This window comes from Quercus robur, chromosome 2 (assembly GCF_932294415.1).
Source record: "Quercus robur chromosome 2, dhQueRobu3.1, whole genome shotgun sequence".
Taxonomy (NCBI): Eukaryota; Viridiplantae; Streptophyta; class Magnoliopsida; order Fagales; family Fagaceae; genus Quercus; species Quercus robur.
In genome coordinates this window covers 23967304-24097503 of record NC_065535.1, presented here as the reverse complement: position 1 = coordinate 24097503, position 130200 = coordinate 23967304, and the positions used below count along the sequence as shown (strand labels likewise).

Sequence of the window (130200 nt, the reverse complement as noted above, 5' to 3'; positions counted from 1 at the left end):
TTTGGCTTTGGTAATGCCCCCAGTTGGTAGAACTGTGGAGTCCAATTCCTGTTGAAAACCCTGGGAGGCCGTCCCTGCCTCCGAAGCGGTGGTGATCTTGTCTGGGGAAGCCCCTGGAGGGGCTAATCCCTCTTTAGTCGGTCCCGGTTGGCCGCAAGGAGGATAATTACGAGGCAAAACCTCCTCGTTAAGGTTAATAACTGGAGAAGGAGCGTCAGCCTGATAGGGTTGAGGAGCGGAGGGGCGTATCGCCTCAGGGTAATATACGTTCTTTGGCCTACGTAGCTCCGATAAGGCTTCAACCCCAGCACGGTTAAGAGCCTCGCTCCAAGTTCTCGCGCAGTAGATGCGGCATACCTCCGGAACCTTGGCTCTCAAAGCCTTCTCAGTTTCAGCTATCCCAATTTCGTAGCCTCTCTGCTCGGCTTCGTTCATTGCCTGTTCGGCGTTGATTTTCGCTTTCTCGGCTTGCTCTTTGAGCTTTTCAGCTTGCTCCCTTAGCTCCTGAGTTTCCTCTAGGTGCTTTTTAAGAACAAGAGCTTGCTCCTGAGTCTTCTTCAGCTCAGCATTCAGCTCGCGCAGAAGCCTTGCTTGTTCCTCGGCCTGCTTTTGGTAGCCTTCTGACGTCGATTCAGTACTCTTGCGAGCTTCCTCTTCGACCTGTAGTTTTTTCCTTGCGTCGGCCAAATCCTGTTCAGATTTGGACAAGGTCTGTACAGCCATCACCCTTCTTTTCCTTTCACCATCTAGCTTATTGGAGCAAGCATTGAGCATCTCATCTAGCTTGAAAGTATTTTGGATGATCTGTAAAAAAAAAAAAAAAAAAAAGGGGGGGGGGAGTTAATATTATAGTCAATAAAAAGTGCGTATTAGTGAGTAACAGTCATAGAATGAAACAGGGTAAAAGATAGCTTCTCACCATGCCCAAGTATCGTTTGTTGTCAAGGATGAGTTCATTCTTCCTCATATTCTTTATCTCGGCCATATCTTTTGGGAGCAATAAGGCTTCCTCTATGGCCGAGGCTACGTGACACCCAATGCCACCGTTAAAGTCCCTTATAGAGGCATCGTCTCGCAGGGGCTCCCCACCGTGCATAGGTGCTGGCAACCACGCTTGTGGCTCAGGGTGTGGGGAATCAGATTTCTCTTGGCCTCGCGTAGCTGGGTGCTTAGTTTTCTGCTGCTTTGCAGCTCGTTGGTCATCCTCCTCTTGATTGGGACGAGACTTGCTCGTATCTGCCACCCCCTTGCCCTTCTATTCCCTGCGTTTTTTCTGCTCGGCAGCGTTGGGAAGCGCTGGTTGTGGAGATGAACGAGGAGGGTGGCGAGGGGCTGGAGGAGGAGACCTGGCTGGAAGAGACGAAGCCTGGGATGGTATTGTTTTGGCAGGTGCAGACTTTCCCGGTTGACCCTCCATCAGCTCCAGCAAGCTTTTCTGGGGTTTCCTTTGTATCCCCATCTCGTCAGGGTCTTCCTCGGGGCTTGCGGGCTGATCAAAAATCCCGAAATCGTCCGAGGATTCAGATACTATTACAACGGTTTCCTCGTCTTTTCCCTTTTTTCTTCCCCTTTTTGTTCCCTTTTTCTTGAGGGAAGGTAAGGGTGAAGAAGGTCCCGCCGAGACGTTGGCCACGAAAAGAGGCTCTATGCGAGGTGTGTATTGGGGAAGCGGAATACCCTCCGGAACGATAAACCCTTCGTAGGCAACACTGATACGGTGAAGCCGAGGATCACGTGCTCTAATCACATACTTCGGCGCCTGAAAGGCAAAAGAAAGGGGGGTATAGCCAAGAATTAAATGTGCTGCCTGGAGCTGACCATTAGCCTCGTTCACGTATATTTCAGCTTTCAATAACCTGTCTAGGCTCGCCTTATTGACTAATCTGAGATTGGGCTTCGTGTAGCGCCTATCTGCAAAACCGTTGATTCTAAAGTTAAAGTTGTAGGATACAAAAATAATAAAGGTAAGTAAAATATGTTCACGAGCTAAATAGTATAGGTCTATAACTCCGCACCCACCTGGTGTTCCCTCTACTGTCGGGCAAGGTAAACCATCATGCCATTCCCCAGAAAAAATAAGGAAATCCTCTTTTAGGTTCTTATTTGAAGTGGGGAGGCACTGAATTAGCCTTACTTCAGGATATCTCGACTTGAGATAATAGCCCTGGTCAGCTAGGCGGTGAAGGTTGTACACCCAATTCACGTCATGGTGGGTTAGCTTTAGATCCATTCTCTTATTCAGAGCGTCTATGCATCCCAAGACCCTAAACATATTGGGAGCACACTGGGTGGGGGATAGCCTAAAGAAGTTGAGGTAACTCCTAGTGATACTACCCATGGGGATGGTCATCCCGCCCTCAATAAAGGCGATCATGGGGATGACTACTTCCCCAGTTTGCCTGGCATCAATCCACTCCCCTTGGGCTGCGTACCTCATCCCTACCGTTGGGGGGATCTTGTACTTAGAGCGAAAGTTTCTAATACCCTCCTCGGATTCAACAAGACATCGAAATGGATTCTTCTGTTTCCCCATTTTCCTAAAAAATTTAGTAGAAAAGACTTTTGGGCTTGAAACGAAAGTGGTAAAAACTTCAAGAGGACTTACAGGTTCAAAGGAGGGGCCTCGGACAACGTATGATTATTTGTAGTCGCCAGGAGAATGACGAAGACTGGAAGAAGGCAGGTTCAATGTATGAGCTCTGGAACCATGTAATCGTCGAAAGTAAAGTACGAGTTTAATTAGAGAGCGCCTTTATAGTCATGTGAGGGTTGTGAGCGGTGAAATTCTCGCTCACAAAACAAGGGAAGCCCTCTGTCGTTTGATTTAGATCTCACCGTCGAACGTGGGAGACAGTGGAGTTGTCAAAATTTAATGCTGCCAAAATCGGGATGCTGAAGCGTCAGGGGCATGCCCCAAAACGCACGCAGGTACAGGCTTATGACGTCAAAATCCACCTTCTCTCCCGAGGAGTCGAAAAGTAGGATTTTGAGGGGCTATTGCGGGGACCGTTCGATCAATAGGCCCATAAAGTTCAGAATTGATTCAGGATTGTTGGGCCCGTGGCCCATCCGAGGATACATATCCGTCCGAGGAAGCCAAGTCAGGTCATAAGGTAGTTACTGAAGGGGATGGTAGACAACATTACAAGGGTAGGGTTCTGCACATCCGTCCGAGGACACCCTACTCCTCGGCAGTATGCGTCCGAGGACGATCAGGACGTAGTGTTATTGCAACCAGACCTCAGAATTAGGTCACCGTAAAGGATAGAATAACCGACCAAGGATGAAAGAGATAAGGCAAACAAATATCTGTAACTACAGCTGCCTCCGCATTAATGACCTCTCAACCAACTCTCTGGCCGCATTAATGTGGAGGTGATACCTGAACAGTAAGGAAGCAGCCTTACAGCTGCCCATAGGAAGTTCCAGGAGGTGCTAGATGGGACAGAAAGAAATCCTCCGAACCCAACCTACATGTGTGTGGTAAGGATGGAACGCAAAGGGGGGTATATAAACTAAAAGAAAAGCATGAAGAAAGGGGATCGGAACATAAAAAGAAAAGGGAGAAAGACATAAACAAAAAAGAAGAGAGCAAGAGTAGAGAAAAAGAATTGCATTGATCACTAAAGAAAACGATCGTTGTACCAACTTTAGACCTTTAACATACTTGAGAGTGAATCTTTTTAAGGGAGACCACAGTTAACCTAGTTCTTTACACCCACGCTCTACAAATCATATTGTCTGGACCTTTTTACGTGCGAATCCAACACTGTTACGGTTCGTTACAAAATTGCGTCCTTACAGAAACGGTTCCTTTTATTTTAAGTATTTCTTTTTGTATTTCTTTTAGATATGATGTCACTTGTTATAAGTTATTTTGCTTTTTAAAAATATCAATTATTTTAATCAAATCTAAATATCCGTATAAAATTTAATATAATGAGAAAATATGAATTTAGAATTTACTTTGTATCAATATTAATTTATCGATTTATTTGATAAATTAATTTTTAATATATGTTCATTTAGTAAAGTTGCAATCTAAATTTATAATTTACTTTGTATCAATATTAATCTATTGATTTATGTGTGAAATTAATTTTTTTAGATATATTCATTTAGTAAAGTTGCAATCTTGCTTTGATAAATCAAGTTCTATTCTTTTATTCTTCTCAACAAAAAAAAAGTTCTATTGTTTTATACTTTAAATTTTATTTTAATTAAATTATAGTTTTCTATTATAAATCATGTTTTCTATCATAAAAGGTTGGTGTTGTAATAAATTCAAGAAACAATAATGTGTTAAACTTCAAGGCTGGCTCAACCACTAGGCATATTAGTTTGACTTTTGTTACTTTGTTATACAAGGACCATCGCCCTAGTCTCCAAATCCTTCCCTGTGAGTCTATCCAGAATTTGCCATGTGAGGAGAGAAAAACCGGAATTTGTTATATCACTTATCTTTTTCTTTTTTAATTTTAACCCAGGATTTTTTTTAATATTAATATAGAATCGGTTCCTTTTATTTTAAGTATTTTTTTTTTAGATATGTTGTCACTTGTCATAAGTTATTTTTCTTTTTAAAAATAAAATATTTTAATCAAACCTAAATATCCATATAAAATTTAATATAATGAGAAAATATGAATTTAGAATTTACTTTGTATCAGTATTAATTTATTGATTTATTTGATAAATTAATTTTTAAGATATTTTCATTTAGTAAAGTTGCAATCTAAATTTATAATTTACTTTGTATCAAAATTAATGTTTTGATTTATGTGAGAAATTAATTTTTTAGATATGTTCATTTAGTAAAGTTGCAATCTTGCTTTGATAAATCAAGTTCTATTGTTTTATTCATCTTTAAAAAAAAAAAAATTTCTATTGTTTTATACTTTAAATTTTATTTTAATTAAATTATAGTTTTCTATTATAAATCATGTGTAAGGACACGATTTGTAACGATCCATAATAATGTTGGGTTCACACGTAAAAAGGCCCAAACAATATCATTTGTAGAGCGTGGGTTTGAAAGGCTAGGCCTTGGTCACTAAATAGTGGATTTTTCGTGGTGTTCAGACGTAATAAAATCGTGTTCACCTTAGGAGTCTTTCTCCTGGAGGCGGGCTGGGAGGCTCTGGTTTTTAGCCATTTTTCCCAGGCCCTGCTATGGATTGCTTACTTTTCCTTTTATACTAGCCTGTGTTTCTTATCCTTCGTTCACGTGTAGGATCGACTTTTCCAAGACTGATACTTGTCCCATCAGCCCATATCTAGAGTGGTTGGGGGGTGGTTGTAAAAGCTGGAGATTATGGCTCTGTCAGGTGCAAAGTATTGAATGGTAGTAAAGGTAGCTTTCCCTGGTCGTTATACTTTCCAGCGTACCCCTCTCTATTGACCTAGATATTTTAGATTTTTTCCCAAGCTGTTTCTATACCGTTTTTGCCCTTCTATCCAGTAAGACCTCGGATATGCCGAGGACAGAATCATCCTCGGCTGTGTTTCAAGACTATTTGGACTTTTATTACCTATCCTCGGTTATAACCTTCCTCGGCTCGAGCCTTGGGCCCCAATGTAAAAATGGGCCAGGGCCACAAATTATTGGACCCCACATCATGTTTTCTATCATAAAAGGTTGGTGTTGTAACAAATTCAAGAAACAATAATGTGTTAAACTTCAAGGCCAGCTCAACCACTAGGCATATTAGTTTGACTTTTGTTACTCTGGTACACAAGGACCATCGCCCTAGTCTCCAAATCCTTCACTGTGAGTCTATCTAGGATTTGCCATGTGAGGGAAAAATTGGGATTTGTTATATCACTTACCTTTTTCTTTTTTAATTTTAACCCAGGATTTTTTTTAAAAAAATATTAATATAGAACTGATTCCTTTTATTTTAAGTATTTATTTTTGTATTTTTTTAGATATGTTGTCACTTGTCATAAGTTATTTTGCTTTTTAAAAATAAAATATTTTAATCAAATCTAAATATCCGTATAAAATTTAATATAATTAGAAAATATGAATTTAGAATTTACTTTGTATCAATATTAATTTATTGATTTATTTGATAAATTAATTTTTAAGATATGTTCATTTAATAAAGTTGCAATCTAAATTTATAATTACTTTGTATCAATATTAATTTGTTGATTTATGTGAGAAATTAATTTTTTAGATATGTTCATTTAGTAAAGTTGCAATCTTGCTTTGATAAATCAAGTTCTATTGTTTTATTCTTCTTTAAAAAACATTTCTATTGTTTTATACTTTAAATTTTATTTTAAATCATGTTTCATTTATTCACATTTATATATATATATATATATATATATATATTTCAATTATAAAATGCCTATTAAAAAATATCCATCTAGAGAGAGAGAGCTAGAGAGAGAGAGAACTGAAAAAAAGAAATTTATCTATGAATAAATTTGTTACTAGCATTTAAGAAAGGGTTAACAATCCAGTTAAAGAAAGTTTTTATGAGAAAAGAAAAAAAACAATTAATATTTTGATAGGTTTTTTCATTTTCTATAAAAATGATGTAAAAAATTTCCTAAAATAAATTGTTAACTAATGCCCTAAAGGCACTTGTTAGCATTTCCCTTTAAAAGAATACAACAAAACCAAGAAAAGCATATTTTAAATAAATATAAAAATTAAATTAATATTTAAATGTAAGATAAGAAAAAACTCCACTTAAAAGTTTCGCCACCAAAATTGTGTCTTTTGGCTGAATATTGCTAAATTCGGAGTTTATTTGCGTTATAGGTACTGTTCTAACTTATTTAGGGAAATGAGGAAAGAGAGTGAATTTCGACAACCGTGTTGCCAAAATTCAACAAAAGTATGAGAGAGAAAGAGAAAAAGTGGGAGAGAGAAAATTTTGAATTTCAATAATCACATTATCAAAATTCCTACTACCCAAACCTGCTGACCAAAAACCAATTGTGACAATGCCATTGTCGAAATAGGGGAAAAATTTTTTGTGTGGCAATTGTGGCAATGTCATTGCCGAAAATGGGAGGAAAAAAATAAATAAAGAATGGTTGCCGAAATCTATGGAGGAATTAAAAAAAAAAACTACGTCTACAATATTTTTACAACATTTTCACAACAAATCATAGGTGATTAGTTATTATTAGTTCAAATTTGAATTTAACACTGAGATTACTTTTTTAATCCAACAATAACAACCTGCCACTTAAAATTTGTTGTAAAAATATTGTAAAAATTGTGTGCACATATCATTTCTTAATAAAAATTAAAAAAAAAAAAAAGTGGAATGGATTTGTGGCAATGGCATTGCTGAAATAGGAGGGAAAAAAAAATTCCCTCCTATTTCGGCAATGCCATTGCCACAAATCCATTCCACTTTTTTTTTTTTAAAGAAATGATATGTGCACACAATTTTTACAATATTTTTACAACAAATTTTAAGTGGCAGGTTGTTATTGTTAGATTAAAAAAGTAATTTCAGTGTTAAATTCAAATTTGAACTAATAATAACTAATCACCTATGATTTGTTATGAAAATGTTGTAAAAATATTGTGGACGTAGCATTTTTTTTTTAATTCCTCCCCAGATTTTGGCAACCATTCTTTATTTATTTTTTTTCCTCCATTTTCGGCAATGGCATTGCCACAAAATTTTTTTTCCCCTATTTCGGCTGGTTTTCGGTCAGCAGGTTTGGGCAGCAAGAATTTCGGTAATGTGATTACCGAAATTCAAAATTTTCTCTCTCCCACTTTTTCTCTTTCTCTCTCATACTTTTGTTGAATTTTGGCAACACCGTTGCCGAAATTCACTCTCTTTCCTCAATTCCCTAAATAAGTTGGAACAATACCTATAACGCAAATAAACTCTAGATTTAGCAATATTCGGCCAAAAGACTCTTTTTGTAGACCATCACATGTTTGGTCTCATCATATTAACTAATCCACAAGCCGTGATGTGGCACTATAGTCCACAAGCCGTGAAATGACATTCTTTTTAATGACACTATTTTTTTTAGTTTCAACAGTAATGATTTGCCATATCTATGTATTAGTTTTAGCTTGAATATTTTAGCTCTTTAACACAGGGCTAGCTTAACCAATTTTGGGGGAGTCTTTTGGTTAAATATTGCAAAAAAACGAAGTTTATTGGTGTTATAGGTACTGTTCAAAATTATTTGGCAAAATGAGGAAGAGATTGAATTTCGGCAAAGGTGTTGCCGAAATTGCAAGAAAAAGTACAATGTGTCAGGGGAGAGAGAAAATTGAATTTCGGTAATGAGATTACTGAAATTCTTGTCCTCCCCAAGCTCTGCCCATGAAGTGCCCCAAGTGCATGCTAGGGGGAGTGTTCGAAAGAGAAAACAATTGTGGCAACCAAGTTGTCGAAATTGAAGGGATGAGGAGAGAGAAAATATGAATTGTGGCAACCAGGTTGCCGAAAATGAAGGAAAAAAAAGATGCTACGTCCACAACATTTTTACATCATTTTCACAACAAATTATAGGTGGTTAATTGTTATTGGTTCAAATTTGAACCTAACACTAAGATTACCTTTTTGGCCCAATAATAATAATTAGTAACAATCTGTCACTTAGGATTTTTTGTAAAAATATTGTGAAAATGTTGTGGATATCATTTCTAAAAAAAAATTATGGTGCCGAAATAGAAGGAAAAAAAAGAAGTGGCAAATTGATTTGTGGCAATGGCATTGCCCAAAAAAAAAAAAAAAAAAGGTGACAACTTGATTTGTGGCAATAGTATTGCCGAAATAGATCACAATAAAGTGATTTGTGGTAATGGCATTGCCAAAAACACTTTGACAAATTGATAAAGGATACAATTAATTGAGCTCTATCGCCACGTCAAAAAATATACAGTCTAAACTAATCTAATGCACTTTGACAAATTGATAAAGGATGCAATTAATTGAGCTCCATTGCCACGACAAAAAATATACAGTCTTAGACTAATCTAAAGCCTAGCACACATGCACATGAGTGCACGTAACAAAGTCCTGAACAATTTCGGTCATTGTGGTAATGGCATTGCCAAAAACACTTTGACAAATTGATAAAGGATACAATTAATTGAGCTCTATCGCCACGCCAAAAAATATACAGTCTAAACTAATCTAATGCACTTTGACAAAAACACTTTGACAAATTGATAAAGGATGCAATTAATTGAGCTCTATTGCCACGACAAAAAAATATACAGTCTTAGACTAATCTAAAGCCTAGCACACATGCACATGAGTGCACGTAACAAAGTCCTGAACAATTTCGGTCATTGAACAAAATTTGCAGTCATGAAACAGTGAACCACAAGGAGCAGAAACTGAAAATAAATTTGTCAGTGCCACAAATCACTTTATTGTGATCTATTTCCGCAATACTATTGCTACAAATTAATTTGTCACTTTTTTTTCCTTCTATTTAGGCACCACAATTTTTTTTTTAAAAAAAATGAAATGTCCACAATATTTTTACAAAAAATCCTAAGTGCCAGGTTGTTACTGATTATTATTATTGGGGCAAAAACATAATCTTAGTATTAGATTCAAATTTGAACCAATAACAACTAACCACCTGTAATTTGTTGTGAAAATGATGTAAAAATATTGTAAACGTAGTATCTTTTTTTTCCTTCATTTTTGGCAACTTGGTTGCCACAATTCATATTTTCTCTCTCCTCGTCCCTACAATTTCGGCAACTTGGTTGCCACAATTGTTCTTTTTCGGCCCCCGAGCTTGGGCAGGACAAGAATTTCAGTAATCTCATTACTGAAATTCAATTTTCTCTCTCCCCTTACACATTATACTTTTTCTTGCAATTTCAACAATACTGTTGCTGAAATTCAATTTTTTTCCTTATTTTATCAAATAACTTTAAACAGTACCTATAACACTAATAAACTTCATTTTTTGTCATATTTAGCCAAAAAGACTCTAAAAAGAGTTCACGTGAGGTGAAGAGCTACTAGTATGCTAGTCCTCTATTTTACCTATAAGAAAGGACTAAAGTGGGAAAAACAAGGGAAGGTGGGCATAGCATTAACAAAAAGTAAGTCTGCCATTGTCCCTAAATAAAATAAATAAATAAAACAAAAATGAGATAAAGAGTGAAAGATGGCCAAAGCAAATATAATAATAAAAAAATTGAAAAGCTGAAATGTGAATAAAGAAGTGTCACCACCAGAAAGTGAGGAACACGGTTTGGTGAAAGTGGTTTGTCAGCCTCTCACAAACTAAAAAGAAAAAGACTAAAAAGCAACGAAAAAAAAAAAAAAAAGCTGAAAGGTGGGTCACGGCACAAAATGAAATTAGGAGTTGTGGAGGAAAAACCGAAGAAAACTACTCCATGATCTGATCAGTTGAGAGAAGAATAAGGAACAGCTTCTTTGGAATCTCTCTATAAATAGAGAGAGGCACGCACAAGATGAAAAAAAAAAAGAAAAAAGAAAAAAACAGAGACACAAAAAGAGAGCAAGTACACACACATAGCAAAGACATAGAGAACAAAAAAAAGAGAGGCACAGGAGGATTACGCAGCATAGATTTGTATATAGGATTTCATCAATTCCTTTCTTCTCTCTCTCTCTCTCAAATAATTTTTTTTTGGTAAAACAAATAGGGTTGGATTTCATGAGGAGTTACTAACTCTATGCATGAAACTTTATATAAGAGTCCCTAACTCATTAATCCTATTTGAACATTACCAAATAAAAATTCTCCCACTACCAAAATCTTTCTCTCACCCTTCTTCAAATAATTTTTGTTTGGTAAAACAAATAAGGTTGGGTTTCATGAGGAGTTCCTAACTCTATGCATGAAACTTTATACAAGAGTCCTTGACTCTCAAATCCTATTTGAACATTACCAAATAAAAATTTTTTCACTACCAAATTAATTGGAGTCTTTAATTCTACCCCATTATTGGAGTCCTTGACTCTACCCCATCAATGGAGTCCTCGACTCTACCATTTTAATGGAGTAAAATGAGAATTCTAATCTGACTAATTCTTTGGAATTGAATTTTAATTCCTTCAAATTCTAATATGACTAATTCTTTGGAATTCATAATGTAAGGACACGTTTTTAGTTGGCCCGATCCTTGTTGGTCAAGTCTTGGTCCAAAAGGTCCCACACAATGAATTTTTTGTAGAGTATGGGATAAAAAACTTGGTTTCAGTTAGCTTAGACGGTTTGTTGCATGGGTTCAGGGGATACAAAAACGAGAACAAAAGGAGGTAGCAATGAAGAGAGATCCTTCTCAAATGATCAGGTCTCAAACTTGATTAATGGGCACAGATTCATGCAAATAAAATTTCTCTACAGGGTTCTCTCCTCTCTTTTTCTCTGTCTTTCGTCCCCCTCTCTTGAGGGACCTTTACATATTATATAGGCCCTCTCCTATCATCTTGGCTTTACACTTGTTGATCATCCAAACCTCTACTTGAGCACCTGTCCCATCAAACACCCTTATTAGTTCTTTTGTGAGTTGCAGTGGCCAAGGTAACACTGTTCAGGGGTCTTCTCTTCATTAATGCGGCCAGGAGAGTAGTTGTGGTGCATTTAATGTGGTGGAGGCAGCTTTTGCTGAGATATTTTGGGTTTCCTTTCTTTTTACGTACTTGAAGGGAGGGCTACAGTAGCTAGGGCGCACCCTTGACCCGGATTTTGGAATGTCCGAGGAGGAATTACTCCTCAGACATGTTTTCTTTGCCAGTAGGCCTGAATAAGGATTCTAGACCACGACGCCTCCTCGGACGAATGCCTCCTTGGACGGGCCCAGGGCCCAGTCAACCTATTATTCTGGGCCGGTCCCCATAATAGCCCCTTAAAACTTCGGTTTTTGATCTCTTTTTGAGGAGAAAAGCGGGGTTTTGACATTTACAAAGGATGGAATTAATGAGATCTTGGTTCGCGCGTGCGAGCAGTTACTTTTAACGCGCTACAATTTACGAGGTGCGGCTATTTACTCCAGGTAGCTTTATATCTCCTTCATCCAACGGCGAGACGCGGATCTGACGGCTAGCATTTTTCCTCGAATTCTTGAGCGGGAGTGGTTTTCTCTCTCTCTCTTGCTATATAAAGCGCTAGAGAGGCTCATCTTTTCTTTTCTATCTGCATATCAGAAGTCCAGAGAACCCCAGAGAACTCCAGCGCCCAGAAATCTACGAGCACCTCCGTTCTTCAAATTTCCATAACCGTTTCCGCAAAACGTCCTTCCTAGAAGAGATTTTCAAGCATCTCACTGGTCGTTTGTCTTGGTATTTCTCTCTTTTTTTAATATTATATAATTTGTCTTGGTATTTGACTTGATCATTGGCCTAATCTCTGCGCAAAAATTCAGCTTGAGTTGAACAAGAAAACTAAAACAGTCTAGGTAAATTCTTTGAGCGTTGCTTTCTTGAGATTTATACGCTAAAAATTGGGCTTCGTGAATGTTTTAGTTTAGGATCTTATAAGACTTCAGGTGTGCTGCCTCTCTTTGAAGATCTGAAGGTCTTCGGAGACTTTGTTTAAAATTTACAGAGAAAGAAAGGAGTGCCAGAGAGGAAAAGAGATTTTAAGGTTCCGTTAGAATTTTGGTGACTTGGTTCTGGGTTGTATTTTTAAATGAAGTGTCAAATTTTGATTCGGCCACTTAAGTTACATTGCAACGATTTTACTTTTAGACATTGCAGCTGATATGACAAGGTTGCCACATCATTAAAAATATGCCTACTTATTTTTTCCATTAGACAAGTAAGCAAAGAAACTAACGGAAGTTAATGAAGTGAGCAATTGTGTTTAGTTTTAAAACTTTAGGGACTAATAGCGCTCTATTGAAACTTCAAGGACTAAAAGCACTCACCAGGTAAACTTTAGAGACCAATAGTGTAGTTTCGCCAAAAAAAAAAAAAAAAAAAAGAGTTTGAAGGTCAATTTACTCGAAATGATATATTGTTATTTAATTAATTTCATTTTTTTTAGGGTTTTGCATTCATTTTTATGACGTTGATAACAATTATTATTGAATTTCTCTCTCTCTCTTTTTTATTTATTTTTTATTTCAATATTTAAGTTTATTTTTATCGATATTCAATCTCTTGCTCTTTATTTCCATCGGAATTGCACTTTTAAGCCATACCGTGAGCATCAAGGCTGTATTTGTCTTAGTTTCATTTGTCATTTCATAATTTTTCATTCATTAGATGCTATTAAGGACTTTTTTAAAACACTAGCTTAAATTCTGAATAAAATATTGTAACTCAAAAGCATCTTCAAATTGTATAGGACACTCCTTTATTAGACTAAATTCACAAATAATGAGCTAAATATTGCAACCAAGACTGATGGTTGCAATACATTCTAAAATATATTCTTCTATATATTTTAACTCTGTTGATGGTTGTTTTTTAGATTAATTTTCTACCAGCCGAATTCCAATTTCCAACCAAGACTGACTTCCTTGAGGTCCAATTCATGTATTATATATATATTTATATATATATATATATATATATATATATTTTTTTTTTTTAAGTATGACCCAAGGTCATGCGACATCATGGAGATTTGAGGGAATGTAGTTAGGAGGGTATAAATCAACTCATTTTGAACATTTGCTTGAGCCTAAGCTATGTGTGCTACTAAGTGGGCTACGGACACTTGTAGAAACTTAAAGCTCAGGGAAATGGTCAAGCACCCGAAATTTTCACTCAAACGGAGACCTGTAGCTCTTGTTGTATGTGGCTAAAGCTTCAGACAAACCTCTCTTAGGCCCTTGAAATTAAGCGAACTCATTGGCCTAATAACCAAATACTTTAGAGCATTCATATCAGTTCGTGTGTAAAAAAAAAAAAAGTATAAAATTTACATAGTTTTGTCTAAAAATGACCTATATCTATCTATATATTATGTAAATTTACACTAACACTATTTATTTTGTATTTAGTTGTTTTTTCTTTACGTATTTCGAGAATAAAGATTGATGATGAATAATGGTTAATATGTCTAAAGAAAAAGAAAATTAAAAAAATTAAGAAAATTTAATATTTTAATAAAATATAATATAAAATAGGTAATCAAATGGTTGTCAAAAAAAATTGAGTACATAAAATAAATAAATAAATTTTAAAAAAATTATACAAATTTTTGTACCAATTCATGCGAATGTTTTTAATTTGAGTCCAACCATCATGTTACTGCAACTTCAATTCCTACCGCTCATCCTAATTCCTTTACTCTCAGTCTTCTTCTTCTTCAATTCCAATTCCAAAGTCCCCAAATCGTACCCTCTAGTGGGTTCATTCTTCGCCCTCCTCGCAAATCGAGACCGCCTACTCCCATGGCTAACAGGTATCATCCAAGACTTACCCTCCAACACCTTCGTTCTCCGCCAATCCTTTGCCATCGGCCACGTCACCTCCGGCAACGCCGCCGTGGTCCAACACATCCTCATGACCAACTTCAATAACTACGGAAAAGGCGAAGATTCCCGTCGAACTGTCTACGACCTTCTTGGCGAAGGCATCTTCAACGTCGACGGTGAGTCCTGGAAGTTCCAAAGACAAATCGCCATGCAAGAATTCAACACCAAATCCCTCCGAAAGTTCGTTGAAACCGTTGTCCACACCGAGGTCTCTCAACGATTCATCCCCACCGTCACCTCAGCTGCCGAACATGGAACTGTCCTAGATTTCCAAGACATTCTTCAAAGGTTTACTTTTGATAATATCTGTAATATCGCTTTCAGGTTCGACCCGGCCTACTTGTTGCCCTCTCTTCCACAGACCAAGCTCGACTTAGCCTTTAAAACGGTATCAAGTGTAGTAGCGAGAGGGGGAATACGTTATTCCCAGGCGTTTGGAAAATCAAGAAGTTGTTGAATATTGGGTCTGAAAAGCGTCTCAAAATCGCAATCTCAGAAATACGAGGGTTCGCCATGACCATAATAAAAGAAAAAAAACAGGAGCTAAGAGAGAAAGAAACCTCGATTCCGTGGACCTGTTGTCAAGGTTATTGAACTCCGGTCATTTAGACGAGAACTTCGTGATCGATTTTGTGATCAGCTTTATACTTGCTGGGCGTGACACTTCGTCGGCGGCTTTAACATGGTTTTTTTGGGTTCTATCGAAAAACCCAGAAATAGAATCCGAGATTCTTAAGGAAATCAAAGAAAAATCGGAAGGGCCTGTTTATGACGAGGTGAAAGATATGGTGTACACGCACGCTTCTCTATGTGAAAGCATGCGGTTGTACCCGCCAGTCGCGTTGGACGCGAAGGAGGCAGTGAACGACGACGTATTGCCGGACGGGACAGTGGTAAAGAAGGGGATGAAAGTATCGTACTTTCCATACGCTATGGGGAGGTTGGAGAAGCTGTGGGGATCGGACTGGGCAGAGTTCAAGCCCGAGAGGTGGCTGCAGAAGGAGGAAGAGAATTCGAAATCATCGGGTCCGTTTGGATTGAGCTTATTTTTGCTGAAACTGAAAACTGAAACTGAAAACACTGTAGCAAAATAATTTTTAAATGTGTGAATAGTACTGTGGGACCCATTTTTAATGAAAAAATTGATAAAAAGTGGAGTTTGTGAGACCCGTGAACAGTGCACAAGTACACTGTTCATAGCTGACCGGGTCAAAAGTTGCGGCTGGGGAGAAAAAAAAAAAAAAAAAAAAAAGAAGGAAACGCATGAAGAAAACGCAGACGGGCTATCCAAACCCAGCCATCATGGAGGTTCGTGGGGAAAGACTCGTACACTTACCTAGTGTTCCAGGCAGGTCCTAGAATTTGTTTGGGGAAGGAGATGGCTTTCTTGCAGATGAAGAGTGTGGTAGCTGGGGTTTTAAGGAGGTTTAAAGTAGTGCCAGCTTTTGAGCAAGGTGTACAGGAACCAGAGTATGATTCATTTTTATCCAAGATGAAAGGTGGGTTTCCGGTGAAGATTGAGGAGAGGGAGAGGGATCATCTTCATTCTGAGAATTGAGTATTGCGAGAGCCGGAGCACTGCACTGGACTACCTAAGCGTGTGGTTTATTCACCTTACTTTTTTAAGTGTTTTCTATAAAGTTGGTACCTTTAGGGGACTAACACACGTGCGAGACTGATATTGTGTGTTAGCTTAGCTGTGTATAATAATTAATAAATACTCTCTTACATTCTGATGTGAAATGTGTGCAATACTTTTTTTGGCATTAGAGTTAGACTATTTTTTTTTTTGGCTGAATAATAACTTTATTGCTCAACCCGAAGAAAGGAAGAAACAAAAGAATGGGCCAAATTCCATTTCTATCCGAAACCCACAAAATCGAAGAAGGCTGTTAGAAATACAGAATAATTGTATTGTATTTCATAAATAAAAGAATATACATCACTGCCTTTATATAGGAGGCATATGTGTGCAGTACAAGTAGAATGTAGTACAAGTACAAGTGTGCTATACAAGTAACCTAATTGGGCCTAAAGCCCATAACATAATATACATTAACAGCCCCCCTCAAACTCAAGGTGGATGTGAGACCAACTTGAGGTTGTCAACCAAATCACGAGTGCGTCCCTTAGGAAGTGACTTGGTGAAGATATCTGCAAGTTGATCTTTGGAGGAGACGGAGAAAAGCTTAAGAGCACCATGGACAAGATGATAACGGATAAAATGACAATCAATCTCGATGTGTTTAGTCCGTTCATGAAAGACATCATTATGAGCAATATGAATGGCACTCTGGTTGTCACAATAAAGGGGAGTAGCAGAGGAGGTGGACACACCCAAATCCTTAAGGAGCCATCGTAACCAAAGGAGCTCAGATGTGGTATCAGCAAGAGCACGATACTCTGCTTCAGTACTGGAGCGGGCCACAAAAGTTTGTTTCTTACTTCGCCAAGAAATCAAAGAAGAACCAAGGAGAAAACAGTAACCTGTAGTAGACCTGCGATCAGTAGGATCTCCTGCCCAATCAGCATCAGAGAATGCATGGAGTACAAGAGGAGACTGAGCTGAGTAGAAAAGGCCATGAAAGAAGGTGCCCTTCAAGTATCGAAGAATGCGCAGAACAGCAGCATAGTGAGTTGATCGTGGAGGAGACAGATACTGGCTCACCTGATGAACAGCATAGGAGATGTCTGGACGAGTAACTGTGAGATAAACTAGGCTGCCAACCAATCGTCTGTAAAGAGAGGGATTAGACAATGGTTTCCCCCCTGAGGGAGTCAGATGCGCATTAAGCTCAACTGGAGTGTCAACAGTCTTGCTATCAGTTATTCCAGCTCGAGACAAGAGTTCAGAAGCATATTTAGCTTGAGTAAGATAAAGTCCATCAGTAGAATGAGTGATTTCAAGACCCAAGAAGTAGCTGAGATGTCCAAGATCTTTCATCTCAAATTGCTGACTGAGAAAATTCTTGAGTTCTTGAATGCCACTGAGGTCATCACCAGTTATGATCATATCATCCACATACAGGAGAAGTAAAATAATGCCTTTGTCAGTGCGACGAAGAAATAAGGCAGAATCATAATGACTGGCCATGTAACCCAAATGAGAGATGGTAGAGCTGAATTTGGCAAACCAAGCTCGTGGAGCTTGTTTAAGGCCATAAAGTGCACGTCAAAGGTAACAAACCTTATTTGAGTCAACAAAGAGACCAGGAGCAGGTTGCATATAAACTTCTTCATGTAAATCCCCATTAAGGAATGCATTTTTGACATCTATCTGAAAAAGATCCCATTTACGGGCAGCAGCAACAGCTAAGAGGGCACGGACAGATGAGATACGAGCAACCGGAGCAAAGGTCTCTTCATAGTCAATCCCATACTCCTGTGTAAAACCTTTTGCAACAAGACGAGCTTTGTAGCGCTCAATGGACCCATCAGAGCGAGTCTTAATCTTGTAGATCCACTTACAACCAACCACAGATTTCCCAAGAGGGAGTGTCACCAAATCCCAAGTATGGTTTTTAGATAATGCATCAAGTTCCTCTTTCATTGCAATCTGCCATAAAGGGTCAGTGGAAGCCTCACGATAGGTGTGAGGCTCATGTAATGTAGCAAGAGCAGTGTAACAATGATAGTCAAGTAAATGTGTAGGAATAGATCTTACTCGAGTTGAGTGACGAGGTGGAATGTCTTGTGCAAGATCTTCAGGCGGAGCAGGAGCAGGGGACCTAAGCTCAGGGTTGGGGTTGGGTAGCTCGTCTTCAACCTGTTCATCTTCCACCTGTTCATTAAAGGGTGAACTAGGAAAGGGATTAGTGATATCTGGTGGTTAGACAGAGAAGTCTACAAGAGAATCAGGAGCAACTACAGGAGGATCAGGAGCAGCTACAGAAGGAATATGTGCCTCATCTGGAAAAAGATCTAAAACAGAGAAGGAAGATAGGGAGGCACGAAAGTGAGAGAGCTCGACAAAGAGGCGATGTTCCCAAAAGACAACATTGCGGGAAACACGAAGACGATGAGAGACAGGGTCATAACACCGATACCCCTTTTGAGTTTCGCCATAGCCAAGAAAACAACAAAGCCTTGACCAAGGCTCAAGTTTGTTATGCTCATGTGGCTGAAGAAGAACGAAACAAGCAGAACCAAAGGAGCGAAGGTGGTGATAGTCTGGAGATGACCCAAAAAGACGCTCATATGGAGTTTGATTTTGGATAACCGGACTCGGAATGCGATTAATAGTATGAACAGCATGAAGAGCAGCTTCGCCCCAAAAAGGTGCAGGAACTTTGGCAGAGAGAAGAAGAGCACGAACAGTGTCAAGAATATGACGAAGTTTCCGTTCGGCTCTACCATTTTGCTGAGAGGTACCTGGACAAGTTAGTTGATGAACAGTGCCATAGGAATGCAAAACAGCTTGGAAAGCATATTGAGTATATTCAAGAGCATTATCAGATCGAAAAAATTTGATGCGTTTGGAAAACTGAGTTTCAACCATTTTTACAAAATTAGAATATACTTGCAATAATTCAGAACGATGTTTCATATTAAAAATCCAGCTATAGCGAGAGTAATCATCAACAAAGACAACAAAATATCGAGACCCACCAATACTAGAGACAGAAGAAGGGCCCCAAACATCAGAATGAATAAGGTCAAAGATATCAATGGATATTGATTCACTAGTATTGAAAGGCAAAGCTGGTTGTTTTCCTAATTGGCACGAAATACAATCAAAATTTTTTGTAGACACTGAACCTAACAAACCTCTAGAAGCTAATTGTTGTACCTGAGAGGAGGATGCATGACCAAGTTGAGCATGCCAAAGTGCAAGGGAAGGAATTGAAGAAGCTGTAGCAGCTGCAGCAACAGAAACAGGAGCAACAAGTGGAAGACGAAGGTTGTCCACGGGAAACATACGCCCAACTCTGGGACCAGTCCCAAGCTCCTGTCCCGTCCTCGGATCCTGTACAATACACCTAGAATAATCAAAGATAATGCGATAACCCAACTCAGCTAATTGTCCAACAGAAAATAAATTATAAGAAAGGTCAGGAATATTAAAGACTCCAGGAACCGAGAGATTGGAGGTCACAACGGAACCTATATTATGACCAGACATTGTGGAACCATTTGCTGTGCGAATATTAAGAGGGTGCGGTGCAGGTTTAAGGTCAGAAAATAAGGACGAGTGAGGTGTCATATGATTGCAACAAGCAGAATCCATAAGCCAAGAGGTAGGAGACATACCAGATAAAGCTGAGAGAGAAGAGGAATAAGATGCATTACCAACCGTACGAATGACATTGGCGATGATATTTATAAGGTCATCTCTGGAAATGGTGAAAGTGGATCCAGAAGACTGAGACTTTGCAGAGACGGGAGCCATAGGTTGGACACTCTCAGTGTTAGCAACAGTAGCAGCAGAAATGGAAACAGCTGATTTGTTGCGTTGATAGCAAGTCTCAATATTATGGCCAAAACGTTTGCAAAAATTGCAAAAACGTTTGTTGGATTGTCGGCGACGATTGTTGCAAGAGGTAGAAGACTTGTCCTTATTCTTCATTTTGAAGCAAAATATGCAAAAATGGAGCGCAAAAATGAAATCTACGCGAAAAACTGGGTAAGGAGGACCTGGATTGCAAAAAGTCAACTCTGGTCAAAAGTCAACGGTCAACCTGGTGAAAAGTCAACGGTCAACCTGGTGAAAAGTCAACGGTCAACGGTCAACAGATGACGTGGTGATGACGTCAGCAGATCAGTGGATGCTGACGCAGCTAGGGCTGACGTGGCACAGGTGATGACGTCAGCGGACAGATCCGGCGCGTGGAAGTGCGTGACAGAGACAGGCCGCGCGTGGAGGCGCGTGGCGGCTCGTGGCGGTGCGTGGCTGTGACGCCGAGAATTCTGTCGGCGCGTGGGGGCGCGTGTGAGGTCCGATGAAGACGAAATTTCACAGAAAGGCAGATCGGAGAGAGTACTTTCCAATGATGCTATCTGTGGTCTGATCGGAGAAGCGGAAGCAGTGGTGGCGGCAAGGCAGTGGTCTTTGATGTACTGGAGTCGCGGTGAAGGCAGCGGTGCTGCTCACAAAAACGGCTACAGAAGACACCCAAGAAGACAAGACTGCTTAAGAGCGGCACACCAAAGGATCAGAGCAGTGGCTCTGATACCATGTTAGAAATACAGAATAATTGTATTGTATTTCATAAATAAAAGAATATACATCACTGCCTTTATATAGGAGGCATATGTGTGCAATACAAGTAGAATGTAGTACAAGTACAAGTGTGTTATACAAGTAACCTAATTGGGCCTAAAGCCCATAACATAATATACATTAACAAAGGCAAATAAGAGATGGAAACGGTCCAGTCCAATTTATAAGAGTTGTCCATTGGGCCAAAAGATGGACAGATACATTGCCCTCTCTACAAACAAAAGAAAATTTTACATTGTTGAAGAACTTTACAGAAAACAAAATATCATCACATGAAGCTTTAATGCTCCAATAGAGATCAACATCTGCATTACGAATTGGCTCAAGGTTAAAGTGTGCAATATTAATACTATATACTAGTTTGGATATTTCATATTTGTCATATGTATAGTAAACTTTATTATACGGTTCACCCCATAGTAGTTCGGGGTCCACTAGTTCGGTGTTATTTTATTATACGGTTCACCCCATAGTCTAATTCAGGGTCCACTCAAGACTATAAGGTGGTTAAATTAAATAAGGCTCCCTCCCTCCATTACTCAATAGAATATAATTAAGGTTTTCTTTTTTTTGAGAAGTAATTAAAGTTTTCTTATCTTTCCAAAAAAGAAAATAAAAATTAATGGCCCTAGAATGCACTATCCTAATTTTTTTTTTTTTAAATTACACACTCTTTGAATATTATGCACTCTGTCTAATGTAATTTAAGAATGTAAATTTTTTCACTCCCTCGTACCAAAAGGTGAAGAGATTCTTCATTTCTATACCTATTCAATATTTGTTCTCAAATTTTCAAGAGAGAAATAATGACTATATCAAAAAATAAAAAGCCAAAAACAAATAAACACACTTTCTCTCCATCTTTATTTTTGAAGAAATCAAACCTGCCAATAGCCCACTACTTACCTTGCTACTCTCCATTTTGATTCTTTTTTTTTTTTTTTCTTTTCTTTTTTTCCTTTCTTTGTAGCTGCTCATAAATCGGAGTGTGGGTGTGTTAACTGCTCTTCAGGTTGGCCTTTATTCACTCTTTTTGTTTTTGTTTTTTTTTTTTTCCCTACTGTTGTAAAGATTTCTTCCTTTTCTTTTATCGGTCCCTCATTGTCTTAGGTTTTATAGTTGAATATTCGGTACTTTATAGTTTACGGTCATCCGGTCAATACTTTTCTTTTCTTTGAAAATTAGTATATTTTTTAGTCTATTAGTCTATTAGCTAGTCTCTGCATATACACATTACGTATAGATCTATAATCTATTCTCTACAGCAAAATTAGATTTTGGCTATAGGCCAAATAGGAAATCCCATCCAAAAGATCTCTTATGAGTTATCACATCAAAAAATTTCTCTTGAATTATCATACAAAAACTTGTTTCACGTCTTGTCCATAACTAACATCATTTTTTTTTTTTTATCAGTAACTTTTTTATTTTATTTTTTATAATAGCCTATGAATATTTAAATAAAAGAATAGACACTTAAATTTTCACCTTAAGCCCCAAAATATATTGAGTCGACCCTAATCTAAATTAGTGTATTCTTCCAATTTTATTGTAAAAATTAACACTTTAATCTGTGTTGAGGACAATTTGTTCACACCACTTGGCATTATATCATTGACAACTCGCGCCACGTCAACATAATTATGGATTTTGGGTAAGTCTTCTTTAAAGCCCAAAAGAGCCCATGTTTTATTCAACTAGATGAATTAGACTCACATGCCTTATAAGATCTTCACTTACAAGATGAATTCATAGCCCACATTATTCTCTACGTCATCAATTGGGTTCATGACCCACGACATCATCAACATCAATATATGAATCGAGCTTAAGCATTGATTCAAGGCTTGCGGGCCATATTATCTCTCTTATACTCATAGAAAGCAGCTTCTCCAACAAAAGCTCATATTTACACAAGACAACATCAAAGCCTGTGGCAAGTTGTCTCATCAAAGCCCATGGTTCAAGCTCATGGCACATCATCTTATGATCTAAGCTTATGAGCCTCATTAGGGAAACTTTGAGAGTCATGGTTTGGAGGGCTAAAAAGTATGTTCATTAAAGCCCCAACAATTTAAAGTTGATAAAAGGAACATGTTGTTTGGCATGTCTTCTCTAATTCCCTGAATTCTAACAGGCAGTGTGTAGCAAGTAACATTTGGTAAACATCTCATATCACATAGCACTTAAAATAATAAAAATTTTCATTTCTGTTTACCTAAAACTTAATACTCCTAATGGATTTGTCACATATTCATAATGTATTCCGTGTATCAATGTTATGAAAGTATATGCCTAATCCATCACATGTTTTGGAATATGAACCAATCAATATGAGGAGCAACCAATGCAGATTCTCGACAGGAAGAAACAAGTGCTATGTTCAAGGAATATATCCTTAGTGAAAGTGTTATGGAGAAATCATGCAGTTCAAGAAGTGACATGGGAAGAAGAGGAAGACATGAAGAAAAAATACCCCTATCTATTTATTGATTGAGGTTCATCAAGTTTAGAGGACTAAACTTATTTTAAGGGGGGAAGAGTGTAATACCTTGCATATCATTGATGTTTTTATTATCAGTTTTTATTATTATTCACATAATTGAGGTAATGTAGACTTAACACACGTGAGATTATGATTAAAAAAGTTTATGTAGCTTAAACCTTGGGGCACAAAAATAATTAAATTAAGTTATGAATAAAATAGATAAATCATTAATGCATTTTAGTAGTAACCGCATTTCACTACCCTCACTAAGCTCACATCTCTTACACGTTAAATGCAAGGTAGAGGAAGAGATAAAAGAGAGACATTGCTAAAGAGGCTAGGAGGTGTATTTTTCACTTGGAGTTTAGAAGGAATACACTTGAAGAGACAACCAATGGTTTCCAAGTATGATTTCTCATTGTTGGAAACAAAGAATTAAAAAGGTTATAATTTTATCATGGAATCATTAGTGATGTGTAGATTGTTTAAAAGGGTAGTTTCCTAGAATATTGTTTACACTATTGCGTTAAGTTAAGTTGCCTACAGTTGGACATGAACTATTTTGGATTGTCTTACTGTTGGACACATAATAATTTATTAATTATTATCTAATAATTGACATCTCTCAATATACATCAATATGATCTTTAACTCATAATTCAATCAAAACTATTATGCTAAATACATATTGCTTTGTTTCAACCATTATTGCAACCATTAATCAAAGTTATTATACAAAATATGTTATTTATTATTTCAACCATTATCATGATTTTTAAACTTTGGACTTTATCTATTTTGTAGGTCTGAAAGTGCACTGAAAGCCATTGATATCTTCACCCCAATGTCAAATTCCCAACTTAACTCCCCAAAACAAACACGAGCCTAGTAAGGTCACCAACAATGGGTAACTACCCACCCAAAACCTTTTCCTTTTTTGTACGTAAAGAAAAATATGTATGTATGTATATATAATTTTTTTAAAGGAAAAAGTATAGCTTAGTAGTGTTGGTAAACAACTTTACTATTATGGATGTGAATTTTGAAAATCTAACCATTGGATTGCATATTCTTTATATTCTTAACACGTATGTCAAATTTTGTTCAAATCAAATTTACTATTTGATCCATAGACATATATTTTATGCTTAATTTAAGACCACAAACACTTGAAACTTAAACATTTGGTTAATAACATAACTATTGATTTTTTATTTTTTTGAAATTTTGTAAACAAATAGGATATAATAAGAAAATACAATCTAAAAGTAGATTTGCCAAAAGAACAAAATTTGGTTACAAACTTGGTTGTAGCTAATGGCTATAACATCTACTAAAAAATTAACATAACTATATATTTTGAAAATCTAACCGTTAAATTGTACGTTCTTTATGTCCTTAATACACGTATCAAATTTCATACCAATTAGATGTTACTTACTATTTGATCCATAAACTGATTTTGTATGCATAATTTTAGACTATAAAAATAATTCATCAAAGAAATATGGGAATTTCATTTATTCAACGAGTATTGATTGAAAGGCGAAAGGCATATAAAAATTAGTATAATTATTATATAATTCAGTACAATTATTGGTCGAAGCATATTCAAGATTCCAAAAGAATAGACTTTTCAAAATTTACATTTAATAAAAAAAATATTATAATAAATTTAAAGAGTCTCCGAATGCATCCCATAATTGGAAAACGACATTAGGCTTAACAAATAAGTAAAGCGGTTGGGCATTTCTTTAGCAAAGAAATTTCCTTGAAGATAGCCAGATTTATAGGCCTGGACATGTCCTCTTTCTAGAGGTTTGCTGAATCTCATTTTGTTCGACTCATTGCTTAGGTCATGAAAAGTCCCCACCTTGTGTGAACATGGAATCATCTCTTCTTAATTTCCTCTGATTTATGATAGGTTGACCCCAAGATTATTCAAACAAATGGTCAAACCTTTTCTTTAAAATAAATGAAAGCGTGATAAACATAATTACTCGGTATTATATTATTCAGGTCTATTAGAGATTCGCTTATTTTGTTGAAATTAAAATTTTTTTGCTAAATGTACGGTAAATAAAAATAAAAGTTAGCTGAAATAGTACAGTGAGACTCATGAATGGTACCAAAAAGTACATAAAGACTCATGAATAATACCCATGAATAAATTCCAAATCTATCAAACAAGCAAATCTTGTTTATATAGCATGTATTGATCGTAGAATCAAAATTGACTCTAAAAAATAATGAAAAATATCCATGAATAGATTCCAAATCTATCAAACAAGCAAATCCTGTTTATATCGCCTGTATTTATCGTAGAATCAAAATTGACTCTCAAAAATAATATTTATTATAGGATGATTAAAGTTAAACTACTAATTTTATCATTTTAAAATATATTCTTTTTGACAATATTTTTTTATAATTTTCTTAAGCCATTCTTTTAGCTGTTTGTATTCCTTCGTAATTATATATAAGCCAAAATACTATTTTAGTCCTTATATTTTGGAATTACATTTAATTTGGTCCATATAATTTGGTAACAATCATTTTGGTCCCCTATTATTTTTAACTTGTAGTTAATTTGATTTCTACTGTCAACTTACTAATACAAAATGCATATGTAGCAAGTGATTTACACTATAAGAATGTCTAATATTAAAATATTAAATGAGATTCTAATGTGCCTAAATTTGAGTGGGCACATCATCGCTTAGATGGCAAAATAATTAAAAGTCAAGTCAACTTTTAAAAGTATTTTTCTTCTATTTAACATTTTTTTTTCTATTATTTATTTTTTTCCAATTTCTTTAACCAAGCAAAATTTCATTTTATTTTCTCACATTGTTCTTCCCAAAACCCAGATTCTACAGCTGTTAACCAAGCATAATTTCATTTTTATTCTGCTCTTGCAATTTTTTGGTAATTAAACAATAATCTAGTCCAACAATAGCAAATCAACATAGATTCTGCAACTATCTAAAATTAGTAATTTTCTACTCTCCTCCATTCCTCCCTCAATCCAAATAAACTCTTGAGGTCATGTTAATGGATGGCCTTAAAGTAATTATTAATAAATCATAATAAGAAAATTTGACATCATTTTTATAAAAAAATATAAAAAACAGCCAATAATATTTATTATTTTATCAAATTTTTAATAAGATATTCCGATTGACTGTACCCGCCAGTTCCGATTGACTCAAAGGAGGCAGTGAACGACGACGTATTGCCCGGCGGGACAGTGGTGAAGAAGGGGATGAGAGTGATCTACTTTCCATACGCAATGGGGAGGTTGGAGATGCTGTGGGGATCAGACTGGGCAGAGTTCAAGCCAGAGTGGTGGCTGCAGAAGGAGGAAGAATCATGGAAGTTCGTGGGGAGAGACCCGTACACATACCCGGTGTTCCAGGCAGGTCCCAGAATTTGTTTGGGGAAGGAAATGGCATTCTTGCAGATGAAGAGGGTGGTAGCTGGAGTTTTAAGGAGGTTTAAGGTGGTGCCAGCGTTTGAAGAAGGTGTAAACCATGAACCGGAGTTTGTTTCGTATTTGACTTCAAAGATGAAAGGTGGGTTTCCGGTGAAGATTGTGGAGAGGGATCACGTTCATCGTCATGAAACTGGGTCCTGAGTATTATACTGAGTCCATGCCCCCACATGTGCACCCTAGTTTGGTTTTCGCCGTACTTTTTCAACTGCTTTTAAGTTTATGAAAACAAAATGTAGATATAGCAACCACTGCCCTTTGTATATAGTTTTTTGCTTTGTTTTGTTTTGTCGGTAATAGGGATATTATATAAACAAGAATTGGGGCTTGCACAAGAATTGGTAATAGGGATATTATATAATATGGATATTATATTGTTTTCAATTGCGTTTATATGATGAAGGGTTCACTGTGATGTGAAATGTGTGCAATCTATTTTTTCTTTTCTTGCCCGTTCATGCACAAGCTAAACTGGGGCTTGTTTGGTATTGGATTTCAAGAATTATTGTTTCAAATAATATAAAAATTGCAGTATAAAAAATGTTGTAAAAATATGTGTTTAAAGTACTTCTAATGTAAAAAATATATTTAATATCATATTTTAAACAACATATTTTCAAATTTGAAAAAACATTACTGCATGTGTTGGGTATGTATACATTTTTTTAACAAAAAGTTGTATTTATACTGATGAGTCCAGAAAAATCATTAAGGTTGTTCATTAATACCATCAAAGATAACTGCTCAACACATTCAATAACGACCATCAAATTTCTTAAACTCTCATCAAAACAAAAAAACGTTATAATCAAGATAATAATCACCCTAATTTATGTACAATGTAGCTACCTAAGTCACCTATAAAAGGGACAATCGGTCTCACTAGCTAAGGTATGTAAAAAACTACTACAAAATGCTACAAAACACTACCTATATACAAAATATATGGGTTGATACTAACTTAAGCATTGGAGGCTCCCCCACCGGGCACAACCTAGTGGTTTATTCAATCTATCTCTCTTTTATCTTGCAGGTCTTACAAGATCATCTAATGCTCTCGATTGGACGAGTGACCCAACTGACTAGTTTGGCTTCATCAGTTTGGCGCCGTCTGTGGGGAAGATTAGCCACTAACCTCTTCCTACAATAAAGGGTCACTTAACTTAATCAATGGTTATGAACAAGAAGATACCAGACCAAGAGCATCTCATAGGATGATACCCTTGGATCATCTCTTCAATTTGCACATTCTCATTTCTTCGACCACTTTCGCAATATAAGATTGGGTTGAGATGGAGGAGACAAAGAGGTCTCAAACCCTATGGCCTCTACCTTGACTCCTTAAGGGTCCACACCATTGAAGCAGAGGAACAAAGCACACATTCGGGTCTTATGGTGTAGAGGAGATCAAATGGGTGGTTTGTTCATTATAAGGCATGGATTGAACGCTGCATGACCACAAAATTCAAGCGACCTCGATAGACCTTAAGGATATGGCCCAATTCAAAGAACACACTATGATCTAAAATCTAAAGGTTAGATTTACGCATTTTCTCCTTTTCTACACTCCAAGTATTTGCAAATAATATTTAATCTTCTTTCACGCTACACTAATCTCAAAGGACACATGTGGATGAAGGAATTAATAACTATAAAACTTTTCCATCCTTGAATGCAAAACATTAGACAATATTATAATTCCCAAGTTCTATGCTAAGCATTGATGGAAAATGCCATAATATAGTTAGAAGACCGTGAATTCATGGTAATAAATATATATGGTCTAGAGATATTTCAAGAAAGATATCCAATTTTATACCAGCTTTTTGAGGTAAAATAGGTAGAAACTTTTGTTTAGTAAAACTATTAGTACAAGGGAATATATACCCTGTTTCAACAAACCGAAAACAGAGGATAAAACGGACATCAAAATTTTATATCAGCTTTGGAATAGCCTTGATTGTTGTCAAGCCAAAATTTAAGATTTCAATTTTGGGTTTGAATAGTTGTACAACAGTGAGGCTTTATAGTTACAGCCAACACATGTTCAAAAATTAAACGGATTAGTCACTGTAAAATTTTATGGCCTTGATATTATGACTTTTATTACCCAATACATCTTGCTAAGATAGGAAAGATGGAAGCCAAGGATTATTGCTTTGCCCAAAATAATAAATCTCAATTTTTAGTTGTTAGAGAAAATGAAGCAAAAACTTATTACCGTACAACATTATAGCTTCAAATATTAAAGAGGAGGGGCAATTCTTATTTCACTTCCAAGTTTAAGAACCCCAAATTCAAGCATTAAAACTGGATATGATTCAGTTTTCTTTTTATAAATAGGGCAACGTATTAAATTATAAGCATACATATGCATGTGACATTTACTCTAAATAATGTTACAACTATTTTTGACCGTCAATCTTAAATAATTTTTTGATAGTCTCTTTTATTATTCCATCAAAAGCCTAAAAAAAAAAAAAATTTACTACTGGCTTGGGGATGGTTTATATTCTTTTGGCGTGCTTTTGTTTTGTGCGTAGTGCTAGAATAGGCTCTTACAAATTATCACTTCCCATGGCAAAACAAAGTAAATAAAAAGCACAAAACTTCGAAGTAGAGTTGTTTGCTTTAGCCATGAGTTGAATGAGCACACCCACAAGGTAATAGATTCTCAACATAAAACAACGTTATGTGTATCTGCTATATCAGTTGACTTTTTTTAGGTCCGTTTGGATTAACGTGATGCTAATCCCCTAAAAGAGGCAAAAGTATAGCTGTATGTGGAAAAAAAAAAGTAAGGCTTTAAAAAATTGTGTACAAACAAATAAGCTAATAATCTAAAAGAAAAAAAGCCAATCCAAACAATGGTTAATATGATTCCAACCCAAAACTGACGCCACATGAGTGGTTGACAATTTTATCTGCAATTGATTGAGTGCTATTTCCATGGAAGACTTCTATGTTATTAAACAAAAAATATGGTCCTTTAGATTCTTCAAGTTTCTTGTATTAAAAAGAAGAAGGCTCTGGTTTCAGAGATCATATTCATGTTCTTTCCTACTGCTATCCAACTATCAACAAATTTGATATATATATATACTATAGTTGTTATCTGCTTGGGAACTCATTCATCTATTATCGACCATTTATAGGATTGGTCCATGCATGTCCACATAATACTTTACTGTTAGTTATGTGATTGCAGTTGTTTTAGGCTTGATTTACATGCATCAATTTTCAACAAGATAATTATAAAATTATGGATGTTGTCATGTTATCTTCACTTTTATTATCCATATAATATATGTATCCAGTCACATAGAACCCAAAAAAAAAAAAAAATTGAAGCAAAAGAGATCTAGGCCTTAGACATGAAGTATCATGTTGAGCTTAAAAAACCTTGAAAATAGAAGAGCTCGTCATCTTAAAAAAGGAAGAGCTAGTCAGGAAGATCCCAACAATAAAAAGATCGGGGTTTGTGACAAAATAATATCGTCATTTAAGGTAACACATTTATCTCTGTATCTTTTATATTCTTCCATAAAAATTTACACCTAGTAAGGTTTCATGCAAAAATATATGCATTACTAGACAGATCACGAAAGAGGTAAAATTCTAGGATTACAAGGAAATAAGAAAAAGGTCCACCTAGACTATTGGTAACTTACTTATATATGAATTGTTCTAAAATTCTTGTTTAACCAAGTCTTGGCAAGTGCATGTGCTACTTAATGCAGATATCAACATGGCCTTAAGAAGGTCTAAAACGACATAGTGTCAAGGAATCTTTCCAGCAACAAGTGACAAGATTCCTTAAATGGATGTAAGTCACCAAAAAAAAAAAAAAAAAAGGCTAAGTGATAAGATTCCGCCAAGACGGATGTAAATCACTGACGAAGCCTTAAATGAATGTAAGTCACCAAAAAATGGCTAAGAGATAAGATTCTGCCAAGACGGATGTAAATCACTGACGAAACCTAAGTGACAAGATTCCTTAAATGGATGTAAGTCACCAAAAAATGGCTAAGTGATAAAATTTTTCCAAGACGGATGTAAATCACTGACAAAGCCTAAGTGACAAGATTCCTTAAATGGATGCCCCAAAAAATGGCTAAGTGATTAGATTCTGCCAAGACGGATGTAAATCACTGACAAAGCTTAAGTGATAAAATTTTGCCAAGACGGATGTAAATCATTGACAAAGCCTAAGTGACAAGATTCCTTAAATGGATGCCCCAAAAAATGGCTAAGTGATTAGATTCTGCCAAGATGGATGTAAATCACTGACAAAGCCTAAGTGACAAGATTCCTTAAATAGATGTAAGTCACAAAAAAAAAAAGGACAAGATTTTGCTAGACCAATGTAAATCACTGACAAAGTCTAAACGAGGAAGCTCCATAACTGGATATATGTCACATAAAAGTGGCTAAGTGACTAAAATTCCCTTAGACGAGTGTAAGCAGACAAGGATTCTCACACAAACATAACAACCAGAAAATGAATAAAAGAAGAAGCATTGAAGTGATCAAAAATGGTCGTCCAAAGAAATCACCTCGCTCTTCAGCAGTGATAAAAAATGGCCGTCCAAAGAATCACCTTACTCTTCAGTAGTGATAAAAAACGGTCTTCCAAAAAAATCACCTTACCCTTCAGCGGTGATAGAAAATGGTCGTCCAAAGAAATTAGCTTGCTTTTCAGTAGTAATAAAAAATGATCGTTCAAAGAAATTAGCTTACTTTCAAGATCAAGCTATGATCCCTCAAACGTCCAAAAAGACCTTCAAAAGGCAGATACTAAGAAGTCGTTGCAAAAATACTACCATTCTTGAAGAAGAAAGTAACTGAAGATAAAAGAAGCCTAAATCTAAACAAGTCAAGAATATTCCCTAAGCCTGACCAGCATAAAGCAAAATCAGACTTCCCTAAGCCTGATCAGCATAAAGCAAAATCAGACTTGGGAATGGGGGACAATTGATGAGTCTAGAAAAATCATTAAGGTCGTCCATTAATATGGACGACCTAGCATCATTAGTAGACCATCAAAGATAACTACTCAACACATTCAATAATGACCATCAAAGGTCTTAAACACTCATCAAGACAAAAAACGTTACAATCAAGGTAATAATCACCTTAATTTATGTACAACAACTACCTAAGTCACCTATAAAATGGACAATCGGTCTCACTAGCTAAAGTATGTCAAAAACTACTACAAAATATTACAAAACACTATCTATATAAAAAATATATGGGCTGATACTAACTTAAGTATCGGAGGCTCCCTCATTGGGCACAATCCGGTGGTTTCTTCAATCTATCTCTCTTTTATCTTGCTGGTCCTACAAGATCGTCTAATGCTCCCGATTGGACAAGTGACCCAACTGACGATTTTGGCTTCATCATATACCATTACAGTACATTTACTATCATTTTAATTATTATTTAATTCTACATTATTATCGACTCTCTTCTTTCTAAATCTACTCTGCTCTTTACGAGTGCATTTAGATATCGCTTATTTTGCTAAAAACTGTAGTAAAATAATTTTTAAATATGTAAATAGTACCGTGAGACCCATTTTTAATGAAAGTTTTTGTGAAAAAAAAGGTTAGTAAGTCCTATACACGGGACCCACTGAAAAACACTGTCCACAGCTTATTTTGCTGATTAGTGGGTCTAATGTACAGTGCATGGAACCCATTGACAGACAACATCTTCATGTGCTTCTCAATAAAAAAAATAAATAAAGAAAAAAAAAGAGAGGAAAAACACAAATGCAGCAGACGAAACGCAATGCAAACACACAATTCTTCCTCTTCTTCCAAATCATCTCTCTTCTCGTATCGTCAAATTTAGGATCCGTTTGAATACAACTTATTTTGCTGAAAACTGAAAATGCTGTAGCAAAATAATTTTTAAATGTATAAATAGTACCGTGGGACCCATTTTAAAATTTTTTTTCCTTGAATAAAGTGGTGTGGGTCCCTTGAATTGCACGATGTCTCTGCACAGTGTAATCCGTGTGTATGAACAGTATGAGTTACTGTTCATAAGCCTAAATGCACATGAACAGGGCAAGAGGTGCTGGAAAAAAAAAAAAAAAAACACACTAAAAAAATGCAAATGCAAAATCATCCGTATCCAAATCACACCTTAATCTTCTCTACTCATACCATCAATGATCAAACTTGAACAATAATATTTTTTTGCTCATATCATCAAACTTCAACGGTCCAAACTCAAACCCAGTAACCAACATCAAACTTCACGACCCCCAAAACAACTATAGCCACATCAAAGTTGTACCCAATAACCAAGCCATACAACAATAACCATTTTTACATCAAATTTGTACCCAAACCCACGGTACCCACATCAAATTTTTGCAACCCACTCAACATTAGCTACACCCAATACCCATATATCAACCAAATAAAAATGGGAAAATTTCAGTCATAGCCAAAAATAAAAAAATAAATAAAGAAGCTAAAAAAAGGGAAAATAGAAAGGAAGAAAGAGAGGAACTGTTGGCATCGGCGGTGGTGGGCCTCTCGTGCAACCTGGTGGCTGTTGGAGGTGGAAGGTCTAGTGGGTCTTGGCCATGGTTGAACCTAGTAAGAGAGCAAGATGATAGAGGCGGACTTCAGGAAAAAAAAAATTGATGATAGAGGCAGAGAGATAAGATTGACGAGGGAGGGATGGAGCTTGGTTGGCTTGGGAAGAAGAAGATGAGAGAGCAAAGAGAGAGGTGGGAGAAAAAGAGATAGAGATTTTTTATGTAGTGTCTGATATAGGTCCCATGAATTTTAAAATTCTTACATTAATACCATTGGATATTGTTAGAGCATCCGTACTAGATGTGCTAAATGTGGCAAATATCAAATATTTGGCACACCAAACACCAAAATCCCCCTTTTATTAGATGTTCCAAATTTTATACCCCCTTTTATTAGATGATCCAAATCTTATAAAATTTGCAACATGCTATAGTATCCTCACAAATTTGCCACGGTACAAACATATGTGGCATATGCTTTTATTATTTTTTTATTCCTCTTTCTCTCTTATCTCTCTGTCAGTCTCAACCCTCAAACCCCAATCCTCTCCTTTCAAACCCCAACCCTCACTGTTCTTCCACGCCGACGATCACTTTCACGCCAATCTCAGATTGTGTTGGTTGGGTTCGGTTCCGACGGAGGTAGGTGGGTTTAGATGGGCTAGGCTATAGGTTTCGATGGATGGGTTGGCAGTGGGTGGGTATGGGTCTGTTCTGTTGGTCGTTAAAGCGTTTGTGGTTGGGAGTAATGTCGGTGTCGATGATGGTGATGACAAGGTTAGAGTCTGGGTTGACGGTGATGACGATGACGGCGATGAAGATGGTGGGTTTGGAGTCTGGGTTGACTTGGATTATGAAGGTTTTGGGTTTGGAAGTGGGTGTGGGTAAGGGCGTGGAGGCGGTGGGTTTGTCGGGGTTTGTGGTTGTGGTGGGGCTTCCGATTTGGTGTTGGTGGGCTATGGGTTTGTTTTGAACTGTGTTTTGGGTTGTGGATGAAGATGGTGGTTGTGTGGTGGTGGTTGTTGGTTGTTGGCAGTAGTGTGGTGGCTGTTGATTGCGTTTGATGAGTTGTAAATATTATTTTAATGTATAGAATTGAATGATAAAACATCTGATAAATGGGATGTTGTAAAATGATGTGGAAAAATAATAAAGTAGACCTTTGGTGTGGCAAAATGACATAAATTAAGCCACAACTACTGTGGATGCTCCCAATCGCTGAAAAACTCAAACACTCTTAATAAAATTTTATACCAAACCTTTTTTTTTTTGTTGGTGAGTTTTACAAATTTTAGTATTTAAATATTGAAAACTGTTATTTGAACACACGTTACAAACATGCCTGAATATTTTTCCTGTGTACTCTAAACTTTAAAATTTAATAACCCACACCCTAATTTGGTTTTAATTTTCAATGTTCACCGACCCCAGGTACATATTTTTTGTTATGTAAAGAATATATATATATATATATATATATATATTCTTTGTGTTCATGTACAATGAACACAAAGAAGCCTAAAAAATTACAAAGGGAAAGTATTATGTATATAAAGGCAATGCTATAAATGTTACAATGAAATCACCATTCTTAAAACTCAATCGACCCACCACCGCACACCTTTGATGTAGTGGTCACTCCACAAATATAGATGCTTGTGGGGGGTAAGGGTCGGAATTCAAGTCTTCAGGAGGGAGGTTCACACACACACTTAGATTAGGCTAGAGTAGAAATTCTATCTTGTTAAAAAAAAAAAAAAAAAAAAAAAAAAACAACTCAACCGACCTAAAATTATAATAGCAATTACACCAAGTAACATGAATTTATATGCTAATTTGGATGGTGAGTAGATATAGCAAAATAATTTCAAATTATTGTATTGATGACTATATGTTAAAGTTTAAGAGTGCATATTGCAAACACTACTGCTTTTTAGGGTGAATAGCTATTGTTAACCCCACTTTTGGGTGAATTGATAATTGTTAACCCTTCTTGATTGGAAAATCATGCACCAACAATTTATGAAAACTAAAGATAATTTCTCCACTTAAATTGAGAAGAGTACAATAAAAAGAAGGGTCATACTAACGAGTGCCCTTAGGGTATTAGTTAACAATCTATTTTAAGAAAGTTTTGAAATCACTTTTATGAGAAATGAAAAAAGTTGTCAAAACATTAATTTTTTTTTTCCATAAAAACTTTCTTTAAATGAATTATTAACCAATGCCCTAAGGGCATTCGTTAGCATTTTCCTATAAAAGGAATTGAAAGGAACAACATTGATAGCTCAATAGGGTGCAAGTAAGCAAGTAACAAATCATCTTGTGAACCACAGTAGCATAGTTTTCAAACAATACCTAATCATAAGCAATATGGATGAAATTTCACAACAACTTGACAAAACACAACTACCAAATAGTATTTACCAATTAATTGAAATGGAAGTAGGGCTGCCACTTTAGTCCCTCTTCTTATTCTTCAATGGACTTTCTTAGCATAGTGCGTACCACTTCCTATTAACCCTTGTTGACATGTCTCACATTTATTGGATTTTAATACTGCTAACATGGTATGATTTGATACTAAATACCTTCTTCATGCACAATGTGCTTGGGGGTCTAGGGGGGAAAGGGTTCAAGCTGCAAGGTTAGCAGCATATTGTAATTATTTCTCAAAAAAAAAAAAAAAAAAAAAAATCTTCTCTATTCTCTAACCTTACCCTCATACTTTTCATAAAAGGCTGGTGTTGTAACAAATTCAAGATACAATAATGTGTTAAACTTCAAGGCCGGCTCAATCACTAGGCATATTAGTTTGACTTTTGTTACTCTGTTACACAGGGACCATCGCCTTAATCTCCAAATCCTTCCCTGTGAGTCTATCCAAAATTTGTCGTGTGAGGAAGGAAATACTGGGATTTGTTATATCACTTATCTTTTTCTTTTTTAATTTTATCCTAGGATTTTTTTTTTTAATATTAATATAGAACCGGTTCCTTTTATTTTAAGTATTTATTTTTGTATTTTTTTTAGATATGTTGTCACTTGTCATAAGTTATTATGCTTTTTAAAAATAAATATTTTAATCAAATCTGAATATCCATATAAAATTTAACATAATGAGAAAATATGAATTTAGAATTTACTTTGTATCAAAATTAATTATGTGAGAAATTAATTTTTTAGATATGTTCATTTAGTAAATTTGCAATCTTGCTTTGATAAATCAAGTTTTATTGTTTTATTCTTCTTAAAAGAAATTTTCTATTGTCTTATACTTTAAATTTTATTTTAATTAAATTATAGTTTTCCATTATAAATCATTTTTCATTTATTCATATATATTTTTCAATTATAAATGCCTATTAGAAAATATCCATCTATATATCGGTATAGAGAGAGAGAGAGAGAGAGAGATATGAAAAAAAAGAAATATATCTATGAATAAATTTGTTACTAGCATTTAAGAAAGCACAACAAAACCAAGAAAAATATATTTTAAATAAATATAAATATAAAAATTAAATTAATATTATTTTATTAATATTTAAATATAAGATAAGAAAAAACCCCACTTAAAAGTTTCACCTTATACCCCAAAATTGGTTAAGCTAGCCCTGTGTTAAAGAGCTAAAATATTCAAGCTAAAGTTCCCCTTACACAAGATGCACAAGTTGCACAAGATGCACACTTCATGGATATGGCAAATCATTACCTATGTAGAACACAAGATGCACAAGTTCCCCTTACAATAGTTAAAACCCATGAGCCAATAGCCACTTAATTTGTCACATCATTCAGAATAGAGGGTTAATATAAAATGTTAATAATTTGATTTCAACCTACAATTTTTCTTCTCCTAAACCTTCTACCAGGCAATTATCGCACGACTTACACTCTTCCTCCCTCAATATGCAACACAAATTTCTTTAATCATAGATTTGAAATGTTATTCAATAATTATAAAACTAAAGAGGTACTTATTCAAAAACTTATAAACTAAGGGCACGCTTGGTACACTGTAATGATTATTACATGAGAGTAGGAATAAGTATTACAAGGAATACATTAAGTAGGAATGCAATAAGTGTTACTATTCATTAGTTTGGTGACCATTTAGGAATAGAATCCTGAATATGCATCCATAATTTAGTAGAGTATAAAAAGAATGTGTAATTAAATAATTTTTAAATCAAATTTCCTAAAATACACTTGTGGGGCCCGGTAATTTATGGGCCAAACCCGTTTGCTCATGGGAAGTCTACAGGCCCAAGCCGAAAAAGATTATGGCCCAAGCTCGAAAATATAAGGCTGAAGGTGGCCCAGAGATGCAGCCGAGGACAGTTTAGTCCTCGGCAGACCCAAAGCTCCCTTAAGAAGAGGGGTAAAAAAGAGATAAAGGAAAATTGGTAAGAAGATCTAAAATATCTTAGGTAAGTTACCCTTATTACCTTCTCCAGATAAGACTCTGTACCTAACAGAACCAGATTCTTAGGCTTTATCAAACCATCCCCAACAATTCTGGGATTAGACTGACGGGACAAATAGCAGTCCTAAAAAAGTTGACCCTACACGTGGACGAGGGACAGCGAACGTAGGCTAGTATAAAAGAGAAGATAAACTAATCAGAAAGGGATCCCCATCTCACTTCCTGGGAAAAACTCCAGGGATGAGAATGCCCGGGCAATATATGTACACCACCACGAAACACCCACCGCCGGGTAACCGGAGAAAGACATTAGTGCTCCTCGGACATGATCCGAGGAGTCCAATCCCTCAAGTTACAAAGCTGTAGGGCTTGGATATCCAGGCTGAAGCCTTTTCTTATCCGAGTTTCCCTAAAGTCCGGTTTGGGCCAACGCCCTGTGACCAAACGCTAGCCTTTTAAGCCCACTCTCTACAAATCTTATTGTGAGGGATCCTTCACGTGCGAGCCCAACGTCATTGTTGGGCCGTTTGAGAAACGTGTCCCTACAATTGGCGCCGTCTGTGGGGAGGCTTGCACGTTGGCAACGGTGGCGCATGAGTCAACTCTCTAGCAAGCAGAGATTCGCGAGTTTTTCCCATCTCCGGTGACCTGCCGTTGTCGCTCCGATATAAACTGGTGCCAGGGCTTACATCCTGTAGCGCCAACGGCACGGGCAGCTCTAGGGGCTTCCGACCTCAAATCAGCTCTCCCAGTCATGGCCAAGGGGCTGACCTGCGAAAAAAGCAAATAAGTACCCAAAAAGTTTTGGACAGAACCAAGGCCTTGCATGGTCCTCGGACTCAAGCCTATGGGGAAACCAAGTACACAAAAGAAAAACCAAAAGTTTTGGACAGAACCAAGGCCTTGCATGGTCCTCGGACTCAAGCCTATGGGGAAACCAAGTACACAAAAGAAAGACCATAAGTTTTGGACAGAACCAAGGCCTTGCATGGTCCTCGGACTCAAGCCTATGGGGAAACCAAGTACACAAAAGAAAGACCAAAAGTTTTGGACAGAACCAAGGCCTTGCATGGTCCTCGGACTCAAGCCTATGGGGAAACCAAGTACACAAAAGAAAGACCATAAGTTTTGGACAGAACCAAGGCCTTGCATGGTCCTCGGACTCAAGCCTATGGGGAAACCAAGTACACAAAAGAAAGACCAAAAGTTTTGGACAGAACCAAGGCCTTGCATGGTCCTCGGACTCAAGCCTATGGGGAAACCAAGTACACAAAAGAAAAACCAAAAGTTTTGGACAGAACCAAGGCCTTGCATGGTCCTCGGACTTAAGCCTATGGGGAAACCAAGTACACAAAAGAAAAACCAAAAGTTTTGGACAGAACCAAGGCCTTGCATGGTCCTCGGACTCAAGCCTATGGGGAAACCAAGTACATAAAAGAAAAACCATAAGTTTTGGACAGAACCAAGGCCTTGCATGATCCTCGGACTCAAGCCTATGGGGAAACCAAGTACACAAAAGAAAAACCATAAGTTTTGGACAGAACCAAGGCCTTGCATGGTCCTCGGACTCAAGCCTATGGGGAAACCAAGTACACAAAAGCACAATCGGAGTTCCCTACTTCCCAGTCGACTGCTCGGATGGATTATTTAGAGATTATCAGTCTTGGACGTTATTCACGCGCTTATCACAGAATATTCAACTGTTACCCCGGTTAGTTTCCTAAGTTTGATTTATTATGAATTATCGATATAATGCCTGGTAGTATTGGTAAATTAGAGTTAGTTAGATTATGTTTCAAGGTATCTTGCTCTAAATATTCTTGAAAAAACACACACATGGAGCACACCCATTCACAAAGTAATGTTGCCAAAAGATCAGTACTCAAAACATGTAAATAAATTTCTATTTTTACTAAAACAAAGAAATAGTACACAAAAGAAAGACCAAAAGTTTTGGACAGAACCAAGGCCTTACATGGTCCTCGGACTCAAGCCTATGGGGAAACCAAGTACACAAAAGAAAAACCAAAAGTTTTGGACAGAACCAAGGCCTTGCATGGTCCTCGGACTCAAGCCTATGGGGAAACCAAGTACACAAAAGAAAAACCAAAAGTTTTGGACAGAACCAAGGCCTTGCATGGTCCTCGGACTCAAGCCTATGGGGAAACCAAGTACACAAAAGAAAAACCATAAGTTTTGGACAGAACCAAGGCCTTGCATGATCCTCGGACTCAAGCCTATGGGGAAACCAAGTACACAAAAGAAAAACCATAAGTTTTGGACAGAACCAAGGCCTTGCATGGTCCTCGGACTCAAGCCTATGGGGAAACCAAGTACACAAAAGCACAATCGGAGTTCCCTACTTCCCAGTCGACTGCTCGGATGGATTATTTAGAGATTATCAGTCTTGGACGGTATTCACGCGTTTATCACAGAATATTCAACTGTTACCCCGGTTAGTTTCCTAAGTTTGATTTATTATGAATTATCGATATAATGCCTGGTAGTATTGGTAAATTAGAGTTAGTTAGATTATGTTTCAAGGTATCTTGCTCTAAATATTCTTGAAAAAACACACACATGGAGCACACCCATTCACAAAGTAGTGTTGCCAAAAGATCAGTACTCAAAACATGTAAATAAATTTCTATTTTTACTAAAACAAAGAAATAGTACAGCGTACAATGAAAAGCTGGAATCAGCTTATGTCAGAGCTCACTACATAACTGAGTAGGAAGATACAAGAAAAAATATATATAAAATAAAGCCGAGGAGCAGTACAGACGAGAGGTTGGCTACTAAAGCTAACCACATAATCAAAAGGAAAGATACAAGAAAATAAAACAAAGCCGAGGAGGTGGCACAGAAGAGAGGTTGGCTACTGCTTCAAGACCTCGTTCTTCCTCAGTGCTTTTACATGCCCATAACTCAGGCAGCAAAAGAACCTAGCCTGGGGCCCGCAACCTCGAAGAAAAAGTGCAGAGAGAACCCAACTTGAACCTGACACCGCTGAAGGAAAGGTGCAGGGAGCTGGAAGTTGAGGGGCTTTCTCTAAATATTTGCCTGCCACAAGGCAGAGGCGCTGATGGCGGAGAATCTTTCTTCTGACACACCAAAATTCTGGCACGAACAGAACCTGCTTCGGATTTTGACTAAAAGAGGGAGAGACACCCTTTCCCCTCGATCGAAATGGAGTATTCTCTTGAACTTATGTTTCTTGTGCCCGTACCTCACTACTTTGAGTCTCGGGAGGACACGGCGCCTCCGTGACGGAAAGAGTTCTTTTTCCTCAACCCTCGCCTCAGACATGATGCACTAAGGGAGGAAACTGAAGGACTTGCGCGAAGGTAAACACCTCTCTCTCCTATTTATTTAAAAAGGTAAGGTGGTGGCATTTAATTCTCACAGCGTCCCAAGGAACGCTACAGACAAAATGACTCTGGCTCAACTTCCAACGCCACCTGCAACCATGGGATTAAAGGAGCCTCGTAAAGGCGCACCTCGAACACTGGGACGCCAAAAAGTACCGCGTGACCAGAGACTACAGAAATATCTCTTAACTTGCAGGCCTAGTGAATTCGCGGCTCAGGCTCGTTCTGCATGGGGGGCCCAAGGACTATGGCCCACGCCAAGGAATAGCTGTTCCCAAGGACAATATCCTGCTCGGCACCTCGTGAAATACCTGAGGAAAGGAAAAAAGTTTTGGACAGAACCAAGGCCTTGCATGGTCCTCGGACTCAAGCCTATGGGGAAACCAAGCACACAAAGAAGTTTTGGACAGAACCAAGGCCTTGCATGGTCCTCGGACTCAAGCCTATGGGGAAACCAAGTACACAAAAATTTGGGACAGAACCAAGGCCTTGCATGGTCCTCGGACTTAAGCCTATGGGGAAACCAAGTACACAAAAATTTGGGACAGAGCCAAGGCCCTTCATGGTCCTCGGACTCAAGCCTATGGGGAAACCAAGTACACAAAAACCTTTCGGACAGAACCACGGCTTTGCATGGTCCTCGAACTCAAGCCTATTGAGAAACCAACTACTCGGATGGGAAAGGTTCTCGGCTCAAATACTGTAAAAGGTTAAGGCCAGCGTGTTAAGAAGATGGCGCAATGACCCAATGCTCATTAGCTTAAGGAAACTGTTCATTTGGCGGGTGACATGTCCTCGGATAGTTACTTCCTATACCGTATCGAACACTTAGTCCTCATCTCGGCTAATTTTAAGGTGAGTTTCGTCCCTCACTGGTCGGCATTACTATGTCGAATAATTTTATTAAAGTTATGATGACATCTTTTTATTAGCAAATATTTTAGCCTTAGTTGTCATTGATTCAAATGCTATATTACTGTGCCGAGCAGCGCTTGTAAACTTGTAAAAACATAGAAACAGAACATGCGAAATAAACTAACAACAATTTTTATTAATATGAAAAATTATTACAACGTGCAAATAGGAGCTTAAACAAGCCTATACAAAAGGTAAACTGTCGAAGCAACAATGATATTCGCAATACAGATAAGTAAACAGTCAGGTGTCTTTTAAACTCGTCTTCAAAGTCTCTCCAATCTCTGCCTCAGTATTGCTCATATTGAGAGAAGGACTTTCTTTAGAAAAAGTTGAAGGAGAAGGAAGAAGAAAATGAAGGACAAGGAAGAAGAAGAAGATGGAGGAGATGAATGAGGAAGATGGAGGAGATGAATGAAGAATATAGAGAACATGAGGAAGATGGAGGAGATGAATGAGGAAGATGGAGGACATGAGTAAAAGAAGGAAGAGAAGAAGAGGGAAAAGGTAAGAAGGAAGAAAGAGAGGCAGAAGGAGGCGTCAGTGAACGAAGAGAGGAAGAAGCAGGGGCATTTAGTCCCTGCCCTAGTCTTGACTCCTAACACACTGGTGCCATGTTAGATATGCTCATGAGAGAGCGGATGGTGGTGATAATGGATGTTTTTGACTCAGTCACACCGAAAGTGAGATGTGACGAGTCCCTGCTTCGGATTTTGGCTAAAAGGAAGAGGAGACAAATCTTGAGTCTTCGCCATCCTTGCCCTGACCGAGCCATCTCGAGCTTTATTAAGACATGGTGTTTTTGGGAATGGAATGGTTTATTCATGGCTGACAACTGTGCTGAACGTATTATCGGATAAGGTATAACCAGAGGGAAGAAGTGAACTCTGGGAGGAATATGAGGGATTCAAGTATGATAAAATCAGCTTTTGTCTTCTCTCTTTATATAGGGGACGAGGAAAAGGGGTCATAATACATTCAGATCTCTAGGGAAATCTGCAAATAAATATACATCCGTTTCGTTTCCCTACGCTATCAATAACCGTTAATTTTGGGGGGTCTCGTAAAGGGAAGATATTAAAGACGTGCTACGGATAACTAAACGGCATAAGGGCATCGTGCGCAAATTAAGGGGAACATCTCGTGGACCGGTGCACTCCCTGGGTAGGTGAAGAGTCGCCAGCGTTAGTCAAGGGCTGAAATAAATGAGCCACAATAAAGGCCCGGCATTACCAAAACCCACATTTCCAACCAAGATGTTGGACAGCAGGGTTTTGAGGGGCTATTGTGAGGCCCGGTAATTTATGGGCCAAACCCGTTTGCTCATGGGAAGTCTACAGGCCCAAGCCGAAAAAGATTATGGCCCAAGCTCGAAAATATAAGGCTGAAGGTGGCCCAGAGATGCAGCCGAGGACAGTTTAGTCCTCGGCAGACCCAAAGCTCCCTTAAGAAGAGGGGTAAAAAAGAGATAAAGGAAAATTGGTAAGAAGATCTAAAATATCTTAGGTAAGTTACCCTTATTACCCTCCCCAGATAAGACTCTGTACCTAACAGAACCAGATTCTTAGGCTTTATCAAACCATCCCCAACAATTCTGGGATTAGACTGACGGGACAAATAGCAGTCCTAAAAAAGTTGACCCTACACGTGGACGAGGGACAGCGAACGTAGGCTAGTATAAAAGAGAAGATAAACTAATCAGAAAGGGATCCCCATCTCACTTCCTGGGAAAAACTCCAGGGATGAGAATGCCCGGGCAATATATGTACACCACCACGGAACACCCACCGCCAGGTAACCGGAGAAAGACATTAGTGCTCCTCGGACATGATCCAAGAAGTCCAATCCCTCAAGTTACAAAGCTGTAGGGCTTGGATATCCAGGCTGAAGCCTTTTCTTATCCGAGTTTCCCTAAAGTCCGGTTTGGGCCAACGCCCTGTGACCAAACGCTAGCCTTTCAAGCCCACTCTCTACAAATCTTATTGTGAGGGATCCTTCACGTGCGAGCCCAACGTCATTGTTGGGCCGTTTGAGAAACGTGCCCCTACAACACTTATTTTAGGGTGTTCAAAATAGAGCTAATAATTAACAACAATGAAAATTTATTTTCTTTCTTTTTGAAGATGTGGCAACTAATGGTTTTTTAGGATTTTTTTTTTAAATTATTACATAAGATAAAGGAATAGATATTCAGTACTTTTGATAAGAAATAGTTATTTCTCATTTTGAAGAATAACTATTTATAAGGAATAAATGTTCATTGTAATAAAAACATAACCAAACAACCGAATAATTATATCATAGGAATATTTATTACATTACAGTGTCTATTACAGTCTACCAAACGTGCTCTAAGAGGATGTTATCTTTTCCACAACTTTTCCAATACCAAAATGTTTTCCACTAATGGCTTAGCTATTCGGTAGTTTGGTTATGTTTTTATTTGGTAGTTTGGTTATGTTTTTATTTTAGGGAACATGCATTTTTTTATAAATAGCTATTATTTAAGATTCTAATAGCTATGAATAGATATTCTAAAAAATGTTGTAATAACTATTTATGTAATAATTTCTAAAATTAATATATTTCCAAATATACAAACTTTCCATATGCATAAAATTATAACAAAATATATCAAAAAAAAATTCTCTCTCAATTTTTTTAAACAATATATTTTTTTTTAAATATAACTATATAAGTAATATATTTCCTAATTATAGATCTTAAATTTTATTCTAATGTTACAACTTAGAATCAAGCCTATGAATAAGTTTAATTATTCTATTATAACACATTTTATTCTCAATAATAAAGATTCTCAGTAAAAAAGATTAACATTCATGTTGTAATTTCCATTCAGTGTGCCAAACGTGCTTTAAGTGTATTTTATTACTATTTTTTTTAGTTTGATTTATTTGGTATTATGATAATTATTTTAATGAATTTAGAATATAATTTTGCATATTATGGGAATTACAATGATTTTATTGGGTTAAGAAATGAGAATCTCTCAACCCAATAAGATCAAGTTGGGTTGAAAAGCCCTCCTACTCCATCCATGCACACCCTCCCTTTGATCTCTCTCTCTCTCTCTCTCTCTCTCTCTCTCTCTCTCTCTCTCTCTCTCTCTCTCTCTCTCTCTGAAATAAACAAAATACAAAGATCATCAATTTTTTTTTGATAAAAAAAAAAAAAAAAAAAAAAAAGGCATCAAAATTGATTATTAAAAAAAATACTTAAAATTTCTAAATTGACCTAAACACCCTCACATGACTAAAATACCCCCCCCCCCCCCCCCCCCCAAAATGACAAAAATACATAATAAAACCTTCAAAATGATAGAAATACCCATAAATTCTCTAAAATTGTCAAAACCTTTAATATATTTGGCTCAATTCTTTTTTTTTGGGGGGGGGGGGGGGGTTAAATCACACATTTTACTATATATTTTTGGGGTCAATTTAATTCAATTTTGATTTTGACTAAATTGCATTAAACACTTTACACCTTTAAGCTTAAATTAGTTTTGCGCACAAATTAATGTGACAAGGAATATGCTTGATGTCATATAAACAAGAAAAAATAAATTTATTAGTTACTTTTTTGTGTAGCGCATTTAAAAGTTCACATATCATTTTGTAAATCCAATGTAGTAAAATTTGTGATATTCCTAGCATTACTCTTTTTCAAATGGTTATCTAATTGGCGTGTTACCTTTAAGGCATATAATTGCCAAATTCTAGCACTAACAAAAGAATTAAGAACAAAGAGTAAAGCACGAGTCATGAGAACTAACCAGCAGTGCATCTCCAACATTCTGCAACTCAACGTTGTATTTTGTTGAAAAGGTTAAGCACTCCGGTTCTTTTCCCACCTTTTGATTTAAAAAAGGCACGAGTCTGCAATGTTGGTTGGAAGCATGGCTCATAAACAGACTATTAAAATATTTTTTTCATCACCTGCCTTCATTTTCTTCTATCCCTCGATCAGGTGAGAATTCAGAATAAATATATAACATCATGGATCAGGAGAAAGCGTATAAATCATGGATAGATACAGGAAAATATTTAGATATGCTACTACCACATCATGAGTCACTCATTCACCCTCTCTTGGGAACAGGCTTAGATGCTTGGAACTTTTTAGATTAATCTTCATTAAAAAGGTCCCAAGAAAATCCCAACTTGGAGATTTGTGTTGGGACATATGTGTTTCACTTGTTAAGAAGATATGTCATGATTTTATGTAATTGGCTTATCCTTTGACAAAACGCACTTCACTTGTATTTGGGTAGATTTAAGATGTTTTAAATACTTCAAGAAACCTTGTTTCAAGATCAAGTATTGAAACTTTCAAGTCTGTTCAAGAAAACAAGTTCAGAGTGCAAAATCATTAAAACTCGACAGCTGCATCTATTGAGTTTAAGGAAGTTGTTCTACATTCGGTGTGCTTGACAGCTGCTCGACAACTGCTATCTGTCGAAGTTTAAGATTTTCAAAATTTTAATATGATTTTCTTGAGATCCGTGAATGTGTCTTTGGACCTTCTTTTCTCCTAAACCTAGACATATAAAAGGATTAGTTTAAGGGCCATCAAAGTGTTCACAAGTTGCACAAGCGTTGAGCAAACTCCGTTCAAGCAAATTGTGATCGGAGACAAAGTTCTTGCCCTAGTTCATCTCTTTCTCTTGAAGAAGTTGTTGTGTATATGCACCGTAGGGTTTTGTGACCAATCATCTTCTTGATCTTCATTGTATGGATGAACTGAATAACTTTTCAACCAACAACCTTTTTAGTTGGTGATTAAAGTCGCGTACTGGGATCCGCACAATTTGTTAGTCATGTACTGGGAGTCGTGCATCTGAAAGGGGAACTGTCACTACAGAACAAGTCCAATTGGGTATTGGGGCAAGGGTTCAACTGTAGGTTGGTAAGGTACTTGGATTCCTTTACTTGTAACCGCTTGTTGTGATAATAGTGGAGTTTCGGGAGTGGTAACCTGAAAATCACCCGGTGGGGTTTTTGCCATTAGGTTTTCCTCATTCGTAAACAAATCACCGTGTCTTTTATTTTTCGTTGCGTATTTAGTTTATTGATAATTTGTTTGTGCTACCATGCTTTGCATGATAAATTGATTAATTAATAACTTGGCTAATTAATTAATTAATTTCTATCATAAGGGGTCATTCAGTTTGTGGCCTATCAAGTGGTATCAGAGCAGGCACACTCTGATTAGGGTTTAATCTTTGCTGTGTTGATCCATTGACCCCTGTTTGTCATGGATTGAGGACAGTCTTTAATCATTCCTCCTTTATTTGATGGCACTAACTATGCATATTGGAAAGTACGCATGAGAGTTTTCTTGTAGTCTTTAGATGAAAATGTGTGGCAAGCTGTAGAGATAGGCTGGACTAAGCCTACAAAAGCGCCAGCGGACTGGGATGATGCCAAGATTAAGATGGGAAACTTCAACAGCAGAGCTTTGAATGCATTGTTCAGTGCTATCACCAATGAGGAGTTCAAGAAGATATCCTCCACTGAAATTGCCAAGGAGGCTTGGATCATTCTCCAGACAACCTATGAGGGTACTAAGGCTGTCAAGGACTCAAAACTTCAAAGGCTCACTACAAGCTTTAAAGAGATAATGATGAAGGAGGATGAGTCTTTCGATGAGTTCTATGCTAAGCTAAAGGACATAGTGAACTCAGCCTTCAATCATGGGGAAACCATTCCTAAACCCAAGATTGTGAGGAAAGTGCTCAGATCTCTGCTCGAGAGATTTCATACCAAGATTACAGCAATAGAGGAATCAAAGGATATTAACAAGATTCCTCTAACTGAGCTGGTTGGAAACTTGCAGACCTACGAGCTAGGGTTGACAAGAATAGGCAAGTCAGGTAAAAGCAAGAGTGTGGCACTGAAGGCCAAGAGCAGTGAAACAGATGAATCTTCTGATGATGAAGATTCCAAGATGAAGTCCTACATCACCAGGCAGTTCAAGAAGCTCATGAAGAACGCCAATGGAAAGGGTTTCGACAAGGACTGCAAGCAATCCAGTTCTTCTCAGTTTAAAGGCCAAGACAAAGGGAAGAAGGATGCTAAGGAAGGTGGTCAGTACACTGTTCCCTCTGGACCTAAGTGCTTTGAGTGTCAAGGGTTCGGTCACATGAAGCATGAGTGTCCTACATACCTCAAGAGCATTGGGAAGAGCAAGGCACTTGCTATTACCTTGAGCGACACTGAGCTTAAGGATGATTCCGACAATGAGGATGACGAAATCTTAAATGCCTTCACGGTCACGGTCAATCCTACTGATGGGATTGTTGAAGATGTGGTTGAAGAAGAGAAACTGGTGGAATCTAAGTTTGAGAAGATGGGTGACCAAGATGACATCCACACAGCCTATGAGAGAAGCTGTATAAGCTTTTTGAGAAGCATGAGAAATTATATAGGTTAACCACTAAGAAGCTCAGTGATGTGGAACTTAACCGTGAGGAGCTTTCCACAAAGCTTGATGAGGCCAATCAGACTATTGGAGCACTGAGATTCGAGAACAATTTCTTGGCTGAGAAGATCAAGAAGTTTGAAGCGGAGCTGTTTCAAGTCAGAGCTCAATTGGAGAGGACTTCAAGCGCAAAGCTGGATGAGATGCTGAGCATTCAGAAATCTGCTTCAGATCGAACAGGCTTAGGGTATGGTCTTTCTTTCTCTAACACTGCTTCTTCTAGTACTACTGTTTTTGTTTCTCTTGCTAATAATGTTAAAATTGAGAACAATGAGATTAAAACTAAATTAGTTAGTGAGAACTTAGACAAGGGTGAATCTATCTTAAGAGCACCCCCTAAGCTTGAGAAGAAAGATGTTAAAAACCCTAGGGCTAAGAAGGCTAACTCTCAAAAGCCTAAACAAAAGAAGCAACATCTTTGTCATCATTGTGGAGCTGCCGGCCATACTCGACCAAATTGCTACAAGTGGCTTGCCACTCAATAGAGCAACGGCTTGATAGCATCTGGGAACCAGAATCAGTTTTAATCCTCTCTCGCTCCCCTTGGTGATCTTCTCAAAGCCCTCATGTTCCTTTCAAACTTGAATGGTTTTAATTCTTTCCCTTCACCGCCGGTTCAAGGGGTTACTAGACGAAAAGGTTCTTCCAAGGTGTGGAAGGAAAAGGGCTCCAAGTGATTCTGTCACTTTCCTCTCTCTCTTCATGTTTTTGTGTGTGCATTACTTATGTGTTTTGCTTTCATATTTTGAGTCAGTCTAGTTTTTATACTTTGTTTGATTAACATGTTTTTGGTTGGTTATTTTTCAGTTTTTGCTTTGTTTTGTTTTTCTTTATAAAAATTAAAAAAAAATTGAAAAATCAGAAAAATACAAAAACAGTGTGTGTTTTGTGTACATTGGTACTTGTGTACCTTGGATGGCCATTGAAACAAAGTTTTCTAAACTTTATATCATTTGTAGCCTAGATGAGCATCTCTATACACAACTAAGTAAGTGAGGTTTGTGGCTCGTGTTTGTGATGAGTACGATTAAGTTGTCTCTTAAACTTAACATGCATATCACTCTTTTTGACGGGAAGGACTAAAAAATCCTGAGAGAAAGGCATAAATAACGATCTCACCACTGTTGCTCGCCAATCATAATAACACACCTATATGCTTCGACATAGCAAAAGTGCAGTGTCAATGACATTTGTGTGCTTAGGCATAGCAAAATTTAAATATCAAATATCATTAGGTATTTCTTTTCTCTCTCTAATAAGCCCATGCATGATATGCTTAAAAGAAAAATGTGCAAAGAAAATTCAAAAGCAAAAAGATCAAAATGCTTTTAAAATGATTGCAAGCGTGTATTCTAGGAGATGTAGGAGTTATAGGATGTACCTCAAAAGTGATAGTCCCCATCAAGCAGTTACGATTATGTGTGAGTTAAAGTAATTTTCTCATATCTCAAATCGTCATAACATGCATACACTTATGTAATCTTGCGATGTTTTTCACACACAACACGCAATATTCTTTGCTACTCTTGATACATGTGCAAGTACAATGTGATTTGGCCATCACAAAGTTTTACATGTATTAATTTATACTCACTAAACTGTCTAGACTTGTTTTTTGAAATATAAAATTGGTTAGACTTGTTTAGTGTGTGTGTGTGTGTGTTTGTGAAGATCCATGTGCTTAAATTTTCATTTGAGAGATGATTTTAGGAACTTAATATGTTGATTGGATCATTGGTTGAGTTGCATGTTAGATTGCATTCATGTTTGTATTTTTCATATCTTGAAAAATTGTTTTTAAAAGCTAGCTCGACACCTCCTCGATAACTGGCTATCTGTTGAGCTTCCTTAAGCTTTTTCTTATCGCAATCTCACCTGCACCTCGATACCTGGTGGATCTATCGAGATTGGGTCTGTATGCTCGATAGCTTCTCGATACCTGGTGAATCGATTGAGCTTTTGTTCTAAATTCTGATGTGACGATCCTCGATACCTTCTCGACACCTCAGCTATCGAAGAGTATTTTCTCGACAACTCCTCGACAGATCCCTCGATACCTGTCGATACCTGCATTTGTCGAGATTTACTGGCTTTCCTATATAAAGCCCCTACACGATCCGGATCTCATTTCCATCAATCTCTCTCTCGAGACTTCTCTGTTTCTCTCCCAAAAACACTCCAATCTCACTCCTATCTTGGTTCTCAAGGATTTTCCAAGGTTTTTCAAGTTTTTTCTTCACTTAGTAAGCTTCTAATCCTTTCTCATTCAAGCATTTCATGTTTTGAAACCTAAGATTTGGGGTTTTTGGAAATGTTTGGGGTTTTTCAAAATTGATGAGATTTCATTGAAATTTTGGGTTGGGTTTTCACTTAAATGTGTTTAAAACCTCATACATTGCATCAAATTAGCATTATAATGGTCTTGCCATGCATTTAGATGTGTGCTATATGTTTGTGTGTTGATAGGTTTGGATTGGGCTGAGCCCATGATGCAATTTCTTTTGCATGTCACATGTTCATGCATTTCCCATGCATACGTACTTCTTTTCAATATATTTGAAAATTTTTGGGACTTTTCTGATTGTCTTTCTTTCTCTCCCTCTCTGTTGTTTACGTTTGTAGTGTCTATGGCACCTAAGCGTAAATCCACTCTAGCTCGGAACCCTCTTCGTTCCGGTGCTTCTTCTTCGTCTAATCCCACCTTATCTCATATCCGGTTATGTGATGATGATGCCTTTAAGGCATTTTCGGAGAACTTTTCTAGACGAGGCATTCATTCGGAACGCCAAGTCATCTTGACAGATTTTGCAGACACGGACCTTCCCTCTGTCATTCACAATAGGGGATGGGAGTCACTGTGTGACGCCCCGGTCACCTGTCCTCTCGTACTTATCCAGGAGTTTTACTCCAACATGCACGGGATTGATCGGTCAGTACCTCTTTTCTTCACTCACGTTCAAGGTACGTGCATTCCTATCACACCGCAGTTAGTTGCGGATGTGCTTCGGGTTCCTAGGATAGAGTTTCTTGACTATCCTGGTTGTGAGCGTCTGAGGACTGTGTCCAGGGATGAGCTCATGTCTACTTTTTGTGAGCGCCCTACTTCTTAGGGTGAGCGTCTTTTTACACCATGTCGACCTTTTGCTAAAGGTCCTAGATTCATGAATATGGTGATGACTTTTGTTTTGCATCCCCTCTCTCACTATAACTCCATCATAGAGCCTCATGCTCGGTTTTTGTTGTCTCTTCTTGAGCATCTTACCATAGACTTCCCTTCTCATTTCATTCTGTCTATTATAGATGTTCATCTAGATTTAGCGACCCGTGATAAGTTCATCTTTCCTTCTGCTATCACGAGGATTCTATGCCATTTTTCTGTTCCTTTTCCCTTATCCGACCATTTTACCGTCATGTGTGCCATAGATTACACTACCGTTAAAAGTAGCAAGGCTCATCTTCGGTCGCGGTAGTCAGATTCAACAGTTCCTTTTTCCCGTTCCGCTCCATCCCATTCGGCTCCATCCACATCGGCTCCTCCTTCCTCTTCGAGCGATGTGTCTCTAGGAGATATCATGGCGCAGCTGCAGCGCATGGATGCTCGCCTCAATACACTCTTTATGGAGATGTATCAGGTGAACGTTCGTGTCAGTCGTATTACACGATGACAGGCGTCTATGGGTGGCTTTACTCCTGAGGCTACTCCTTCACCACCTTCTCCCGTGGCTTCTGCTTCTGAGGATGAGGATAATGATGATGGTGATGACGATGATGCTTCAGATGATGATGATGGAGATGCTAGCTCTACCGATAAGATGTCTACTTGACACTCTTACCCTTTGTCATTCGTGACAAAAAGCGGGAGTAATTTTGGTATGAGAGTAGTTTATCTTAGGGGGAGAGTTAGTATAAGATCATTTTGTTAAGGAGAGTGTTGATACATTTTTTAGGGATGTAGTGAGGATAGTATGTATCTTTTCTTTTCTTTTCTTTCTTTTTAGATACATTACTCTTGTACATGAGGTCTTGTGACCATTTCTAGACATACATTGTACTTATCTCTTTATTTATATTGATGTATGTTTTTCTTTCACCTACTCCTTCATGTGTTGTTTCTTTTCTCTCTTTATACACATGTTTCTTATACATGTATGCAATCTATTATTTCTGTTTCACACAAAGATGTCTTGATAAGTTTTGTTTAAAGTGTTTCAGAAATACAGGTTGTCAAAGTCTACTTGCCATAAACTCTCTTCTTGCAAAGTTTTTCAAAAGTTTATGTTAGGATAGATTTTATTGTATTCAACAAGTGAATATGAGTTGAGTGATTTATGACTTCTCTCATATGTTCATTTATTTGTTGTGGTTTTTTCACGGATTGCCGAAGGGGGAGATTGTTAGGACACATGTGTTTCACTTATTAAGAACATATGTCATGATTTTATGTAATTGGCTTATCCTTTGACAAAACGCACTTTACTTGTATTTGGGTAGATTTAGGATGTTTTAAATACTTCAAGAAACCTTGTTTCAAGATCAAGTATTAAAACTTTCAAGTTTGTTCAAGAAAACAAGTTCAGAGTGCAAAATCATTAAAGCTCGACAGCTAGTCGACAGCTGCATTTATCGAGCTTAAGGAAACTATTCTACATTCGGTGTGCTCGACACCTGCTCGACAGTTGCTATCAGTAGAGGTTTAAGATTTTTGGAATTTCAATATGATTTTCTTGGGATCCGTGAATGTGTCTTTGGGCCTTCTTTTCTCCTAAACCTAGACATATAAAAGGATCAGTTTAAGGGCCGTCAAAGTATTCACAAGTTGCACAAGTTTTGAGCAAGTTCTGTTCAAGCAAATTGTGACCGGAGACGAAGTTTTTGCCCTAGTTCATCTCTTTCTCTTGAAGAAGTAGCTATGTAAGTGCACCGTAGGGTTTTGTGACCAAGCATCTTCTTGATCTTCATCGTATGGATGAACTGAAGAACTTTTCAACCAACAACCTTCTTAGTTGGTGATTGAAGTCGCATACTGGGATCCGCGCAATTGGTTAGTCATGTACTGGGAGTCGTGCATCTGAAAGGGAAACTGTCACTACAGAACAAGTCTAATTGGGTATTGGGATAAGGGTTCAACTGTAGGTTGGTAAGGTGCTTGGATTCCTTTACTTGTAACCGCTTGTTGTGATAATAGTGGAGTTTTAGGAGTGGTGACCTGAAAATCACCCGGTGGGGTTTTTGCCGTTAGGTTTTCCCCATTTGTAAACAAATTACTGTGTTGTTTATTTTCCGCTGCGTATTTAGTTTATTGGTGATTTGTTTGTGCTACCACGCTTTGCATAATAAATTGATTAATTAATAACTTGGCTAATTAATTAATTAATTTCTATCACAAGAGGTCATTCAATTTGTAGCCTATCAATTTGAGCCACCCCTTTCTAGTCATCTTTGCAAGACAACACTGTTGATCAGCTCATAGAATTGTAAAACAAAATCGCATTCCTATTATCAACTAGTACAAGTTAAGATATCAATCTACATATCCATGTATTAGTAATCTAGTATTGCAATTAGTGATTTCCACTCATTTGTCTCTAGTATAGATCAGCTTAACAAGAAATGTGTCTAAGGGGTCCTCTTCAACTTACTTTGATAAGGCTAGAGATGCAACTGATTCCATCCCCGCATATTTCCTGTATAAACATTGTGTAACTATGCCCCCTTCAGGTCAATAAAACCACTTGGATTTTAATAAAGGTACATGATTTAGTACTATGAGCATTAGATTGACATCAAGACTCAAAATTGACTGAATACTCAAAATTGACATCACCATCCATAGGATATACTCATCATTTAAACATCCTAAGGAATTTCAATGTCAGACTTGAAAATTCTTGAGCATCATAATCAACCCACCGCTCCATTAGGTAATCAAATTCCATTCAAACATCTTATCGCATGGCTTATTTCTTTGTTATTGGTAATTACACACATAGGTGGGTCTTGAACCCAAGACCTCTTCCTCCAACGTGCTCTTACAAGGGGATTAGGTGCCACTTGAACTTGTGTTCATTAGCATCCCTTTGCAAATTTCTCAACCCAATCTTATTCTAGGACCAATGTGAACTCAAGCTGAGAGATATTGCAAATTCAATTTTCAGGCCACCATTTACAATGGTCCATCAATCACAAGACAGTAAATCTACAACTAACTTGGGACATTCAAAAATCTGTCTGAAAAACTCAATTCATGTAGTGATTTTTATTTAGTGACATCATTGGATATAAAATAGCATTAGCCTCAAATTTTGTCTGACTCCAAAAATCATGTCATCAGTTTATGCATTTATTGTACAAATATACACAAGCACCGTTATTGTGCATGTCAGTTATTTATTTATTTATTTTGGTGTTTCTTGTGGATGAAGAAAAAGGGTAGAATAATTAAAAAAATCAAGGAAAAAAAAGAAGAAATTTTAGTGAAATAGAGTTTAGAATAAATAATATGACGTGGATGTTTTGAAAAGTGGTTAGGTAAAAGAAAAGGTAGTTTCTCATGCTAAAATATACATAAATTTTTCATGTACTTATATGAATGCTCTTAGATTTCTTGGATTTAAATAATCATCTTTGTCAATTATCAAAAAAGGAGATATATATATATATATATATGAGGCTGAATTTTTTTTGGGGTTGAAATATGAGGCTGATAGCATATTAATAAAATAGGGAAAACAAGATTGAGAAAGCAAATTTTATTTATTTAGGGGAGGTAATTGGAGAAATTCTAGGTAATTGTGATCAAAATTCATTTTATTTTATTACTAGCGGAGGATTGGCAACAAGATTTAAAAAAAAAAAAAAAAATCCTTGTTTATTTTAATTCTCAAAGAAAAGTTAAAAAAATTTAATTAAAAAAACATAAATTTTTTTAAATGTGGTAAATATATAATAATAAAAAAAAACAAAAAAAAAAAACATAAAACTGGTTAGGCCAAATGTCCAAGAACAAGAGCAAGAGCTTAAACTGTTAAACAGTGGCGTTCAGCAATATCTGAATTTTAAATCCTAGAAGTTTCCTGAATTTAAACAGTGGCGTTCACCATAAAACTGGTTGGGCATTTCTTTAGCAAAGAAGTTTCCTTGAAGATAGCCAAATTTTTAGGCTTGGACATGTCCTCTTTCTAGAGGTTTGCAGAATCTCATTTTGTTCGACTCATTGCTTAGGTCATGAAAAGTCCCTACCTTGTGTGAACATGGAATCATCTCTTTTTCCTCTAATTTAAGATAGGTTGACCCCAAGATTATTCAAACAAATGGTCAAACCTTTTCTTTAAAATAAATGTAAATGAGATAAGCGATCTCTCCACCCAAATTTGCTATCATAAAAATTCCAATTCAACATCTACAAAAGATAAGAGTAAAAAAAAGGGTTAGAGAATAAATGGAATTTGGTTTTGTTAAAGAAATTGTAAGAAATTTGTTAAAGAAAAGAAAAATATTTTTAAAAGCTTATGTGGCTTTTTTTTCATCTATGCACCAATGTGGCTACTAAAATTTTGACACATTGGCATCTCATTTAGAATTTAATAGAGTTCAACTATCTCATAACTGAATATTTGAATTGTCTCTCTATGAATGGTGACACATTAGTTTGTAAGCTTAATGTAGTAAAACTTGTAGTATTTTTAGTACTACTCATCTTTTAATATTAAGTATGCCAACAACAAAAACCATTTACTTCATAGGCATTTTTAGTGAGTTGGTAAGAGGGACCAAAACCAAATTAAATATTTCACCAAAATGGTATTTTTGCATTATATATTTCAATTGAAAATTGTTCTAATTCAGTAATTTTCTCCAACCAAATAAGTAGGCAAAAATTATAGCATCGCAATCTATTTCACACATTTTGTTATAATTATTATAAGTTGGTAGAGTATGACAAATTACTTTATAATCTATTTGGATTGAGGGGAAGGAAGAATGAATATAGTAGAATTTGTCTAAAATTAGCCATTTTCAACTAACTTTACTCTATTCTTCTCCATTCCTCCCTTAATCCAAATAAACTCTTAAGGTTATATTAACGGATGTCCTTAAAGTAATTATTAATAAATCATAATAGAAAAATTTGACATCACTTTTAAAAGAATATAAAAAACAGGCAATAATGTTTATTATTTTATCAAATTTTTAATAAAATATTCATAAAAGTAGTTACTAAACTAACTAATGAAACCTAGGACATTGACTAACATAATAGGAAATTTCACATCACTTTTATAAAAAAAATATAAAAAACAGCCAATAACTTTTACTATTTTATCAAATTTTTAATAAAATATTCTTGAAAATAGGTACTAAATTAATGAAACCTAGGACACTGACTAACATTTTTTATTACTTTATCACTGTACCATATACAACTACTTTTTCTCGGAAGTTGTGTTGCTATCAATCTTCCTTTTTTCTTTTATATACAATGTAGAGAGTTAGCCATTTAACGTAAGCAACTTTTTTTTCTTTTTCTTTTTTTGGGATAGGATTTAACGTAAGCAACTTCGTCATACAAACAAGAGGAAAACGTGTGGAAAAAGAAAAGCCACTGAATATCTGACAATAAACGTTACGGACTGAGTCTTGGTGTGCGTTCTAACGCACGTTTTGCTTTTTTTTTTTTTTTTTTTTTTTTTTTTTTTTTTTTTTTTTTTTTTTTTTTTTTAATATTTGACTTTTTTCATAAGCAGTATATGATATACTGTTTACAAATACACAAATTTTATTTTTTAATAATTTTTTATTAAAAATAAGTTTTATAATATGGGGTCAGAGAACTTACGACCCGGCCCACTCTCTACTAGGGCTCAGGGCCTGTGCCGAGAAGGGTAGTTGCCGAGGACGAGTAAGAGAAAACCAAATAGCCCAGAGACGCAGTCGAGGATGACCCTATCCTCGGCATCCCAAGACTTCGAAGGGAAGAGTGACATGTCATCAAAGGTAGCGTTCAAAGGACCCCAGAAGAAGAGGTGAGTAGAATGGGACCCACGTGGGGGTACGGTGTGGAGGTGGTTCAAGGTAAATATGTCACATCCGCATTGAATGCGTTCACAAACGTCCTAACCATATTAATGAGAAAAGATGCCTGAATAGTGTGGTTTCAGTTATTGCAACTAACAAAAAGTAAGAGGAGACGGCTGATGGGATAGGTACTTCAATAGGCGCCTGCCTGATCAACAGATGGAGGGCCAGAATCAGCCAAGAAGGGCTATATAATGTGAAGACTTATGCGCCAAAAAGGGGGCTGGGGGGAAAAATGCCAAGAACCAAAGTCTCCCAGACCGTCTTGAGAAGAAAGACTCCCCGAGCGAACATGGTTTAATTCTGTATGAATACCACGACTAACCACCGACCGATGACCAAGGCCTAACCTTTCAAACCCACGCTCCACAAATTATATTGTTTGGGCCCTCAACGTGTGAACCCAATACTGTTTTGGGGCCGCCATGAATTGAGTCCCTACAATTGGCGCTGTCTGTGGAAAGGCTTGTGTGTTGGCACAGGCGAGGGGTCGAGAAAGCACCTCCATCATTTCCAACAGCTCGTCATAGTGTTCTAACATAAAATTCCATTAGGGGCTACGCTTCGAAGCGTCAGTAGCGCGGATGGTTCTAGGGGCTTGGCTGAGGGGCTAATCCCCCCAAACCAATGTCCCACACCTTGGCCGAGGGGCTAATCTCCCCAACTACTTAAAAACTAAGTTTTGGACAGAACCAAGGTATTGCATGGTCCTCGGACTCAAACCTATGGGGAAACCAACTACTTAAAGAAAATATCTAAGTTTTAGACAGAACCAAGGTATTGCATGGTCCTCGGACTCAAACCTATGGGGAAACCAACTACTTAAAGAAAATATCTAAGTTTTGGACAGAACCAAGGTATTGCATGGTCCTCAGACTCAAACCTATGGGGAAACAAACTACTTAAAAACTAAGTTTTGGACAGAACCAAGGTATTGCATGGTCCTCGAATTCAAACCTATGGGGAAACCAACTACTTAGAGAAAAAATCTAGGTTTTGGACAGAACCAAGGTATTGCATGGTCTTCAGACTCAAACCTGTAGGGAAACCAACTACTTAAAAACTAAGTTTTGGACAGAACCAAGGTATTGCATGGTCCTCGGACTCAAACTTGTGGGGAAACCAACTACTAAGCGAAATCTGGATACCAATTTGGTCCTAACAACACACAGGACATCTTGGATGACGCCTATATCTCCACTGAAGTAGGTTCAGACACGAATTCAACATTCTATGGGTGTGGGTAAGTTAGAGTTTCGGGATATGATCCCAAATATCTCATATGCACAACCATTCATATATGTTAAAGATAACTAGTTCAAAAATCAGGAGATTCGCAACAGCAGTAAGCATCAGCAAGGGCAGGTAACATGTAATTTAAAGAAAGAAAAGAATTTCATATATATGGTTAATAAGTTCAACTACCATCAAACTACGAAGTTTTCAAAACAAAAGGGAAACGAGTTAAGTAATTAAACGAGAAACAAGTGTGAAGGTCGGCCTGGGCTGCTATTCCTTCAATATCGTCTTGTCTACGTCCTCGGAAGGCAGAGCAGGACTAGTCTCGAGGCCCAGGGACACATCCCCTTCTTGGGAAGGCTGAGCGGGGTCGGTTTCGATACTCTTGGGGACCTCAGGAAGGGGAATTGCCTGTAGGGGCTGAGCAAGAATGGCTGGCTCCTCGGCAATAGGAATTTAAGCTTTGACCGTAGGCACGGCAACCTCCTCGGGCATCTCGGGATTCGTACCTCCAGGTGCTTCTATCGCATCATAAGACTCTTCCTCTTCAAGCGGCTCGCCAGGAGTGACGTTGATCTGAACAGCCTCTGACTGAGTAACCCCTACCCCGTGTTGATCGCTCACAACCTTAGAGCTGGCGGAGGCGGTCTCACGGATGGCTGGAGGATAAAATATGCTCTCCGCCTTCCACAAATCAGATGAAGCATCCACTCCAGCTCATTTTAAGGCCTCTTCCTAAACTTGAGAGCAGTATAGCCTGCACACTTCGGGAATTTGGGCTTTAAGGGAGGCTTGGGTTTCAGCTACTCCCGCGTCGTAACCCTCATCCTCGGCCTTGTCCCTAGCAGCTTCGGCCTCATTTCTGGCAAACTCAGCCTCTTGCTTGGCCCTCACGATTTCGTCCCAGGCATATTCCGCCATGCCTTTAGCATTCTCTGCCATGATCAGTTTTTTCTTCAAATCACTAATCTGATCCTTGGCTATCTGCAATTGATCCTCGACTTCGAGTAGACGTTTTGTCTGTTCCTCGACTTATTTTTGGGCGTCATTTAAACTCGCCGAGGCACTATCCCTCTCTCGGATAGCCTCCTTTAAGGCCTTCTTAGCCTTTACGAGGTCGTCCTCAGAAGCTTTGAGGGTCCGCGCGGCGTCTATGCGTTTGGCGCGTTCATTCTCGGTGGCCTTACTCTGCTTGTTAACCTCCTCCTCCATCCTATAGGTGGTCTGAAAAGCCTGTCAAGTGAGATAAATACATCATGAGTGAAAGTTCGGGAGCAAGAGTTAATAGAATTTTAGATTTCCAGAGTCTTACCATGCACAAATATCTCTTTGCACTGAGGAAAACCTCTTACATCCTCATGTTCTTCAATTCTTCCACATCGGTGGGAAGCAACATGGTTTTCCCTAATGCGTCGGCCACATAACCGCCCTCGCCGTCTTCAAGGTCCCTCATGGACGCGGTTTCCAGGAATGGCTCCCCGTAAAGCATTGGGGCAGGAAGCCAAGCACTCGGCGCGGATTGGGCTTCGATCCCTTTCCCCTTACCTTAGGTGGATTGAGCTTCGGTCCCTTTCCCCTTGCCTTGGATGGATTGGGTCTCGGTTCCTTTCCCCTTGCTTTGGTGCCCAATCTTCAGTTGTTTTTAGGCTCACGAGGTCTCATCCCTCTCCTGAGAGGATTGGGACTTTCCCCCTTCCATGGATTCCTTCCCCTTGGGACTCCTCTTTCTCTTTGAGTCGATGGGTTCCGGCCGAGAAGGTAGAATTGACTGAGGAGGAGAAGGAAGTTGGAGACGAGGAGATTGTGGTTTTAGCTTAGTAGACGAAGACCTCGTCTGGATGGGTTGAGGCTGAGACGGGGAGGAGGGAACACTGGACTGCGGTTTTCCCTGCGCACCCTTCCCCGGTTGACCCTCGAGGAGGTCGAGTAAGCTGGTAGGAGGCTTTCTCTTAAGTCCCATCTCAGCTCGGGAAGATGTCCCCACTGACAACAGTTCCACTTCGGACAGGGCCGGGTCACCTAGATCACCAGAAGGATCTTCAGATTGGTCGGCTTGGTCAAATACCCCAAATCCCTCCTCGGAGTGACCTAACTCGCCTTCATCCTCCGCTGCTTGGTGAGATGGGGAGAGGTCCATCAACGGGATGCCTTTTAGGACAGAAGATCTTTCGGAGATTAAAAATCATGATTCGACTACGGTAATTTTTGGAAGCCGAGGACGGCTAGCGTTGATCACATGCCTTGGGTCGACAAATGACTTCTGAAGGGGAGCGTACCCTAAGATTTTGTGAGCGGCTCTGACTTGACCATCATTGTCATTTACAAAAACTGCCGATTGAAGAACAGTCTCCAAGTCCACCCGGTTAACTAGGTGAAAGTGCCGATGAAAGGCGTTGGAATCTGCAAGAAAAAGACATGCACATGGTTAGTAATCGAACCACATCAAATTATAATGGCGCAAAAGATCGGCACCCTTCCACTCTCTATACCCCACCTGGTTCTCCCTCCACCATTGGGCATGGAATGCCATCGTGCCATTCCCCAGATACAATAAGAAAGTCTTTGTTCAACCCCTTGTTGGAGTCGGGGAGGCACTGAATTAGCCAAACCCTTTCGTCTCTAGTCTTCATGTAATAGATTTTGCCCTTTAATTTTTGGAGATTGTAGCACCAATTCACGTCATGATGGGTTAGCCTTAGCCCCATTTTCTCATTTAGGGCATCCACACAGCCCAGAATCCTAAACATATTAGCAGCGCACTGGGTGGGAGCTAACTGGAAATGCCTAAGATAATTCTTCATTACTGGCCCCATGGGGATTCTCATACCCCCCTCTATGAAGGCGAGAACGGGAATTACCACCTCGCCCGTATTTCTCAGAATATGCCACTCCCCCATCTTACAGTGCCTCAAACTCACGTTGGGGGGAATTCTATAATCGGCGATGAACTTTCCATCGCCTTTTCGGTATCAACCAATTTCCTCAATCTCATTTTAACCATCTCTAAGAATTACTAAACAGACTCAACCAACTACAGGAGAAGGAGAGGAACAAGAGAAAAATAAACCCAAAAAAGAAAAAGTACGAGTTAGCGAAGGCAGGAAACTTACAGAAAAGAGGAAAGGTGCCTCGGACAGGCTTTTTGTGCTGAAAATAGACTTGAATGTGGATGAAAGTTTGGATGAACCCAGAATATGTGTGCTAGAACTCTCAAGTGCAAAAGTGAAGAGACCAATCAGTTCCAAAAATCATTTGTACCTCTCATCGAAAGTAACTGCACGAATTTTCCCGCCCATAAAGGCAAGGAGATCTCAACCGTTAGATCTCCATCACGCCGTTGAATGTGGGAAGCACTGAACTGCCCGCGTTTAATGAGGACACGTTTCGCCTTCCAAAGGTTCCAAGAACGTGACTCGGGCAGACGAAGAGTCTCAAGAACCGATAGGTGACAAGGATTGACAAGCTTTGGCAGAGGCCTGATGTCATCAAAACTCTCATATCCGGCTGAGGATCCAGACAGCAGGATTTTGAGGGGCTATTGTGGGACCAGAGAACTTACGACCCGGCCCACTCTCCACTAGGGCCCAGGGCCCGTGCTGAGAAGGGTAGTTGCCGAGGACGAGTAGGAGAAGACCAAATAGCCCAAAGACACAGCCGAGGATGACCCTGTCCTCGGCATCCCAAGACTTCGAAGGGAAGAGTGACATGTCATCAAAGGCAGCCTCCAAAGGCCCCCAGAAGAAGAGGCGAGTAGAATGGGACCCACGTGGGGGTACGGTGTGGAGGTTCAAGGTAAATATGTCCCTTCCGCATTGAATGCGTTCACAAACGTCCTAACCATATTAATGAGAAAAGATGCCTGAACAGTGTAGTTTCGGTTATTGCAATTAACAAAAAGTAAGGGGAGGCGGCTGATGGGACAGGTACTTGAATAGGCGGCTGCCTGATTAACAGGTGGAAGGCCAGGATCAGCCAAGAAGGGCTATATAATGTGAAGACTTATGCGCCAAGAAGGGGGCTGGGGAAAAAAAGACCAAGAACCAGAGCCTCCCAAACCATTTCGAGGAGAAAAATTCCCCGAGCGAACATGGTTTAATTCTGTATGAACACCACGACTAACCACCGACCGGTGACCAAGGCCTAGTCTTTCAAACCTACGCTCTACAAATTATATTGTTTGGACCCTCAACGTGTGAACCCAATACTGTTTTGGGGCCGTCACGAATTGAGTCCCTACATATAATATTATTCGTATATTTAAAAATTATTTTGTTACAATATTATATATATATATATATATATATATATATTTTTATTATTACCCTTAATCTTTTTTTTTTTTTTGGATTTAGTATTATAATTTTTCTTTCATCACAATTTGAAAAAATAGATCGGATTTTTTTTACAAAGAGAATAGGATTCATTTCTCAATTAGAAGCTTTTGCGTATTTATACAAATCCAATTGATGATGTAATAGTTATCAAAAAAAAAATTGATAATGTAATAAATCCAAAAAAGAAAAAAAAGATAATATAATAGTTTGAAAAAGAAACATGGGATAGTTTAGTCTGACACTTTTTTTTTTTTTTTTTTAACGTGGGATAGTTTTTCCTTATCGTATTGGAGGGGTAGTTATTTTCTTTCAAACGTGAGTAGCGGGAAGTTCTTTTTTTGAGAAGAAAGATGAGGAAGTTTTAGGTTACACGTTTCTTTTTTAAAATGTGAAGAAAATAAATACATGGGGAGTTTTTTAAGCTATTGAGTAGAAGTAAGAATTTATTAGAAGTAGCAAGACATTTTAACGTAGAAATAGGGATTTATTATTTTTGTCAGTTTATTATTTTAACCTCATTTTTAAGTTTTAGGTAGGGGTAGTTTTGACTATAAAAAAACAAAAACTAACTTTCTTTTGTCAATTTACTATTTTAACCCTATTTTTAAATTGTTGGTTAATTAATTCAAAGCTATTTTTGACAATAAAATAATAATAATTAACTTTCTGAATCCTCTTAATATATTCTGATATATAAAAATGATGAAAACAAAAAGACCATTAAATCTGAATGCATCTCATCCCTATAAATACATATCCATCCACAACCACAAACGATATAACAACGAAAACAAAACAAATATCTGTGACTAAAAGAGAAGGTCAACCCAGCCAACCCAAAATCAAATCTGCCATGTTGCTTCTTCTCACCCTAATTCCTTTACTTTCCCTTCTCTTCTTCTTCTTCTTTCTCAATTCCAATTCCAATTCCAATTCTAAAGTCCCCAAATCCTACCCTCTAGTGGGTTCATTCTTCGCCTTCCTTGCCAACCGAAAGCGCCTACTCCCATGGCTCTCAGGCATCATGCAAGTCTCACCTTCCTCCACCTTTGTTCTCCGACGCAACTACTCCACCCGCCAGGTCTTCTCCGTCAACCCCGCCGTGGTCCAACACATTCTCAAGACAAACTTCTCTAACTACGGAAAAGGCCACGTTTTCAATCGAACTCTCACCGACTTTCTTGGCCACGGCATCTTCAACATTGACGGCGACTCCTGGAAGTTCCAAAGACAAGTCTCTAGCCACGAATTCAACACCAAATCTCTCCGCAAGTTCATTGAAACCGTTGTCGACACTGAGCTCTCCGATCGCCTCATCCCCATTCTCTCCTCAGCTGCCAAACAGGGAACTGTCCTTGATTTCCAAGACATTCTTCAAAGGTTTGCTTTTGATAATATTTGTAAGATCGCTTTCGGGTTCGACCCAGCATACTTGTTGCCCTCTCTTCCACAGGCCAAGTTCGCCTTAGCCTTTGAAGACGGTGTCAGGATTAGCAGCGAGAGGTTCTCTGCGGTACACCCAGTCGTCTGGAAATTCAAGAAGTTGTTGAATATTGGGTCAGAAAAGCGTCTCAAAAACGCTATCTTGGAAGTGCGAGAGTTCGCACTGAACATAATCAAAGAAAAGAAGCAGAGGCTGGGAGAGAAAGAGAGCCTCGATTCCGTGGACCTGTTGTCAAGGTTCTTGAGCTCCGGCCATTCGGACGAGAACTTCGTGACAGACATTGTGATCAGCTTTATACTTGCTGGGCGTGACACTACGTCGGCGGCTTTAACATGGTTTTTTTGGCTTCTATGGAAGAACCCAGAGATTGAATCCGAGATTCTAAATGAAATCAATGAAAAATCAGAAGCGCCTGTTTTTGACGAGGTGAAAGACATGGTGTACACACACGCTTCACTATGTGAAAGCATGAGGCTGTACCCGCCAGTTCCGATGGCCTCAAAGGAGGCAGTGAACGACGACGTATTGCCCGGCGGGACAGTGGTGAAGAAGGGGATGAAAGTGACCTACTTTCCATACGCAATGGGGAGGTTGGAGATGCTGTGGGGATCGGACTGGGCAGAGTTCAAGCCAAAGAGGTGGCTGCAGAAGGAGGAAGAATCATGGAAGTTCGTGGGGAGAGACCCGTACACATATCCGGTGTTCCAGGCAGGTCCTAGAATTTGTTTGGGGAAGGAAATGGCATTCTTGCAGATGAAGAGGGTGGTAGCTGGTGTTTTAAGGAGGTTTGAGGTGGTGCCAGCGTTTGAAGAAGGTGTAAACCATGAACCGGAGTTTGTTTCGTATTTGACTTCAAAGATGAAAGGTGGGTTTCCGGTGAAGATTGTGGAGAGGGTTAATGTTCATCATCATGAGACTGAGTCCTGAGTGTTATACTGAGTCCGTGTCCCCACATGTGCACCCTAGTTTGGTTTTCGCCGTACTTTTTCATCTGCTTTTCTTTTTTATTTTTTTTTATTTTTATATTTTTATTTTTATTTTTTAATTTTTTTTTTCAGCTGCTTTTAAGTTTATGAAAACAAAATGTAGATATGGCAACCACTGCCCTTTCTATATAGTTTTTTTGTTTTGTTTTGTTTTGTCGGTAATAGGGATATTATATAAACAAGAATTGGGGCTTGCACAAGAATTGGTAATAGGGATATTATATAATATGGATATTATATAGTTTTCAATTGCGTTTATATGATGAATGATTCACTGTGATGTGAAATGTGTGCAATCTATTTCTTTTTTTTTCTTGCCCGTTCTTGCACAAGCTAAATTGGGGCTTGTTTGGTATTGGATTTCAAGAATTATTGTTTCAAATAATATAAAAATTGTAGTATAAAAAATGTTGTAAAAATAAGTGTTTAAATTACTTCTAATGCAAAAAAATATATTTAATATCATATTTTAAACAACATATTTTCAAATGTGAAAAAACATTACTTCATGTGTTGGGTATGTATAGGTTTTTTTAACAAAAAGTTGTATTTATACTGATGAGTCCAGAAAAATCATTAAGGTCGTCCATTAATACCATCAAAGATAATTGCTCAACACATTCAATAACGACCATCAAAGGTCTTAAACTCTTATCAAGACAAAAAACATTACAATCAAGGTAATAATCACCTTAACAGCTACCTAAGTCACCTATAAAAGGGACAATCGGTCTCACTAGCTAAGGTATGTCAAAAACTACTACAAAATACTATAAAACACTATCTATATACAAAATATATAGGCTGATACTAACTTAAGCATTGGAGGCTCTCCCATCAGGAACAACCTGGTGGTATCTTCAATCTATCTCTCTTTTATCTTGCAGGTCCTACAAGATCATCTAATGCTCCCGATTGGACGAGTGACCTACCTACTACAAAATACTACAAAACACTATCTATATACAAAATATATAGGCTGATACTAACTTAAGCATTGGAGGCTCTCCCATCAGGCACAACCCGGTGGTATCTTCAATCTATCTCTCTTTTATCTTGTAGGTCTTACAAAATCGTCTAATGCTCCCCATTGGACGAGTGACCTAACTGACGATTTTGGCTTCATCAGTTTGGTGCCGTCTGTGGGGGAAGATTTGCCACTAACCTCTTCCTACAACAAAGGGTCACTTAACTTAATTAAGGGTTTTGAACAAGAAGATACCGGACCAAGAGCATCACATAGGATGATACCCTTGGATCATCTCTTCAATTTGCACATTCTCATTTCTTCGACCACTTTCACAATATAAGATTAGGTTGAGATGGAGGAGACAAAGAGGTCTCAAACCCTATGGCCTCTACCTTGACTCCTTAAGGGTCCACACCATTGAAGGAGAGGAACAAAGCACACATTCGGGTGTTATGGTGTAGAGGAGATCAAATGAGTGGTTTGTTCAATATAAGGCATGGACTGAACGCTGCATGACCACAAAATTCAAGCGACCTCGATAGACCTTAAGGATATGGCCCAGTTCAAAGAACACACTATGGTTTATAATCTAAAGGTCAGATTTATGCATTTTCTCCTTTTCTACTCTCCAAGTATTTGCAAATAATATTTAATCTTCTTTCACGCTACACTAATCTCAAAGGACACATGTGGATGAAGGAATTAATAACTATAAAACTTTTCCATCCTAGAATGCAAAACGTTAGACAATATTATAATTCCCAAGTTCTATGCTAACCATTGATGGAAAATGCCATGATATAGTTAGAAGACCATGAATTCATGGTAATAAATATATATGGTCTAGAGATATTTCAAGAAAGATATCCAATTTTATACCAGCTTTTTGAGGTAAAATACGTAGAAACTTTTATTTAGTAAAACTGTTAGTACAAGGGAATATATACCCTGTTTCAACAAACCGAAAACAGAGGATAAAAAGGACATCAAAATTTTATATCAGCTTTGGAATAGCCTTGATTGTTGTCAAGCCAAAATTTAAGATTCCAATTTTGGGTTTGAATAGTTGTACAACAGTGAGGCGTTATAGTTACAGCCAACACACGTTCAAAAATTAAACGGATTGGTCACTGTAAAATTTTATGGCCTTGATATTATGACTTTTCTTTCCCAATACATCTTGCTAAGATAGGAAAGATGGAAGCCAAGGATTATTGCTTTGCCCAAAATAATAGTAAATCTCAATTTTTGGTTGTTAGAGAAAATGAAGCAAAAACTTATTACCGTACAACATTATAGCTTCAAATATTAAAGAGGAGGGTCAATTCTTATTTCACTTCCAAGTTTAAGAATCCCAAATTCAAGCATTATAACTGGAGATGATTCGGTTTTCTTTTTATAAATAGGGTAATGTATTGAATTATAAGCATATATATGCATGTGACATTTACTCTAAATAATGTGAAAACTATTTTTGACCGTCAATCTTAAATAATTTTAAGATAGTCTCTTTTATTATTCCATCAAAAGCATTAAAAAAAAAAAAAAAAAAAATTTACTACTGGCTTGGGGATGGTTTATATTCTTTTGGCGTGCTTTTGTTTTGTGGGTAGTGCTAGAATAAGCTCTTACAAATTATCACTTCCCATGGCAAAACAAAGTAAATAAAAAGCACAAAAGTTTGAAGTAGAGTAGTTTTCTTTAGCCATGAGCTGAATGAGCACATCCACAAGGTAACAGATTCTCAACATAAAACAACGTTATGTGTATCTGCTATATCAGTTGACCTTTTTTAGGTCCGTTTGGATTAACGTGATGCTAATCCCCTAAAAGGGGAAAAAGTATAGCTGTATGTAGAAAAAAAAAGTAAGGCTTTAAAAAATTGTGTACAAACAAATAAGCTAATAATCTAAAAGAAAAAAAGCCAATCCAAACAATGGTTAATATGATTCTAACCCAAAACTCACTCCCACCAATCTTTCCATTTAATGCACCAGATTTTCCAAAGGGCTAAAATGAGGTCTAGGTTCATGATTCCTTGTCAACTCTCATTAAATGGCCTTCCATTCATATTTCCTCCACCATTACTATATAAACCCCCCTCTCCTTTATTCCAAAGCACACAAATAATCCCCATCTCTTCTCTTCTCTTGAGTTCTAGTGAAGTTGAGTAGTCTTGTCATATCTTGGTCTTCCTAAGACTCAAGGTATTGAGTGAGACTCACTCTCCCTCTCTTAGTTCTTCTTTTCCTCCACCCTTAGGACTTCCATCAATAATCTCCTCCTCCATTATATGGATCTTGCATGAAGGTATAATCCCCTTCCCTAACTGTTTGCTTATATTGTCATGATGAGAATTTAAGATTAAAGCATGATAATTCTCTTGAATATGTTTGAATGTTCTTAATTGTTCTTATGTGTTCTTCACATGTTCTTAGTTGTTCATCACATGTTCATGCATATTACTAGATTTAATCTTAAATCCACATCAAAAATATGAAAAACATGTTTGTTTAGTAATTCTTTCAAATCCTTGAATCTAGATTTATCACTATCCACACACATTCACTAGAGTTCATTTTTTAATCCAAACGTCATGCTTAATAAATAGAATTAGGGTTTATCACATGCACACACATTAAATTCAATATACAAATTGATTGACATATTAGATGATGTGATATGAATGTTGGCCACCATAGTCTAGAAGACCGGTTTCACTGGGCAAGGTGGGTGCCTAACACCTTCCCATCTTGTAACATAACCTCTGAGCTTAGATCAAGGGTTAGTAAATCAAAGACTTATCCATGTAATTTTTTATTTTTAGATTGTAACTAGGAAATAAAGCCATGTACTTTATCTTAGATTGTATCTAGGACCAAAGCCATGTAATTTTCCTATGATCAATGTAAATTCAATTTCAAATTAATAAAATGAGGAATTTTTCATTCATGGTTTTCTTATTTTTCCAATAATTAAATAAGTGGCGACTCCATTGTAAAACCCTTAATCTAAAGGGAAAAATATAACTAGTCGAATCTCCATTTTGAGAGACAATAACACGACTCCACCCATTCATGTAGGTTTGGCCCAACACATCATAAAAATGGGCCGGGGGCGCGGTCTCTCACAGTGGCGACTCCATTAGGGACATTGAGGGCTAAGCTTCAATTAGGTTATGGTGGCCAACCATGTCATTGTTTGTTTATTACTTTTTGTATATAATATGTCTAATATGTCATTATTTTGCATGTCATGCATCATTTGCTTGAATGAAATTTATTTTATTTGTGTGCAAGCCCAGAAGCCCGGTAGTATTAGCCGTGGATTGTGGTCTTCCTGAGACTCATATACCCAGCGGTGAACCTACCACCCACCGCAACAAGGATCATTATGGTTATGCCATGGTGGTTCATAGGGAAAAACTGTACCGTTCGGACCAACGCGGCGCTCCTGGCGTCACAAGTTGGGAGGTACGACGTCCTAGCTTGTGGGGACCTTTAACCTACCTTCTACCCATGTTGTAATGACCCATAGAACCTACCTTTAGGTCGGTCCATGTAAATTGCATTTCATTATGCATTTGTTTGGTCGTTGTTTGAACCATGATGACTCAAGTCCAACGCTTGAGCTCATCATGATTGTTTGAACATTGCATGTTGTGAATGAACTCAAACCCAAAAGCCTAAGATTGAGCTCTACTTGAAATGGAAGCCCAATTTGTTTCTTGAATGAGTCTAAGCCCAACACTTGAGCCCATCAAAGGTGTATACTCATGATCAACATCAAAGGCCAAAAGCTCACAAGATGCATGCCTTCCAAGTGTAAGCCCAAGCCATTTCAAGCAGATACCAAGAGATCATAATCAATGTTCAAGCCTTCCAAGTGAAAGCCCAAGCCATTTCATCATAATCAAGGTTCAAGCACACCAAGCCTCAAGCATCCTAAATGGACCAAGAGGAAGCAAGTGGCCCAACTTTGCCTCACTCTACATTTGGTTTGCAACATCATGGTTAAGCTTAAAGTTTGATTGTTTATTCCATGTTTCTATGTTTCTTTGAATTCAAATTCTTCATGTAGCATTAAATGAGCTTTGTTTGTGTATATATATAATAATAAAAAAACAATTCAAGATTTCCAAACAATAAAAAAGAGAAAAATTTTCAAATGAAAAAAGCCTTTGGACAAGGGGCATTGAGCCCTTAAGTCATTTAAAAAAAAAACAAATTCCTTGAACTAGGGGCATTGAACTTCCTAGTGACTTTTTTAAAAAAAGACCCAATTTTTTTTCTTTCTTTCAAGATTAAAAAAAAAAAAAAGAAAGAAAAGAAGTCTCCTTTTCAAAATGGTACATGAGGATCCCTTGGACAAAACATTTTTAGAATTTTGATGTTTAAAAGCTTGAGCAATCAACTTGTACCAAGGAATGATTAATTTCATTTGATCCATGTAAAGACTTTTGCTACTTGACTTAGAATATAAGAAGAAATGGTCTTAAAAGGCAATCAAAAAATCCATCCATCGAAAAATCTCGAGAATCCATGCACTTGATCCAATTTTCAAAAGTCTTTTGTTTCACATCATTAGAGCATTCATACTTTTTCTTTTAAGATGAATTTATTAAAAGAGCTTGAATCACTATGCCTACAAGCAAGCATTACTAGGGATAGGAGGCCATCTTTGGTTAAACCAAATTATTTCCTATGACCTAGAATGTTCATCATCCATTGCTAGCCCATTTGAGCCTTTAAACATTTAGCCTTTTTTTGCATAAACCCACTAAAATCTAAACCTAGGGTGGGAAAGTTCAAAGTATGCATGCTTAAATCTCATGTTGAGGAGGAGTTGACCTTGTAGTTTTGAAGCTAATTGATGAAGCTCTCCTAGAAGACATGAAAGACAAGTAGAGAATTCATTAAGCTATAAGAGATCATCAAAGTAAAAGGAGTTTTCACTCAATCAAGGAAAGAGAAATGAAATTCCATCAAAGTGAGAGAAAAAAAAATGTGCATCAAGTTTTAAGAACCTAAAATTCATCATGCCAAGAAGAGTAGAAGGTTCATCCAAAAGAAAGTTCATCAAAAAGGAAAAGATTCATCAAGCACAGAAAGGTGCAAGTCCATTGAGACAAGAAAGAAGTCTAGAGAGTGCATCAAAATGACCAAAAATCATTAAGCTGAGAAATACAAGGAGGGCAAAAGGTCCCCAAAAGTTCATTCAATCAAGAGATGAAAGACCAAAAAAAAAAAAAAAAGCCCGCTTGGCTGAAAACCAAAAGGGCAGTCTAGGAAAAGTTAGGGCCAAAGAAAAGAAGAAGAAGAAAAGAAAAAAATTGGAAAATCCTACCAAGTTGGAAAGTTAAAGAAGCAACCTAAAAAGATAACAATTTTACAAGATGAAAGTCTAGAGGTATGATTCAAAAGGAATGAGCATAAAAACGATTGTTGATACAAGTGACCAATGAAGACTAGTGAGAAGATAGCAAAGAAGAAATGAGACAACTCCTCCAATACTTGATTTTTGAGTAATGTATACTTGGGGGAAGATCATAGGGAATTTTGAGCCTTTTATATCATTCATTTCATAACCTAAACCCGGCCTACATTACAACCCATAAGTAAAGACCTCCTTGAAGTCTTGCTAATTGTAGGCGCATCTTAAACTCTTATAATATTTTCTCTTGAATTAAAAAGGAAAAATGCTTAAAATTGTCAAACCCCACAGGATGACATGTCCGAGAAAAAATTTCTCAAATTCTCAAATCCTCAAAATGACTCAAAAGAACTTCCAAACCTGGAGCACTCTCCTTGTTTGCACCCAACAATGTGATTCATAAATATTATCACATTTCATTTCTTGATTGCCTTTGGAGACTTAATCTGACGATGTTCAAAAGGATGAAGCAAATTTGATTACATGAGTTTAATGATCTTGATCCTTCCTAATCAAAGAGATTTGTTCGATTCTTAAACACTTTGATTTGCCAAAATAGTTGTTCAAAGGATCACCTCTTGTTCCAAAAAAAAGTGAAATCTCATTTCAAAAAAAAAAGAAAAATCATTCTTTTCCAAAATCCAGTTCTCTTGAACTACGTCTTGACCTGATCCTCTATAAGAGAGGTACATAGGCAGCCTTGCAGAGGCCCGGTCCCATTCACCCAAACAAACTTGGAGAACAAAGTCAAAATAATGTGAAAAAATTTTTGGGTGCATATTAGGTTAAGCCCATTTGTTTGCATTAAGCATGTTTAAACTTGGAGTATTGGCCTATTTATATTGTGTGCAAGTTTTCACAATAATTGGTTTCTAACAAGCTAGAGAAAGAAAGTCTTTTTGTAGGAACCAAGGATGGCGGACCGTGATCTTCTTTCATGTTCCCTAATGGCCACAACATCAAATGAATTCAGCTTCAATCTAAGCATGGAATATGCCCCAAACTAGGGACATTGGGTAAGTACTTCCAATTCATTTCAATGAATAAATCCATTACTAATTGAAATTATCTTTTTACAGGAATTAAGTAAGGACTTATCCAGCAATCTGCATCAACTTCAGCCAAAGTAATTCTCATTCAAAGGATAGGTTTTTCCAAAAAAAAAAAAAAAAATCATGAATAAATCTTCATCTCTTTTACTCCATCTTCATCTTCATCTTTTTCACTTTTTGATAATGAACAAATCTTCAAATCTCAAAAAAAAAAAAAAAAAAAAAAAAAAAAAAAAAGAGAGAGAGAAGAAAAGAAAAGAGAGAATTTTCAAAAAGCCTAAGGACTAAGGGCATTAGGCTCGTACTTCTTAGGTTGCTTTCAAAAAAAAATCATCAATCAAAATTTTCAATTCCTTGAAAAACTTCAAAATTTCCAAATTTTTTTTTAAAAAAAAAAGGGAGACAAAAGACAATTTTCAAAAAAAAAAATTCAAAGTTATCAATTCCTTGAAAAAATTCAAAATTTCCAAATTTTTCAAAAAAAAAATTTCATCAATCAAAATTTTCAATTCCTTGAAAAAATTCAAAATTTCCAAATTTTCCAAAAAAAAAAAAAAATCTTCATTAAATTCTTCTTCAGGAACAGAAAGCTATGATCCTCTTCCATATTTTCCAGCGGGGCAACATCAAGTCAACTGTCCACCCTTCATCGAAGCATGGAATATGTCCCAAACTAGGGGCATTCGCCAGGTATGCCAACTTTTTTTTAATGAATAACTCCGTTACTCATTGAAAATGTTTATTTTGCAAGTACTGGTGTAAAAAGCCACACACATCGGCATGAGCCAAGATCCAAAAACCCTACGCCTCTGAAAACATGAGCCAAGATCCAAAAATCCTACGCCTCTGAAAACATAAGCCAGGATCCAGAACCTTTGGTCCTTTGAAAACATGAGCCAAAGCCCAAAAAACCCTTGGTCCTCTGAAAACATGAGCCAAGATCCAAAAATCCTAGGTCTCTGAAAACATGAGCCAAGATCCAGAACCTTTGGTCCTTTGAAAGCATGAGCCAAAGCCCAAAAATCCCTTGGTCCTCTGAAAACATGAGCCAGGATCCGGAACCTTTGGTCCTCTGAAAACATGAGCCAAAGCCTAAAAAACCCTTGGTCCTCTGAAAACATGAGCCAAGATCCAAAAATCCTAGGCCTCTGAAAACATGAGCTAGGATCTAGAACCTTTGGTCCTCTGAAAACATGAGCCAAAGCCCAAAAAACCCTTGGTCCTCTGAAAACATGAGCCAAGATCCAAAAATCCTAGGCCTCTGAAAACATGAGCCAGGATCTAGAACCTTTGGTCCTCTAAAAACATGAGTCAAAGCCCAAAAAACCCTTGGTCCTCTGAAAACATGAGCCAAGATCCAAAAATCCTAGGCCTCTGAAAACATGAGCCAGGATCCGAAACCTTTGGTCTTCTGAAAACATGAGCCAAAGCCAAAAAAAAAAAAAAAAAAAAAAAAAAAAAAAAAAAAACCCTTGGTCTTCTGAAAACATAAGCCAAGATCCAAATATCCTAGGTCTCTGAAAACATGAGCCAAGATCCAGAACCTTTGGTCCTCTGAAAACATGAGCCAAAGCCCAAAAAACACTTGGTCCTCTGAAAACATGAGCCAAGATCCAAAAATCCTAGGCCTCTGAAAACATGAGCCAGGATCCAGAACCTTTGGTCCTCTGAAAACATGAGTCAAAGCCCAAAAAACCCTTGGTCCTCTGAAAACATGAGCCAAGATCCAAAAATCCTAGGTCTCTGAAAACATGAGCCAAGATCCAGAACCTTTGGTCATTTGAAAGCATGAGCCAAAGCCCAAAAATCCCTTGGTCCTCTGAAAACATGAGCCAAGATCCAAAAATCCTAGGTCTCTGAAAACATGAGCCAGGATCTAGAACCTTTGGTCCTCTGAAATCATGAGCCAAAGCCCAAAAAACCCTTGGTCCTCTGAAAACATGAGCCAAGATCCAAAAATCCTAGGCCTCTGAAAACATGAGCCAGAATCTGGAACCTTTGGTCCTCTGAAAGCATGAGCCAAAGCCCAAAAAACCCTTGGTCCTCTTAAAACATGAGCCAAGATCCAAAAATCCTAGGCCTCTGAAAACATGAGCCAGGATCCAGAACCATTGGTCCTCTGAAAACATGAGCCAAAGCCCAAAAAACCCTTGGTCCTTTGAAAACATGAGCCAAGATCCAAAAATCCTAGGTCTTTGAAAACATGAGCCAGGATCCAGAACCTTTGGTCCTCTGAAAACATGAGCCAAAGCCCAAAAAACCCTTGGTCCTCTGAAAACATGAGCCAAGATCCAAAAATCCTAGGCCTTTGAAAACATGAGCCAGGATCCAGAACCATTGGTCCACTGAAAACATGAGCCAAACCCCAAAAAACCCTTGGCCCTCTGAAAACATGAGCCAAGATCCAAAAATCCTAGGCCTCTGAAAACATGAGCCAGGATCCAGAACCTTTGGTCCTCTGAAAGCATGAGCCAAAGCCCAAAAAACCCTTGGTCCTCTGAAAACATGAGCCAAGATCCAAAAATCTTAGGTCTCTGAAAACATGAGCCAGGATCCAGAACCTTTGGTCCTCTGAAAACATGAGCCAAAGCCTAGAAAACCCTTGGTCCTCTGAAAACATGAGTCAAGATCCAAAAATCCTAGGCCTCTGAAAACATGAGCCAGGATCCAGAACCTTTGGTCCTCTGAAAACATGAGCCAAAGCCCAAAAAACCCTTGGTCCTCTGAAAATATGAGCCAAGATCCAAAAATCCTTGGTCTTTGAAAACATGAGCCGGGATCCAGAACCTTTGGTCCTCTAAAAGCATGAGCCAAAGCCCAAATCCGTTGTCCTCCAGGTAAGCATATCTTGTACTTATACAAAAAAAAAAATAATAAAAAAAAAAATAAAAATAAAAATTTATGAATGCATGAACTACATTTAGACTTGATCCTCCCTCTAAGAGGTACGTAGGCAATCTCCCTTGAGATTCGGTCCACATTTTAATCTAGAACATGACCGTCTGCATTTTTATTTGCATGTATCATACATTTATCACGGTTAAATACTGATTGCAAAGTTAGGTGTCTCTTTCATACATTGGCATTCGCTTTTCAAGTTTTACCAATGAGGGGCATTCTGTTGACACTCTATTTTGCAACCCGTATTTAACCTCACATGGAGGGTAAAAGGTAATTTCACATTAGAAATATGCATCTTGATTCTGGTCATTAGATCCTTAAACTCATTTCACCAAAGTGATCTTGATGTTGTAACGATTAAATCGATTGGTCATGAGCCCTAATCGGATCATTAGATTGAAAGTTAACTAGATAGTTAAACATTAATTATTCAATGAGTAATTTGTTCAATTATCTTTTAATTAGAGTAAATTTGGAACCAATTAAGTCTGAAATGGGAGTGATTGGAGCCATTTAATGTTAATTGAGAGCTAATTTGGGGACCTATTAATGTTAATTGTGCTGAAACCATTTTCTAACAAATGACCTCTGCTTACCATTTCATTGATATATCTCAGAATATTTTGAATCTGTGAATGAGGTTATTTTTCCCAGAAACTAGACATCCTGGGCTTTAATTTGAGTACAAGAATGAGACAATTCCAATCAAAATTGAGGCAGATATGATTTTTCAAAGTTGGCTCTATAGGCTGTGACAGCAGTTACGGGAAAACCGAATTTTGGCTTGCTCCTCACTCCCACCAATCTTTCCATTTAATGCACCAGATTTTCCAAAGGGCTAAAATGAGGTCTAGGTTCATGATTCCTTGTCAACTCTCATTAAATGGCCTTCCATTCATATTTCCTCCACCACTACTATATAAACCCCCCTCTCCTTTATTCCAAAGCACACAAAAAATCCCCCTCTCATCTCTTCTCTTGAGTTCTAGTGAAGTTGAGTAGTCTTGTCATATCTTGGTCTTTCTGAGACTCAAGGTATTGAGTGAGACTCACTCTCCCTCTCCTATTTCTTCTTTTCCCCCACCCTTAGGACTTCCATCAAGAATCTCTTCCTCCATTATATGGATCTTGCATGAAGGTATAATCCCCTTCCCTAACTGTTTGCTTATATTATCATGATGAGAATTTAAGATTAAAGCATGATAATTCTCTTGAATATGTTTGAATGTTCTTATGTGTTCTTCACATGTTCATGCATATCACTAGATTTAATTTTAAATCCACATCAAAAATATGAAAAACATGTTTGTTTAGTAATTCTTTCAAATCCTTGAATCTAGGTTCATCACTATCCACACACATTCACTAGAGTTCATTTTTTAATCCAAACGTCATGCTTAATAAATAGAATTAGGGTTTATCACATGCACACACATTAAATTCAACATACAAATTGATTGACATATTGGATGATGTAATATGAATGTTCGCCACCATAGTCTAGAAGACCGGTTTCACCGGGCAAGGTGGGTACCTAACACCTTCCCATCTTGTAACGTAACCTCCGAGCTTAGATCAAGGATTAGTAGATCAAATACTTATCCATGTAATTTTTTATTTTTAGATTGTAACTAGGAAATAAAGCTATGTACTTTATCTTAGATTGTATCTAGGACCAAAGCCATGTAATTTTCCTATGATCAATGTAAATTCAATTTCAAATTAATAAAATGAGGAATTTTTCATTCATGGCTTTCTTATTTTTCCAATAATTAAATAAGTGGCGACTCCATTGTTAAACCCTTAATCTAAAGGGAAAAATATAACTAGTCGAATCTCCATTTTGAGAGACAATAACACGACTCCACCCATTCACGTGGGTTTGGCCCAACACATCATAAAAACGGGCCAGGGGCGCGGTCTCTCACAGGTGGTAGGTTCACCGCTGGGTATGTGAGTCTCAAGAAGACCACAATCCACGGCTAATACTACCGGACTTCCGGGCTAGCACACAAATAAAATAAATTTAATTCAAGCAAATGATGCATGACATGTAAAATAATGACATATTAGACATATTATTTACAAAAAAACAATAAACAAACAATGACATGGTTGGCCACCATAATCTAATTGAAACTTAGCCCTCTATATCCCCAGTGGAGTCGCCACTGTGAAAGACCGTGCCCTCGGCCCGTTTTATGGGATGTTGGGCCAAACCCACATAAATGGGTGGAGTCGTGTTATTGCCTCTCAAAATGGAAATTCAACTGATTATGTTTTCCCCCTTAGATTAAGGATTTTACAATAGAGTTGCCACTTATTTAATTATTGGAAAAATAAGAAAACCATAATTGAAAAATTTCTCATTTTATTAATTTGAAATTAAATTAAATTTACATTGATCATAAGAAAATTACATGACTTTGGTCCTAGATACAATCTAAGATAAAATACATGGCTTTATTTCCTAGTTACAATCTAAAAATCGAAAATTACATGGATAAGCATTTGATCTACTAACCCTTGATCTAAGATCGGAGGCTATGTTACAAGGTGGGAAGGTGTTAGGCACCCACCTTAACCGGTGAAACCGGTCTTCTAGATTATGGTGGCCAACATTCATATCACATCATCTAATATATTATCAATCAATTTGCATGTTGAATTTAAAGTGTGTGCATGTGATGACCCTAATTCAATTTATTAAGCCTTGCATTTGGATTGAAAAATAAATTTTAGTAAATGTGTGTGGATAGTAATAACCTAGATTCAAGGATTTGAAAAAATTACTAAACAAACATGTTTTTCATATTTTTGATTTGGATTTAAGATTAAATCTAGTGATATACATGAACATGTGATGAACAACTAAGAATATGTGAAAAACACATAAGAACAATTAAGAATATTCAAACATATTCAAGGGAATTATCATACTTTAATCTTAAATTCTTATCATGGCAATATGAACAAACAATTAGGAAAGGAGATTATATCTTCATGCAAGATCCATATAATGGAGGAGGGGATTTTTGATGAAGGTTCTAAGGGTGGAGGAAAAGAAGAGTTAGGAGAGGGAGAGTGAGTCTTACTCAATATCTTGAGTCTTAGGAAAACCAAGATATAACAAGACTACCTAACTTCACTAGAACTCAAGAGAAGAGAAGAGAGGAGGATTTTTTTGTGTATTTCGAATGAAGGAGAGAGGGAGTTTATATAGTAGTAGTGGAAGAAATATAAATGAAAGGCCATTTAATAAGAGTTGACAAAGAATCATAAACTTAGTTCTCATTTTAGCCTTTGGGGAAATCTGGTGCATTAAATGTGGAGATTAATGAAAGTAAAGAGCAAGCAAAGTTTGGTTTTCCCGTAACTGCTGTAACAGCCTGTAAAGCCAATTTTGAAAAATCATATCTGCCTCAATTATGATCGGAATTATCTCATTCTTGTGCTCAAATTGAAGCCCCGGATGTCTAGTTTCTGGGAAAATTAGCCTCATTCATAAAGTCAAAATATTCTAAGAGATATCGATGAAATTGTGAGCAAAGGTCATTTGTTAGAAAATGGTTTCAGCACAATTAACATTAATAGGTCTCAAATTAGCTCCCAAGAAACATTAAATGACTCTAATTACTCTCATTTCAGACTTAATTGGTTCCAAATTTACTCTGATTAAAAGATAATTGCACAAATTACTCATTGAAAAATTAATGTTTAACTATCTAATTAATTAGTTGTGTGCAACCCTACCATAAAATGTAGTCCTAACTAATCAAATTATGACACATCATCGATCTCAAATTGATTATACTTATAACCAATTGAAATCAATTGTTCATAATCACATATAGTCGGACTCAATTTGTGATAGTGCATCTCAGCCATTAAAACTTGATTTGATGATAACTTTCAATCTAATGGTCTGATTTAGGCTCATGACCAGTCGATTTAATCGTTATAACATCAAGATCATTTTGGTAAAATGAGATTAAGGATCTAATGACTAGAATCAAGATGCATTTTTCCAATGTGAAATTACCCTTTTACCCTCCATATGAGGTTAAATATGGGTTGCAAAATAGGGTGTCAACAGAGTTTTACACACACACACTTAGATTAGGCTAGGGTAGAAATTTTATCTTGTATATAAAAAATAAAAAATAAATAAATAAATAAATAAAAAAAGAAAAGAGTCAACCAACCCAAAATTATAATAGCAATTACACCAAGTAACATGAATTTATATGCTAATTTGGATGTTGAGTAGATATAGCAAAATAATTTCAAATTATTGTATTGTTGACTATATGTTAAAGTTTAAGAGTGCATATTGCAAACACTACTGTTTTTTAGGGTGAATAGTTATTATTCACCCCATTTTTGGGTGAATTGATAATTGTTAACCCTTGTTGATTGGAAAATCATGCGCCAACAATTTATGAAAACTAAAGATAATTTCTCCACTTAAATTGAGAAGAGTACAATAAAAAGAAGGGTCATGCTAACAAGTGCCCTTATGGTATTAGTTAACAATCTATTTTGAGAAAGTTTTGACATTACTTTTATGAGAAATGAAAAAAATTGTCAAAACATTAATTTTTTTTTTCCATAAAAACTTTCTTTAAATGGATTATTAACTAATGTCCTAAGGGCATTCGTTAGCATTTTCCTATAAAAGGAATTGAAAGGAACAACATTGATAGCTCAATAGGGTGTAAGTAAGCGAGTAACAAATCATTTTGTGAACCACAGTAGCATAGTTTTCAAACAATACCTAATCATAAGCAATATGGATGAAATTTCACAACAACTTGACGAAACTCAACTACCGAATAGTATTTACCAATTAATTGAAATGGAAGTAAGGCTGCCACTTTAGTCCCTATTCTTATTCTTCAATAGACTTTCTTAGCATAGTGCGTACCACTTCCTATTAACTCTTGCTGACATGTCTCACATTTATTGGATTTTAATACTGCTCACATGGTATCATTTGATACTAAATACCTTCTTCATGCACAATGTGCTTGGGGGTCTAGGAGGGAAAGGGTTCAAGCTGCAGGGTTAGCAACATGTTGTAATTATTTCTCCGAAAAAAAAAAAAAAAACCTTCTCTATTCTCTAACCTTACACTCATACTTTTCATAAAAGGCTAGTGTTGTAACAAATTCAAGATACAATAATGTGTTAAACTTCAAGGCTGGCTCAATCACTAGGCATATTAGTTTGACTTTTGATACTCTGTTACACAAGGACCATCGCCTTAATCTCCAAATCCTTCCCTGTGAGTCTATCCAAAATTTGTCGTGTGAGGAAGGAAAAACTGGGATTTGTTATATCACTTATCTTTTTCTTTTTAAATTTTATCCTAGGATTTTTAAAAATATTAATATAGAACCGGTTCCTTTTATTTTAAGTATTTATTTTTGTATTTTTTTAGATATGTTGTCACTTGTCATAAGTTATTATGCTTTTTAAAAATAAAAAATATTTTAATCAAATCTGAATATCCATATAAAATTTAACATAATGAGAAAATATGAATTTAAAATTTACTTTGTATCAATATTAATTATTTGATAAATTAATTTTTAAGATATGTTCATTTAGTAAAGCTGCAATCTAAATTTATAATTTACTTTGTATCAATATTAACTTATTGATTTATGTGAGAAATTAATTTTTTAGATATGTTCATTTAGTAAAGTTGCAATCTTGCTTTGATAAATCAAGTTTTATTGTTTTATTCTTCTAAAAAAAAAAAATTTCTATTGTTTTATACTTTAAATTTTATTTTAATTAAATTATAGTTGATGGTGTCACAAATCATCCAAGTCCATAACCCGTCCATATGTCTCGTCCAACCAAGGAAGCTATATTAGGCAGAGGAAATTCCTAACGTCCTGGCGAACCTCGTCCATATATGGACGAGGAATACCTCATGAAACCTACTCATTATTTATGCAGGACAAGCCTTCCAAGATGATCTCGTCCATCTTTCACTAAAGATGGACGAGCTCGTCGTGGAAGTCTCGTCCATCCCTGCTAAGGATGGACGAGTTCATCGGCCCGTCCAACCTAGGTAACTTCCACAGCGGTTATGGAAGTTACCCCCAATTCTCCGGACTCCTCGACATTGGGAACGGTTACGAAACCGATAACCGTTCCACACATACTATATAAGGCTTCTTCGATGAATGGTAAGGGGATTCAGACAATTTCCTTTGGAGAGAATATTTATTCCTTACAGAGAGTTTAAAAGTAACTAACTTCATCATCGGAGGATTTTTGGCCGGTCACCACCGGTCCCCTCTGATTCAGTGTTCTTTGTATTACAGGAGATAGCCCAAAGATTATCGCTCGAGTCTTGTCAACCCACTGATATCCAAGGAATTATCAATAGTTTTCCATTATAAATCATGTTTCATTTATTCATATATATTTTTCAATTATAAATGTCTATTAGAAAATATCCATCTATATATATATATATATATATATAGAGAGAGAGAGAGAGAGAGAGAGAGAGAGAGAGAGAGAGATATGAAAAAAAAAATTATCTATGAATAAATTTGTTACTAGCATTTAAGAAAACACAACAAAACCAAGAAAAAATATATTTTAAATAAATATAAAAATGAAATTAATATTATTTTATTAATATTTAAATATAAGATAAGAAAAAACCCCCACTTAAAAGTTTCGCCTTATACCCCAAAATTGGTTAAGCTAGCCCTGTGTTAGAGAGCTAAAATATTCAAGCTAAAACTAATTCATGGATATGGCAAATCATTACCTATGTAGAACACAAGATGCACAAGTTCCCCCCACAATAGTTAAAACCCATGAGCCAATAGCCACTTAATTTATCACATCATTCAGAATAGAGGGTTAATATAAAATGTTAATAATTTGATTTCAACCTACAATTTTTCTTCTCCTAAACCTTCTCACCAGGCAATTATCGCACAACTTACACTCTTCCTCCCTCAATATGCAACACAAATTTCTTTAATCATAGATTTGAAATGTTATTCAATAATTATAAAACTAAAGAGGTACCTATTCAAAAACTTATAAACTAAGGGCACATTTGGTACACTGTAATGATTATTACATGAGAATAGGAATAAGTATTACAAGGAATACATTAAGTAAGAATGTAATAAGTATTACTATTCATTAGTTTGGTGACCATTTAGGAATAGAATCCTAAATATGCATCCATAATTTAGTAGAGTATAAAAAGAATGTGTAATTAAATCATTTTTAAATCAAATTTCCTAAAATAAGTGTATTTTAGGGTGTTCAAAATAGAGCTAATAATTAACAACAATGAAAATTTATTTTCTTTCTTTTTGAAGATGTGGCAACTAATGGCTTTTTAAGAATTTTTTTTTAAATTATTATATAAGATAAAGGAATAGATATTCAGTACTTTTGATAAGGAATAATTATTCCTCATTTTGAAGAATAGCTATTCATAAGGAATAACTATTCATTGTAATAAAAACATAACCAAACAACCAAATAATTATGCCATACGAATATCTATTACATTACAGTGTCTATTATAGTCTACCAAACGTGCTCTAAGAAGATGTTATCTTTTCCATAACTTTTCCAATACCAAAATGTTTTCCACTAATGGCTTAGCTATTCGGTAGTTTGGTTATGTTTTTATTCGATAATTTGGTTATGTTTTTATTTTAGAGAACATGCATTTTTTATAAATAACTATTCTTTAAGATTCTAATAGCTATGAATAGATATTCTAAAAAATGTTGTAATAACTATTTGTGGGGTCACAATTCGAGGTCCAGGCCCAACAGGTATGGAGTTCTGGCCCAAGAAGCCCGAAACAATAAATTATAGAGAGTGGGTTACAGAACTAGGCCCTAACGAAGTGCATACTAGTTAACATTGGGCCATACAACAATTGAGAATAAGAAAATCTCCTTCATGTTCATTAGATATACGGTCCAAGGAGACGTGGGGGATGTATCTCTGTCCCTACTCAAAGGCTACGGTTCTCATCTTGTAATTTTGTTCTAAGTTCCTCTTTTTCCCGTCCCTCTTTTCATGGGGACTCCCCTCTCTTATATAGCCCCCTTGAAATCATCAGGACCTTACACTTATTGATCATCTGAACCTTCACTTGAGTACTCGTCCCATCGGACATCTCCCCCATCTTTCTGTGAGTTGTGGTAGTCAAAGTAACACTCTTCGCAAGTCCTCTCCACATTAATGCGGCCAGAAAAGTAGTTGTCATGCATTTAATGTGGTAGCTATAGCCTCTCCCTTGGCATCCTACACTTTCCTCCCTCTTATGGGCTTGTAGGACTCATCCCTGTTACTAATACTCATTGGAGTGAATCCTTATAGCTGGCAGAGTGCATGTTTGAGCCACATTTGATACATCCGAGGAGACATTTCTCCTCGAACCGCCTTTTAAACAATTTTGGGCCCATAAGAATTGGGCCGGGAGCCCTTTTGGTACCCACACCTTCTCCTCGGACGTGGTCGAGTTTTATATGGAACCCAAGGCCCATTGTATGATCTTGGGACTTTAGCCCTACACTATTCGTATAATAATTTCTAAAATTAATATATTTCCAAATATACAAACTTTCCATATGCATAAAATTATAATAAAATATATCAAAAAAAAATTCTCTCTCAATTTTTTAAAAAAAATATAACTGTATAAGTAATATATTTCCTAATTATAGATCTTAAATTTTATTTTAATGTTACAACTTAGAATCAAGCCTATGAATAAGTTTAATTATTCTATTATAACACATTTTATTCTCAATAATAAAGATTTTCAGTAAAAAATATTAACATTCATGTTGTAATTTCCATTCAGTGTGCCAAACGTGCTTTAAGTGTATTTTATTACTATTTTTTTTTTTAGTTTGATTTATTTGGTATTATGATAATTACTTTTAATGAATTTAGAATATAATTTTGCATGTTATGGGAATTACAATGATTTTATTGGTTTAAGAAATGAGAATCTCTCAACCCAATAAGATCAAGTTGGGTTGAAAAGCCCTCCTACTCCATCCATGCACACCCTCCCTTTGATCTCTCTCTCTCTCTCTCTCTGAAATAAACAAAATACAAAAAGCATAAAAAAAAATTTTTTTGATTTAAAAAAAAAAAAGAAAAAAAAAGCATCAAAATTGATTATTAAAAAAAAAAAATACTTAAAATTTCTAAATTGACCTAAACACCCTCACATGACTAAAATAACCCCCCCCCCCCCCCAAAAAAAAAGACAAAAATACATAATAAAACCTTCAAAATGATAGAAATACCCATAAATTCTCTAAAATTGTCAAAACCTTTAATATATTTGGCTCAATTCTTTTTCTTTTTTTTTGGGGGGGTAAAATCACACTTTTTACTATATATTTGTGGTCAATTTAATTCAATTTTGATTTTGATTAAATTGCATTAAACACATTACGCCTTTAAGCTTAAACTAGTTTTGCACACAAATTAATGTGACAAGGAATACGCTTGATGTCATATAAACAAGACAAAATAAATTTCTTAATTACTTTTTTTTGTAGCATTAAAAGTTCACATATCATTTTGTAAACCCAATGTAATAAAATTTGTGATATTCTTAGCATTACTTTTTTTTTCAAATGGTTATCTAATTGGCGTGTTATCTTTAAGGCATATAATTGCCAAATTCTAGCACTAAAAAAAGAAGAACAAAGAGTAAAGCCCGAGTCATGAGAACTAACCAGCAGTGCATCTCCAACATTCTGCAACTCAACGTTGTATTTTGTTGAAAACGTTAAGCACTCTGGTTCTTTTCCCACCTTTTGATTTAAAAAAGGCACGAATCTGCAATATTGGTTGGAAGCATGGCTCACAAACAAACTATTAAAATATTTTTTTCATCACCTGCCGTCATTTTCTTCTATCCCTCGATCAGGTGAGAATTCAGAATAAATATATAACAGCATGGATCAGGAGAAAGCGTATAGATCATGGATAGATACAGGAAAATATTTAGATATGCTACTACCACATCATGAGTCACTTATGCACCCTCTCTTGGGAACAGGCTTAGATGCTTGGAACTTTTTAGATTAATCTTCATTAAAAAGGCCCCAAGAAAATCCCAACTTGGAGATTTGAGCCACCCCTTTCTAGTCATCTTTGCAAGACAACACTGTTGATCAGCTCATAGAACCGTAAAACAAAATCGCATTCCTATTATCAACTAGTACAAGTTAAGATATCAATCTACAGATCCATGTATTAGTAATCTAGTATTGCAATTAGTGATTTCCACTCATTTGTCTCCAGTATAGATCAGCTTAACAAGAAATGTGTCTAAGGGGTCCTCTTCAGCTTACTTTGATAAGGCTAGAGATGCAACTGATTCCATCCCCGCATATTTCCTGTATAAACATTGTGTAACTATGCCCCCTTCAGGTCAATAAAACCACTTGGATTTTAATAAAGGTACATGATTTAGTACTATGAGCATTAGATTGACATCAAGACTCAAAATTGACATCACCATCCATAGGAGATACTCATCATTTAAACATCCTAAAGAATTTCAATGTCAGACTTGAAAAGTCTTGAGCATCATAATCAACCCACCGCTCCATTAGGTAATCAAATTCCATTCAAACATCTTATCGCATGGCTTATTTCTTTGTCATTGGTAATTACACACACAGGTGGGTCTTGAACCCAAGACCCCTTCCTCCAACGTGCTCTTACAGGGGGATTAGGTGCCACTTGAACTTGAGTTCATTAGCATCCCTTTGCAAATTTCTCAACCCAATTTTATTCTAGGACCAATGTGAACTCAAGCTGAGAGATATTGCAAATTCAATTTTCAGGCCACCATTTACAATGGTCCATCAATCACAAGACAGTAAATCTACAACTAACTTGGGACATTCACAAACCTGTCTGAAAAACTCAGTTCATGTAGTGATTTTTATTTAGTGACATCATTGGATATAAAATAGCATTAGCCTCAAATTTTGTCTGACTCCAAAAATCATCTCATCACTTTATGCATTTATTGTACAAATATACACAAGCACCGTTATTGTGCATGTCAGTTATTTATTTATTTATTTATTTTGGTGTTTCTTGTGGATGAAGAAAAAGAGTAGAATAATTAAAAAAAATCAAGGAAAAAAAAAAGAAATTTTAATGAAATAGGGTTTAGAATAAATAATATGACGTGGATGTTTTGAAAAGTGGTTAGGTAAAAGAAAAGGTAGTTTCCCATGCTAAAATATACATAAAATTTTCATGTACTCATATGAATGCTCTTAGATTTCTTGGATTTAAATAACCATTTTTGTCAATTATCCAAAAAAGGAGATATATATATATATATATATATATATATATATATGAGGCTGAATTTTTTTTTTTTGGGGTTGAAATATGAGGCTGATAGCATATTAATAAAATAGGGAAAACAAGATTGAGAAAGCAAATTTTATTTATTTAGGGGAGGTAATTGTGATCAAAATTCATTTTATTTTATTATTACCGGAGGATTGGCAACAAGACTTAAAAAAAAAAAAAAACAAAACAAAACAAAACAAAAAAAAAAAATCCTTGTTTATTTTAATTCTCAAAGAAAAGTTAAAAAAATTTAATTAAAAAAACATAAATTTTTTTAAATGTGGTAAATATATAATAATAATAAAAAAAAACATAAAATTGGTTCAGCCAAAGTCCAAGAACAAGAGCAAGAGCTTAAACTGTTAAATAGTGGCGTTTAGCAATATCTGAATTTTAGATCCTGGAAACCTCCTATTAGAAAGAAAAGAAAGTGGTTAGGCATTTCTTTAGCAAAGAAGTTTCCTTGAAGATAGCCAGATTTTTAGGCTTGGACATGTCCTCTTTCTAGAGGTTTGCTGAATCTCATTTTGTTCGACTCATTGCTTAGGTCATGAAAAGTCCCTACCTTGTGTGAACATGGAATCATCTCTTCTTTCCTCTGATTTAAGATAGGTTGACCCCAAGATTATTCAAACAAATGGTCAAACCTTTTCTTTAAAATAAATGAAAGTGTGATAAACATAACTGTAAGGACACGATTTGCGTTAAACCACAATAGGGTTGGGCTCGCACGTAAATGGACCCATACAATATCATTTGTAGAGAGTGGGATCGAAAGGCTAAGTCATGTTTACTCGGCTGTGGTTTTGTTAAGTTGTTCAGGCATGATTTAGAGGTGTTCACCCCTTTTTGGTCCTTTTCTTTTCGGAAGGATCCCCCTTATTAGTTTACTTTTCCTTTTATATTAGTCTACGTTTGTTGTCCCTCGTCCACGTGTAGGGTCGATCTTTCCGGGACAGATATCTGTCCCATCAATCTAATCCCGAAATTGTTGGAGATGATCAATAAAGCCTAAAAATCCGGTTCTGTTGGGTGCAGTGTCATATCAGTGAAGGGTATTAAGGACAATTGCCCCAAGATATTTTCTGATCTCTCAAGTTAGCTTGTAGGCCACTCTCATCCATGAGATTTCGGGCCTGCCGAGGACTAAGCTGTCCTCGGCTGTATCTTCGGGCCACTTTGGGCTTCTTATTTTTGAGCTTGGGCCCTGGCCTCCTTCAGTGTGGACCTGTAGACTCCCCATAAGCGAGCGGGCCGGGCCCATAAACTATTGGGCCCCACAATAACTATTCGGTATTATATTATTCAGGTCTATTTGAGATCCACTTATTTTGCTGAAACTGAAATTTTTTATTGAATGTATGGTAGATAAATATAAAAATTAGCTGAAATAGTGCAGTATGACTCATGAATAGTACCAAAAAATACATAAGGACCATGAATAATACCCAAGAATAGATTCCAAATCTATCAAACAAGCAAATCTTGTTTATATAACATGTATTTATTGTAGAATCAAAATTGACTCTCAAAAATAATGAATAATACCCATGAATAGATTCCAAATCTATCAAAAAATAAATCCTATTTATATCGCATGTGTTTATCGTAGAATCAAAATTGGCTCTCAAAAATAATATTTATTATAGGATGATTAAAATTAAACTTCTAATTTTATCATTTTAAAATATATTCTTTTTGGCAATTTTTTTTTTTTATAATTTTCATTAGCCATTCTTTTAGCTGTTTGTATTCCTTCATAATTATATATAAGCAAAAATACTATTTTAGTCTTTATATTTTGAGGTTACATTCAATTTGGTTCATATATTTTGGTAACAATCAATCTGGTCCCTATTATTTTTAACTTATAGTCAATTTGATTTCTACTGTCAACTCACTAACACAAAATGCATATGTAGCAAATGATTTACACTATAAGAATGTCTAATATTAAAATATTAAATGAGATTCTAATGTGCCTAAATTTGAGTGGGCACATCATTGCTTAGATGGCAAAATAATTAAAAGTCATGTCAACTTTTAAAAATATTTTTCTTCTATTTAACATTTTTTTCTATTATTATTTTTTTTCCAATTTCTTTAACCAAGCAAAATTTCATCTTATTTTCTTACATTGTTCTTCCCAAAACCCAGATTCTGCAGCTGTTAACCAAACATAATTTCATTTTTATTCTGCCCTTGCAATTTTTTTGTAATTAAACAATAATCTAGTCCAACAATCACAAATCAACACAGATCACATTATTTCTAACCACAATAAATCTTTATAAAATAAAAAATAAAAAAAAGGCACAAAATTGTAAATCTAACTTTAATTTCACTACACCCGGAGTAAAAAAGAACCCAAAATCACTACACCTACAGCTAAAATACCCAAAAAAAAAAAAAAAAAAAAACCAATAAAACCCCAACTGATCTGTTTACCACTTGCTCCACCCCATCCGACTCTATGTCCACTCTCTCCATCTCTTGTGGACCGAAATTCTCTCAAAGGATTTTCATTTTTGAAAATACATGAATTATCAAGGAAATCATTGCTTTCTAGAAGATCCATGTATCCATTTTGCCAATTGAAAACTATATTGCAAATCACATGGTGAGGGCATCAGAGAATATAAGAGAGAGACAGAGAAGCATCTGCCTCTCGACCAAGAAGATATTGAAACCAGAAAGCGTGATGCAACCATGCAGGGAAGGGAGAAACCAACATAGAGGATGAAGAAGATGACAAAGAGGAAGTGAAAGGGATGAGTGTACTAGTGTAGTAGAAGAGCTCAAAACATTTTACATCTTATGTGAGGAAGGATGCTCTTTGCCAGCATGATCAATCAAATGAGCAAAGCGATCTCTCCACCCAAATTTGCTATCATAAAAATTCCAATTCAACATCTACAAAAGATAAGAGTGAAAAAAAAAAGGGTTAGAGAATAAATGGAATTTGGTTTTGTTAAAGAAATTTTAAGAAATTTGTTAAAGAAAAGAAAAATATTTTTAAAAGCTTATGTGGCTTTTTTTTCATCTATGCACCAATGTGGCCACTAAAATTTTGACACATTAGCATCTCATTTAAAATTTAATAGAGTTCAACTATCTCATAACTGAATATTTGAATTGTCTCTCTATGAATGGTGACGCATTAGTTTGTAAGCTTAATGTAGTAAAACTTGTAGTATTTTTAGCACTACTCATCTTTTAATATTAAGTATGCCAACAACAAAAACCATTTACTTCATAGGCATTTTTAGTGAGTTGGTAAGAGGGACCAAAACCAAATTAATTATTTCGCCAAAATGGTATTTTTGCATTATATATTTCAATTGAAAAATGTTCTAATTCAGTAATTTGTTCCAATCAAATAAATAGGCAAAAATTATAGCACCGCAATCTATTTCACACATTTTGTTATAATTATTATAAGTTGGTAGAGTATGACAAATTACTTTATAATCTGTTTGGATTGAGGGGAGGAAGAAGGAATAGAGTAGAATTTGTCTAAAATTAGCCATTTTCAGCTAACTTTACTCTACTCTCCTCCATTCCTCCCTTAATCCAAATAGATCCTTAAAGTCATGTTAACGAATGCCCTTAAAGTAATTATTAATAAATCATAATAGAAAATTTTGACACCACTTTTACAAAAAGGGATATGCTAACGAGTGTACTTAGGGCATTGGTTAATAATCCATTTAAAGAAAGTTTTTATGAAAAATGAAAAAAAAAAGGTAATTAATATTTTGATATTTTTTTCATTTCCCATAAAAATTGTATTAAAACTTTTCTAAAATGGATTATTAATGAGTGCCCTAAGAACACTCGTTAGCATGACCCTTATAAAAAAATATAAAAAACAGCCAACAACATTTATTATTTTATCAAATTTTTAATAAAATATTTCTAAAAATAGTTACTAAACTAATGAACCTTGGACTCTTGGAAAATTTGATACTACTTTTACAAAAAATATATATATAAAAAAACAGCTAATAATATTTATTATTTTATTAAATTTTTAATAAAATATTTATAAAATTAGTTACTAAACTAATGAAACCTGGGACACTATTTCTCAAAAAAAAAAAAAAAAAAAAAAGTAATACAACTACTTTTTCTCGGAAGTTGTGTTGCTATCAATCTTCCTTTTTTTTTTTTTTTTTTTTTTTTTTTTTTTTTTTTTTTTTTTTTTTTTTTTTTTTTTTTTTTTATATACAATGTTGAGAGTTAACCATTTAACTTAAGCAACTTTTTTTTTTTTTTTTTGCTCAAAAAAAACTTTTTTTTTTTATAGGATTTAACGTAAGCAACTTCGTCATACAAATAAGAGTACAACGTTTGGAAAAGGAAAAGCCACTGAGGGCCTTCAAAAAAAAATCTGACAATAAAAGTTACGGACTGAGAGACTGTTTAGATACAGTTGTAAACTGAAAATTGAAACTGAAAATTAAAAAATACTGTAATAAAATAATTTTTAAATGTGTAAATAGTATCGTGAGACCCATTTTTAATAAAAAAGTTACTGAAAAGTGAAATTTGTGGGTCTATGAACAATACACGGTGTGCACTGATTAGCTGAAAATTATTTTACAAGTCAAACTTTGCGGCTACGGTTCATGAACAATGCATGAACAGTAGCCGTAACAGTAAAATTTGTCCCAAAATGCATGGAAAAAAAAAAAAAAAAAACAGAAAAATGCAAACACAAACGTATCAGTCGGACCCAAACGCACACTAAGTCTTGGGTGGGGTTTGTAGATACATATGGCGTTGGCGTTTTCTTGAGTTTTGCATTTTCCTTTTTTTTTTTGGGCACGCATTTAAGGAGATAGTGTGGTTAATGTAGTCGTACTATTTGACTTTTTAACTCTTTTCAACATATTAGTGGGTCCCGTAAACAGTATACAGGACCCAGAAATCTCAATTTTCAGCAATTTTTTCCTTAAAAATAGGTCTCTCGATACTATTCACACATTTAAAAATTATTTTACTACAGTGTTTTCAGTTTTTTAGTTTTCAGTTTCAGTAAAATAAGTTCTATCTAAACGGACGTTTAGTATGTGTTTGGGAACTGAGTCTGCGTTTCACGTTTTCCACTTTTTTTCCCCCGCGCTTGAACAGTAACCTCACATGGGTTCACTATGCAGGGGACAAAAATTACTGTTTATTACTGTTCACAACACTGTTCACGTACTAAAAAATATTAAAAATGGGTCCCACGGTACTATTCACACATTTAAAAATTATTTTGCTACAATGTTTTCAATTTTCAGTTTCAGCAACAATAAGTTCAATCCAAACGGACCCTTAGTGTGCGTTCCCAAATGCACATTTTGCATTTCAGCTGTTTTTTTTTTTTTTTTTTTTTAGTCAAAATGTTTGACTTTTCCCATAAACAGTATACAATATGCACTATTTACGGATCCACAAATTTCACTTTTTAGTAATTTTTTTATTAAAAATGAGTCTGTATTATTCACACCTTTAAAAATTATTTTCTTATAGTGTTTTTCAGTTTTCAACTGTATCCAAAGGGACTCAATAAAAACTTGTACTGTTTTTTTTTTAAGGGATAAAAGCTTTTTTCGTCCTTACATTTTCACACGATTCTCATTTTGATCCTTAACTTTTTTTTTCACCGCTTTTAGTTCCTAACCTGAAAAACGCGTCTCGTTTTAGTCCCTGACGTTACATCAGAGACGGAAATTGCACAGCTGACAAACGGAAAAAATTAAAAATATTAAAATAATACACTCTGTGTCCACGTGGCTTTCCATGTCAGCCTCAAAATTAAAAAATTAATTTATTAATTCTAACTAAATTAAAAAATTAAAAACTCTCATAAAAAAAAATCAAAAACAAATTTAACTAAACCCAGCAAGAACAACAAAACCCAGCAAGAACTAAACCCAGAAATAAAAACTAAACCCAGCAAAAACAAGATCAACAAAACACAAACCTAGCAAATTTAAAACCCAAAATTTTTTTTGAATATGGGTTTGAATTTAATTTTTTGAGTTTTAAATTTGCTGGGTTTGTGTTTGAATATGGGTTTGAATTTAATCTTTTCCTTTATTTGCAGAGAGCCACATTCCTCGTCGGTCATCCTCAAAAACTCGACTTTTTTCATTTGTGTTGTTTCACACCCACGTTGTTTTTGTTTTTTATTTTTATTTTTTTTAATATTCAAAAGCAAATCAATCCCTTTCTCTTATTCTTTGTTTTCAATGAAATGAAACTCAACTCAATTTTTGCTCAGATCCATGGAAGAGAAAACCCACAAGCTTTCTCTCTAAATACTCCAATGCCCAGATCTATTATTATCTCCTTCCATTTATACTAAACCTCACCGTTTTCTGATTACTCACTGAAAATATATTTATAAAAAAAATAAAAAAAATAAAAATTCAATCTTCTTTTTGGTTGTTGTTGAAGGCAAATTCAGAGCCGTCGGATCAAGACCCATCAACGAAAATGAAAGGTACAAGTAGATTCTTCACGATCGGGCTCGTCGCAGCATGGTACTCCTCCAACATTGGAGTCCTATTGCTAAACAAGTACTTGCTGAGCAATTACGGGCTCAAGTACCCGATCTTTTTGACCATGTGTCACATGACGGCTTGCTCGTTGCTCAGCTAAATGGCAATCGCGTGGATGAAGATGGTGCCTACACAGACGATTCGGTCCCAGGTTCAGTTCTTTAAGATCGCGGCGCTGAGCCTCGTGTTTTGCGTGTCGGTTGTGTTCGGGAACATATCGCTCCGTTTCTTGCCCGTCTCGTTCAACCAGGCTATTGGAGTATGTAGAGAGAAAGCTTGTGGATTTTCTCTTCCATGGATCTGAGCAAAAATTGAGTTGAGTTTCATTTCATTGAAAACAAAGAATAAGAGAAAGGGATTGATTTGCTTTTGAATATTAAAAATAAAAAAAAATAAAAACAAAAACAACATGGGTGTGAAACAAAACAAATGAAAAAGGTCGAGTTTTTGAGGATGACCGACGAGGAATGTGGCTCTCTGCAAATATGGGTTTGAATTTAATTTTTTGAGTTTTAAATTTGCTATGTTTGTGTTTTGTTGATCTTGTTTTTGCTGGGTTTTAAATTTGTTGTTCTTGTTGGGTTTAGTTCTTGCTAGGTTTTGTTGTTCTTGTTGTTCTTGTTGGGTTCGGTTTTAAATTTTTTTTTGAATTTTTTTTTTATGAGAGTTTTTAATTTTTTTATTTAGTTAGAATTAATAAATTAATTTTTTTATTTTGAGGCTGACGTGGAAAGTCACGTGGACACAAGATGTATTATTTTAATTTTTTTAATTTTTTTCATCTGTCAGTTGTGCAATTTCCGTCTCTGATGTAACGTCAGGGACTAAAACAAGATACATTTTTCAGGATAGGGACTAAAAGCGGTGAAAAAAAAGGTTAGGGACCAAAGTGAGAATCGTGTGAAAATGTAAGGACGAAAAAGAGTTTTATCCCTTTTTTTTTATTACCCTTAATTAACATGCATTTTAATATATTATTATTAATGAAAACAAAAAGACCATTAAATCTGAATCTGATGTAACGTCAGGGGCTAAAACGAGACGCGTTTTTCAGGATAGGGACTAAAAACGATAAAAAAAAAAAGTCAGAGACCAAAATGAGAATCGTGTGAAAACGTAAGGACGAAAAAGAGTTTTATCCCTTTTTTTTTTTTATTACCCTTAATTAACATGCATTTTAATATATTATTATTAATGAAAACAAAAAGACCATTAAATCTGAATTTGATGTAACATCAGGGACTAAAACGAGACGCGTTTTTCAACATAGGGACTAAAAGCGGTGAAAAAAAAGTTAGGGACCAAAATGAGAATCGTATGAAAATATAGGGACGAAAAAAAGTTTTATCTTTTTTTTTTTTTTATTACCCTTAATTAACATGCATTTTAATATATTATTGTGGTTACACGATTTTCCTGGCCCAACTCGTATTGATTAGGCCCTGGTCCAAAGCGCAACCCACAATAATTATTTGTAGAGAATGGGTTAAAGAACTTGGCCTCAGTGAAACTAGCAGGTCTAATGCATGTAGTGTACTGTTTGCAGAAAGAAAATAAGAAACTGAAGAAGGATTCCTCAAATCTGATTTTATTTCTTTTCCTTTTTTTCTGATACCGTTCTCCCGTCCCCTTCTTTGAGGGACTCCACTACATTATATATTTTTCTTCTTTTCATCCCAGCTTTACACCTGTTAATCATCCAAGCATCCACTCGAGCACCTGTCCCATCAGACGCCCTCATCAGACCCTTTGTGAGTTGCAGAGGCCAAGGCGGTACTGTTCAGGAGTCTTTTCCTCATTAATGCGGCCAAGAGGGTGGTTGGGGCACAATTAATGTGGTGGTAGCCTTCCGTGAGATATTTTGAATTTAATTCGTTTTATATGTTGGGAAGACGAGCTGAAATGGCTGAGCAGAGTTTCTCGTCTGGGCTTCGCGATGTCCGAGGAGGAATTACTTCTCGGACGGGTTTCCTTCGAGCTGCTGGGATTGGGTAATGCTGCATACGAGGCTTTTCCTCGGACAGGACTCTCCTCGGACGGGCCTGAGTCTGGAATAGCCCATCATTTTTGGGCCGGCCCCCACAATAGCCCCTCAAAACTGCGGTTTTAACCTCCCTCCGAGGAGAAAAGCGGGGTTTTGATATTTGTGAGTGGAGGGAAATAAGGAGATCGTGGGGTGCGCGTGCGGACCGTTACTTTTGACGCGCCACAATTTACGAGGCGTGGCCATTAACTTCTGGAGGCGTTATGTTCCCTTCATCCAACGGCTTGGCGTGGATCGAACGGCCATCGTTTTTTCTCGTATTTTTAGGCAGGGATGATCTTTTCTCTCTCCTCCCTGCTATATAAGACGTCAGCGGGGTTCAGTTTCTTCTTTCATCTGCACTTCTCAAACCCCAAAAGACTCCAGAGAACTCCACCGAATCCCAGAGACATACGAACATTTGCGTCCGTTATGCCGCCGTAGTCGTTTTTGTGAGGCGCTTCTTCCAAGAGAGATTTCCAGGCGTCCCCTTGAGCGTTTTGTGAAGGTACCAGTACATTTCGCTTTTCTCACCGTTTCAATTTCCTCCTCGGACTCTACTTTTCTTTTCAGTCTTTACTTTCATTTCCTCAGTTCGGTTCAGATGGGTAGATTCGAAAAATTAGTAAAAACTCCTGCCGCTATGGAAGCTTTTAGGGCTAAATACCACATTCCCCCGAGGGTTGGGCTGCGGCACTGTCCTCTTGAAGGAATATTGACCGATAGAGTTGAGGGAGAAGTCGTTATCCCCATGATTGCTTTCATAGAGGGAGGGATGACACTTCCCATGCGCAGGATCACAAGGGAATACCTGTTCAACCATAGGTTGACGCCGTATCAGTGTGCCCCAAATATGTTCAAGATACTAGGCTGTGTAGATGTCTTAAACGAGCGGATGAATCTAGGCCTCACTTGGCACGATGTGGCTTATTTGTACGAATGCCACCGCCTCGGGGATGATGGGTATTATCTTAAATCCCGGAACGAGGACGTTAGGTTGATCTCTTGTCTTCCAGTTTCCAATAAGACCGTGAAGAATGACTTCCTCATTGCTTCTGGGGAGTGGTTCGACGGTATTCACTGTCCAACTCGGGTAGGAAACCCAGGTGCGGCGCTTTTAGGATTAATCCTTTTTGGGGAAAGGACTTAGTGTTGAGGGGTTATTTTTATTTATTTATTTTTTTTCTCTGGCTTTCTTTGTAATTGGAAAATTTCATGATCTGACCTCACTTTTCTTGGTTTGTTTACAGACAAAGGTCACGTTGCTCCTCGGATAAGATTTGTGAACGTGCCAGCGCTAAACTATCTTCTCACGTCGGAGATTTACGTTACCGGGGACGGACAGTTGCGTGCGGCCCATCTGGTTTTGGGCTATCAACCTCTGAGCAGCGCTTTCCAGGCAATCGGTCACGCTATAAGGGCTGGCAGCCCAAGGCTAGCCAGAATTGACGTGTCCCGGGATGGATTCCTAGCTGACCACGATTTGCCACCAGTTGTGTTGCCAGGTGTCAGAAATCCCTACTTAGCGGAGCAGTTACCTTCGGTAAACGAGCCTGGTGCTGCTGTTTTGGTTGAAGAAGAGGCTGAATCATCTCGTCTTTCCCTTGAAGAGGAGATAGATAAGTTTTACTTCAAGGAGGAAATTCAGCAAAACCCCTTGGTGGAGTCTTCTAATCCCGAAGTAGAGCAGGACCATCATTCCGCAGTTGGTGTTCCCTCAATTGTTATCTACTCGGACGATACTTCAGACGAAGAGGTAGAGCCCATGGCAGGAAAGGGAAAGTCTCTAAAGGAGCTGATGACCTCTCGGGGGAAAGGTCAGTCATCAAAGGTTCAGCCATCGAAGGGACCAAGTCCATCAAAGGTCAAAACCCTTCCCCCTGTGGTTCCCCAGGGCGTCTCGGACCCTGGCCTTAAGGTTATCCCGGACCTGAAGAAGAAGAGGCCGGTGGACACGCCTGAGGAAGGCGAGGTAGCTGTCCAGCCGACCAAGCAGCAGAAAACCACACGGGCGCCGAGGAGCAGAAGGGGCACCTCCTCGGACAGCAGGGATGAGGGGAACCTTGCTGAAGTGCGCACTTCCCCTCGTCCATGGGACCCAAAGTTGGAGCTGGATGGGCTCGCCATTCCTTACACCGCTTCGGTCCGAGAGTATAATCGTGGCCGGGCAGGGTACGTGGCGGAGGCCTTAGAGCAGCCCCTACTTCTTCCTCGGGACATGGAGGCCTACAGGCGGTGCACTCAGTCCGAGCTCTTCCTATCCCTTAAAAGGGATCTCGCGCTGGTAAGTAATCCTTTTACTGCTTTGTCCATTTACTTGCTCCTGTTAGATTATATATTTTTCTTTTAAGGACACTCTTGCTTTGTCTGCAGATTACTCAGCAGGTCTTCGTGGCTGAGGAGTTTTGCCGTAATAGCCGCAATCTGGCTGAGGCTGAGACCCAGGCTCGGACAGAGGTGGAGAAAGCCTTGGGGTCCCTCAAGCATGATCACATTAAACTCACGGCTGAGTTCAAGGATTCGGAGAACCGACGTAAAAGTGCAGAGGCTGGCTTGAAGAGTGCCGAGGATCAGGCGGAGGACCAGCGCAAACAACTGTACACGGCTCAGCTTAACCTTAACACCGAGAGGCAGGCAGTGCAGGACCTCAAAACTGCCCTGCAAAAAGTAGAGGATGAGCTGAGGCGGGTAAAGGAGGATGCTCAGCTGATCCGAGAGGCAACAGAGGCCGAGAAGGAGGTCGCTCGACAGCTTGGGGCCGAAGAGACGGAGGCCAGGCTATCTGAGGAGATTCCCGAGGTATGCAGGGATTACTGCAGTATTTCATGGGCTCATGCTCTTGATGCTGTAGGAGTTCCTGCGGATTCGGCACTAAGATTGCCCGAGAGCATCTTCTATCCTCCGGAGATCCGAGCTAACCCTGATGAAGCCCAAGTCGCTTCGGAGCAAGACCTGGCGGTGCCTGATGCCGTCCTTGTGCCTAATGTGGCTAAGGATCCTGCCACAGACTCTACCATTGAGGTTCCTCCTCCTCAGCCCGAGCAGAAAGAAGATTCTCCCGCTAAGGCTTAGCCCCACTTTTTTTTTTTTTTTTTTTTTTTTTAATTAGAGTTGTCTTGTTTTTTCATTCTTTTGTAAGGACTTCTCTTTTTAATGTACTCGGAATATTAATATAAAATGTTCGTTTTGCTTACTAAGAAGGTATGTCAATAGCGTTTTTTTTTTTTTTTTTAAACATTTGCAACAAGGTAGATACAAGCAAACGGTCAAAATGAAAATGGGTTTTTGGGGTTGCTCATTTGGGGGTCGCGATGGTGCTAGACTGTGCGCATGTATTAAAAGTGATTTCCTTTAAGTAATAATCTCCCAATCTATCACAAGTAATAATCTCCCCAAAAGTCTGTGGTCCGAGGAGCCAGGCAGGACTTAGGTTCTGCTTAAAACTATGACTTGTCATGAGTAATAATTTCCCCTAGAGTCTGTGGTCCGAGGAGCCATGCAGGACTTAGGTTCTGTTTAAAACTATGAGCTGTCATGAGTAATAACTTCCCCAAAAGTCTGTGGTCCGAGGAGCCATGCAGGACTTTGGTTTTGTTTAAAACTTATAAATAGTTGGCTTAAGTAACAATTTCCCCCAAGTCTGTGGTCCGAGGAGCCACGCAGGACTTGGGTTCTGTTTAAAACTTATAAATAATCGGCTTAAGTGTTAATTTCCCCCAAGTCTGTGGTCCGAGGAGCCATGCAGGACTTGGGTTCTGTTTAAAGCTTATAAATAATTGTAATGTAGACTGGCAAGCGGCAAATAATCATGAAAGAGAACGTATGCTAAGCCATTCTTATTAATAATAGTACTTCCTGAGGTTATTTACATTCCATGGTCGAGGTACAGCTTTTTCATCCAAATCTTCTAGGTAGTAAGCGCCTATTCCGGCCACGGATGTGACACGGTATGGTCCTTCCCAATTGGGCCCCAACTTGCCCCAAGAGGGGTTCTCTGCGCTGCCAAGAATCTTCCTCATCACGAGATCACCTGGGCCCAGAGGCCGCAGTTTGACGTTAGCATCATACCCTTGTCTTAGCTTCTGGTGATAATAGGCCATGTGAATCGTGGCCTTCTCCCTCCTTTCCTCGGCTAGGTCCAGACTTCTTCCTAGCAACTCATCGTTATCACTTGGCGTAAACGAGCTAGACCTCAACGTGGGGAAATTGTTCTCGATCGGAAGCACAGCCTCAGCCCCGTAAGTCATTGAGAAGGGGGTCTCACCGGTGGAACGCCGCGGCGTTGTCCGATAGGTCCATAAGACGTGCAGTAGTTCTTCTACCCATCTCCCCTTTGACTCATCCAATCTTTTCTTCAATCCGTTCACTATGACCTTATTTACGGCCTCGACTTGCCCATTTCCTTGGGGGTATGCGGGGGTGGAATATCGATTAATGATCCCAAACTCACGGCAATACTCCCTAAAATTCTTGCTGTCAAACTGAAGACCATTGTCGGAAATGAGTGTTCTCGGAGTTCCGAAGCGGGTGATAATGTTCTTCCAGATGAATTTCTGGGCGTCCACGTCCCTGATGTTGGCCAAAGGCTCAGCCTCCACCCATTTAGTGAAGTAATCGGTTCCGACTATTATGTATCGCTTGTTCCCCGCAGCCTTGGGGAAAGGTCCGACAATATCAAGACCCCATTGCGCGAACGGCCATGGACTGGAGAGTGGGTTGAGAACCCCTCCGGGTTGGTGGATATTCGGAGCAAATCTTTGGCACTGATCGCACTTCTGGGCGTATTCCTGGGCCTGTCTCTGCATGTTCGGCCACTAGTATCCTTGAGTGAGTGCCCTGTGCGCCAGTGATCTTCCTCCGGTGTGACTTCCACATATTCCCTCATGCAACTCTTCAAGAAGAGACTCGGACTCTTCTGGATGTACGCAGAGCAGGTACGGTCCAGAGTAGGAGCGCTGATAAAGTTTGCGGTCCTCTGATAGCCAAAAACGAGGAGCATTTCTACGTATCTTCTCGGCTTCTAGTCTTTCTTCCGGTAGGATCTCATCTTGGAGGAAATCCCTTAGGGGGTCCATCCAACTAGGGCTCTGTCTTATCTGATGGACTTGGGTCGGGTTTCCACTGATGGGACTGGCCTTAACTAGATCTTCGACTAGGATCACTCGTGGCAGATTACGTGCCGAGGACGTGGCAAGAGTGGCAGCGAGTCTGCATGAGTGTTTACGCTCCTGGAGATGTGCGTTAAACTGAAGGATTCAAAGCTCTCCTGTAGCCGTTTGACTTGTCCCAGATACTATTGCATCCTAGTATCTCGAGCTTCCAGCTCTCCCATCACTTGTCCGACCACTAATCTGGAGTCCGAGAAGGCTTCTATTACTCTTCCACCCAGCCTTTGAACCATTGCCATTCCTTGAAGTAAGGCTTCGTATTCGGCCTCATTGTTCGTAGCCGAGAATCCGAGTCTTAATGACTTTTCAATGACAGTGCCGTCTGGCGATATTAAAACTATCCCAACTCCTGATCCTCTCTGGTTGGCCGCGCCATCCACGTAGACCTTCCAATGCATGGTCTCCCCGGCCGAAATCGCGCCAACCAGTTTTCCGCCCAGGTCTTTCTTCTCGGTCAGCGTTTCTATAGAGGGCTCAGCAAACTCTGCTACCAAGTCCGCGAGGACCTGTCCTTTAACGGAGGGTCTGGGCATATATTTAATATCAAAAGCCCCCAGAAGAGCACTCCACATTGCGATCCTTCCTGTGTAGTCAGCACTTCGAAGCACGGCTCGAAGTGGAAGCTGAGTCAGGACGATGACCGTGTGCGCCTGAAAGTAATGAGGAAGCTTCCGGGTTGCATGCACTATCGCCAAAATTGCCTTCTCTAAGGGTAGGTATCGCACCTCGGCTTCATGTAGTGACTTGCTCACATAGTACACCGGTCGCTGCACCCCATTATCATCCCGTATTAATACCAAGCTTACGGCGTGGGGAGCTACGGCGATGTAGGCAAACAGCACCTCGTCTGCCTCCGAACTGGACATGATGGGTGGTCGGGACAGGTAGTCCTTAAGCTGCTGGAAAGCCTGAACGCAATCCTCCGACCACTTAAACTCTTTCCACTTGTTTATCAGGAGGTAAAAAGGTCGACATCGATCCGCCGATCGTGATATGAACCAGCTTAATGCCGCAATCATGCTAGTGAGCTTCTGCACTTCCTTCGGGTTCCGAGGAGTCTGTAGACTGTTAATGGCTTTGATTTGGTCAGGACTTACTTCTATCCCTCTATGGGTAACCATGTACCCTAGGAATTTCCCAGACCCGACCCCGAATGAACATTTGGAGGCATTCAACCGCAACCGGTGCTCCCTTAAGATAGCGAAGACTGTTCCAAGGTCTTGCACGTGCTCGGACACCCTTTTACTCTTCACAACCATATCGTCTATATACACCTCAATGATCTTGCCCAGTTGCGGCTCGAACATCCGAGTCATCATCCTTTGGTAGGTTGAGCCCGCGTTCTTTAGCCCGAATGGCATTACCTTATAATGATAATTTCCGATGGGCGTCATGAAAGCCGTTTTCTCTTGGTCCTCTAGCGCAAGGGGTATCTGATGATAGCCCTGGAAGGCGTCCAGGAAGCTCATTCGAGGGTGTCCCACGGTTGCATCCACCAATCGATCAATTTTAGGTAGGGGGAATGGGTCCTTGGGGCACGCCTTGTTCAGGTCCGTGAAGTCCACGCAGACCCTCCACTTCCCCGTCTTTTTCTTCACCACCACTGTGTTCGCCAACCATTCTGGATAAAAGACCTCTTTGATAGCCCCTGCTCTTTTCAACTTGGCCACTTCGTCTCTTACGGCACCAGCGTGCTCCTTTGAAGGGCGTCGGGGTGGTTGCTTCCTCGGAGTGGAAGAGGGGTTGACGTTCAGGTGGTGGCATATGAGGCTGGGATCAACTCCAGGGGCATCATAGGCGTCCCAAGCGAATACGTCGACATTTTCTCTGAGAAATCTGACCAGTTCCTCCTTTTCCTGAGAGGGCAATTCAGAGCCGACCTGAAAGAACTTCTCCGGGTCATTGCGGACAGCAACCTTATCTAAACCTTCACACCTTATCTCCTCGGCCAGCCCCTCGTCTTGCTTTGCCGAGGAGGTTGGTTGCTATAAGCTCTTTGGGGCCGAGGTCTCGACCAAGGGCCGATGTAAAATGGCAGCCACCACACACTTCCTGGCCACGGCCTGATCTCCTCGGATCTCTTCCACTCGTCCTCTGGAGGGGTATTTCACTTTCTGGTGAAGTGTGGAGGTCACGGCCTCTAGGCTGTGGATCCATGGCCTTGCGACTATCGCGGTGTAGGGTGAATAAGTGTCGACCACGATGAAATTCACCTCCACCACTTCCGCCCCAGTCTGTATGGGCAGTCGGATTTGCCCCTTTGGCGTTACAAGCTTCCTCTCGAAGCTGAGGAGGGGGGAGTCATAAGCTGTCAAGTCTTCTGGCTTCAGATTCAGCCCCTTGTATAGGTCGGGGTACATTATCTCCACCGCACTTCCAGAGTCTACTAATACCCTTTTCACATCGAAACCCCCAATCCGCAAGGTGACCACCAAGGCGTCATCGTGAGGTTGAATTGTTCCTTCCTTATCCTCATCCGAGAATCCTAGTATCAAAGAGCTTCCCTTTTTTATCCTTTTGGGTTCCCTTTGTCTGCCCTCGGAGGGAAGGTGGTCCACGGCCAATACCCTGGGGATGGGTGGCCCAGCTCTTCCTGGTGCAGCGAGGATGACATGTATCGTCCCGGTGGGGGGTCTTAAAGACACGTCCCTTCGAGGCTCTTGTGTCGCTTGGCCGGGATGGCCGCTCGATGGGTGCAGCAGGTGACGTAGCTTTCCTTCTCGGACCAATTGATCCAGGTGATTCCACAAATTCCTGCAGTCCTCAGTAGTATGCCCGTGGTCCTGATGATATTGGCAATCCAAGTTCTGATTACGATTGGCAGGGTTTCCAGCCATCTTTTCCGGCCATCTGAAATAGGGTTCATCCCTTACTTTCTCCAGTACTTGTTGTACCGGCTCTCTGAATACGGCATTCACTGTTTGCGGGGTGCTCTGCCTAGCCTGTCGCGGAAAATCTCTCCTCGGCTGACCAGGATTGTGACGTTCCACTCTGAAATCATTTGCTTTAAAGGGGATGACCTTCTCCTTGCCCTTCCCTTGCAGCTGATCCTCCTCCATTCTCTTGTACTTGTCGATCCTATCCATCAGCTGTTGGACGTCAGTAGCTGGTTTCCCGGTGAGGGATTTCCTTAAGCCATGCCCGGTGGGGAGGCCGCTTGTGAAAGTGCTGATAGCAACGTTATCATGGTTGTCATCTAAATCATTATACACCTCCCAATACCTATCCGAGTACGCTTTCAGGGTTTCTCCTTCGTGCATGGATAAGGACAGTAGCGAACTGAGAGGTCGAGGGACTCTGGTGTTTGTAATGAAACGGGAGCAAAAAGCTTGAGTGAGCTGCTTGTAGGAGCCCACGGAGTTTGTCTTCAGGTTGTTGAACCATCTCATTGCCATCGATCCCAAGCTAGAGGGGAAGATTTTGCACATCAGGGCCTCGTTTTGCGAGTAAATTGCCATCTTTTGATTAAACTGACTCACGTGCTCCACCGGGTCTGCTTTGCCGTGATAAATGGCGAACGCCGGTTGGTTGAAGCGTCCTGGCATCTTAGCCCCTTCGATTCTATTCGTGAAGGGTGATCTTGAAACCTGATCCAACGCCTTCTTCATGGCGTCGCTCCCCGAACCTTTGCTGGACGGGCGCTCATACTTTCGTACAATGCGTGGTTCCCTTTCGTAAGAAAAGGTTTCGCTTAGGGGGGCCCTTGACCTTCGTCTGTAACTCACGTCTTCCAGATTAGAAGACTCGCCTGAGTCAGAGGGAGATCGTCTTCGCTGCGCACGTCGTAACTTCCTTTTTAGGTCATCTATCTCTCGCTGCATGGCCTGGTGACTATTTCGCCTCTGAGACACGTGACTTCCTATCTGGGTATGACTCTGGCTCGTCCGGGTGGTATGCACACTCCCCTCACGATTCCCCCTCCCGCCTGGGTTGGTTGGGTTATTTTGCCTCTAGGACTCGGCAGGTCGTGTTCGTTGGGAGTTAGCTTGGTGAGGATCGTCCTGGTGTGGATCTAGTTCTTCCATGCTTGACTGTTGCACTAGCTGATGCCCTAGCTCTTCCCACAGACGGCGCCAATTGTGGTTACACGATTTTCCTGGCCCAACTCGTATTGATTAGGCCCTGGCCCAAAGCGCAACCCACAATAATTATTTGTAGTGAATGGGTTAAAGAACTTGGCCTCAGTGAAACTAGCAGGTCTAATGCATGTAGTGCACTGTTTGCAGAAAGAAAATAAGAAACTGAAGAAGGATTCCTCAAATCTGATTTTATTTCTTTTCCTTTTTTTCTGATACCGTTCTCCCGTCCCCTTCTTTGAGGGATTCCACTACATTATATATTTTTCTTCTTTTCATCCCAGCCTTACACCTGTTAATCATCCAAGCATCCACTCGAGCACCTGTCCCATCAGACGCCCTCATCAGACCCTTTGTGAGTTGCAGAGGCCAAGGCGGTACTGTTCAGGAGTCTTTTCCTCATTAATGCGGCCAAGAGGGTGGTTGGGGCGCAATTAATGTGGTAGTAGCTTTCCGTGAGATATTTTGAATTTAATTCGTTTTATATGTTGGGAAGACGAGCTGAAATGGCTGAGCAGAGTTTCTCGTCTGGGCTTCGCGATGTCCGAGGAGGAATTACTTCTCGGACGGGTTTCCTTCGAGCTGCTGGGATTGGGTAATGCTGCATACGAGACTTTTCCTCGGACAGGACTCTCCTCGGACGGGCCTGAGTCTGGAATAGCCCATCATTTTTGGGCCGGCCCCCACAATTATTATTAATGAAAAAAAAAAGACCATTAAATCTGAATGCAACTCGTCCCTATAAGTACATATCCATCCACAACCACAAACAATATAACAACGAAAACAAAACAAATATCTGTGACTAAAAGACAAGGTCAACCCAGCCAACCCAAAATCAATTCTGCCATGTTGCTTATTATCATCCTAATTCCTTTACTTTCCCTTCTCTTCTTCTTCTTCTTCTTCTTTCTCAATTCCAATTCCAATTCCAATTCCAAAGTCCCCAAATCCTACCCTCTAGTGGGTTCATTCTTCGCCTTCGTTGCCAACCGAAAGCGCCCACTCCCATGGCTCTCAGGCATCATGCAAGTCTCACCTTCCGCCACCTTTGTTCTCCGACGCAACTACTCCACCCTCCAGGTCTTCTCCGGCAACCCCGCCGTGGTCCAACACATCCTCAAGACCAACTTCTCTAACTACGGAAAAGGCCACGTTATCAATCGAACTCTCACCGACTTTCTTGGCCACGGCATCTTCAACATTGACGGCGACTCCTGGAAGTTCCAAAGACAAGTCTCTAGCCACGAATTCAACACCAAATCTCTCCGCAAGTTCATTGAAACCGTTGTCGACACTGAGCTCTCCGATCGCCTCATCCCCATTCTCTCCTCAGCTGCCAAACAGGGAACTGTCCTTGATTTCCAAGACATTCTTCAAAGGTTTGCTTTTGATAATATTTGTAAGATCGCTTTCGGGTTCGACCCAGCATACTTGTTGCCCTCTCTTCCACAGGCCAAGTTCGCCTTAGCCTTTGAAGACGGTGTCAGGATTAGCAGCGAGAGGTTCTCTGCGGTACACCCAGTCGTCTGGAAATTCAAGAAGTTGTTGAATATTGGGTCAGAAAAGCGTCTCAAAAACGCTATCTCGGAAGTGCGAGAGCTCGCACTGAACATAATCAAAGAAAAGAAGCAGAGGCTGGGAGAGAAAGAGAGCCTCGATTCCGTGGACCTGTTGTCAAGGTTCTTGTGCTCCGGCCATTCGGACGAGAACTTCGTGACAGACATTGTGATCAGCTTTATACTTGCTGGGCGTGACACTACGTCGGCGGCTTTAACATGGTTTTTTTGGCTTCTATGGAAGAACCCAGAGATTGAATCCGAGATTCTAAATGAAATCAATGAAAAATCAGAAGCGCCTGTTTTTGACGAGGTGAAAGACATGGTGTACACACACGCTTCACTGTGTGAAAGCATGAGGCTGTACCCGCCAGTTCCGACTGACTCAAAGGAGGCAGTGAACGACGACGTATTGCCCGGCGGGACAGTGGTGAAGAAGGGGATGAGAGTGACCTACTTTCCATACGCAATGGGGAGGTTGGAGATGCTGTGGGGATCGGACTGGGCAGAGTTCAAGCCAGAGAGGTGGCTGCAGAAGGAGGAAGAATCATGGAAATTCGTGGGGAGAGACCCGTACACATACCCGGTGTTCCAGGCAGGTCCCAGAATTTGTTTGGGGAAGGAAATGGCATTCTTGCAGATGAAGAGGGTTGTGGCTGGGGTTTTAAGGAGGTTTAAGGTGGTGCCAGCTTTTGAAGAAGGTGTAAACCATGAACCGGAGTTTGTTTCGTATTTGACTTCAAAGATGAAAGGTGGGTTTCCGGTGAAGATTGTGGAGAGGGATCATCTTCGTCATGATGAGACTGAGTCCTGAGTGTTATACTGAGCCCATGCCCCCACATGTGCACCCTAGTTTGGTTTTCGCCTTACTTTTTCAACTGCTTTTTTTTTTTTTCTTTTTTTTTTTTTTTTTTTTCAAGTGCTTTTAAGTTTATGAAAACGCAATGTTGATATAACAACCACTGCCCTTTCTATATAGTTTTTTTGGTGATAGGGATAGTATATAAACAAGAAAACTGAAGTTATTGCGTTTATATGATGAATGATTCACTGTGATGTGAAATATGTGCAATCTTTTTCTTGCATAAGCTAAATTGAAAGTTTTTCGTATGTACTCTAAACTTTAAAATTTAATAACCCACACCCTAATTTGGTTTTAATTTTCAATGTTCACCCACCCCATATACATATTTTTGTTAGGTAAAGAATCAAACTCTGATGTAAAGATTGGAATTTTTTTTACAATTACCCATTTGATTTAAAAACATTTATGGACGATTGTGATTGTTATTACGCATTTATGCTCAAGTTGGAATTTTTGTGTTAGATTTTGTTTTTCTATTAATGCTCTTTGAATGTGTCACCAAGTTTTAATGAGGCAGAATCAAAGATATGTATATGTGTTCCTTTCCAAAAAAAAAAAAAAAAAATCAAAGATATGTGTTTAAGATTTAGGGATTTTGTTTGATCTACATTTTTTTTTTTAATATATGCTGATGTGGCAGTACACATGGTAGTCAATGTGGCATAAAAAATAAAGTAATGATATAGACACAAACTATTTTATAACATTTTTACAAACTACTGATATTGTAAAATAGTTTATGTCTATAGCATTACTCTAAAAATTATACTTTATTTTGGTTATTAGTCATGTCAGCATTTTTCATCCATCATTTAATAGTAAGGACTATTTTGACACAATATCAAAAAGTCAAAGACTAAATTGACGGATTAAAAAAGTTAAAGACCAAATTGACATATATTGAAAAGTTGAGAACCAAATATGTAGTTTACCGTATTATGTATATATAAGGCAATGATATAAATGTCACAATGAAATCACCATTCTTAAACTCAACTGACCCAAAATTATAATAGCAATTACACCAAGTAACATGAATTTATATGCTAGTTTGGATGGTGAGTAGATATAGCAAAATGATTTCAAATTATTGTATTGATGACAATATGTTAAAGTTTAAGAGTGCATATTGCAAACACTGCTATCGTTTAGGGTGAGTAGCTATTGTTAACCCCTCCTTTGGCTGAATTGATAATTGTTAACCCTTCTTGATTGGAAAATCATGCGCCAACAATTAATGAAAACCAAAGATAATTTCTCCACTGAAATTGAGAAGAGTACAATAAAAAGAATTGAAAGGAACAACATTGATAGGTCAATAGGGTGCAAGTAACAAATCATCTTGTAAACCACAGTAGCATAGTTTCCAAACAATACCTAATCATAAGAAATATGGATGAACTTTCACAACACCTTGACAAAACACAACTACCAAATAGTATTTACCAATTAATTGAAATGGAAGTAAGGCTGCCACTTTAGTCCCTCTTCTTATTCTTCAATGGACTTTCTTAGCATAGTGCATACCACTTTCTATTAACCATTGTTGACATGTCTTACACTTATTGAATTTTGATATTACTGACATAGCATTATTTGATATCAAACACCTTCTCTAACCTAACCCTCATACTTTTCATAAAAGGCTGGTATTGTAACAAATTCAAGAAACAATAATGTGTTAAACTTTAAGGCCGGCTCAACGACTAGGCACATTAGTTTGACTATTGGTACTCTGTTACATAAGGACCATTGCCCTAATCTCCAAATCCTTCCCTGTGAGTCTATCCAGAATTTGTCATGTGAGGAGGGAAAAACTGGGATTTGTTACATCACTTATCTTTTTCTTTTTTAATTTTAACCTTGGATTATTTTTAATATTAGTATAGAAACGGTTCCTTCTATTTTAAGTATTTCTTTTTGTATTTCTTTTAGATATGATGTCACTTGTCATAAGTAATTTTGCTTTTTAAAAATATCAATTATTTTAATCAAATCTAAATATCCGTATAAAATTTAATATAATGAGAAAATATGAATTTAGAATTTACTTTGTATCAATATTAATTTATCGATTTATTTGATAAATTAATTTTTAATATATGTTCATTTAGTAAAGTTGCAATCTAAATTTATAATTTACTTTGTATCAATATTAATCTATTGATTTATGTGAGAAATTAATTTTTTTAGAAATATTCATTTAGTAAAGTTGCAATCTTGCTTTGATAAATCAAGTTCTATTCTTTTATTCTTCTAAAAAAAAAAAGTTCTATTGTTTTATACTTTAAATTTTATTTTAATTAAATTATAGTTTTCTATTATAAATCATGTTTTCTATCATAAAAGGTTGGTGTTGTAATAAATTCAAGAAACAATAATGTGTTAAACTTCAAGGCTGGCTCAACCACTAGGCATATTAGTTTGACTTTTGTTACTCTGTTATACAAGGACCATCACCCTAGTCTCCAAATCCTTCCCTGTGAGTCTATCTAGAATTTGCCGTGTGAGGAGGGAAAAACAAGAATTTGTTATATCACTTATCTTTTTCTTTTTTAATTTTAACCCAGAAATTTTTTTAATATTAATATAGAACCGATTCCTTTTATTTTAAGTATTTTTTTTTTTTTTAGATATGTTGTCACTTGTCATAAGTTATTTTTCTTTTTAAAAATAAAATATTTTAATCAAACCTAAATATCCATATAAAATTTAATATAATGAGAAAATATTAATTTAGAATTTACTTTGTATCAATATTAATTTATTGATGTGGGGCCAGAGAATTTGTGACCCCGGCCCACTTTACATTAGGGCCCAAGGCCCGCGCCGAGGAGAGACGTTGCCGAGGACATGCAGCGAAAGTCCAAATGGCCTAGAAATGTAGCCGAGACAATCCTATCCTCGGCATCCCAAAACCTAGATGGGAAGAACGGCACGCCATCAAAGGTAGCCCACAGAGCACTTCCAAAAGAAATGGCGAGTACAATAAAACGTGCACGGGGGTACAGTGTGGGAGCGGTTCAAGGAAAAGCTGTCACCTCCGCATTGAATGCGCCAACAAATGTCCTGGCCGCATTAATGGGGAAAAGACCCCTGAATAGTGTGGCTTCGGTTACTGCAACTAACAGAAAGTGGGGGAGGGCGGCTGATGGGACAAGCATTCGAGTAATTACTTACCTGATCAACAGATGGAAGGTCAGGATCAACTGGGAGGGGCTATATAATATAAGAATTCATCCATGCCAAAAAGGGGGGGATGATGTATCGTCCCTAGGACAATTGAAACCTAGCATAAAAGGAGTAATAAGAACATTAAACTCCTCGGACAAGGTCCAAGGACCGGAGCCACCTAGGCCGTGCCGAGAAGAAAGTCTTCTTGGGTATGCTCAGTTCACCCTTGTGTGATCATCATGAACACCATGGCTAACGACTGTCCGTTCACCAAGGCCTAGTCTTTTAGCCCACTCTCTACAAATTTATTGTTTGGGCCTTTAACGTTCGAACCCAATACGAATTTGGGATCATTACAAATTGAGTCCTTACAATTGATTTATTTGATAAATTAATTTTTAAGATATGTTCATTTAGTAAAGTTGCAATCTAAATTTATAATTTACTTTGTATCAATATTAATTTATTGATTTATGTGAGAAATTAATTTTTTAGATATGTTCATTTAGTAAAGTTGCAATCTTGCTTTGATAAATCAAGTTCTATTGTTTTATTCATCTTTAAAAAAAAAAAAAAAAAAAACTATTGTTTTATACTTTAAATTTTATTTTAATTAAATTATAGTTTTCTATTATAAATCATGTTTTCTATCATAAAAGGCTGGTGTTGTAACAAATTCAAGAAACAATAATGTGTTAAACTTCAAGGCCGGCTCAACCACTAGGCATATTAGTTTGACTTTTGTTACTCTGGTACACAAGGACCATCGCCCTAGTCTCCAAATCCTTCACTGTGAGTCTATCTAGGATTTGCTATGTGAGGGAAAAACTGGGATTTGTTATACCACTTACCTTTTTCTTTTTTAATTTTAACCTAGGATTTTTTTTTTTAATATTAATATAGAACCGATTCCTTTTATTTTAAGTATTTATTTTTGTATTTTTTTAGATATGTTGTCACTTGTCATAAGTTATCTTGCTTTTTAAAAATAAAATATTTTAATCAAATCTAAATATCCGTATAAAATTTAATATAATTAGAAAATATGAATTTAGAATTTACTTTGTATCAATATTAATTTATTGATTTATTTGATAAATTAATTTTTAAGATATGTTCATTTAATAAAGTTGCAATCTAAATTTATAATTTACTTTGTATCAATATTAATCTATTGATTTATGTGAGAAATTAATTTTTTCTTAGATATATTCATTTAGTAAAGTTGCAATCTTGCTTTGATAAATCAAGTTCTATTCTTTTATTCTTCTAAAAAAAAATAAGTTCTATTGTTTTATACTTTTCATTTTATTTTAATTAAATTATAGTTTTCTATTATAAATCATGTTTTCTATCATAAAAGGTTGGTGTTGTAATAAATTCAAGAAACAATAATGTGCTAAACTTCAAGGCTGGCTCAACCACTAGGCATATTAGTTTGACTTTTGTTACTCTGTTATACAAGGACCATCGCCCTAGTCTCCAAATCCTTCCCTGTGAGTCTATCTAGAATTTGCCGTGTGAGGAGGGAAAAACCAGAATTTGTTATATCACTTATCTTTTTCTTTTTTAATTTTAACCCAGAAATTTTTTTTAATATTAATATAGAACCGGTTCCTTTTATTTTAAGTATTTTTTTTTTTTTAGATATGTTGTCACTTGTCACAAGTTATTTTTCTTTTAAAAATAAAATATTTTAATCAAACCTAAATATCCATATAAAATTTAATATAATGAGAAAATATGAATTTAGAATGTACTTTGTATCAATATTAATTTATTGATGTGGGGCCAGAGAATTTGACCCCGGCCCACTTTACATTAGGGCCCAAGGCCCGTGCCGAAGAGAGACGTTGCCGAGAACATGCAGCAAAAGTTCAAATGGCCTAGAAATGTAGCCGAGACAATCCTGTCCTCGGCATCCCAAAACCTAGATGGGAAGAACGGCACGCCATCAAAGGCAGCCCCCAATGCACTTCCAAAAGAAAGGGCGAGTACAATAGAACGTGCACAGGGGTACAGTGTGGGAGCGGTTCAAGAGAACGCGAGTACAATAAGTTCTATTGTTTTATACTTTTCATTTTATTTTAATTAAATTATAGTTTTCTATTATAAATCATGTTTTCTATCATAAAAGGCTGGTGTTGTAACAAATTCAAGAAACAATAATGTGTTAAACTTCAAGGCCGGCTCAACCACTAGGCATATTAGTTTGACTTTTGTTACTCTGGTACACAAGGACCATCGCCCTAGTCTCCAAATCCTTCACTGTTGTCACTTGTCATAAGTTATCTTGCTTTTTAAAAATAAAATATTCTAATCAAATCTAAATATCCGTATAAAATTTAATATAATTAGAAAATATGAATTTAGAATTTACTTTGTATCAATATTAATTTATTGATTTATTTGATAAATTAATTTTTAAGATTTGTTCATTTAATAAAGTTGCAATCTAAATTTATAGTTACTTTGTATCAATATTAATTTGTTGATTTATGTGAGAAATTAATTTTTAGATATGTTCATTTTGTAAAGTTGCAATCTTGCTTTGATAAATCAAGTTCTATTGTTTTATTCTTCTTAAAAAAAATTTCTATTGTTTTATACTTTAAATTTTATTTTAATTAAATTATAGTTTTCTATTATAAATCATGTTTCATTTATTCACATTTATATATATATATATACATATATTTCAATTATAAAATGCCTATTAAAAAATATCCATCTAGAGAGAGAGAGAGAGAGAATTGAAAAAAAGAAATTTATCTATGTATAAATTTGTTACTAGCATTTAAGAAGGGGTTAACAATCCAGTTAAAGAAAATTTTTATGGGAAAAGAAAAAAAAACAATTAATATTTTGACAGTTTTTTTCATTTTCTATAAAAATGATGTCAAAATTTTCATAAAATAGATTGTTAACTAATGCCTTAAAGGCACTCTTTAGCATTTCCCTTTAAAAAAATACAACAAAACCAAGAAAAACATATTTTAAATAAATATAAAAATTAAATTAATATTTAAATGTAAGATAAGAAAAAACTCCACTTAAAAGTTTCGCCATATACCCCAAAATTGAGTCTTTTGGCTGAATATTGCTAAATCTGGAGTTTATTTACATTATAGGTACTGTTCCAACTTATTTAGGGAAATGAGGAAAGAGAGTGAATTTCGGTAACCGTGTTGCCAAAATTCAACAAAAGTATGAGAGAGAAAGAGAAAAAGTGGGAGAGAGAAAATTTTGAATTTCGATAATCACATTACCGAAATTCCTACTACCTAAACCTGATGACCGAAAACCAATTGTGGCAATGCCGTTGCCAAAATAGGTGAAAAAAAAAATTGTGGCAATTGTGGCAATGCCTTTGCCAAAAATGGGAGGAAAAAAATAAATAAAGAATGGTTGCCGAAATCTGGGGAGGAATTAAAAAAAAAAAGCTACGTCCACAATATTTTACAACATTTTCACAACAAATCATAGGTGTTTAGTTATTATTAGTTCAATTTTGAATTTAACACGAGATTACTTTTTTAATCCAATAATAACAACCTGTCACTTAAAATTTGTTGTAAAAATATTATAAAAATTGTGTGCACATATCATTTCTTAATAAAATAAAATTTAAAAAAAAAAAAAAACGTGGAATGGATTTGTGGCAATGGCATTGCCAAAATAGGAGGGGGAAAAAAAATTCCCTCCTATTTCGGCAATGCCATTGCCACAAATCCATTCCACTTTTTTTTTTTTTTTTTTTTTAAGAAATGATATGTGCACACAATTTTTACAATATTTTTATAACAAATTTTAAGTGGCAGGTTGTTATTGTTGGATTAAAAAAGTAATCTCAGTGTTAAATTCAAATTTGAACTAATAATAACTAATCACCTATGATTTGTTGTGAAAATGTTGTAAAAATATTGTGGACGTAGCATTTTTTTTTTTAATTCCTCCCCAAATTTCGGTAACCATTCTTTATTTATTTTTTTCCTCCCATTTTTGGCAATGGCATTGCCACAATTGCCACAAATTTTTTTTCCCCTATTTCGGCTGGTTTTCGGTCAGCATGTTTGGGCAGCAAGAATTTCGGTAATGTGATTACCGAAATTCAAAATTTTCTCTCTCCCACTTTTTCTCCTTCTCTCTCATACTTTTGTTGAATTTCGGCAACACCGTTGCCAAAATTCACTCTCTTTCCTCAATTCCCTAAATAAGTTGGAACAGTACCTATAATGCAAATAAACTCTGGATTTAGCAATATTCGGCCAAAAGACTCTTTTTGTAGACCATCACACGTTTGGTCGAATCTTTTGGCTTAATATTGCTAAATCTGAAATTTATTTGCGTTATAGGTACTGTTCCAACTTAATTAGCGAAATGAGGAAAGAGAGAGAATTTCGGCAACACTGTTGCCGAAATTCAACAAAAATACGAGAGGGAAAGAGGAAAAGTTGGAGAGAGAAAGATTTTAAATTTCGACAACGCTGTTACCGAAATTCCTCTGCCCAAGCTTAAAAAAACCAGAAAATTTTTTCTAGTAATTGTGGCAATAGCATTGCCGAAAATGGGAGGAGAAAAAAAATTGAATGGAATTGTGGCAATGTCATTGTCGAAAATGGGAGGAAAAAAAAATTTGTTGTTGTCGAAATCTGGGGAGGAATTTAAAAAAAAAGGTGTTACGTTCACAATATTTTTATAATATTTTCACAACAAATTACAGGTGATTAGTTATTATTAGTTCAAATTTGATTTTAACACTGAGATTACTTTTTTAATCCAACAATAACAACCTGTCACTTCAAATTTGTTGTAAAAATATTGTAAAAATTGTAGGTACTTATCATTTTTTTTTAAAAAAAGAAAAAAGAAAAGAATAGAATTGTGGCAATGGGATTGCCGAAATAGGTGGAAAAAATTTCCACCTATTTCGGCAATCCCATTGCCACAATTGTATTCTTTTCTCTCTTTTTTTTCCTCACATTTTCGGCAATGGTATTGCCGAAATAGGTGAAAATTTTTTCCACCTATTTCGGCAATCCCATTGCCACAATTCTATTATTATTATTATTATTATTTTTAAGAAATGATAGGTACATACAATTTTTAGAATATTTTTACAACAAATTTTAAGTGGCAGGTTGTTATTGTTGGATTAAAAAAGTAATCTCAGTGTTAAAATCAAATTTGAACTAATAATAACTAATCACCTGTGATTTGTTGTGAAAGTATTATAAAAATATTGGGAACGTAACACTTTTTTTTTTTAAATTCCTCCCCAGATTTCGGCAACAACAATTTTTTTTTTCCTTCCATTTTCGGCAATGACATTGCCACAATTCCATTCAATTTTTTTCCCCCTCCCATTTTTGGCAATGCCATTGCCACAATTACCAGAAAAAATTTTCTTTTTTTCCCTATTTCGGCAATGGCATTGCCGCAATTGGTTTTTTTTTTTTAGCTCGGGCAGGGAATTTGGGCAGAGGAATTTCGGTAACAACGTTGCCGAAATTCAAAATCTTTCTCTCTTCAACTTTTCCTCTTTCTCTCTCCTACTTTTGTTAAATTTCGGCAACACTGTTGCCGAAATTCTCTCTCTTTCCTCATTTCGCTAATTAAGTTCGAACAGTACCTATAACGCAAATAAATTTTGGATTTTGCAATATTCAGCCAAAAGACTCCGTTTGGTCTCATCATATTAACTAATCCACAAGCCGTGATGTGGCACTTTAGTCCACAAGCCATGCAATGACATTCTTTTTAATGACACTATTTTTTTAGTTTCAACAGTAATGATTTGCCATATCTATGTATTAGTTTTAGCTTGAATATTTTAGCTATTTAACACAGGGCTAGCTTAACCAATTTTGGGGGAGTCTTTTGGTTAAATATTGCAAAAAAATGAAGTTTATTGGTGTTATAGGTACTGTTCAAAATTATTTGGCAAAATGAGGAAAGAGACTGAATTTCAGCAAAGGTGTTGTCGAAATTGCAAGAAAAAGTACAATGTGTTAGGGGAGAGAGAAAATTGAATTTCGGTAATGAAATTACTGAAATTCTTGTCCTACCCAAGCTCTGCCCATGAAGTGCCCCAAGTGCATGCTAGGGGGAGTGTCCGAAAGAGAAAACAATTGTGGCAACCAAGTTGCCGAAATTGAAGGGATGAGGAGAGAGAAAATATGAATCGTGGCAACCAGGTTGTCGAAAATGAAGGAAAAAAAAGATGCTACGTCCACAACATTTTTACATCATTTTCACAATAAATTACAGGTGGTTAGTTGTTATTAGTTCAAATTTGAACCTAACACTAAGATTACCTTTTTGGCCCAATAATAATAATTAGTAACAACCTGTCACTTAGGATTTTTTATAAAAATGTTGTGAAAATGTTATGGACATATCATTTCTAAAAAAAAATTGTGGTGCCGAAATAGAAGGAAAAAAAAGAAGTGACAAATTGATTTGTGGCAATAGCATTGCCGAAAAAAAAAAAAAAAAAAGTGACAAATTGATTTGTGGCAATAATATTGCTGAAATAGATCACAATAAAGTGATTTGTGATAATGGCATTGCCAAAAATACTTTGACAAATTGACAAAGGATACAATTAATTGAGCTCAATCGCCACGTCAAAAAATATAGAGTCTAAACTAATCTAATGCACTTTGACAAATTGATAAAGGATGCAATTAATTGAGCTCTATTGCCACGACAAAAAATATACAGTCTAGAGTATTCTAATGCCTAGCACACATGCACATGAGTGCACGTAACAAAGTCCTGAACAATTTCGGTCATTGAACAAAATTTGCAGTCTTGAAACAGTGAACCACAAGGAGAGAAACTGAAAATAAATTTGTCAGTGCCACAAATCACTTTATTGTGATCTATTTCCGCAATACTATTGCTACAAATTAATTTGTCACTTTTTTTCCCCTTTGTTTCAGCAATGCTATTGCCACAAATCAATTTGTCACTTTTTTTTTTCTTTCTATTTCGGCACCACAATTTTTTTTTTAAAAAATGAAACGTCCACAACATTTTTATAAAAAATCCTAAATGCCAGATTGTTACTGATTATTATTATTGGGGCAAAAACGTAATCTTAGTGTTAAGTTCAAATTTGAACCAATAATAACAAACCACCTGTAATTTATTGTGAAAATAATATAAAAATGTTGTAGACGTAGCATTTTTTTTTTCTTCATTTTCGGCAACTTGGTTGCTACAATTCTTTTTTTTTTCCCTCCCATTTTCAATAATTTGGTTCCCACAATTCATATTTTCTCTCTCCTCGTCCCTACAATTTCAGCAACTTGGTTGCCACAATTGTTCTCTTTCGGCCCCCGAGCTTGGGCAGGACAAGAATTTCAGTAATCTCATTATCGAAATTCAATTTTCTCTCTCCCCTAACATATTGTACTTTTTCTTGCAATTTCGGCAATATTATTGCCGAAATTCAGTTTTTTTCCTCATTTTACCAAATAACTTTAAACAGTACCTATGACACTAATAAACTTCATTTTTTGTCATATTTATCCAAAAAGACTCTAAAATGAGTTCACGTGAGGTAAAGAGCTATTAATTCAATTTTCTCTCTCTCCTTACACATTATACTTTTTCTTGCAATTTCGACAATTTTAATGTCAAAATTCAGTTTTTTTCCTCATTTTACTAAATAACTTTAAACAGTACTTATGACACTAATAAACTTCATTTTTGGTCATATTTAGCCAAAAAAGACTCTAAAATGAGTTCACGTGAGGTAAAGAGCTACTAGTATGCTAGTCCTCTATTACCTATAAGAAAGGACAAAAGTGAGAAAAATAAGGGAAGGTGGGCATAGCATTAACAAAAAGTAAGTCTGCCATTAAATAAAACAAAAATGAGATAAAGAGTGAAAGATGGCCAAAGCAAATATAATAATAAAAAAATTGAAAAGCTGAAAAGTGAATAAAGAAGTGTCACCACCAGAAAGTGAGGAACACGGTTTGGTGGAAGTGGTCTGTCAGCCTGTCACAAACTAAAAAGAAGGAGACTAAAAAGCAACGGAACAGAGAAAAAAAAAAAAAAAAAAAAAAAAAGCTGAAAAGTGGGTCACGGCACAACATGAAATTAGGAGTTGTGGAGGAAAAACCGACGAAAACTACTCCAAGATCTGATCAGTTGAGAGAAGAATAAGGAACAGCTTCTTTGGAATCTCTCTATAAATAGAGAGAGGCACGCACAAGACGAAAAAAAAAAAAAAAAACAAGACATAAAAAGAGAGCAAGTACACACACATAGCAAAGACATAGAGAGCAAAAAAAAGAGAGGCACGGACGGAGAGAGTAAAGTCAAGCAAAGGAGGATTACGCAGCATAAGTTTGTATATAGGATTTCATAAATTCCTTTCTTCTCTATCTATCTCTCTCTCTCTCTCCCTCATTCTCAAATAATTTTTTTTTGGTAAAACAAATAGGGTTGGATTTCATGAGGAGTTCCTAACTCTATGCATGAAACTTTATATAAGAGTCCCTGACTCATTAATCATATTTGAACATTACCAAATAAAAATTCTCCCACTACCAAAATCATTCTCTCATCCTTCTCTAAATAATTTTTGTTTGGTAAAACAAATAGGGTTGGGTTTCATGAGGAGTTCCTAACTCTATGCATGAAGCTTTATACAAGAGTCCTTGATTCTCAAATCCTATTTGAACATTACCAAATAAAAATTCTTCCACTACCAAATTAATTGGAGTCTTTAACTCTACCCCACTAATTAGAGTCATTGACTCTACCCCATTATTGGAGCCTTTGACTCTACCCCATCAATGGAGTCCTCGACTCTACCATTTTAATGGAGTAAAATGAGAATTCTAATATGACTAATTCTTTGGAATTGAATTCCAATTCCTTCAGTTTCTCAAAAAAAAAAAAAAAAAGAATTCCAATTCCTTCAAATTCTAATATGACTAATTCTTTGGAATTCATAATTTCTTAATCAAGATTGGAATTAATAAATCTCAAAATAAAATGACCATAAAAATTTATCTAAGGATATTTTCTAATTCCCAATGTTCATAAAAATAAAATAAAATTGCTTCAAAGAAGTTTTCTTTCCCTTAATTAAATTTGGAAATCTCAATCAAAATATCATTAAAATTCCTACAAAGAAGCAAATGAAAGAATGGGAAAATTACTTGGAGATTTAACTTCTCAAAAAGAGAATCCTTGATTCAATTTCCATGGTCTTTGACTTATTCTTGAGATTAAAACCAATTATTTCACCCAAAAGTAAAATTAAGTCGATGCTTAATTAAATACAAAGTATTTGATTTAAATGTCCATCATTTAAATTGGGCAAAATCAATTTGAGGATTTTGAATCTAAAACCTCAAATTAAGAACTACGAAATGGCTTGATCCCCGCCAAGGGTACGTAGGCAACCTAAATAAATTAGGTGCAACCACAAATAAATAAATAAACACTACATATCCCCCTCAAAACATAATAATAATAATAATAATAAGTTCATGTGTAATGACAACGTGGTTGGAATTAAAGGTCTTCCCTTGAAATAAGGGATTGTAATTAAGAGATACATTACCTTGAATGAGTACTACTTATATCAATAAAACTCATACGCCGAAAGGCCTATGAGTGAAATTATGTTTGATGAATTTGACAATGTTTATTAATTTGACGATGTTTGTTAAACATAAGTTGACAACGTTCGTTAAACATAATCTAACAATTATAGTTAAAAATTGGTTAACAATTTTCGTCAACAATTACCTATGTAGAACACAAGATGCACAAGTTCCCCCCACAATAGTTAAAACCCATGAGCCAATAGCCACTTAATTTATCACATCATTCAGAATAGAGGGTTAATATAAAATGTTAATAATTTGATTTCAAGGTACAAGTTTTCTTCTCCTAAACCTTCTCACCAAGCAATTATCGCATGACTTACACTCTTCCTCCCTCAATATGCAACACAAATTTCTTTAATCATAGATTTGAAATGTTATTCAATAATTATAAAACTAAAAAGGTACTTATTCAAAAACTTATAAACCAAGAGGATGTTATCTTTTCCACAACTTTTCCAATACCAAAATGTTTTCCACTAATGAAGAATCCAAGGTTCAAGATTCCGAAATTTCATTTATCATTTTCTAGACTATCCCGATACCTAACATTCTAAATTTGAATTCCATCATTCAATTAAATATTCCCAAAATATTAGCACACTGAAAAACTGTGATACATTCCCACACTTCCTCCACATCCAAGATTCACAATGTGGTATTTAAGTTCCATTTTTTTTTTTTTTTTACAAGAGCTCAAATATTCATAATTACTTGGTAGTTGGAATTTCGATTTCTGTTTTTCGTACACCCCTCATTCATACAGAGCTGCGCCTAAGATGTAAGAAAATCTAAAAATTTTTAAACCAGTTCAAAAATTTTGTAAGTGAAATTTAAATATTCTAGATTATCATTTGCTACGATTCCTGGGCAACCAAATAGAGCACGTGTTCAGGTGTTTAACAAAAGCACAATTCAAAATATAAAGAAATAGATCTGAAATTATTATTAGACTCCATATAAGATTTGAGCACAAAGGTACAAAATGAAAATAACCAAGAAAGGAATATTTAATCGGGTAAAAGTTTTGAGCCAATTTGCTAACCATATTTATCGTCCATTCTAGGAGAAAGTATCTCATTAGATGGTCTCATGAGAACGTCTCATACAAAAATTTTCCCCACTTTTTAGAGCCTAGGGGTCCGTTTGGATTGAACTTATTATTGCTGAAACTGAAAACTGAAAACACTGTAGTAAAATAATTTTTAAATATGTGAATAGTGTTGTGGGATCCGTAAACAGTACATAAACAGTACATGAATAGTGTTTTTGTCATTTGCACAATAAAATCACATGTTCACGTGTAGGAAAAAAAAAAAAAAACAAAACAAAAAACGCAAAACATAAACGCAGGTTTCAACTGAAACCAAACGGGCACTAGATTTGCATTCCAAAATTTACATATGCATGCTCATTGGCCTAAAAGGACATTGAAATAAAAGCTGTCATTTTAAATACAAGGGTTGAATCAAGAGTGTCTTGTCCTTGCCTTATCCTTTCTTCGGAGAGGGGAAAACTACTATGAGGCTAAAAAGGGGGTAGGTTAGAGGTATCTTACTATCGAAAAATTCTTGCATGAGATAGTCTCATGAGACATAGGTCTCATGAGATACTTTCTCCTTACTATCATTGATATGAGAGAGAGAGAGAGAGAGAGAGAGAGAGGGATAATATTTTGGGAGTGATAATAAAATATGTACACAAAAATAATTATATAATAGGATATGTAGAAAAATATTAAATTATAAATACAAATAATTTACAAAAATATTAAATAAAATAATATATACACATTCAAGATAGGGTGGCTTGAGCAAAACCCATTCTCCTGTCACTACTTCGGGGTCATTATCCCTACTCACCATATTTTCATTAAAAATTATTTGTCCTTTGTTAGGAAGCACTATTAGCATTTCTATCCAAAATAAAGCACTTTTATCTCAACAAAGAAAAAATCCTACCAAATGGTCACTAAGTTTCTTTTTGTTTTAGCATAAAACATCTTTTAAAAAATGGTTAGTTCTTTTTCAAGTGTTTGGGGTGGCAAAAAAACTTAGTCCAATTGAAATCATTTTCTATTGACCAGGAAAAATGCTCTCTTTAGAACTGAAAATGTTATGCCCCTTATGTAGGGGTGTATATGTAACCCACCAACTCAACAAAATCAATCCAACCCAACCCAAAACCTAGGGTTTTTTCATGGATTAGTGGATTAGAATTTTTGTAAGCCTTTGGAGGGGTTAGGTTTGAGTTAATAGTTCTTTCAATCCATTTAATCTGATAGGATTTTTATTGATTCTTAAAAGAATTGAATGGAGAGAATAGAATTGAATGAACTAAAGGGAAAGAAGAACATTAAGAAGGATCAGGTTCATAAAGAAGTTGAGAGAGACGATGATTAGAGAGGAAAGATGAGAATGATGATTTTGATTATACATTCTAAAACTGAATTACACTGTACAACATTTGCCTTCTTATAGTACTTGCTAATTACAACTCTCATTACCACTCTAAAACTTGTAACTAACTTCTAATTAACTTGATCAACTATCAAAAACTAACTTGACATCAGCACAGCAGCTACTTACATCAGCATGGTAACTAACTAATCTTGACAAGTCAGCCCTTAATCACAATCCTTGAAATCCAACTCACAACACTCTTATCATAATCCAACTCAAATTGAGATATATATACAAGAGCATGTTTGATAAACTGTAATAGACACTATAATATAATAACCATATCTATGGCTTAACTATTCGATAGTTTGGTTATGTTTTATTTTAGGGAATGTGCATTCCTTATAAATAGCTATTCTTTAAGATTGTAATAGCTATGAATAGATATTCTAAGAATGTTGCAATAACTATTCAAGTAATAATTTCTAAAATTAATATATTTCCAAATATACAAACTTTCTGTATGCATAAAAAATTATAAATTAAAAAAAAAAAACAATTCTCTCTCAATTTTTTTAAACAATATTTAAATATATATATATATATATATATATAATTGTATAAGTAATATATTTCATAATTATAGATCTTAAGTTTTATTCTAATGTTACAACTTAGAACCAAGATTATGAATAGGTTTAATTATTATATTATAATACATTTTATTCGCAATAATAAAGATTTTCAATAATAAAAATTAACATTCATGTTGTAATCCCCATTCAATATGCCAAACATGCTCTAAGTGTATTTTATTACTATTTTTTTAGTTTGATTTATTTGGTATTATGATAATTATTTCAATGAATTTGGAATATAATTTTGCATGTTATGGGAATTACAATGATTTTATTGGGTTAAAAAATAAGAATCTCTCAACCCAATAAGATCGAGTTGGGTTGAAAAACCCTCCTACTCCATCTATACACACCCTAACTTTGGTCTCTCTCTCTCTCTCTCTCTCTCTCTCTCTCGCTCTCTCTCTCTCTCTCTCTCTCCAAAATAAACAAAATACAAAAAACATCAAAATTGATTATTGAAAAAAAATACTTACAATTTTTAAATTGACAAAAACACCCTCGCATGACTAAAATACCCCCACCCCCCCCCCCCAAAAAAAAACCTTTTAAAATGACAAAAATACCTAATAAAACATTCAAAATGACAGAAATACCCATATATTCTCTAAAATTGTCAAAACCTTTAATATGTTTGGCTTAATTCTTTTTTGGTTTTTGTTTTTTTGCTGAAATTTCTCCTTTTTTTTGGGTTAAATCACACTTTTTACTATATATTTTTGGAGTCAATTTCAATTTTGATTTTGACTAAATTGCATTAAACATTTTACTCCTTTAAGTTGAAACTAGTTTTGCACTCAAATTAATGTGACAATGAATATGCTTGATGTCATATAAACAAGGCAAAATAAATTTCTTAATTACTTTTTTGTGTAGCATTTAAAAGTTAACGTATCATTTTGTAAATCTAATGTAGTAAAATTTGTGATTCCCAGCATTACTTTTTTTCAAATGATTATCTAATTGGTGTGTTACCTTTAACTTTAAGGCATATAATTGCCAAATTCTAGCAATAACAAAAGAAGAACAAAGAGTAAAGCCCTAGTCACACTACAACAAAGTTCAGTTATTTCAACCCTCTTTTATCAAGGGTTTACTAAAATCTGTCGATACAACCTATAAATACAAATGCGGTAGGATATATTACTTAACTTTATTTCAAAAGTTATTTATACCTTCAAAATAAATTAAAACACCCTTGAAATAGATGTGGAAAAAAAAAAAAAAAAACGTGTCAGTTTTTTCAACCCACAGCCCTTGATAAAAAATTACAAATTTTTCAGCCCTTGAAAAAAGCCCACAACAAAATTGTCATCCCTTTAAAAAGCCCAACAAAATTTATAAATATAGCCCAAACGTAACCAAGAAACACAGATCTTTCGTTGAAAGCCTGAAACTGAGAAATCTCACAGAGCGCATGGAGATCTCATCGAGCTCGACGATCATGGAGATCTCATAGAGCTCAACGATCATCGATTGGGTACGTAATCGCACAGCTCCGATTAGGTACGATCTCGGTTTTGTGACTCTTCCTCTCTCTTGGCGTTGTGTTTCTCAGCTCCGGTTAGGTACGAATCACAAACCCTAATTTCATCTTTGATTTTTTTGTTTTTTTGGTTTACCCACACTTTTTCATTGATTTCCCCATGATTTTCGTTTCACATTTCTCAGAAAACTGAGCTCATCATCGATTTCCCTATTTCGATTTCTAATTGTTCGACCTTTGCAATTTCATTATTCGATTTCAAATCATAATCTCTGTTTCCTTTACAGTTTTCATACAAATATTGATTGAGTTTTTTTAGACACTCTCTAAGACTTGATTTATTGTGTTTGTGTATTCAAATTTAGTTTTCTTTCTCTCCGTGTGTGTGTGTGTTTATTCAATCTGCATCGTCCAACTTGTTGGCTTTGGTGGTGAGTGTTGACTTTGAACTGTACGGATCTACTGGGTATCATTGTTAGCTATTGGGAATTTGTGTTTAGTAGTAGAGGAATATTAGTAGTGCTTAAAGCTTACTTGGGTTTATAGTGAAATAGTAGTATTTTAACAATTCTAGAGTGGAGTTACCCTAAAACTTTGGAGACTCAGAGGACCTTAATTCGTAATTTACTATTTTAAACATTGTGTTTGGGATGATGGGTTTATTGAAATGCTATCGGTTTTTCTTTTGATGGTAATTTGGAATGGACACAAGTTTTTGTTTAGATAACAGAATGGTTAAGGCAAATTTAGTTTTATTTCTTGTTTATTTATTTTTTTCCAGTGCTTTGGTTCATATTTTATGGTTTAAAAGGATGGGCTCCAATAGAATTATAAATATTTTTGTTTGACAGGCTATTCGGACGCTGATCTCAAAGGGTGCTAGATCTGGTTCCAATCCAGGTAGTTAATTGAATGAGTTTTGTCTTGCTAATCCTCATTTCTTTTTTACTTAGCAAAAATAAAAGATCTATATTTTTTCTTGTCATTTATTAGGCCCCAATAAGTTGTTTCTATTGGTTAAGGCTCCCTGTTCTTTCAACCTGCCTCTGCATTTTCTTCCCAAATGATTTTAAATATAGCAAAAAGGTAACAATTCTCCTTTATTTATTTATTTATTTAGGGTTAAGTAAAAAGTGCAACAGCAAAGCTATATAAATAGCATGCCTTTTTATCAATTTTATTTATTTATTTTTTTTTTCTGTTGTATGGTGAGTCTGCTTGCTTTTATGTGCATAAGATAGTTGTATACCTGACATGATAGTGGATAGTCTTGATAAACTATTGTTCTCACTTTTCATTAATTGTAAATTTACTAGAGAGATTGCTATGTGCTATTGCTATGGTTGCTTCTAGCCAAATTCACTTATAGATTGCAGTAGAGTGTCCTATTTGAAGTAGGAAATAGGACACTGTTATTGTCTCATATAAAATACTGTTTCTTTTACCTTCCTGGAATTATGATTGTGCTGTGGAATGGACTGAATAAGTCTACAGAGTGGGTTAGACAGCGGATCGTCTTTCCACTTAATATTATGGATGCTTATCACTCTTTTAATAATAGTTGGGTGAATTCATTCTGTGTTACCTTTACTTACTGAAAGCATTAGACTGTTACCTTTTTGTTCGCTCTTTTGGCAGTTGACTAGATTCTATTATTTCTTCTTTTGCAGCTTACTTGGACTTGCTACAACTTCTATCAACGCATTTTTTGGGCAGGTGAGTTATCCCAACAATTTAAAATGATCAATTTGATAATCTGAGTTCTTGCTGACATAAGTTTTTAATCATTGGAAAAATATTAGTTGATAAAGTTCTTGGTGATGATAGAGTAGAGACTGAATATTAGCTTGTGTTTGTTTATAAGATGTGTTGATGCAACATAACTTTTCTTCTATTGGGAATGTATTTCCAGTGCAAAATGATTGAAGTCAAAATCTAAATTTGGAAATCGTTTTAGGTGTATTGAGATTGATAAATAAAAGCTGCAGAGTGCTGAGAAATTATATTAAATAATGATTAATGCAACTAAGTTGGTGCCTCAGATATTAACCATCTTGTTTTTGTCTAGTTTTCAAATTTCTTAGAATTTTGGCCCTGTTTCTAAATCAATGCAAACATATACGTTGGATTAGTTTGTTGTATGAGCTTATTTGTTTGGTTGGATAGGGTACATGCCAAGTTCCCAAGCCTCTGTTTCTTTTTTTTTTCTTTCTCATTTTGTTCATAAATACCTGTTTTAGGAAATGACTGTGGGCTTCTACACAAGTAAATGAATGCACTTTGGATGTTTGTTGTTAGAATCCCCTTGATCTCCCATTATTTGATATTTACTTATACTATTTTTAGGCTGTTCTTGTTGTCTAGTTTCTAACAGTTCTTAGCAGTCACTTCTTGAAAAGTTTCTGCTCAGCTTGCCAATGAGTTTCTGATTTGCTGCATTAACACGTATATGCACTAAATAGTAAATACACTTTCTAAATGACCAAATAAATTTTTCACCAAAAAAAAAAAAAAAACTGTTTCTAGTCATAGAAACAGTGGGTTGGTAGATTGTTTCCGGTTCCTCTTGTATCATATCCTTAGAGCTTAAGATCATCAAGTACTTTGAAATATAATGTCCACTGGATTTATATAATGTCTCAAACTCTACATTGAAATATTCTTTTATGCAGCCTTTTCCATTAGATTTAGTACTCTTTTCCGGTTGAGGACAACTTAAGGTGTGTCCCTCATTGAAGATTTAAAAAAAAATTTAATCCAACTTTAGATGGAACGGAATTGGGTAAAGCTCAGGAATAGAGCTCTTCTTGAGTATAGACAAGGAATTAAAGACTTCCTTGATTTTGCATTTGAGCATACAATAATGGGGGATAAAATTTATCGTCCGTGTAAGAAATGCAATAACTACTTTGCAAAGACCAGAGATGATGTTGAGGCTGATTTGCTTACTATTGGTATTCTCCCAAGTTATACTCATTGGTTTAGACATGGTGAGGAGAGACATTTTCAAACATGTGATAGTTTGGATGGTGATGATGAGTCAGACGGGGATGGCTTGAGTGAGATGGTAGAAGATTATTGTGCAGCCTTTAATGCAGCCAGTTGTGTAGCTGGAGATTCCAGTGGTGACAGTACTCTTGAAAAGCCTAATGATGATGCAGCTAACTTTTTTCTGAAACTAGGAGATAACGAGCAGAAACTTTTTCTAGATTACAAGTATACAAAACTGTCTTTCATTGTGAAGTTACTTCATATCAAATGCCTTAGTGGTTGAAAAATCATAAGATAGTACAAGATTATACATAATAGTAAGCTATGAGATTTAACATGCATGTTTGTCCTTCAGAAGAAAGTATGTTTCAGCTTGATTTACAAGTGTTCACCTTGGAATATATATATATATGCTGTTATATCTAAATTGACTAATTTTTTTTAAATGTTCACGTTAATGTACACCTTTGTACACACAAGTGTCCATAATTTCACACGCGTTGTCCACATTTTTTAAGTATGTCCACACTTAACACATGAAAGGATGTGTATAGACGATGTACAATAACGAGTGTTTTGCTTATTTATTTATTGGGGGATTGATAAATGAAATGGGATTTTTGTTTGCTTTCTGTTATTCGAATGTGACAAATAAAGTTTTTAGTCCTACGTGCTCAGCTCAGAAGGTTTATGAAGAAGGTGCTAAGGATGTGGCTCTATCTGTACTTACTGGAATTAATGGTTAGCTGCAGCTTATTTTTAGCGTGCAACTTGTAATTTTAATTATGTTTCTCGAGTGATAACTGGTTCTTTTGGCCGATTGTAAGTACTTCCCCACCTTTTTTTGCAGCAACAATTTTCGCATATGGGCAAACTAGCAGTGGCAAGACTTATACCATGAGAGGAATCACAGAAAATGCTATTAAGGATCTCTATGAACATATCAGAAATGTAAGTTCTTCTAGGACCCCCCCCTTTTCATTGAAAAATATCATAAATAATTACACACTTGTAAATCAAGCTGAAACATACTATCTTCTGAAGGACAAACATGCATGTTAAATCTCATAGCTTACTATTATGTATAATCTTGTACTATCTTACGATTTTTCAAGTTGAGTTTATATCTGTTCCCCCTTGTGTAAAATTATTTCAATCTCGCAGCACCAAGAGAGGGATTTTGTTTTGAGGGTTTCTGCTTTAGAGATCTAAAATGAGACTGTTGTTGACCTTTTGAATCGCGAATCTGGTTCCCTTCGGCTTTTGGATGATCATGAGGTACCTGCCCATGAAGAAGTTTTTAGATAGATTCATTATGTGTTTACTGTAACCCTTAATTTCTGTCTTTTTTTTTTTTGTTTTTCTATTGAAAGTTCAATGTTGTGATATTCTGTTCCTTTAGTCTGATTGTGAAATTTCCATTTTTGTTTTTTTCAGGTGGCTTTGCTGTTAATTTGGGTTGCTAATATAAGGAAACATGTGAAGAATTTAGAATTTGGGAAGGGACACGTATATAAAGCTATGCATGTAACCGATTTTTATTTCCTTTCATTACCTTTGGCCTTATATATGATGTATTAGGATTTGTTCTATTCACCTACTGTCATGTCAGATTGTGCAAAGAACCTTGTTTTTACAATTTAAAACTCTTGCCCCTGTTGACTATTGAATTAGATCATATAAATATTGATGGGTTAATCTGACTTTTGGTATCATAAATTCATACAATTATGAATTTTTGTGTGTATATATATATATATATTTGTGCATGATTGTATTTTTTTTTTTAATAAAATAAAATCTTGTTTTGAGGGTCAAGAGACCCCTTTAATAACCTTATTTATCAAGGGTTGTAGATATAATTTTTTTAAACCTTGGTAAAAGGTTATTTAAGGGTCTTTTGACCCTCAAAATAAGATTAGAGCACTTATTTTAAGGGCCACGAAGGCCATTAAAATTTCATTTTTGACGGTATATATTTCGAAGGTTATCAAGGGTCAATTGGACTCTTAAAATAAAATTTTCAAGGGTTTTTAATACTTTTTTTAAGGGTTTTGACCCTTGAAAAAAGTCAAATTTGTTGTAGTGTCATGAGAACTAACCGGCAGTGCATCTCCAACATTCTGAAACTCAACCTTGTATTTTGTTGAAAAGGTTAAGCACTCTGGTTCTTTTCCAACCTTTTGATATAAAAAAAGGCATGAATCTGCAACGTTGGTTTGAAGCATGGCTCACAAACAAACTATTAATTTTTTTTTTTTCATCACCTGCCTTCATTTTCTTCTTTCCCTCGTTCACGTGAGAATTCAGAGTAAATATATAACAGCACTAGCCTGTGACAAAATACATTACAAAAGCAGAAATCAGGAGAAA

General features: G+C 36.7%; 1 protein-coding gene, 1 long non-coding RNA gene and 1 pseudogene across 5 annotated transcripts; all 3 read left to right on the top strand.

The window, feature by feature from the left end:
• Positions 1-14156: 14156 nt before the first annotated feature.
• Positions 14157-16157, top strand: LOC126712986 (cytochrome P450 94A2-like; annotated as a pseudogene).
• A 47673-nt stretch (positions 16158-63830) lies between these two features.
• Positions 63831-107721, top strand: LOC126712985 (cytochrome P450 94A1-like). 2 transcript variants are annotated; one of them, XM_050412564.1, is made up of 2 exons: positions 63831-65089; positions 107111-107721. In XM_050412564.1, exons 1-2 carry the CDS (start codon positions 63909-63911, stop codon positions 107445-107447), a joined length of 1518 nt encoding a protein of 505 aa, XP_050268521.1. In that variant the 5' UTR covers positions 63831-63908; the 3' UTR covers positions 107448-107721. The 2 variants fall into 2 exon arrangements, with proteins under 2 accessions (XP_050268521.1, XP_050268522.1); XM_050412565.1 differs by having other exon boundaries at positions 63834-63988; positions 106016-107721.
• Positions 107722-124719: 16998 nt separating this feature from the next.
• On the top strand, positions 124720-129483 carry LOC126712983 (uncharacterized). Of its 3 annotated transcripts, none has more exons than XR_007651238.1 (8): positions 124720-124918; positions 125688-125736; positions 125830-125922; positions 126507-126552; positions 128506-128568; positions 128678-128778; positions 128992-129105; positions 129265-129483. It is a non-coding gene; the product is annotated as an uncharacterized LOC126712983 (long non-coding RNA). The 3 variants fall into 3 exon arrangements; XR_007651237.1 differs by having other exon boundaries at positions 128485-128568; XR_007651239.1 differs by lacking the exon at positions 125830-125922.
• The last annotated feature ends 717 nt before the right edge of the window (positions 129484-130200 follow it).

Coding starts and splice junctions, on each gene's coding strand:
- LOC126712985 (XM_050412564.1), top strand. CDS start 63,909: ATGTTGCTTCTTCTCACCCTAATTCCTTTACTTTCCCTTCTCTTCTTC. Junction 65,090..107,110: donor TTTCCATACGCAATGGGGAG/GTTGGAGATGCT, acceptor CGCAATGGGGAG/GTTGGAGATGCTGTGGGGAT.